Genomic DNA, 121,896 nt, shown 5'->3' with positions numbered 1-121,896 from the left:
TTAGACAATACTGTGATAGATGCAGAATGAAGAGCAATTTTTCAAAAAAAAGGACAAGTTTTTTTTTTGGTAGATAAATTTGGGTATTTGACTCCATGTGTTAACCATCCGACAGTAGTATTTCCAGTCAAGTTTGAGCAGTGCTTGGGCTGGAACTTCTCTACACAGTGATTTGAAATTTGACCTTAGTTGTAGTGATATCAGACAACACGATGAATCCCAGGACAATCTCCAATGAGTCAGAGAATACACTGTTATATGGCATAATAACCCCATATTATAAAAAGTATATTTGATCTTCTGAACCATAAGTAAATGTAAAAGTTGACTTTTCATACATCTGCCTCATTGTCTTTTATGTACCATCCTAGAGCTCACTTTTCTGTGATTTCTGTGCATTCATTCCATTTAGGAAAATGTCTTTTTCATGTGTCTGTTGGTTGTTGCATCTATTTGTAATAAGTCATTCTTGAATCAGCTTTGTATGACATGTTTCTACTGATTTGCGCTTTTCAATAAAGTACATATAGAATGAAAATCAGAATCTAGGTATGTGAACAGACAAATAAGCTCAAAGCACACAATGCTGCATCTTTAAAACATCAATATAGACTACATTCAACTGGTATGTATGTGACATGGAAATATTATTCATCATGATTTAGAACAGTATTTAAATCAAAGTTACTTGTAAAAACAAAAGCAAGCTCATTATTCCTTAGCCAGTCCAATTAATTTTGGCATGAGTCTAAAATCTAACCAGCAGTGGTAAGAAATGTCTACAGACTCAGGTTTGCAGATTACATGTATATTTTCAGCATTTAAAGTACCAGTACATTAAACACCAACAGTGCAAAGGCAAATTTAGATCCACTTTGAGTCTCCAAAACAGAATATCGCAATGTGCGGAAGTAACAGTTTTGTTCTACAGTAGTAAATCTGTTCACTGGTTTATGTTATCTACTGCAATAAGTATTGCACTGTAGCAAAGTTTGACATTTTCCGATGAGATTATCATAAGCATTTTAAGTCTAACTTTTCCTTTTCTAACTTTATTTCACGTCAATTTAAGTTGCACAAATATACGGAACAGAATAGCAGCGTACATACATTCAGTCCTCTACAAGATAAATTTCCAAATGAGAAGTTTACGTGGAAATAATCAGTAGTTTGACAATGGGCAATGAATAAAAGATGTTTTGAAAAGAACAATTAGTGAGGAGGAACGAAAACTCAAGTGAAATATTTTGTATAATGTACACAGATCAAAAGTTACATTTGGATCAATACTCATTGTTAACTGATCTTCCCACAAAGGTCAAAATTAGTAGAGTAAAATCTTGATTAAAGTCCATTATCCTTACAGTTTTATAATTATAAGCAAGTGGAATGCATCTCCATACCATATATTTTATTTTCTATTTTTCACCCTATTATAGCAATAAACACAGAAGTTAAAACAACCCAATTTCTTAAGTTTAGAACATAAGCAAATGCAGGACATAATTAAAGCAGGTCTATTTGCTTGAATTAATTCATTTCTCCATAATTGACCAAGAAAAATATTTATACAGTACCTTATATCAAAATATCTTCCACACAGTTAATTATTTTTGAAAAGCACGACTTATGCAGGCAAATATACTTTAAACACAGATGTTGATTTCTTTCTATGTGCTTGGTACCAAGTTGTACGAGAATAGAATTTGACATTTCCTAATTCTGAAAATCCTAGTAATTCCCGAACTAAGATAAATTAAGCTTAGTTAACTGATGCAAACTGTTACATTAAATTCTTCAATATCCAGTTTATTTTTTTACTTTTAAGATGAGAATGTTTGATCAGTTAAACTGATTGATCTCATATCCAATGGGTACAGATCATAAATCTAATTTTGTTTTCACACACTGGTAGAGAATGTAAACAAATGATTTCAATTGCTGTAAACAAATTTCTGCAAGTTTTAGCATGCTCACAGATAAAGACTTTTTTGAAATAATATTTTGTGGATTCCAATACTTTGATCTGTATATTTTTCTATCTTTGCAATACAAAAACACAAGATATAAACAATTGTTGGAGTGCGTTAAGTATAGAATGCCTCAGTACTAAATGTACTCTTATGAAGTTTGAAAGAAAAATCTTCCAATCTTGAATTTGGAACTTCATTGATGTTTAGCAGAATCTCTTGGGTAAAACTCTGCCACTGTACTTTGAGGGATACGTTTCAACATTTCCTTAGGGAATATTCGGAGCAACTGCCAGCCAATATCCAAAGTTTCAAATACGGTCCTATTATCATATGGACCTGTGAAAAACAACAAATTTCCTCTTTATTTGGACTGTGGTTTGTATGCTTTTCAAAACGGAAAAAAATAAATTGAAATAAAATAAAGTGCTAAGCATTATGCATTTAAAATATCACTTTAAACAAAATAAATGGTATGTTCACATACCACCAGGACCGATGGGATGCATCCAAGGTTACTGAGGGAAGTGAGTGGAAATTATGGAGACATGGGCCATAACTTTCCAGTCTTCCTTAGACTTGGGTGGTGCTAGAGTACTGGAGAATTGCAAATGTTACATCCTTGTTCAAAATAGGTGCCAAGATAAGCCCAGCAACTACAGGTCAGTCAGTTTACTTTAGTGGTGGGAAAGCTTCTAGAAATGATTCAGGTGTAAATCAGGTGGTCAAGGGATAGTCAAGCATCGAGGATGTAAGTTGGGTCAGGTCTGGGGGCAGTTGGCTGGTCAAGTCTGGGTCAGTTGTGGAGTTACCCAGGTTTTAATCTCTTACATTTCCTATCAAGGTAACTACTGCAGCACTGTCTGAAGCCTTTGACTTTAGCTCAGAGACAGAGACATTTGCAATGGGTCCCAGGGAGCAGGAGAGTTACCCATTGGAAGTTTAAACTTTCCATTCAATTTCCTCATAGGTCTGCAGGTCAAGACCTTCGTAGGGTCCTGACATGCATCTTCCGTCATACGTCCGGTCTCTAATAATTTGGAGACTCTAATATTTGAGCCAATATAAAATGAAGGGTACAATTCTAAAAATGGTGCAGGAGACGAGGGACCTATGCATAAATCATTGAAGGTGGCAGGACAGGTTGAGAGCACAGTTTATAAAGCATTCCACATCCTAGGCTTTATTAATTGGGCCACAGAGTATAAAAGTAAGTAAGTTATGTTAAACTTGTATAGCACAATAGTTCGGCTTCAACTGGCGTTCAGTTCTGGGCACCACACTTTAGGAAAAATGTGCAGGCATTACAGAGTGCAGAAAAGATTCATGAGAATAGTCCCAGGGATGAAGAACTTCAGTTACATGGATAGACAGGAGAAGTTGGGGCTGGTTTCCTTGGAGGAGAAGGTTCAGAGGAGATTTGATAGAGGTATTTAAATCATGAGGGGTATGGACATAGTAGATAGGGAAAATGTTTCCATTGGTAGAAGGATCGAGAACCAGAGGGCACAAATATAAGATAATTGGCTAAAGAAGCAATGGCGACATGAGAAAAGACTTTTCCACACAGTGAGTGGTTAGGATCTGGAATGTTGCTTGAGTGTATGCTGGAGGCAGGTTCAATCGAGGCTTTCAAGAGGCAATTGGATTGTTATCTGAAAGGAAGAATGTGCAAGACTATGAGAAGGTTGGGGAGCTACACCAGGCAGATTGATCCTGTGGAGAGCTGGCACAAATGGGCCGAATGGCCGCCTTCTGTGCTGTAATAATTGTGAAATTCTCTTCTTGCAAATACTTTTTGTAAAAATATGTACTTCTCTAAGACAACTTATATTTACATAGCACTTTTAACATAATAAAGTGTCCAAGATGCTTCACAAGAGTATTAGAAAATAAAATGAGACCGAGCCACATAGGAATTATTAGACCAGATGAACAAAAGCTTGGTCAAAGGGTAAGTTTTAAAAGTGTCTTAAAAGAGGAAAGCGAGGCAGAAAGGTGGGGCTTTATGGGGATGACCTTTGTGAGGCAACTGAAGGCACAATGACCAATAGTGGAGCAATTAAAATTGGGAATGAACAAGAGGCCAGAATCAGAATAGCGCAGATATCTGAGAATAGTTGAGCTGAAGGAGATTGCAAGAATAGGGACAAGGCCATGTAGGGATTTGAAAAACAAGGGTGAGTATTTTAAAATCAAGATACCGCTTAACCAGGAGCCAACCGCTTAACCAGGAGCCAACATAGTCACCAAGTACATTGGTGGTGAAAGGGACTTGATGTGAATTAAGAACACAAGCAGCAGAGTTTTGGATGACCAAGTTTATGGAGGCTAAAATGTGGGAGGCCAGTCATCAGCATGATGAAATGGTCAAGTCCAGAGTTAACAAAAGCATGGATGAGAGTTTCAACAGCAGACGAGTTGAGACAGGAGAAAAGTTGGGCAAGTTAGGGAGGTGGAAATAGACAGTCTTAGGTGATGGTGCAAATGCGTGGTTGGAAGCTCATCTCAGGGTCAAATGTGAAGGCTTGAACAGACTGGTTTAATCTCTGAATGCTGATAGGGAGATAGATGAAGTTGGTATCTAGGGAATGAAGTTTGCAGCAGCAACTGAAAACAATGGCTTCAGTTTTCTCAATATTTAATAGGAGGAAATTTTTGTTCATCCAACACTGGATGTCAGATAAACAGTCTGATAATTTAGCAACAGTAGAGTCGTTAAGAGAGGTGGTGGTGCTGGTTGTTGTCAGCAAACCTATGGAATGTTGTTGGATGATACAGGCAAGGGGCAGCATATAGATGAGAAATAGGAGGGGGCAATAGATATATCCTTAGGAGACACAAGAGCCAATAGTGCCAGAGCAGGAAGAGAAACCAACGCAAGTGATACTCTGGATTTGATTGGATAGATAAGAATAAAACCAGGAGAGAACAATCCCAACAGCTGGACGAGTATGGAGAGGAACTGGAGGAGGATGGTGGGTCAACTGTGTCAAAGACTATAGACAGGTGGAAAAGGATGAGGAGGGAAAGTTTGCCTTTGTCAGTCACATAAGAGGTCATTTGTGACTTAGCAAGGTACTTTGGCAGGGACAAAAACCTGATTGGAGGGATTCAAACGTGGAGTTCCAGGAAAGATGGACATGGATTTTTTATTTTATTCTTTCACGGGTTGTGGGCATTGCTGGCTAGGCCAGTCTTTATTGCTCACTCTAATTTCCCTTGAGGTGGTGGTGGTAAGCCACCTTCTTGAACTGCTGCAGTCTATGTAGTGTAGGTACACCCACAGTGCTGTTAGACAGCAAGTTCCAGGATTTTGACCCAACGTCGCTGAAGGAACAGTGATATATTTCCATATTTCTATGGTATATAGCTTGGAGGGGTGAAACTTGCAGGTGGTGGTGTTCCCATGGATCTTGTGCCCTTGTCCTTCTAGGTGGTAGAGGTCACAGGTTTAGAAGGTGTTGTCAAAGCAGCGTTGGTGAGTTGCTGCAGTGAATCTTGTAGATGGTGCATACTGATGCCACTGTGTGTTAATGGTGGAGGGAGTGAATGTTTGAGGTGGTGGATGGGGTGCCAATCAAGCAGGCTGTTTTGTCCTGAATGGTGTTGAGTTTCTTGAATGTTGTTGAAGCTGCACTCACCCAGGCAAGTGGAAAGTATTCTATCACACTCTTGACTTGTGCCCTGTAGATGGTGGACAGGCTTTGGGGAGTCAGGAGGCAAGTTATTCTCCACAGAATTCCCAGCCTCTGACCTGATGTAACTGCACAGTATTTATATGACTGGTCCAGTTCAGCTTCTGGCCAATGGTAACCCCCCAAGATGTTGATAATGGGGGAATTCAGTAATGGTAATGCCATTGAATGTCATGGGAAGATGACTGGAGATGGTCATTGCCTGGCACTTGTGTGACGCAAATGTAACTTGCCACTTATCAACCCAAACCTGAGTGTTGTCCAGGTCTTACTGCATATGGTCAAATGCTTCAGTCTGTGGCGAGTTAGGAGGCGACAACATATTCAAGGACTTAGGAGAGGAATGGGAGGTTGGAAATGGGGCGGAAGTTTGCAAGGATGGTGGGGTAAAATGTTTTTCTTTTTAGCAGAGGGATGATGGCAGATTTAAAGGAGAGAGGGAGAACACCTCAAGTGAGCAAACTGTTGTCAATATCAGCTAATATGGGGACCAGGAGGGGGAAGTTGGCTGGTCAACAGTTTAGTGGGAATAGGGTTGAGGCAACAGGAAGCTGGTGTCATGGTCAAGATAGGTGAGAAACTAAAGAAAGAGGTAAGTTCAGGGCTAGGGCCTTCTGCATTTGAAAAGTTTGGCTAAGTAAAGCTATATGGTCCAAATTATCTTAGGTTAATTTAATATTTTCAGGCATGCTTATTGTCTGTATGATATACACATACCTTGTGCAATGAAATTCTTCTCAAATTTCTGCAGAAATTCTAAATATAAGAGGTCGTCAGGCGTGAGAGCTTCTTCACCAACCACAGCTTTCATGGCTTGGACATCTTTTCCAATGGCATAGCAAGCATACTGTGCAGACAGAACATTTCATAACTTATTTAATAATGCTTAACTGACACTGGTTGGATTATTATTAAATTATTATAAGTTATTAGCAGATTCAAATCTAGATATAGCTAGGCTAAGTATTCCGTATGTCATTTAGTTTTGTTTAAACTCCAATGTCTTTTCATTTAAAAAATAATTAGAAGGCAAGTGTAAACACTTAGCAGTGAACTTTATCTTTGTTGTGGTGATAACAGTACTGAGGAAGTAGTTCCATTTATGTAACAGTGCAAGTGGGAGGTACCGACTCAAGCTACTCTCATCCTAAAAATATACTCTGTCCTCGACCCATCCTTTACATTTAAGCATCAGTAACAATTTTGAGGTAATTGTGATATAGACTCTCATCCACTAGAAACCAGGCCAAGACTGGCTAAACTAATTTTTTCTTTGCATGCCTACAGCTAGCACACAGTGGAAATTTTGATTTCAAACACAGGTTCAGGAAGTAAAAGATGGTATCGTAACCCATTACTGGGGAACCTATCAGTGAACTATTGTAAAATAAAATCACCACCAAAACATGTGATCTCTCTAATTGCATTAAGTCCTATATAGCATAATATAAATTTAATTCATGTTCTGCCATTTGAGCAGCTCAAAAAGTAGCAAGATAAAAGTCTGTTCAGTTATAAGATATACCTCAATTTTGAAACCCTTGATTTCAGGCATTTATTTAACAGTTTAAAAACCTTACCAGCTGATTAGACACTTCAGGATGATCTTTCCGTGTCATACCTTCCCCAATGGCAGACTTCATTAATCGCGATAGAGATGGTAAAACATTAATAGGTGGATAGATCTGTAACAGCAGTTGAAAGTTTGTAAATACATTTCCTCTCATAAGAATTTGATAGATACAATTTGTGCATTGAATAACCAATGTTATTTCTCCATGTGCATTATTTTTAAGGGGACAAGCACTTTGTGGTAGGTAACAGTGAGTCACAGTACAATCCTATAACAAAGTATGGAAAGTAAGGAGTGTTCTCAAATTAGAATCTCAGCCTCCTTTTAAGAGCTAATATACAGAATTTTTTCCCCACAACTACATTACAACCCCCGTAGAGACCAAGAACTTTAAAAAATATTTTAAAATTTCCAGTGACTGACTGAAAGGGTCACACGTCAAGGATTTCAAGTTTCAAGACTTTTACTATAAAAAAACTAAAAACATTGTATATACACTGAAATATGACCGAAATGTTAACTCTGTTTGTCGCTCCACAGATGCTGCCAGACCTGCTGAGTTTTTCCAGCATTTTCTGGTTTATTTTGTATAAACACTATTCAGTACGCAACTTATACTCTTAAACTACAGAAAAGAAATTCCCTATTTAGTTTTAATATGAACGACAATCCCTCGCCACGGTTATACTTTACATTGTCGCTCAAGCAGACACTTTACTCTTCTGGGACCAGTCCAAAGCTATTCTCCACTCCTGATTGCCTGCTTCCTCTTTCCTTTCCCAGTGGGGTAACTTCAAATCCCAGAACTGACTTTTACTATGAGGGTTGCACTAGAGATTCCTTCCCTCTAGCCCAAAGTGGGAAAATCTTCCAGCCTCTTTTAAATCCTCACAAATTTGATCTCTTCAATCCAAGTGCAAGCTTCACCCGCATTCTGCACGATGACCAGTACAGTTAAGCATTTTCGCTGCTTCAGGTGCAGCATTGGCTGCCTCCACCTCCTGCCTCTCAGATGACTGACTTGTGACAGAGTTTCAGGAATATCTCAGGAAATCTGCAGCCCAATAGTACAATGGCTATTCTATTCACTTTTCCCTTCCAGGCTTATGTAAGAGCGATGAGCTACCGCATGATATATATGACAGGGTTCGTCCTCAAAGATCGCTACTTCCACGTAGGTATGAGCTGCCCAGGACACACAAAAGCGATGTCCCTCTATGGCCCATCTTATCTGTGACCGGTTCAGTACAACATAAATTAGCCAAATGGTTGGGTGAATTTTTACAACCAGTTTTGAGCAATTTTTCCACATACGCAATGAAGGACTCCTTCACATTTGCGAAGGCCATACAGGACTTGCATATCGATTGCAATGCTGTGTCCATGTGCTCATTTGACATTGCTAACCTATTCAATGTTTCACTTAGATATTTGCGCTGCAGCACTATGTCATGGTGATCTAGGCCTGCCACCATTGAGTGAATCAGTATTCATCGAACTTATGAACTCGGCAACTCGCGCAGTTGGGTTCAGTTTTAATAAAGCTATGTATGCCCAAACAGATGGTGTTGCCATGGGAACCCCTCTAGGTCCAGCTCTCACAAACATCTTTGTTGGGTTCCATGAGAAACATGTCTTCGATGGAATGACACCTAGCCTCTTATCCCCTGCATATTTCCGATATGTGGATGATACGTTTGCTATATTTAAATCCACAGCTGCATGTAACAATTTCTTACATGTCTTAATGGGCTCCATCCTGAGCTCAAATTCACCTATGAAATGGAGCAGTCAAACAAACTCCCCTTCCTTGACGTACTAGTTGCGAAATCAGTCAGTGGGTTCTCTACCACAGTCTACCGCAAACCTACCTTCACTGGTCAAATTACGTGTTAGGATTCTTACAGTTCCACATACTAGAAGATTGGTCTTACTGGCAACCTTGTAAATAGTGAGCAAATGGTTCGGGGCCCTATGTAAACTTGATGCTGAAATAGGGCGCATCAAAGGCATCCTGCAGGATAATGGCTATCCTGATCAGATCATTTTGCGCTGTGTATCATGCAAACTCATAAACGGGTCCAAGGCCATCACTTTCGGCCCTGAGAAGTGCCCAGTCTACTTCAGATTACCCTGGAAGGGCAAGGTATCTCAAAAACTGGAGCTACAGGTGAAGCTAGCTGTTTCATACTGCTACTATGTAGTAGCAACATGAGTGGTATTCGCCACTTACAGGATGCTGCTGTCAAGCCAAAAAAAGACGTTCTGCCTATCACACAAATGAGAAATGTGGCATATGAATTTCAGTGCCAGTGTGATGCTAGTATGTAGGCCATACATCCCAAAGACCAGCGGATCATATCAAACAGCATGCCCCAGCCGATGTTCGCAATGGACAGCATACAGACCGTACCCGACCAGCCCGTGTTTTCAAAACTCAAAACACAGTGTCCAACATTAGATGCGATTCTGTGATTGGACCAACATTTGCTAAATAATCCTCAGTGTGCTAAGAATTGGAATTTAAGATCATCCAATTTAAGATTGTCAGTCGTGGAGCATTTTCATGTACTAGAAGCTACATATATTAATACACAGGGCCCTGCTCTTTGCAAACAGAAAGAACATGTACATATATTGCACCTATTTCAGCTAAACAAAATAAGTGACAGCCATTCGCTGACTCATTCCTCAGGGCAATGTCTTGATCAATCAGGGTCAAGCTGCCTGGTTTAAATTTCAAACAATGCTTGGCAGTTAACTGTCAGTCACCATCACTGGTGCATTTTCCAAGGCAACACCACTTGCCAACCAATCAGCACTCTCTTCACATACAGTATAAATTGTTGTTTTCCCCTTATATTGGTATTTTTGCGAGTGTCCTGATGAGTGCAAGACAAACAGCTTAGACATCTCTTTTTTCAGCAATATTCAAAGGAGAGTCTCATGGGCCTTGTATCTAGGTAGAAATGCTAATTAGCTATCTTGTAGACCCCCAATTCCATTCTATCTTGCAATTAAACAGACAGTTTAAAGAATAACCATTTATAAAACCAGACATTCTAAAACCTCCCTATGACACTTGGCGCCTAATAGTCTACCCACAGATAGTACAGCTGCTCTCTCCATTGTCTACTGGTGTGAGCATATTGCACCTTCTTCCCAGTGAGTTAATCCAGGAGCTTCCCTTGTCCCCATAGCAACCGAGTCACCCAGGCGTGTCAAGCAGAATTCAGAGCAGGTCACATGATCCCCCTTCATTCTACTTTAAATTAAAGAGGCAGCCCCAAAACAATCTTTCAAACTTCGTATTTATAGCAACTACATTTTTTCAGCCTCAACTTGAACAATTGCTTCCTTTGTGTCCAAGTGTCTAGTTCGCTATAGGTTGTTGATATAGCATGTTTTCATTGCCATCTCCCTCATCCCAACAAGTGGTTTAAACCAACCCATGTACAGGGAAAGGAGCTGCCTGCAATCACTTTAAAAAGGAGAGAATTCCTGCCATGATCACAATGAAATAGTACAAAACATAGTTCTGCTTGCAGACAATCAATATCACCATGCAAGAAAAAATTAGTAGCACCCACAAATTAATTTGTTCAAATTATTACAAAGTAATTATAGCACAGAAACATTCAATCCAACAGATCCATACCTGTGTTTCTGATCTACACTGGCCTCTTCCCACACTTCTTCATCTAAACCCATCAAGTATTCTTTCCTTCCTCCTGTGCTTATCCAGTTTCCCCTTAAATGCACCTAAGTTACTTGTCTCACCTACACCCTGTGGTTGGGAGTTCAAAATTCTAACCACTCTCTGGGTAAACAAATTTCTCCTCGAGTTCCATATTGAATTCATTAGTGACCATCTTACATTTACAGCCCCTAGTTCTGGTCTCGCTTGCAAATGGAAGCATCACCCCTCCTGAAGAGGCTTTTGCACCTTAAGAATTAAGCATTCAAAAGTGTTGAGCTACATTGCTACTTTTGCATACCCAAAACCATTTTGCTAGATGCAAAAGTTTAAATGCAGGTTCAGCCAATTATTTGTATAAACATTTTGGAATAAGTACAACTTGAATTGTGCATCTGAAATAATTTCTCATATATATCTACACAGCTCTATTTAAAGCCATAAGCATTGGAAGCTTCTAATTTTATGGATCCATCAACTGAACACCATCAAATCAAATTTCCCAAATTTATGCATTACTAGCAAACCCTCTTTTTTAAAAAGGTACCTTCCAACTCATTTCTATGCATCTTACCTGTCTATTGTGTAACTGGCGATCAACATAGACCTGACCTTCTGTGATATATCCAGTCAAATCAGGAATGGGGTGAGTAATATCTACAAGAAAAAGATAAATTATAATAAACAAATTTTAATCGTGATCTGGAATTGAATGCATACTTCCAATTAATAGAAATGGTAAAGTGGCAAGGACCCAGATTTTTCAGTGTTAATGACAGCAAAACTGTCAGTATTCGCCATCATTACTCCATTGAAACTGAACTTCAGGAGTCTGCTTGCAGCTGCTGTCAGTGACTTTGCCTTTCTCCAGAGGGTGCGCTGTTGAGGTCTTTCCAGACTGCAATTCTTGAGCAATCAGTTGACGAAAACTTCCACACTGTTAGTTCAGATGTAAAAATCCTTGAAAAAGTTACACCTTGTTTAATGCGGTGTAACTGAATTTCTATAAGTGTTCTAAGTTTATATTTACTACTGAACAACCCGACTGGCCCAGAAAAACTAATTTTATTTTTGTAGGGTGCCAACTTTCTCCATTATGATTAAAAAATTATTTTAAAGTTGTGGAATTGTTTAAGTTTATTTATAATATTTTAAGTTCTATCATGATTCATTTATTTTGCTGTCTGGAAATTTAAATTTTAAAAAGTGAAGGGTCATCAGAACCTTCAGTGTGGTTGGTTGCTTACCTTATTGACATCATGGCTGTAGAACACCTGGCAATCCTCTTGACTTAGTAATAGCTTTAAACTGCCATTGTCAAGGGGGAATTGACGGTACAAAGATCAATAGGGCAGTGGTGAGCACTATTGCTATGCTGATTACCACAAAATCCAACCCATGATTTTCTGCCAATTCTGTACAGACCCATACAGCACAGGAGGAGGCCTACCAATTAGTGTCACTGCCCTGCTCTTTCCCAATAGCAATGCAAATTTTTTCTCCAAGTATATATTCAACTTTCTTCTAAGTTACTATTAAATCTGCTTTCTTTGTCCTTTTAAGCATTGCATTCCAAATCATAACTCATTGCATTCAATTGTATAATTGCAGTTTGCTTCTTTTGCAAACTGATTATGTCCATGGAAACAGTTTCTCCTTATTTAGTCTCCAAACTCTTCATAACTTTGAACAGTTCAATTAAAATCACCCCTCAATTCCCTACACCAAGGAAAATAATTCCAACTTCTCTAATCTCTCCATATAAGTGAAGTGTCTCACCCTGGTACCATTCCAGTAAACCTCTATAACTTCTTCAAGGCCTTGACATCCTTCCCAAGGGATGGTGCCCAGAACTGAACAAAATGCTCCTGATGAGCCCTAAACACTAAATTATGAACCTGCCTGTTGTTGTACTCTATTCCTATACTTATAAAGCCCAGGATCCCATCTGTTTTTTTAAACAGCCATGTCAACTTGTCCTGCCATCATTTGACAATGGATTAGCTGTGGTTGGGGTAATTGGAAAAAGTGCAGTGGAGTGTTGTGTGATAGAAGTATCGCTGAAACTGAAAGTAGGAATCTACAAGACAGTTGCGAGATCAGCCTTGCGATAGAGTGCAGAGACTTTGGCAACATGAAGAAAAGAGGGACAATGACTGGATACTAATGAGATGCAGATGCTGCAATGGAAAGTGGAGTAACAAGGACAAAATCAGGAACCAACACATCAGGTCATCAGTGAAGATTTTGGGAGCATCGAAGCAAGTAGCCAAAAAGAGATTGAATTAGTATGGTCATTTGTTGTGGAGCGAGGGGGGGAAATTTGATGAAATGAGTGATGGAGATGGGACTGCAGGAAGATGATGTGCTGGTGAGAGACTTAAATGCAATAGGATTGGAAGAGGAATGGGTGACAGATAAGAGATGGAAAAGGGTGATCCACCAGCGTTGTGGTGACTCCAAGTAAAATAGGAGAAGCCGAAAGATGATTAACTTGGCGTGCCACCTTTAAAATTGTGTGTGTAAACCCCAGCTTTCTTTTCCTGTACTCACTTTAAAATAGCACCAATTAATTTGTATTGCTTCTCATTCTTCCTTCCAAAATTCATCACTTCATACTTCTCTGCTCGAAAAATGTGCATGCTATCTTTCCCTCTTGCTTTTATAGATCAAAAATACACCTATTTTACTCACCATCATTGGGCATAGTAAGGATAGGAATCTGTGTGATGGACCCATTTCTGCCCTCAATCCGTCCAGCTCGTTCATAAATAGTAGCCAAATCAGTATACATATAACCAGGGAAACCACGACGACCAGGTACTTCTTCTCGAGCTGCTGAAACCTTAGATGTAAAAGATAAACTCCTTGTGTGTGTAATATATATATTTTAACACCAAATATTAGCTTACAGAGTGACTTCAAGTTGCTGCTTGGTGCTATTAATATTCATTGTATATAAAAAAGGATAAACGATTCAAATCTTTATTCTGAGCCTATTCACAATATAGACTCCAAATAAATATATATGCATATGCCTTATTACTATGTTTATATTCATTATACACACTTTTATTTGAACAAGACCAAAATTCCTCAGGTGTGGATATGATTCAACTCAGGCTGATCGTCTGAAGGGATGGGTGGGAGGTAGAGGCAGGATTTTGGCAGTAACATTCAATTTGACAAATTCCTGCCCCATTTGTCTAATGGGAAGACGAGTTTTCCTCTCTCACATCTACATCCACAGCAACTTGTGTGGGGTGTCCATGTTTGAATCCCTATATTCAGGTTTCTGACCCTGCTACAGTACCAAAACTGCTCTTGAGGTCACAAGTGACATCCAATGTGACTGTTACAAAGCTAAACTATCCGTCTCATCCTTCTCAACCTGACTGCAGCCTTTGACAGTTGATCACACCATCCTCCTCCAACACCGCTCCAGTGTTGTCCAGCTGGATGTGACTGCACTCGGCTGATTCCATTCTTATCTATCTAATCATAGCCTGAGAATCAACTGCAATGACTCTCTTCTCACTTCTACACAGTTACCTCTGATGGCCCCCAAGGATCTACTCATCAGCCCTGTGTATGCTGACCTACAATGGCTCCTGGTTAAGTAATGTTTTAATTTTAAAATTCTCATTGTTTAAAAATCCCTCCATGGCCTTGCCTCTCCTTGCTCTATAATCTCCTACATCCCCAAGATACTGGCCTCTTTGAGCATCCCCAATTTTAATGATTCCACCATTGGTGGCCATGCCTTCAGTTGCTTGGGCTCAATGATCTGGAATTCCGTCCCTAAATCTCTCTGCCTCTCTTTCTTCCTTTGAGATCCCTTAAAGCCTACCTCTTTGAGCAAGGTTTTAGTCACCTGCCCTAATATTTTAGGTGGCTCAGTGACAAATTTTGTTTTATAATTCAAAACGCAGCATCTAGGGACATTTTATTACGTTAAAAGCATTTGTTTTTTTTTGTCTGGGGAGATTCACAGGTGACCTCATAATTCTACCCAGAGGGAATCTGTTACCCAGGCGTCACTTCAGAGCTCTGAAGAAGTCATACGGACTCGAAACGTTAACTGTGTTTCTCTCTCCACAGATGCTGCCAGACATGCTTTTTCCAGCATTTTCTGTTTTTATATGTAATAAGGCCAAGACTGATTAGCTGGAAAACTGGCCTTTTTTCCCTAATTAGATATACTTTTATTTTTACAAAAATCGTGAATCCTCACTTCAAAATAATGGTTCAGTGGACACGGGAAAATGAAAATGTTTTACTTAATGAAAACTAAATTAAGTTAAATAGCAGAATACGGATAAAAATAACTTCAATGCAGGTCAAACTTATCTATGTTGAAAAAGTAGTTACGTAAATATCACTTTATTCTAATAGCAAAGATGTAGTTTACCAAAATCTACTGAAAAGAATGCTCTGAATCAAGGCCAATGCTTTTTCAAAGCTTTGTTAGTAATCAATTGCATTTAGTTTGCGCTGTGCAGCAATAGATGTGGCCTCACCTCCAGACGACAGCAGCAACATTCATGCTATGTCCACAGTTATTAGTAAATAAATGAAAATAATCTACAGACATCTCCCTATCTGAACAAAAACTGTGTTTTTCAACCTTGGTAACAGTCTTCCACACCAAAATTGCTTTCAAAAGCAGCGTAGACTTGTTCAACAAAAGGCTAAAGAGCAAATACATCTAACATAACACAATAAACTACATGCAATCTCCATTTAGATATTACCATTAAATAAGCACTACAAACATTAAGTGATCTGTCCATCATTGTGTGGAGAATGCCTTCAAAAAACTATAAAAAGTACTTTGACATTCATGATGGAACAGACAGATTTTCAAGGACTATGATCTGAACTCAAATTTAAGTTAATACCTACAAGAGGTTTTAAACTGGGTGCTCAGGGTTTATGTGAGGAGATTACAGAATTTGACAATTTATAGGAAACCTCCCAGGGCAGTGGGGAAAGGGGTGCATTTAAAAATCAACCCAATCCCAACCACCAATTTTGGTTTTAACTGAGGCAGGCAACAAATCCTCTCTCAGGAGAGAGGTCGAGCCCTAAAAAATTTAAAGGAGGCTGTGGTCTCCGTTTAACCTACTTTTTGTTTTACAGGCTGGGTATCCTGGGCTTCAGGAAGGTTTGTAGGGCAGAGAAGCAAAAGTGTTTCTTCCCACTTCCCACCCAGCCCAACAAGTAAACCTGTGAACTGCCCACACCACAATCTGTCCAATTGCCAAACTCCACCCCCAAAATCTGCACAACCTATCCCCTCTTTGATCTGACCACCTTCTCCTCTCCTACACAAGCTGAAGGATGGTAAATCTGATCCAATTTACACCAAGCCATGTGGCTACCTGACTCCCATAAAATAAATTGATAGCTCAAGAACAACCAGCTGGATTAAGCAATGACAATATAGATAAATGCAAGATCACATACATTGGAATAGAAAACACACAAGTGTAAAAATGTGCAAGTATGCATTAAAAATCCACTGTAAATATTTGCTAAAAGCATTCAATATGAAGCTATCAAGTCTAATTACAAGATGGAATGCCCTTGTAGGCAAATATGATTATAAAATAATTTATTCCAACTTTATACAACCTCTTCAGAAACTACATTTGGAATATTACACATGGAGAAGAATGTTCCTGAACATATTAATTTTAGAAGGTCAATTGTGAAATCAGTTTAATTACAAAAGAGAATGATTGAGGGAGTATGCAATCAAATATATATAATGGTGCAATAAAACCAGACAATGTGGGCTTCATGGCTACATTGATACCCTAGAGTCTTGCTTAGTTACCTTCGGGGAATGTAGGCTAGTGACAAATCTTTATCATCTATGAAACTTTGTGATTGTTGCCTCTATTCGGAGATCGAGTGGGTTGATTGGTTGGTCAATAATAGGGCAAGCTATGCAGATTCTAGAAGGAACATACTTTATCATGATTTTTCCTCATTCCATTCTTTATATTTCCAGGTTATCTCCTCCCTGGTCCCCTAACCTACAATACAGACAGTTGCACTCGCTCAGCAAACATTTACATTATATTATACTATAATTAATACCTCCCCTACCACTGAACATCTTACACATGATGCTGTTCCTTTATACAAGATGAACATTCGGGATGGGGAAAATGCACGTACCTCTCTCAAAGCCTCAGCATAAGAGCTCATGTCTGTTAAAATAACCAACACATGCTTCTCACATTGATAGGCCAGGTATTCTGCAGTAGTCAGTGCAAGACGAGGTGTAATAATGCGTTCAATGCTGTTGAAAGAGACAGCTACCCATCAGTATTCAGATCAGTACTAGTCTTAGAATGTAAACATTTCAGTATTAGCTTTACATCCACATAGTATTTCTGCTGGGGGACATGAGAATGGGAGTAGGCCATTTAGCCCATCAGGCCTGCTCTGCCATTTAGTCAGATCATGGCTGATCTGTAGCTTATCTCCAAATTCCTCAATATCTTTGGTTAACAAAAATCTTTCATTCATAGTTTTAAAATTAATTTATCTTGCATTAACTATTATGGAAGAGAGTTCCAAACTTTTACCACCCTTTATATGTATTTCCTAACTTCACTCCTGAAAACTGTTGGTGACAGCAAAAGTAATGTTGACATCTTCTTGGCAAACCAATTTGCGAGTCTATTCACTTTAATTACAATTTAAAATGTTTCATCATGCTGATCAACTTTCCACAGAAATTAAACTAAAATCAAAAAGTCTTCCTGTTGACAAAAAGAATCTGGTTCAGCAGCATGATTATTGGCTGTCAGGTTTTAAAATTGATTTTATCAGCACACCTTTAATTGTAATTCTGTATTTGTAATGTATTTAATTTGATTTTAAAAATTGTTCTGCAATGATTGTAGAGATCATAGAACCATACAGCACAGGAGGTGGCTGTTTAGTCCTTCATGCCTGTTCTTTGAAAGAGCTGTCCTAAGAAGTCCCACAACCCAGATTTTTCTCCATAACACTGCAGTTTCATTCTCTTCACATACATGTCCAATTGCCTTTTGAATGTTCCAATGGATTCTGGTTCCACTAATCTTTCGGGGTAGCGCATTCCAGATCATAGGCCATTTTCTCAATCTTCTTTCCAACAAGGCGGCTGAACTCGACAAGCTTCTCCTCATACATTTGTGTGGGCCAGATTCATCTGTCTCTCTTAGCACAAAATTCTAAGAAATTTCAGAGGAGGAAGGTGCCATTCTGCCCTTCAATGTATGCTTCTTCTCTAAAACTCCTTCAGTACATCAATATCCTTTGGGAGGCATGGTACACCTGAACTACTTTAAATGTGGTCATACCAATAAGTTATGCAAGTCTAAAATAACACATTTAGGCAAAGTCATTATGGTACAAGAGGTAGCCATTCGGCCCATCACATCCATGCCTGCTCTTTATAGAGTAATCCAGTCAGTCCCATTCACCCACTGCATCTCTGTAGCCCTGCACGTTTATTTCCTTCCAGTTCCAATCCAGTTTCTTTTTGAAATCATTAATCATCTCCACTTCCACCATCCTCATAAGTGTGTGTGTTCTGGGTCATTTACTTGCTGTGTCAGAAAGTTCCCCAAAACCTGACATTTGTATCTCCTAGTGCATGTATGGTCAGCTAATGGGAACAGATTTTCTTTGTCCACCTTATTTGAACCTGTCATAACCTTGTTCACCTCTATTAGATCTTCTCTCATTATCCATTATAACAAATTGCTCTTCAAATACTCCTAATACATAACCAGCAATGTGGATAATACACATTGTGTGTCAATAATGATAATTATTTTTCCTTTTTCACTAATTGGGCTCGCAGTATTTTCTAATTGTTGAGTTTTTAATTTTTTAAAACTAGTTGTCATTGGCTCTAGTCTATAAACTTGTGGTTTGCATTGCAATATTAATCAACCTGAAGAGGGCATTTTGGCTAGGTGGCTGGAATGTGGTGCAGAATAAGGTTAACAACGTGGGTTCAATCCTGTACGGGCTGAGGTAATTCTTGGGGCCTGCCTCCCCGTCTTGCCACATAGCGGTATCATAGCTGAAGCCAAAACTAGTAACTCTCAGATGACGAGGATACTACAGGCAGAAACAAAGAGAGGGAGGTGGTGGTTATGGGTAGTGAAACGTGAGATTACTTTGAATTCAATAAGAAAAAAGAACTTTAATTTATAAAGCACCACTCATGATCTCAGGATGTCCCAAAGTGCTTTACAACAAATGAAGCACTTTTGAAAAGGCAGACAATTTCCACACTTCTATCTTAGTGACGTTGGTGAGGGCTAATTACTGATTTACCCTGCTCTCAAATAATATCATGGGATCTTTATGTTACACCTCAGAGGGCAGATAAAGCTTCAGTTTAACGTCTCATCCAAAAGGCGACACACCTCCAATAGTACTGCACTCTCTTCCTATGCACTGAGGTGTCAGCCTGGATTATGTTTGATCAAGTCTCTGGACTGGGGCTTGAAACCATAACCTTCTGACTCAGAGGCGAGAGTGCTGTCATTGAGCCATGGTTGACACCTAAATAATGATAATAATAAATAATAAGCAGGATAATTATTAGTCCCTGAATATTTACTTCTGCATGACAGAATAAAGATTCTAGATCATGGTGGCAAGACATGCTTGCATGAATTGCTGTTAGGATAGCTCAGAGAATATAGTTTGACATGATGTAATGGGGGTAATGGAGCGTTTTATACCAGTGTGAAAGTATACAGCAAATACATAAATGGCCTAACCAAACATTCAATCTAGACGTGCACAATCAATCACTCCTTCAGGCAAACAAGTTTCACCTGAGTGTTTCTTGTTAGATTGTGAATGGCAGTGTATATAAAATGTACAATGGAAGATGCATTTGCAAGATACATTCAGCAATTACTATGATAGTGGCAAAGAAAATATTTCTGTTTTGCAAAATAATAGTTTTTTTGTAGGTCAAGATTTGTATAAACTAATGATATCTTGTATTTTTCCTTGAAAGTGTGTTTACTTACTGCTTGTTGCACCTGTCGTCTTGCAAAAATGTGCTATTCTCATGAAATGCAGAAGCCTGTCTAATTTCATGCACTCTTTTGGTTTAACTGCTGCAAGAGGGCAAAACTCACTTCCTGATCTGTTATTTTGAGGTACTTACGTTGGGTCATTTGCAAGATTCAAAAAGAGACAGACGTTGTCCATTGATCCATTTTCTTCAAAATCAGACTTGAAGAATCTTGCAGTTTCCATATTAACCTGTTATACAGAATGCAAATAATCGAAACAGAATCAGCCCATTTGGTTACCCTTAGATTAATCATAAATACATCTAACATATAGCTCAAAAACAGCAGTTAAGGTACATAGCCACTAAAAAAGTACAAGGAACTAGATAAAGATTCACTGCATAGCAGGGTACTTGAAGTGACCAACATGTGTCAGAGCCTGGCGATAACGTTACATAATCATTAAAATAGGGGCGGAAAGGGAAAGGATACATGTAATATTGATGTATAAAAAGGATATTAAAATAACTACGAAAACTACAGACCACTAAACACTATTTGGTAAATATGCTGAAAGACATTCTAAAGGAGAGAATAAATGATACATGCAGAGAAATATGAACGGAGGGAACCACAAATTGCCTTTATGGGGTGAGAGTGGCATTTCACAAATTTATTGGACTTAAAGGAAATAATTGACTTGGAAGACATGAAGACTTTTATATAATGCCTTTTGTGGTATGTTTCGAAGCACTTCAGATACAATGAATTACTTTAAAATTTAGTGACTTATGTAGGTAAATGCAGTTGCCACTGTTTACTGTCTGTGGGATTTTGCAGTGCAAGTGGATGAATGACAAGTTAATCTGATGTTGGTTGAGGAAATAATGTTGTCCAAGACCCTGGGAGAACGCCCTGCACTCTGAATAGTGCCATTAGATCCTTAATCTCCACCATATCTCATGGTACAGGTAGACAGGGGTTCAGTTCACAGTTCAACAACACTCCTGACAATGCATTATTTCCCCAGTACTGCGTTTGAAAAATACTTTAAGATGCCCAAATTGCGGTTTGAACCCATAGATTCAGGTAGTGAGAATGTTAACAAATGACCTGAACTGACACATGGGAAACTCCATGCATATTATGCACTTGGACTTTGCAAGGCTTTTAACAGTGCTAAACAGAAGATTGATCCATAAAAGTGAAAGGTTTGAAATGGGGAAGAGGGATTTCTGAAGTGGATCACAAATGGGATGCATGAGAGGATAAATGATTGTTCTGCATAGACCATGTTACTACATAGAGGTAATTAATATGTTGCATGACAAATTGGAAACTAAACCACTTTATCAGAAGACTCTTTGCCATATTTTTTATTACTAAGGTTGGCAAAAGTAGGTTTATATTAATTGTAAACAAATTCTGTGTTAGAAAATAATCTACAAGAGACAAGAAGTATTTTCCCCCAAGATGTAGTACAGTAGTGCCTTTTAAAATCATTGTAAGTGCCAACTTCACTCTCAAAAAAAAAAGAAAATCATTATTTTTCATGTCCTGCAATTACCTTCAATGCACAATATATAAAAAGCAAGCTATGCAACCAAGAACTTGGATATCCCAATTCATTTGATACTATCAGACTATGATTTTCAACACTGGATTTAGCAGTATGTTGGTTCATGTAACAGAGTGCACTAAGTTAGAGGAGCTCTGATGGTACATGCCAATAAAATGCTGATATCGTGAGCAACACAGCATATAATGTATCTGTCAAGAAGATATAATGACGCCTATAATGTTACTGGAAATTATTTTAATAGAGTTTAGTGATGTCTGTGTCTATGTAGGTGTGTGTGTCTTAATTGGGCTAAAGCCAGCTGGTCCAGAGGCTTTGATGCATAGAAGAGAAGGTTTGAAATAGTAATTGGGTAAACATAGGGAAGTTACAAGGTGAAGTGAAAAGGGGGAAATTTACATTTTTAAATAAACCATTCAAAAGAATGGGTGAAATATCACACCTAGCCAGAAGAAGCTAAACAATGTGTTTATTTTTATATTATTTTTATACTAATAAAATTGGTGCTATGAAAGGCGTTTTATTGTTAGAAGAGGTGAAGTTCAAAAGATAAAGGCAAAATACTGCGGATGCTGGAAATCTGAAACAAAAAAAAACGCTGAAAAAGCTCAGCAGGTCTGACAGCATCTGTGGAGAGAAAGACAGAGCCAACGTTTCAAGTCAGTATGACTCTTCTTCAGAGCTATAGGATGACACGAAGATTGGCTGGGTGGTTAACAGTGAGGTTGAGTGTCTTGGGCTACAGGAAGATGTAGACGGAATGGTCAAATGGGCAGATAAGTAGCCGATGGAATTTAACCCTGAAAAGTGTGAGGTGATACACTTTGGAAGGAGTAATTTGACAAGGAAGTATTCAATGAACAGCATGACACTAGGAAGTTCTGAGGAACAAAGGGACCTTGGCGTGTGTATGTTAGTGAGGTGGTGAAAAAGGCATATGGGACACTTGCCTTTATCAATCAAGGCATAGATTACAAAAGTAGGGAGGTCATGTTGGAGTTGTATAGAACCTTGGTGAGGCCACAGCTGGAGTACTGTGTGCAGTTCTAGTCACCACATTATAGGAAGGATGTGATTGCACTGGAGGGGGTGCAGAGGAGATTCACCAGGATGTTGCCTGGGATGAAACATTTAAGTTATGAAGAGAGGTTGGATAGACTTGAGATAAAAGCAAAAAACTGCGGATGCTGGAAATCTAAAATAAAAATAAAAATAAAAATACCTGGAAAAACTCAGCAGGTCTGGCAGCATCTGCGGAGAGGAACAGTTAACGTTTCGAGTCCGTATGACTCTTCAACAGAACTAAGTAAAAATAGAAGAGGTGAAATATAAGCTGGTTTAAGGGGGGGGTGGGACAAGTAGAGCTGGATAGAGGGCCAGTGATAGGTGGAGATAGCCAAAACATGTCATAGACAAAAGTTAAAGAGGTGTGGAAGGTGGTGATATTATCTAAGGAATGTGCTCTTCTTGTCCCACACCCCCCCCTTAAACCAGCTTATATTTCACCTCTCTTCTATTTTTACTTAGTTCTGTTGAAGAGTCATACGGACTCGAAACGTTAACTGTGTTCCTCTCCACAGATGCTGCCAGACCTGCTGAGTTTTTCCAGGTATTTTTATTTTTATTTTTGTTTTGGATAGACTTGGTTTGTTTTCGTTGGAGCAGAGAAGACTGAGGGGGCGACCTGACCGAGGTGTACAAGATTATGAGGGCATGGACAGGGTGGATAGGGATCCTTAGTTGAAGGGTCAGTCACAAGAGGACATAAGTTCAAAATGAGGGGCAGGAGGTTTAGGGGGGGATGTGAGGAAAAACCTTTACACCCAGAGGGTGGTGACGGTCTAGAATGCACTGCCTAGGAGGGTGGTGGAGGCGGGTTGCCTCACATTCTTTATAAAGTACCTGGATGAGCACTTGGCACATCATAACATTCAAGGCTATGGGCCAAGTGCTGGTAAATGGGATTAGGTAGGTAGGTCAGGTGTTTCTCACGTGTCAGTGCAGGCTCGATGGGCCAAAGGGCCTCTTCTGCACTGTGATATTCTGTGATTCTGTGAAGGGAAGTAGCAATGTGGTGAAATATATACTGTTTAAGAGGTGGGGCGGGTGCTGGAGCAGGTGAAACTGGGTAGAAGGCCGGCGATAGTTGGAGGCAAAGGAGAGATTGTCAAAGATGTCATAAACAAAAGGTCAAAGGGGTGTTAATGGTGGTGGTTCTGGCTAAAGGAGGCGTGAATGGTGACATTAACAGTAGAAAGCAGAATGTGATAATGGCCGGACCAGGGTAAGCGCTCTGGAAAGAACATGAGCAAGTGACAGATGGCGTTAGTGGGGGTGGGGTAGGGGGAGGGGATGGTGGTGGGAAAGAGGAAAAGAAATTGAAAATAGGCTAAAAGCTGGGGATAAAACAATGAATAAAAATGGAAATAAATTTAAAATAATACTGTGGAAGAAAATAAAAATGAATATTGAAAAAAGGGGATCAAAAAGGGGTGAGAATGGAGGGGAGAGTTCATGGTCTGAAGTTGTTGGACTCAATGTTAAGTCAGGAAGGCTGTAAAGTGCCTAATCGGAAGATGAGGTGCTGTTCCTCCAGTTTGCGTTGAGCTTTGCTGGAACATTGCAGCAGGCCAAGGATGGACATGTGGGCATGAGAGCAGGTCGGTGTGTTGAAATGGCAAGTGACAGGAAGGTCCGTCTGTGTCATGCTTGCGGACATACCAAAGGCATTCCGCAAAGCGGTCACCCAGTCTGCATTTGGTCTCTCCAATGTAGAGACCATCGCATTGGGAGCAGCAAATGCAGTAGACCAAATTGAGGGAAGTGCAAGTGAAGCGCTGCTTCACTTGAAAGGAGTGTTTGGGCCCTTGGATGGTGAGTAAGGGGGAAGGAAAGGGCCAGGTGTTGCACCTTCTGCGATTGCATAGGAAGGTGCCGTGGGAGGGGGTTGGGTGTTGGTGGTGATGGAGGAGCGGACCAGAGTATCCCAGAGGGAACGGTCCCTCCGGAATGCTGACGAGGGGAGCGGTGAAGGGAAGATGTGTTTGGTGGTGGCATTATGCTGGAGTTGGCAGAAATGACAGAGTGCGACAAGTTCAGGAGGAGACAGGTTAGAGTGGTTGACAGGAGCAGAGAAATTGAGACGGCCGATGTCATATCGACGTTCTCAATGAAAAGATCAAGGGCAAGTAAAAGACCAGAGGGAGGGGTCCAGGTGGAGGAAGAATACTGGAGGCGGGTGAAAGGATCTGTTGAATGGGGGGAGGATTCCTGCCCAAAGAAGTGAGCACGGAGACAAAGGCGGCGGAAGAAGGGTTCAGAATCATGCCGAGCCCGGAATTCATTGAGGTGAGGGCGTAAGGGTGTGAAACTGAGTCCTTTGCTGAGTACTGAACGTTCAGCTTCAGAGAGAGGAAGGTCAGAGGATATGGTGAATACACAGCAAGGGCTGGGATTAGGAGACGGGATGGGATCAGCGGGACGGGAAGGGGTGGAGGGTCCTGGATGGGCGTTGTTCTAAAGTTCAGAAGACCTAGTGATACAATGAGAATTTGCATTCAAAAAGGAAAATATGTACAAAGGAGGAGGGATTCTAAGATCTAAAGCTCCAGCCTGTAAGCCTCAAGCCGCTGTCTGAAAAGACCCAGAGCCGAGAGAAACTAATTTTGAATTCGATTGTCCAGAGTGTGCTTTGCCAGAGGTCTGTTTAAATCTGAGAGTTTTACTGTTGCCTTAACGGAGTAAGAGTCAGATTAGAGTATTTTCATAGTTATTATAGTAGTAATTTTGTAGACATATATATGTGCTTACAATCTTTCTTGTATTAATAAATGTTTAATTTAGTTTTATAAAAAGCCTCGAGACTCAGTGGTCTTATTACTACTGAATTCAAAGCCTGCATCTCAAAACATACAAATTGCAAAAACGGGTTATGACAGTTGTTTCAAGTTTCCCTCTGGGATTTGAACAACTCAGCCTTTATCATCGGCTGTATCATAAAACATCTCATTCGTACCTGTACCCTGATCACAAGAGACTTTTGCTGTTTCAGGTTGTGCAGTATCCTTCCATCCTTAAACATGTAAAATTTTCTTTAAATCCAGAAAAATAATGCAGTGTTTCATAATTAGGTGTGTTCCTCCTCACCATACCCAATACTTTTCAAATAAAAGTGTGATTTTAAATCATATATCGATTTAAGCAGAAAGTTTGGGTGTGGAAATAGGACCACGTATTTCTTATAGCACAAAAGATCTGACAGCTGCAACCAAAGTCAAAAAGCTGTAAGCATGGCAGTTTTCTAAGGTAAGAATTTCATATCAGTCGTTGAATTTAGTTCTAAAGAATAAGCCAAACAATTCTGGTTCTAGGCAGGTGCTCTAGACAACACAGATGGCACATTTAACCATTTCTTACTCATGGATGGTGCTAGGTTCATTAAAATTTTTATATTTATTAAAGCAGGGTAAACGCTGGGCCCAAATCTTCCAGTCTCCAGATCGTGGGAGACTGAAAATACAACAGAGTTCCGCATCAGGAACCTGCAGAAGTCCTGATGCACGGATATATGTGGGAATTACCCAGGAAGTTTAAACTTCCAATGGACTGACATCCTGCTGCCCGGGACCCTGCATGAAAGTCTCCAACCCTGAGCTTAAGGCGGAGACTTGAGCTAGACCTGTGTGACTTGCCTTGACAGTTACCCAGGAAATGTTAGACAGTTTAAAACCTGGTCTAACAGCAGGGTAACTCCACAACCAACCCCCTCCCCTCCAAATTACCCCATCCGAACCACCTGACTACCCCCGGCCTGACTAGTTTACCTACCCCCCAACCCCCAACTGCCCATTTACAACCCACCCACTCGTTAAAAGACTGAACCTTTAAACCTTTAAATACTTAGCAGAATATGACATCTACTGCCATAAAAAGTGTGTTCTCTCCTACCCCCAACTCTAATCCGCTCCCTGGAGTTAGACAGGAGACATTAGGCTGCTCATTTGTGTCAGCCAGGATTGGAAGATCCTGGGGGAATGGGCAGTAGCATTGGGTCAGGAAAATCACACTGGGCAGCGGCATTGATGCTGACTGGAAGATTTGCTCAATTTTTCTTAAATGTGGAGAAAGCTTTATTCTAAGGTTTGTGTATCATTAGTTTCCTATTCGTCAGCTGTAATCAAAAAAAAACCTGTTTAAGAAAATCCTTGAGATAGCCCTCAAACTTCCGAAATAACCATGAAATCCAAATTATTTTTCAAGAGCAGGAATGCCCAATTTGGCAGTGTAAAGGAGTCTGACGAACTGTGGTTTTTCTTCAAATCAGGCCAAATTGAGTAGGATTCTGGAAGTCGGCTGCACATCATACCTAGCCAAGATCCAATGCTTACACTGGTCTCAACCACCAAAACAAGCAACACATTCTGCTCTTTGAGATAAAGTTCAAAAAGTAGAAGCAACTCACTCATCAGGTTTACAGCAACAGCCATTGACTCCTACTTCTCAAAGTTAGTTATTAACAATTCAAGCTCACATCTTTTTCTAATCCTAAGTATCCCGAGTGCTCAAAACATGACTGCTATATTTTAAGTGTTCCTCCAAAGTGTGTTTTACAATCTTATGACTAAATCTTTGTACTTTTGAATGCAGATCTAAAATGTCTTCACATTGGATAAAGGATGAGCACCACTGTGCTAGAAAATGGCGCTCAGTTCAAATGTATTATGTCAGATGGGTTAAACTCATCTAACAACCATAGTGAGCACCCAAATCAATTAAGGCATTTGTAACCATCAGTGTTAGCAATATCCTGGCAAAGGTGCCCTGATTAGAAAACATATGGTAGAATATCAAAAACATTTCCCAGATGCTACAGCTGTATATTTTGTCCAGGAATGGTCATTGCTCTTTGTTGGTGCTTGCTATGCACCAAATGACTGCCATGTTTCCTGCATCACAACAGTGGCTGCATTTCAAAAGTTTTGGCATTTGTTGTAAAGTACTTCGAGACACCATGAGGTGTCATGAAAGATGCTGTAAAATTTAAGATTTTCTTTTTTATTAATGTTAGCCTTTATGTCGAGGGGTCTGGAATACAATGGGGAGAAAGTTATGGTTTAGTTGTACAAGCATTGAGAAGATTCTATCTGAGGTACACCAGAGGAATGATACATTGGCCTTGGAAGATGTACAGCTCAGATTTAACAGGATGATAACAGGGCTTAAAAGGTTAAATTAGGAGTATAGGTATCACAAATCATGCTTGCATGCCCTTGAATTTTGATGCTTAAGAGTGATCTAATTAAGCCACTGACAACATTTTAGCCAGTAAGGATATCAATTAAAAGCAGATAAATGGAGTTGAGGTATAGATCAGTCATGATTTAACTAAATGGCGGAACATGCCAGTGGAGTTGACTGGTCTACTTGTGGTTTTTATATGCATTTAATATAAATACAAGTTGTTACTGTTGATGTGGAAGTTGGATTAGTAAATCTGATTATCAAAAGTAAGCTTCATAATGAAATTTGGCTAGCCTCAGTCTTCATCTATATTAATTTTAAATCCAGTCTTGTGTCAGGACTGTCTGTTCTTTATGTATAATCAAGGTCCCATGTTGCTGTGGCGGATAGTGATAGTTTATAAACTAAAACTTTAAACAAAGTTTAGTAGAATTTCTCATTTACTACAGCATTACCAAAATGCATATGATTTAGCTCTATGGCCTTACATTTTACAGTATTTACAATGGAGGTGAAAAATGTTGAAATTCTGACCTTGTCAGAAATATTAAAAATAACAGAGTAATTGAGTAACTTGCCATTTTTTTTGTTATTTCACAAATTTGTATATATAACGATATAACAGAATGTTACTCTTTGAAGATTGACAGGTTTCCACCATCAGATCAATATAGTCTCATTTTGCCACAGCATTGCATATTAATTACTGCTTTTTCCATCTATTCTGGTTAGTGTGGCAGGATTCAAATAATGTAAACCAAATCTCACATGGTAATCTACTGATCTTCAATGCACAGGCAAATGTGGACCACCAACAGCTGCAACCTGGGGAACTGTACTGCCACTGTAACTCTATCATCATTAATGGCAACACAATTAATTGGTAGACCAATTAACAAGGTCTACACAGCTATAGTCCTCTTTAATTGACTTACACCCATAGCAGCAAACACAATGGCAAAATTCTCTCCACTGTAGTCCATGACATCTTTAGACTTTTGAACTAGGCCTGCTTGACGGCAGATCTGGGCAGCAATCTGGAAAGCAATTTAGACATATTAGGAGATTTATGTACTAGATGCAGTGTTCTTCATGAGTCCAGGGCCCCCAATACCATTTTTTTTTACTTTTAGTAAATGAGAACGTTTCTAGCTGTTTCCCTCCTTCAGTTTTGTACTTCAAATTGAATGAAACCATCTTCTGTGAAACCTTCTCTATCTTAAAGACACACACCCATTAGCTGCTTTAGGCAGGACAAAATCCTGTTCGAGCGTAGGTTTCAGAATTTACTAACAACTTAGTCTTAACCAAAGCCAACACAAAAAAGTTGAAACTGCATTAACAAACAAAAACAGTAGCTTTTTCTAAACTTATCTGAGCAGTAGGTGGTTTGTTTTATAGTGGCCAAAAAAAAAAACAATTTGCCTACTAGTCATTTGGTAGCATAGAACTTTTGTATTGCTGAAACAAAAAGAGACATGCTATTGAAGCTTTTCGTCTTGCACTGATTAAGACAGATGCAAGAATGCCAAATTTCAAAGGGAACAACAATGTATACTGCATGAGAAAAAGGATGCACTATATATGCCCAAATAGATAGCGTTGCCATGGGTTCCCCTTTAGGTTCAGCTCTTGCTAACATTTTTTGTCAATTTCCATGAGAAACGCGTTTTCGATGGAATGACCCCTAATCTCCTATCCCTTGCATATTTCTGATACGTAAATGGCATGTTTGCTATAAGCATTTGCTGAATAATCCTGAGTGTACTAAGAATTACATTAACAACCAATTTAAGATCAGTTGGGCTCACAAGTAGCTCACTTACGCTTGCTAGAAGCTACATATATTCATATGCAGGACTTGTCCTGAAGGGATACGTCCAGGCATTGCACCTTTTTTGAATAAACAAAAGCACGGGGTCAATAGCTCCCTGGTGCAGTCACCATGGCAATGTCTCAACCAGAGCTGGCTTGCCAACCAAATCAGCACACTTTTTCTAATGCAGTATAAAAAGTTGTTCCCTTTGAAATTTGACATTCTTGCATTGGTCCTGATGAGTGCAACTCAAAAAGTTTCAACATCATGTCTCTTTTTCAGCAATTTGCCAACCGTTAACATAATGCAACAATGCATTTTCTTTCAAAACAGGTGAAGAATGTCTCCTACTATTAGAGGTAGGAAAATATTCAAAAAAAATCATGGACTTCAATTTATTCTCTTGTACTGGGAACCTTTCAAAAGTTCAGATTATTTTGTACAAGTGTTTACACTAGGCCCATTGGCTGCAATTATTATTAAAAACTTAATAAGCAGATCACAAATCAGACTCAAATGAAATTAGTTAAGATTTCATACTGGACATCCTCCTCCAATGCCCACTCTTCCATTGTCCAGGTCGGCAGAAATGGCCTTGTTTAGTTTCACTCTTATCTAACTGTTTGTAGCTACAACATATCCAGCAAAAGGTTCTCTTCCTTCTCCTGCACCATTACCTCAGAGAACCACTTGGATCTTCAACGACGTGCTGCCCTTAGTAACCAAGCTCTGAAGAAGTCATACGGACTCAAAACATTAACTCTGTTTCCCCACTCAGATGCTGCCAGACCTGAGTTTCTCCAGCATTTTCTGTTTTTATTTCAGATTTCAAGCATTGGCAGTATTTTGCTTTTATCCAACCTTTAATACCCTATCACTTTCTTGGGCAAATGTTTTCAGGCAAGTGTAGTTTAAATAATTTATTAGTACCATTTTTCCTTTCCTCAGTTATGAATTCACAATGGGTACATTTCTAGAGTCACTAGTTGCCCTCAACTACACTGTTCAGGTGACCACTCAGCCTAGGAGATTGTTAGCAGGATTTAGCCACGGGAGTGAAGGACGATCATCAAAGCTTTGCCTGAGCTTGTCCTGCACCTACCTAAATGTGTCACTGGTCTATGGGAACCCTGGTTGAACCTTTAGTCCTCCCTAAAGCAAACCCCTAAGGCCAACTATAGCATTGCAATACTATTCTGGTTGAGATCAGCTACCACCAGAGAAAGACTTAGTTTCATATTGGGCAAACTTGTCAACTACTGAAAATGTATTAATTTTGTACTAAAGTTATTGGCATTTTAAAAAGTCAGAAATAACAGCAGAAAATATTAAAACATCAGCAATTAGTTAAGCAACCTCATTTCAATAAAATATTCAGTGCTAACCAAGCCTACAATCTATAAAATAGGCTGGGTGACCGCTTTGTGGAACACCTTCAGTCTGTCCACAAGCATGACCCAGACCTCCCTGTCGCTTGCCATTTCAACACTCCACCCTGCTCTCATGCCCACACGTCCGTCCTTGGCCTGCTGCAATGTTCCAGTGAAGCTCAACGTTCCAGTGAAGGAACAGCACCTCATCTTCGACTAGGCACTTTACAGCCTTCCGGACTGAATACTGAGTTCAACAACTTTAGATCATGAACTCTCTCCTCTATCCCCACCCCCTATCCGATCCCCCTTTTTTCCAATAATTTATTAGATTTTTCTTTTCCCACCTATTTCCATTATTTTTAAATGTATTTCCATCCATTGTTTTATCTCTACCTTTTAGTCTATTTCAATCCCTTCCCCCCACCCCACCCCCAACTAGGGCTATCTGTACCTTGCTCGTCCTGCTTTCTACCCTTAATGTCACCTATTAGCACATTTCTTAGCTAATATCACCACCATCAACACCTCTTTGTCCTTTTGTCTATGACATCTTTTGGCAATCTCCACCCATCACTGGCCCTCTATCCAGCTCTACTTGTCCCACCCTCCCCCCTTAAACCAGCTTATATTTCACCTCTCTTCTATTTTTCCTTAGTTCTGTTGAAGAGTCATACGGACTTGAAATGTTAACTGTACTCCTCTCCGCAGATGCTGTCAGACCTGCTGAGTTTTTCCAGGTATTTTTATTTTTGTTTTTGTTTTGGATTTCCAGCATCCGCAGTTTTTTCCTTTTATCTATAAAATAGTAATGGTCCATTGAAGATTTTTTACGAACCTCATTATGTGGCAAACCTGCCGCAGAAAATATAGGAATCTTCTGTCCTCGAGCAATACTGTTCATACCATCTATTGCCGAGATTCCAGTTTGGATCATTTCTTCTGGGTATATACGACACTGTGGATTTATAGGCTGACCTAAAATATAATTCAACCATAAACTATCTTTATAAAAATTAGGAATGATATCAAGTGTACCATTATTCCACCATGAACCAACTTTCATTTATGTAGCACCTTTAACATCACAAGATGTTTCACAAAAACATCATACATAATTTGACACCCAGCTACATAAGGAGGTATTAGGGCAGATGGCCAAAAGCTTGGTCAAAGAGGAAGGTTCTTAGAAGTGTTAGGAGAGACAGGCAGAGAAATTTAGAGTGAGGAATCAAGAGTTTGTGGGTTATGCAGTTGAAAACTTGGCCACCAACAATGGAGCAATTAAAATAGGTGCTTTGCAAGAGGCCAGACGAGCGCAGCTGCCTTGGAGGGTTGTGAGGCTGGAAGGGGTTAAAGAGGTAAGGAGGGGTGAGGACATTGACGAATATAAAAACAAGAATGAGATTTCAAAAAAATGCAGCATTGCTGTGTTAGGAGCCAATGTAGATCAGCGAGCACAGGGGTGATGGTGAATGGGTCTTTGTGCAAATTAGGGCACAGGCTGCAGAGTTTTGCTTGAGCTCAAGAATAAGGAGGGTGAAAGATGACGCTAGTCAGTAAAATGTTAGAATAGTCCAAGTCTAGAGGTAACAAAGGCGTGGATGAGGGCTTCAGCAGAAGATGAGCTGAGACAGGCCTGAGTCAGGTAGTGCTATGGAGGTAGACATTAGTGGTCTTAGTGATGATGCAAATATATGGTCAGAAGCTCAGCTTGGGGGCAAATGCAACGCCAAGGTTGCAAACGGTCTGGTACCGTCTTAGCCAGATGGAGCAATCTTACAATTTAAAGACAGTGGAGAGGTTGAGAAAGGTGGTGGTGAGGTAGTGCTGGATGTTGTCAGTGTACATGTGGAAACTGACATTTTCAGATGTCACCAAGGGGCAGTATGGAGGTGAGAAAGGGATTCTTGGGAGACTACAAAGGTAATAGTGAGGGAGTGGGAAGAGAAACCACTGCAGGTGATTTTCTGGTTGTGACTGGATAAATAAGAATGGAAGCAGGCAAGTGCAATCCCACCCAAGTCTTTGACAGTTTCAACACAGGCAGCTGTTGCATAAACTTAAGACAATAAGATATGGATTAAAAAAAATTTAAAAAACGCAAAACAAAGAGTGCTTGATAACGGAATGATAGAAATCAGGGTAGAATGCTGGAACTTTGTATTTGGAAAATGAATGCAAGCTGAGGCATTGCCTGGTGAGACAGCCAAGGACCTACAAAGCAATTAAATAAATTATTTAAGTGGGCAGATGGAATTTAATATGGATAACTGTGTTAAACTCCTAAAAGGAAGAATAAATGAGCAACATACTCCATGAACAGTGTAAAACTAGCCAAGAATGAAGTTTAAATAAAGAGACTAAGAGGTATTAGTAGGCTCAGCACTTCATGTATTCAGTCACTGTGAAGTAGCAAAATAAACAGAATGCTCAACTATATTATGTCAGTAGAGAACGAGTCAAAGGATTTCATACAAAAACTATATAGTTCTCTGGACACACTGCACCTTGACCAAACTCTGTCCAGTTGAAGTCATAAACATAGCAGGAAACATTCAGCCACAGGAAATGCAGAACAGCCAATAAGCTGTTTCCAAACTCAAGTAAAACCCTGAATAAGTATTAAGCTTAAATGATCCCCAGTCTTTCCAGATAAGGTGATCAATTCATTCAAATCGATCAGAACAAAAACTGGAAACCAGCAACCACTCCTGGTCATTACCAGCAAAACAATCTAATTTGAAAATATTTTTGTTAATTTCAGTACTGCAGCAACTGCACTTAAAATGCACTTCACAAACTAATACTACATTATGCCTGAACAACTAAGTTCCTCAAATGATGCATTTCTACCTCCAATGTATTTGGTTGCAAGAAAATGTTGATCACACGTCCTGCCATCAGTTATTCACCACTGATGTCACTAATATTTCAAAAAAGCTAAATGAGTCCAAACTTGTCTACTCTTGATAATAATAGTTACACTACAAATTAGAATTAGCCAATAATTTGAATTAAGCAATCAAAATAATACAACAAAATGGGGCTGTAGTGCTTAAAGAATTGAATTATCAGCTAATTGGAATTAGGGAACTTTTAACTGACAGCTGATAGAATTGCTGGGGTGTGACTTCAAGATTAAAAATTCAGAAGTAAGAAACCCCTTAAGATTATCCTTGAAGATTTATAAATTTGAGAACACAAGCATAAAAGAAGAAATTTTATTCTGCATGTTGTTTGATTTTCTTTGCGGTATAATTTTCTTTAAAAAGTGACCAGAAAATACCTCTGATCAAAAAGTATTTATAACTTTCTGCTACAGTGCATGTTATTCTCCCCAGGAAACACAACTCCATTCATTGCCTCTTGCCAATCCAGAGTAGCGTTTGTATGTGTAGAATCCAAGACTTTAAACAGAGATTGCCGCACTAAAGCACTACTTCAAGCCAGGCCACATTTTCTTCCATAAAGCTGAGAATATTAAATTGGTGAATTTTCAGTAGTACAATTATCTCAGTTTTTATGACCATCAGCTTACCCATGATATCTAGAAAATCTTCAGCCAACACTGTTGGCCCCTTGTCAATGGGTTTCCCTGATCCATTGAACACTCTACCTGTAAAGGAGCAGTGTTATTATTAATCATCAATAGAAAAATTAAAATTTTGAAACTCATATTTTTAGTAGTTAGGCAATTCAAACTACAGTCTTATGAAGTGTAAATCGAATATCAATGCTCAAGTCAACATGCCTCCATACTGGTGTCAAGTGGGATCCAAATTTCAGATTCAACCAACGTTCACAGTACAGCTGCACTATTGGTGGAAAGTAAAATGGCTTCACGTTAATACTAAAGTTAGTGTGAATGCACTCAAGTTTTTGAATTCAGTTTAAGATACTCTCAAACATTAACAATATCAGATTTCAACTTATTCTTCTGTTCAAGGCTCCTTAATGCAAAAATAAAGGAAAGTTTAATCCAATCAATTCTGGAATTTTCAGATATATATTAAGCTGGATAGTTTGTTCTAAAAGGATCACTAGTACGTCTTGAAAAAGTAAATGCAACTGCGCCTCTTCAGCCTCTTTGCAGTTTTGTTGTTCATTGACATCATAACCTATACTTCACAAACAGAAAAATAGACATAATAACAAAAAGCTTTCACTTTTACCTATGATTTTACTTTAAAAGTGGGGCTACAGACTTCCAATTATTCAAGAGGGAACTGAAATCATAAAATGCAGCAGCGTAAAAACAGAGCATTTAGCCCATCCAGTCTTTATTTCTGCTTTGCTCTACATGAGCCACCTAGTTCAATCCCACTCTCTTAATCATTCCCAATCCCTTCAAAATATCACTTTTTCTTCAAAAATCAGAGATGGATGCTGTTACAACAATAGATTGTAACAGGGAACAGCATATTGCAATACCCTCTAAAGAAATGATTTCTTTTTAAATCTTACGTTTGTGTCTTTGTCACCATCTTGATCACCGGAAACATATTAAACAAAAACTAGAGCCCACTAAAGAGCAGTCAATTACATAAATTAAAAATTGATCCATTTTAATGATCTTATCTTTTGTGCATAATCAAAAATGTTCATTTGTGATGCTGTCCCATTTCCTTTTTGAAAAAGACACTTCTAGAATTCACTCGGTGGTATTTTATTCAAACTCAAATGGAACTAAATAGGTGGAAACAGTCCCTCGTGTAATTAGCTTTCCCACTTTGAAGTTCCTTCAAGTGCAATTGTCCTCACTAATTCTTAAAACAGGGAGCAAGAAACAGGGTTCAAAACCAAACAAATGAGATTTAGTTTCAGTCAAAAACGAAATCGAATCTTATTCAAATGATACAAAGTACTGTACCATTTTGAAGATCCAGAAGATTCTAATTCCAATTAATTGGACAATTTAAAAATAGATTTGAAAAATACTGCATATAAATGTGGATTCAAATGCAGCTTTCAAGCTATTAAAAAATGGAACGCAGATACTTTACAACATTAAGATACACTACAAAACTAAACGAGAAAAACAGGGTGACAATAACCAGAGTTGACATGCAGCCTATTATTTATCAAAAAACAATGCATTAACATTTGAGATGCACAAGAGGAATGCCCTACGCATTCAATGATAATGTTATAACATAAATCATTTGTTCTGTGGTTATATGAAGGAAGATTGCTGCAGGTAAGCTTCCTATGGAGAACAGAGTCTACTTACCAAGCATATCCTCGGACACAGGTGTGCGAAGTATGTCACCTGTAAATTCGCAGGCTGTTTTCTTTGCATCAATACCTGATGTCCCCTCAAACACCTGTACACAATGAAAAAGACATGAAAGCACACTTAAAATGCATGAAATTCTTGTGCACTCTTCACCAAAATGTTACCAGGGCACCAAGGCATAGGGCATGAGGAAAGAATGCATAAACTAGTCTTCTGGCCTGGGGCCCAGAGCATGCGAATATGGACCCATATCAGCGTGGATAAAAGTAGAGGCGGGCAGAGCAGGGTAAGGGAGGGAGAGAGAAGGGGGGTGAGGGAGGGAGAGAGAAGGGGGGTGAGGGAGGGAGAGAGAAGGGGGGTGAGGGAGGGAGAGAGAAGGGGGGTGAGGGAGGGAGAGAGAAGGGGGGTGAGGGAGGGAGAGAGAAGGGGGGTGAGGGAGGGAGAGAGAAGGGGGGTGAGGGAGGGAGAGAGAAGGGGGGTGAGGGAGGGAGAGAGAAGGGGGGTGAGGGAGGGAGAGAGAAGGGGGGTGAGGGAGGGAGAGAGAAGGGGGGTGAGGGAGGGAGAGAGAAGGGGGGTGAGGGAGGGAGAGAGAAGGGGGGTGAGGGAGGGAGAGAGAAGGGGGGTGAGGGAGGGAGAGAGAAGGGGGGTGAGGGAGGGAGAGAGAAGGGGGGTGAGGGAGGGAGAGAGAAGGGGGGTGAGGGAGGGAGAGAGAAGGGGGGTGAGGGAGGGAGAGAGAAGGGGGGTGAGGGAGGGAGAGAGAAGGGGGGTGAGGGAGAGAGAGAGAAGGGGGGTGAGGGAGAGAGAGAGAAGGGGGGTGAGGGAGAGAGAGAGAAGGGGGGTGAGGGAGGGAGAGAGAAGGGGGGTGAGGGAGGGAGAGAGAAGGGGGGTGAGGGAGGGAGGGAGAGAGGGGGGAGGGTGGGTGGGAGAGAGGGGGGTGGGTGGGAGAGAGGGGGGAGGGTGGGAGGGGGGAGGGAGGGTGGGAGGGGGGAGGGAGGGGGCGACGGAGGGAGAGAGGGGGCGGGAGGGAGAGAGGGGGCGGGAGGGAGAGAAGAGGGGGTAGGGAGGGAGGGAAGAGGGGGTAGGGAGGGAGGGAGAGAGGTGGGAGGGGAGGGAGAGAAAGAGGGGGGTGGGTGAGGGGAGGGAGAGAAAGAGTGGGGGGGAGAGAGGGAGGAGTGTGAGAGAGAGGGAGAGGACTGTGTGTTCGAGAGACGGGCTCACTCCCACTCTTAGGGTTCCCATTTATCTACATTTACTCACATAGCAGGTGAGGTTGAGTGAGTGAGCACGCACCATGAGACTCCGAGTGAGTCAGACACACATCCTCTCACACTCTAATAGTCATCTTTATTTCTCATTTTTTTACATTATCAATTATTGCTTTGATATTGAGCAAAACAAAAAGCAGGTTGTTTCATACTTCAGCCTCATTTCAGAAATTCGTTTAGTGTTGTGCCAAACGTTATCTTTCAGAAATTTGGTCATCGATCCGCTGAGTAAGAGAAAAATTGAAATGTGGCCCCCCATGCAATAAATGTTATTGAAGGTTAACCGGTGATTTAGTTGAGATTTTTAGGATTGATTGGACATTGACTGATTTATTGAAAGGGAATTGATTGGTGCTGTCGGAATCTAAGACCAAGGACATGACCTCAGAATCAGAGCCAGCCATTCAGGTGAGAACTAGGAAACATTTCATGGAAAGGGTAGTAGAAATGTGGAACTCCCTCCCACAGATAAAGAGTAGATGCTAACTCAACTAATAAATTTAAATCAGGGATCGACAGCTTTGTGCTTGCTAAGGGTATTATGGGATATGAACCCAGGATATAGATCAGCCATGAATGGCAGAACAGGCTTAAGGGGCTCAATGGCCCACTCCTGTTCCTAAAGTATGAGAAATAAAAGGTGTTGGATAAAACTTGATATACTCTTATGTGGAAATAGTACTAAAGTTATAGAATCAGAGTTATATAGAGCACATGGAAGGCCTCTCAACTGTCATTGCAGGAAACACGTAACCGATGATAGAACAGATTGGGATGTAAATAGTCCACAGAAGTTGACCACGAAGGTGGCATGGTGGAGAATGATCATGTGGTCATCTGTCAAAAGTCACAGACATCAAGGAGGTTCACTTTCATTGATTAATTGAACAAAGTTCAGTATGTATTTTTTACCACGGAATTGAAAAAGTATAACAACCTGTATTTACATTGTAAAAGGTAGTAAACATTCCAAGGCATTTCACACAAGCACTATCAAACATAATCTAGCATCATGTCAGACACAGAGGTATTACTGCAGGTGACTAAGCTTGATCAAAGAGATAAGTTTTAAGGAGGGTCTTCAAGGAGAAAGTGATAGAGAAATAAAGAGGTTTAAGGAGGGAATTCCAGGGTTTAGGGCCCAGGCTGCTGAAGACACGGCCACCAAAAGTGAGAAGAAGAAAATAGGGGATGCGCAAGAGGCCTGAATTGGAGGGGTGCAGGGGTTTCTGAGAGTAGTAGGGCTGGAGGTGGTTACACAGACAAGGAGTGACAAGGTTATGGAGGAATTTAAAAAGGATTTAAATTTTAAAATTGAAGTGTTCAGGAGCCATCATAGGTCAGTGAGCAGAGGGGTGATAGATAAACAGGACTTGGTCAAGACAGATTAAGTGCAGCAGAGTTTTAGATCAGTTCAAGTTATGAAGGGTGCAAGGTGGGAGGGCCTGGAGAACACTGGAATATTCTTTTATAGGCTACCGTTAATTCTCAAATACAATTCCTGATCTTGGAGAGTTAGCTGATCTTGAATGGGATGATAGTAAGGGGCATTACCATTTAGCACCTTAGGAACATGGAGAAAATTCTGCTCAAATTCTTAGGCTACATTTAGAGTACTGTGTGTAATTTTCAGTACCCCATCAGAGAAAGACAATTAAAGCCAATGCCAGAAAGTTATAATTACAAGGCAAGACTGGAAAAGGGAAAGAATGAATTGAGAAAGGCCTGATCCTCTGGTCAGAGTCCACGATGAAGGGCAACAATTTAAAATTGTTGCAAATAGAGAAGATTGGTTTGAAGAAATTTCTTTAGAGGGTTGTTGGAAACTTGGAATGCTTTTCTATAGAGTTGTGGCAGAAGAAACTTTTGTATCTTTTAAAGAAAATTTGGATACAATTTTAAGATACAGTATAACAATGTGAAGAAAGAGCAGACAGTGAAATATGTTTTGGATTGACCAAGCACAATGGATTGAATGGCCTCATTCTGTACTATCAACCCTTTTGTTTGTCTAGGCTTCAAGAAGGTATTGGAGGGTTACTGGTTGAGGAACCAAACTGTTTGAGTCAGTATCTTAGGATCAGATGGATGAGATAGTCTTGCAGAACAGGTATAGTTGTGATATTTGAATTTGAGGTTATCTTTCTGCTGCACAGTGTAGCAGTATTCAACAATGCAAAATAATGGTGTATGCAGGCAAATCCACAGCACAAGTCCAAGGAATGGATACAGATGCCAGATTACACTGATGTGGTCCCCAGTCACTTAGTGAATGTACTGTAAAACTAAGCCATACAAAGAGGATTTGAGATTTAATCCTTCATCTTTGAGCGAGCTGGTCTCAGCAAGAGCAGTGATGATAACACTATACCTCAAGAACCCAGATTAGGGATAAAAATTGTTCAGAACGCCCACTGGAATGTAGAAAATTGTGCATTCAAGCAAAGTATTGCCCTTGGCTCTGTGGCTTCTAACTGCACTTGAACAGCCAACATGCGTTGATTATTCAGACTCAGTGCATTGCCCATTTAAGGTGTCAGATCTATGGGATCACATGCCAGCATTAATCTCTGTCTTGGGAAAAGGCTGGATGAAAACAATTTAAACAAATAATTTATGGAACAAAATTAAATTGATGGTGGTAACAATACCTTCTACAAGACATGGAAGCAATGTTAAAGATTTTAAGTTAAAGTTTATGAGCAATGAAGAAGAGTTGAAATAAGTACTGTATTTTAAGTTACAAAAAAATGCTAAATATAGATAAAATTGTGTAAAGCTGAAATTAATCCAACAGTGCAATTTTTCTCCCTCCACTCAAAAATTTAGACATTTAGAAGACAGTATCAAATGCTGCCAAAACAAAGTAGAAGTATATTCTATAAGAAACGAGGCCATGAGCTTCTTACCAAAACAAACATGAAATTTTGAGGTTTTACAGATTCATTACTATATACTTGGAAAAGTCAAAGCCAACTGGAAGAGTGGAACTGCCTTTTCTTATTCCTACTTCATATTTTATTTAGAAGAAAATACACAGTACGTGAAATTGGATTATCACAGGTAATACTTTACATAGGTCATTCCAACTGTGATGGGTTAGGATGAGACTTCAAAACTAAAGTTCTATATTATGGAATTAAAAACAGAAAAAAAGTTGGAAAAACTAAGCGGGTCTGGCAGCATTTGTGAAGACAGAAACAGAGTTACCATTTCAAGTCTGTATGACTCTTCTTCAGAACTCTGAAGCGTCACACAGACTCAGAACATCAACTCTTTCTCTCTCCACAGATGCTGCCAGACCTGCTGAATTTTTCCAGCACTGTTTTAATTTCAGATTTCTAGCATCCACAGCATTTTGCTTTTATTTTATATTATGGAGACACTCAAAACATTTTAGAAAAAGTCCTGACAAATTCTTCAAAATAAAGCTTTTAGAGATAATTAGATGATTCAGTCAATACATTTACTAAGCATTCATTCCAACACTATACTATTTCAATAGAAACCCCACCTGGACTACAGCCTTACTGCCACTAACTTCCAGAACTTGTCCACTTCGGATGGATCCATCAGGAAGGGTCAGATGTACAATCTCTGCATACCTTGGAAACTAACAGTAAAGAAACATATTTTAGCTGAGAATTCATACAAATACGATAAATTACATAATTCCAAATACCATTTTAATCCAATATTACCATTCGAAAGTTCCAATCAATTTCCATGGGCTTGAACGAATTTACTAAAAGCTACTGTGCTACAAACTGTGTAGCTGAACAATTACAATAACTTGATAAGTATTTTGATCAAGAAAGAATTTCACAGAGAATTGTTATGCTTTGGAGACTAACAGTACTGTAATTGTACCTACACCACACGTACTGCAACATTTAAGATGGTGGCTCACCACCTTATCAAGATAATAAATGTTAGTCTTTCCAGTGATGTCCACATCCCATGAATGAATAAAAAAATCATTAAGGTTTGTACAATGCTGCTGATTTTTGCAAATGCCAGCACTCATTATTAGTTCTTGCCAGTCCTATTCCACCTCATTCCCACACATTTCCTGCTCTAAACATAACACTTGAACGCATGCTGATTCAAACATGTTCATTAGTTATTTGCATTTTTATTGCTTGGCAACCGTATAACTTCAGATGATAAAGGACATTTTGCTTAAGTATCTAAATTTAGATTCAGCAGCAGTAAGACCGATTGAATGGACAGAGGTGCTAATTAGGAGTTGTTTTATAAGCACTCTATTGAAATCCTGATATCAGCACAACCTTTCTTGGCAAAACATTTTAGTTATTATTTTGTTCGGATTCAAACTTATGACTGGCATTCAGAATTACCCACATTAAGTTTTTACTGTGATAAATACCTTTACTTGGTCCAAGATCACCAGTGGCCCATTAACACCAGACACTGTCCTGTAGGCTATTAAAAATAAAATTCACAACAGAATGAGCTTTATTCAGAAATGTAGTCATCAAATTCAATGCAAAATACAATAAACAAACAGATTACTCATCTAATGAATTTTGCAGTGTTAAGACTGCAAATAAAACTAAATACAGTTGGTGTAAATGTATGGACTTAATTTTTACATTTTCACTGTCCTTCAATGCAGGGCAAAAGCACAACATTCCACTTCTCAAGATATCCAGTTTTTTTGAAATGTTTGTTGTTGCCTGTTTACTAAAGGATTTCCCTTCTCCATCAGCATGGTTACAGAGATCATTTTTAATGAAGTTTAATGAAAAATAAGATCCATAGAATATTTCAATTGCTGGTCAAACCCTAAAGCAACTGCATAATTCACCATTTGATGGACTAGGCACAATGGCATTACTGTTGTATGGGTGGTCAACTGAGTCGCACCGAATTGCAGGAAAAGGAATTTTTGCAGCATGATTTTGATACATTACCAAGTGCAAAACTGCCTTATTAGTACTGAACTGCAACTTTGGGCAGTTCTCTCAGGTGAAGCAGCAATACAGGGAGACACAGACTATTACCTTGCCTTTTTTCCTTTACATGGGAAAATATTAACCATGCAGACACAGGAGACAATTTGACTATGGTTGACATTTGTTTCTGATCAGCCTTCTCTCACATCTGTGGTGGCTGAAGTAAGGACTGCATTGTTTCGATAGGCCTCTATCACGCTTTGCTTTTTGTGTAATCCGTCAATCTCTTCACCGATATCAAAGCTGCAAGGAAATTAGAACAGACCAGCTCTACTGCAGTGCACTAAAGCTTAGCGGGGTGCATCCACTATGCAACTAATTAGGCTGCAGCCAACAGAATAAACCTGTCAATGTTCGCTTGCTGTTTCCCACACACCTGCATTTCATTCACTAATAAGCAAACATCGGGAGAAGCAAGGCAAACTGCTCGAGCATGAAAACCATATAACAGTGTTGCAATCAGCTAAAGTATTTCTAGTTTCCTTTTAAAAGTTGCATAACACTCAAACTAAGGAACACTCCTGAACCAGATAATCCACTCAGTTACTTACCGAGAGAGTAATATTGCTAAATCTACTGTAAATAGTCCTAAACAGAGAACATTTAATTCTATTAATAGATCATTTTTCAAAAAGCTTCAGGTTAATCATCTCAAGTGGATCTTTCATCTTTATAACATTCTTCCCAGTCTGCCTTGGACATTTTTTTTTTAAAGTACCAATTTGCCAATGCAGAGACTTCAGTGTTACCACTCAACAACGTACAATTAAACCTGAACAATGACTAATGGAGAAATAAGTTAACCAGGTATTGCAGCAAATAGGGAAGAGGTACCATTTATAGCAATAAACTTAATTTCAGGTCATTGAATGGTGCAGTTGATAAATTCAACTACACAACTCAGATAGCTAAATATAATTTTTTTGGAGTGTGTTGCATTATTTAATAAAATAAATGATCCAACTGGCTGCAGAACAAAACATTTGATTCAGACAAAGTCAGAAAGAAACTCAATATTGCAAATTCAATATTTTGCTGTCAAGGCATCGGACATTTTTTAAAATATAATTTGAAAATTTATATAATTTCCAAGTGGATTATGAAATTGGATTAGCTGGTATAAGGTGTTCATTTTAATGTCATGTTTAATATAAAGGAAGTATTTTGCATTGCTTTGAAATTAGATGGAGTTGAGACTCTTTGCACAATTTAATTCGGTGGAAGGTTTTCCCCCCCCCAAAATCCATCAGGAAGCACCATTTCAATTATAAATAAAAACTCTCTCCACCCCTTCCCTACTTGAGCTCAAGTACACAGCCCCCTGTTTAACATGCAGCTCCTGAGCAGGTCACAAGGCCGCCTGTTCAGCTGCCAGCAGCTTTTGTGTACAAAGATGTTAATTGGTTCTAATCCCTTCATAGAAGCTGTTTTGGTAGCCTGACCCAGCACCCTGAAGGACACCTTGGTGTGAAATACTAAGAACCCATTCAAGTAGGAGTGAAAGAAAGCAGTGTGCATTCCAACACATTTGATTTAAAAGGCTGGAGGGTACAGCATCATTCTAAACTGAATAAATCTTGCAAGTTGTGGTAACAGTGAAGTATGCTCTCTTCAGAGATGTAACCTAAGAGTGCCGAAACTGAAATTTATTTTCAAAATAATACAGCCAAATTACAGAATATTTTACAGATTACCTAAATCAAGACTAAACAGCAATACTAGGTCAGTTCAATTTGTATACAGAATAGCAAGATGAGCATGATTGAGTCTACGTCAAGAATATCCTTATATACAGTTTACTGAAATAGTTCTTCTGTCAGAACTGCTTTGCTTTTTCCATCATCACCCAATGCCATATTTAAAAAAATCAAGTACATGGTTTGACTAGACCCCCGGTGCAAATATACTGCCTTCCCCTATTTCTACACCAATCTTACTTATTTGGAGACCCAAAGAGGTTCATTAGCCATTATTATTATTATTATGCTATCCCTGCACTATTGTACAGAATTTGGTATTTTTAGGGTACCTGGCTTCCATACATTTGGCAGCTAGTTAACTAGGCAGGATGCCAATTTAAATGAGTTTATTGATTTCTAATACTTCAGGGTCATATGTTTAATGTTCTACCAAGACATTAACTAAACAGAAATACTCTATTGGTAACATCATTCTTTTGAAGCTGTGCTTCATTAAAATGTTATTTGACTGTGACATTTACCTTAAAATATGCATTGTGAAATATATTAACAGTTTCCTTATAGGGGAGTTTAAAAACTTAGATATGAGAGGATCTTTAAAATAATTAACCATAAATCTATTTTCAGAAATTGATTTATATTTAAAAGCAGAGCAAGAATAGGTCAGTAAGTCAGAGCTAGCAGTTTAAACATTGCTTGTATTATCGTAGCGGTTTTGGTTCTTTAGGACCATTTATATATTACACACATAAATAAATACAAGTTATATGAATTTGTCCTTGTAACAGGAAGTGATTTTTCAATACAATTCCGTTTCTAAGAAGTTGCTCATATACTTGAAAGATCTTTTGCTAATTTTCCAAAAGTGCATTTAAATGGAGTTACAACATTCTGTTCAGGTGTTAATATGACCTATGAAGTGGTGATATTCTGTCCCTATGATGTATTTGGTGAAGTGGGAGTAACAAATTTGACCTGCATTGTATTATGTGGTAGTTAAATATGATAAAACTTAATTTGCCCAAAGTAATTATTTTTTGGTTTACTTTCATTAACAGCTCCAGTCTTTGGTATGTTTAATGGGGAGGAATTTTAGGAAAAGCAGCTTTATACAGGTATTTTCTTCAACATATTTGAAGCAAAATGATGTAGTAGCACCTGGGGGATACATTTTTTTCAAATTTATCTTGGGAAATATTTTTCACTACAAAATATGAATTGAAAATCAAATTGATTCTTCTAGATTACAATCTGCAAAACAATGCAAAGGCAGCTGTTAAATAAAAAGACTTACATTAGGGAAAATTCTACTTAATTCTTTGACATCAGAACGTTGAAAAAGGAGGCACATTGTTTCACCTGTTAGGAACATAGGAGGAGTAGACCAATCGGCCCATCAAGCCTGCTCCGCCATTCAACAGATCATGGCCGATCAGCTACCTCACTTTTCCCTCCACTATCTCCATATCCCTTGACGTCATTAGTATCCAGAAATCTATCGATCACTATCTTGAATATGCTCAATGATTGAGTTTCCACAGCCCTCTGGGGTAGAGAATTACAAAGATTCGCCACCTTCCAATTGAAGAAATTCTTCCTCATCTCAGTCTTAAGTGATGGCCCCTTATTCGGAGACTGTCTCTCCTGGTTCTAGTCATCAACCAGGAGAAACATCCTATCCACATCTACCCTGTCACACCCTGTAAGAATTTTGTAAGTTTCAATGAGATCTCTCATTCTTAGAAACCTAGCGAATACAGGTCCAATTTCCTCAATCTCTCCTCATAAGACAATCCTGCCATCAGAGGGGTTAGTCTGGTGAACATCTGTTGCACTCCCTCAATGGCAAGTATATTCTTCCTTGGACAAGGAGACCAAAACTGTACACAATGCTTCAGGTGTGGTCTCACCAAGGCTCTATACAATTGCAGCAAGACATCTTTATTCCTGTTCTCAAATCCCCTTGCGATGAAGGCCAACATAGCACTTGCCTTCCTAATTTCTTGCTACGTCTGCATGCTAGCTTTTAGTGACTCATGAACAAGGACACCCAGGTCCCTTTGGACATCAACATTTCCCAATCTCTTACCATTTAAGAAATACTCTGCCTTTCTGTTCTTTTCCTACGAAAGTGGATAACTTCACACTTACTCACATTATATTTCATCGGCCATCTTTTTGCCCACTGACTTAGCCTGTCCAAATCCCCTTGAAGCCTCCTTGCATCCTCCTCACAATTTACATTTCCATCTGGTTTTGTGTCATCAGCAAATTTGGAAATATTACACTTGATCCCCACATCCAAATAATTTATACAGATTGTGAACAGCTGTGGCCCCAGCACTGATCTTAGTGGTACCCAACTAGTCACACCCTGCCATCCTGATAATGACCCATTTATTTTTACTCTTTTTCTGTCTGTTAACCAATCCTCAATCCATACAAGTATACAAGTACATTAACCCCAACCCCATGTGTTTTAATTTTGTTTACTAACCTCCTGTGTGAGACCTTATCAAAAGCCTTCCGAAAATGCACCACATCCACTGGTTCTCCTTTATCCATGCTACAAGTAACATCCTCAAAAAACTCTAACAGGTTTGTCAAAAATAATTTCCTTTTCATAAATCCATGTTGACTCTGCCCAATCATATCATTATTTTCTAAGTGTCCAGTTATCACATCCTTTATAATAGATTCTAATATTTTCCCTACTACTGATGTCAAACTAACAGGTCTATAGTCCTGTTGTCTCTCTCCCTCTCTTAAATAGTGGAGTTACATTTGCTACTTTCCAGTCTGCAGGAACCTTTCTATAATCTACAGAATTTGGAAAGATAACCACCAATGCGCATCCACTATCTCCATATCTGCCACCTTCAACACTCTGGAGTGTAGCTCATCTGGTCCTGGGGATTTATCAACCTCCAATCCAATTAATTTTGAATACACCTCTTTATTAATACTCATTTATTTCAGTTCCTCGTTTGCACAAGTCCCTTGATTCCCTAGTATTTCTGGAAGATTTTTTATGTCTTTCTCCGTGAAGACAGACATAACGTAACTGTTTAGTTTTGCTGCGATTTCCCTATTCCCAATTATAAATTCTCCTGTCTCTGCCTGTAATAGACCCACATTTGCTCTTGCTAATCTTTTCCTTTTCACATACCTAAAGAAGCTTTTACAGTCCTTTATGTTTCTCACTAGCTTGCATTCATATTCTCTTTTCCCTTTCTTTACAAGTTTCTTATCCAACTTTCCTGGATTCTAAATTGCTCCCAATCCTCAGGCTTACCACTTTTTCTGGCAACCCATAAGCTGCTTCATTTGATCTAATGCAATCTTTAACTTATTTTATTAACCACAGTTGATACACCTTTCCTGTTGGATATTTGTGTCTTAAATGCATATTTGTTGTAGACCATGTAATACTTCTTTAAATACTAGCTATTGCCTGTTGGCCAATTTAGTTATAAAAGACATTAATAGTGCTGCCCTAATCCACCATAGTGATTGATCACACGTGGTTCACTTATGCCAAAAATCTTTCAGAGAAGTACAAGAGGAACAATCTCTACATTTTCAAAATGTTTGGGAGAGCACTATTGCAAAAGTATAACTGCAAAACTACTTTAAATAGTCAATTTATTTTAAATGAAAACAAAGCCGGAATAGATTGCAAAGCTCATATACTACAATGAGTGTTGATTTCCATACCTATTGGAATATTCTATGAAATAATACCCTTCACAGAATATTTACTTGAAAGCAAAGTCCAACGATCACTCCTTCACCTCCAGGTGATAAAACTGAAAGCAAACTGTGGCTGTGCCTTTACTTAAAAATGCATCAGTTTAGTTGTAAGATATCTCTCTCTCTCTACCCCACTAACTAGCAGTCCCTCGAAGTGAGGATGCTTGCCACAGAGCCTGTACCACACAGATGAAACCAGTACAGACAAAGACAAAGCAGCTCAAATCATTTCACCCACCCCAATCTCTAAATGATTTCAAAATGAAAGTCAAGCTGCCGCCAGAGGATTAATTACATCCAGCTTCAGTGCAGTATTAGCTATGAAAAACTTTTCTCTAGCTTTATATTCTATATAAATACAAGTTCTTTCTTTCTTGAGCATTAATATATGGACAACATAGGTACAACAGTAGGCTATTCAGCCCCTCAAACCTGTTCTGTTATTCAATTATATCATGGCTGAACTTTACATCAACCACATTTATTGACTTTGATCCATACCCCTTGATACCTTTACCGAATAAAAATCTATCCATCTCAATCTTGAAAATTTCAACTGACCCAGCAGACACAGCCGTTTTTCAGGGGGAGAAGGAAGAGGGTGCATTTGGAAGGAGTGTTCAAGATTTCTACTACTATACTACCCTTTGTATGAAGTACTTCCTAATTTCACACCTGAATGGTCTGATTTAAATTTTAAGATTATGCCCTGTTGTTCTAGCGTTCCACCCCAAAAGGAAATAGATTGCCTTTATTGGTTCTATTCAAGCCTTTTATAATTTTAAACACCTCAATTAGTTGATCTCTCAATTCTCTATACTCAAAAGAAAAACAGCCAAGTTTATATAACTAGTCCTTAAAATTTACCCTTTAACCCCCAGCATTCTGTTGAATTGGCTTTCCGCCACTACTAGTGTCAATATATTCTTCCTGAGGTGCAGTGCCCAGAACTGTGCACAGTACTGCAGATGGGGTCTGTCCAAAGCATTTTACAGCTGAAACACACAAGTCAGCAATTCAGTCAAGTGTGTGATAACAAACTGTAACAGTATAACTAAACATGCTTACAAACTTCAGTAGAGGCCATGAGAACAACATTATGCCAGAGGTTTTCGAACTACGGTCTCAGATTTCTGCACTTGTTGATTTAGTAGCGTGTTGCTAATTTGCCAAGGCTTTTTGGCCCATTAGCGACTGTCCTAAAGGCTACTTAAGTATTTAGAAACTGCAGCCTAGCTATAATTAATTGGAATTATCACCCCAATAACTGCCTTAATTTCTGCTTTTGCAACAATTTTAGGAAATTTACAATAAATGCTCAAAATTATGAAATTCTGTCACAACATAACAACTGTTCTGATGTGTGTTACACTACTTTTTCTCCGAATGTTATTAGACCTTAACAAAATTATAGCCAGAAATCTGTCCTGATGTAACATTTATAACAATAGGAAATAACAGAAATGCAGATCTTATTGGGAAAATTACTTCTTAGAAATACCCTATGCTATCACTTCTCTTAATATAAATTGGAATGATTAAGTTATTTTCTTCAATCTTATTTTCCACTACTCATGTCTGATACACTTTCTATAAATTGTCTTGGGATATTTTTCTACATTAAAAGTGTTATATAATAAATGCAAGTTGTTACTTTGTAAGCATGAAACAATATAATGCATCATTGCACATTGCAAATCTGAGAAATGATCTTCAGATCTCATTTTTGCTATACTTCTTTGCCTGGTTTGTTATTTATTTTTTATAAAGAGAGTTGCACTTCAGAAATTATTAAAAAGTCTGGATATAAAAAGATTTTTTTCAGAGCTGAGTTCCAAGGAAGTATCATATTGGACTCGAAATGTTAAATCTGTTTCTCTCTCCACAGATCCTACCAGACCTGCCGAGTTTTTTTGTTTTTATTTCAGATTTCCAGTATCCGCAGTATTTTGCTTTTATTATAAAAATATTTTCCTCTTGCATTGCAGTTGTGTCCCAGGAATGAACCCAAGCACTTATGTTCCTTGTTCCAGGCAACAAATCACATGCTACATAAAGAAAATGGGGGAAACAAAGATGTACAACATTGATCAAGTGATAATGGGACAATTTATATTCAGATTTATTTTCCATTTTCACATTGATGGCACTGTAAGAGATACAGCAAAGAACAGCTAGATCGAAACTGAAGGCTTTTCATGTATCCTACAATACAGACGTTTAAATTCTGCACTAAGTAAAGCCAACCATCTGCTCAATTATGCTATATGGCTTCAGTGAAATCCACTCATTCTAGTGAAATCATGTGCAAAGTAGAACTGACATAATGAGAACGTACCAGATTACAATAGAGAAAAACATGACAATCAACCCAGTCTATTTATTCTATCGACAATATGTGTAACAGAACATAGGTTAAGACTCTTATAATTACCCCTTTTCAACTGAATAAAAAAAAGTTACATTAAAAGCAACAGAATTCACTTCATTTCACAGAAGCATGAATAGACATATATTTCCCCCCCATTATAAAAGAGCCTAACATTCCGAGGGCAAATTTGATTTTATTATGTCTTTTTAATAAGATGTCTGCATGTACTGTAGTACAAATCTCTTTGTTGCAGAACATCCGTGACAATTGCTGTTTGGGGAGGCAGTGGCATAGTGGTATCGTCACTGGACTGGTAATCCAGAAACCCATGGTAATCCTCTGGGGAACCGGGATCGAATCCCACAATGGCAGATGGTGAAATTTGAATTCAATAAAAATTTGGACTTAAAAGTCTAATGATGACCATGGAACCATTGTAGATTGTCATAAAAACCCATCTGGTTCACTAATGTCCTTTAGGGAAGGAAATCTGCCATCCTCACCTGGTCTGACCTATATGTGATTCCAGAACCACAGTAATGTGGTTGGTTCTTAAATGCCCTCTGAAATAGCCTAGCAAGCCACTCAGTTGTATCAAACCGCTAAAACATCAATAAAAAGGAATGAAACCGGATGGACCACCCAGCATCAACCTAGGCATCAGAAAAGACAAAGGCAAACCCAGCCCTGTCGACCCTGCAAAGTCCTCCGTACGAACATCTGGGGGCTAGTGCCAAAATTGGGAGAGCTGTCTTACAGACTAGTCAAGCAACACAGTCATACTAACAGAATCATACCTTACAGATCATGTCCCAGACACCACCATCACCATCCCTGGGTATGTACTGTCCCACCGGCAGGACAGACCCAGCAGAGGTGGCGGCACAGAGGTATACAGTTGGGAGGGAGTTCCCCTCGGATTCTTCAACATCATCACCGGCCCCCATGACGTCTCATGGCATCAGGTCAAACATGGGCAAGGAAACCTCCTGCTGATTACCACATACCGCCCCTCCTCAGCTGATGAATCAGTACTCCTCCATGTTGAACACCACCTAGAGGAAGCACTGAGGGTGACAAGGGCACAGAATGTACTCTAGTTAGGGGATTCAATGTCCATCACCAAGAGTGGCTTAGTAGCGCCACCAAACCGATCTGGCTGAGTCCTAAAGGACACAGCTGCTAGACTGGGTCTGCAGCAGGTGGTGAGGGAACCAACAAGAGGGGAAAACATACTTGACCTCATCCTCACCAACCTGCCTGCCGTAGATGCATTGTCCATAACAGATTGGTAGAAGTGACCACCATACAGTCCTTCTGGAGACAAAGCCCCATCTTCACATCGAGCACTGTGCTAAATGGGATAGATTTCCAACAGGTCTAGCAACTCAAGACTGGACATCCATGAGGCACTGTGGGCTCAGCAGCTGCAGAATTGGACTCAGCCACAACCTGTAACCTCATGGCACAATCTTCAGCCAGAAGTGCTGAGTGGATGATCCATCTTGGCCTCCTCTGGAGGTCTCCAGCATCACAGATGCCAGTCTTCAGCCAATTCGATTCAGTCTGCTTAATATCAAGAAACAGCTGAAGGCGTTGAATACTGCAAAGGCTAAGGGACCTGACAATATTCCAGCAATAGTGAAGACTTGTGCTCCAGAACTTGCCACCCCACTAGCCAAGCTGTTCTAGTACAGTTACAATGTTGGCATCTACCCAGCAATGTGTAAAATTACCTGTATTACAGGTATGTCCTGTACACAAAAAGCAGGACAAATTCAACCCAGCCGAATACCGCCCTATCAGTCTACTCAGGATCATCTGTAAAGTGGTGTAATGTGTAATCAACAGTGCTGTCAAGCGGCACTTGCTTAGCAATAACCTGCTCACTGACGCTCAGTTTGGGTTCCGCCAGGACCACTCAACTCCTGATCTCATTACAGCCTTGATTCAAACATGGATAAAAGAGCTGAATTCCAGATGTGAGGTGAGAGTGACCGCTCTTGACCTCAATGCAGCATTTCACCGAGTGTGGCTTCAAGGAGTCCAAGCAAAACGGGAGTCAATAGGAATCGGGGGGAAACTCTCCGCTGGTTGGAGTCATACCTAGCACAAAGGAAGATAGCTGTGGAGGTCAATCATCTCAGTTCCAGGACATCACCACAGGAGTTCCCCAGGGTAGTATCCTAGGCTCAGCCATCTTCAGCTGCTTCATCAATGACCTTCCTTCCATCATAAGGTCAGAATTAGGGATGCTCACTGATGATTGCACAATGTTCAGCACCATTCGCAACTCCTCAGATACTGAAGCAGTCCATGTAAAAATGCAGCAAGACCTGGACAATATCAAGGCTTGGGCTGACAAGTGGCAAGTAACATTCATGCCACACAAGTGCAAGGCAATGACCATCCCCAACAAGAGCAAATCTAACCATCACCCCTTGACATTCAATGGCATTACCATCGTGAATCCCCCACTTTCAACATCCTGGGAGTTACCACTGACAAGAAACTGACCTGAACTAGCCATATAAATACTGTGGCTACAAGAGCAGATCAGAGGCTAGGAATTCTGTGGTGAGTAACTCACCTCCTTACTCCCCAAAGCCTGTCCAGCGTCTACAAGGCACAAGTCAGGGGTGTGATGGAATACTCTCCACTTGCCTGGATGAGTGCAGCTCCAACAAAACTCGAGAAGCTTGACACTATCCAGGACAAAGCAACCTGCTTGACTGGCACCCCTTCCGCAAACATTCACTCCCTCCACCACCAAGGAACAGTGGCAGCAGTGTGTACCATCTACAAGATGCACTGCAGAAACTCATCAAGGCTCCTTAAGCAGCAGTATCCAAACCCACGGCCGCTACCATCTAGAAGGACAAGAGCAGCAGGTACATGGGAACACCACCACCTGGAAGTTCCCCTCCAAGCCACCCACCATCCTGACTTGGAAATATATCGCTGATCCTTCATTGTAACTGGGTCAAAATCCTGGAACACCCTCCCTAACTGCACTGTGGGTGTACCTATACCACAGGGACTGCAACAGTTTAGAAAGGCAGCTCACCACTACCTTCTCAAGGGCAATTGGGGATGGGCATTAAATGTTGGCCAAGCCAGCAAAGCCCACATCCCGTAAATGAATTTTAAAAATTAACCATATGTGCATGGCACTCAACTTTTAGGAGACATCTCATCTCCCTTCTCTCCCTCCCCACCACCCCCTCACAATTTACTTTCCCCTCTTCCCCTTTAAAATGCTGTCTTCTTCATGGAATACATTTCCATGGATGCAATTCAGTACTTCACACATCTAGCAATAGTGTGTGGATTGTGCCAGGCTATTTTGATGGAATGTGGCAGGGGAGTGGGTTGGGGGGGGGAGGGGAGGGAGGGGGAGGGAGAGAGAGAGAGAGAGAGAGAGAGAGAGAGAGGAGGAAAGAGAGAGAAGTTGCAGTGAGCTGAACCGCTTCAATAGGTCTACTATTGTGCATATGCAGTAGGAGTCATGGGACAGCACCTTGTTGTTTTTCCAGTGAGCAGCACAGTTGAAGGATAAAGCTTAGGATGCCCCTGTCTATATGGCTCAGTTAGTCACTACATTAAGTCTCTGCACTGAGAACAATTACCTGAATGCAGTGATAAAAAAAATGTTACAATATTAGTTGTAGCTGTAATATCAGTTTATGCTATTCAAACAAAATATTTAATACATCCATTATGTAGTATAAACTATTTGCATATGGGCATTCGAACAATGCAACAAGGTAAGAGCACCAAAACATGAGCCAGTACTGTAATTTATCACGCAAATACAAGTTTGAGAACACTATTTTTACTCAGAAAGAGGAGTTCCTCTTAAAGTGCCAATCTTGTCTTAGTTCCATTCTTATATTGAAGGAAAGGTAATGGATTCAAGCCCCATTCTCGTGATCTGAGCATACATAGGTCAAAAACTAATCCTATAGTATACCACTGAGGGAGTGTTATATTGTCAGAGGTGCTATCTTTCAGGTCAGATGTTAAATTGAAACCCCGTGCCCTTGCACAAGTCGAGATCTCATATCAAGAATGTGAAAGGGCTAATTAAATGCATTTTTTCCTTCCTAGCATATGCACACAAAAATCTGCATAATGTATTTATTTATCCATGAGAGTCCATAATAATGTGCTACATTATTTAACTAAAATAGTGGGCAGCTTGTCATGGTCAACAAATTGCTCTGGTGCTACATTCATAAATCAAGGGAAGACTAAACTAGAATATAAAAGGAAAATAAGTAACTTTTGGAAGCATACAAGAACTTGCCTAAAATTTCCAAGTAGATATTTCTTACATTGAAGCCATCTTCCTTGGCTACTAAAAAGGTGTCAATTTACGTGATAAAAGTAAAGTCAGCGAGCTACATTCCTAAAATCACACTCCTTCCCAGCACAAGTTATAAATGCTAGATACTCAGTATAGAATAAAACGAGTTAAATATTTTTAGAATAATCCTCATCATCAGTGCGTACACTAGCATGTCGGTTAGACTACTTATTGTTGAACAGGAGGCCTGGACTAATAATCTGGAGGTGCAAGTTCAAATCCCACCATGACAGCCTGCAAATTAAATAATTTTAGAATAAAAATCTAGTATCTGTAACCATGAAGCCGTCAGATTGTCATAAAAATTCAAGTGGTACTTTAAGGAAATCTTCCATCTTTATCCAGTCTGGCTTATATGGGATTTCAGACCCAAAGCTACAGTGCCAAGTGGATAATTCATCTTTGCCTCCTCCTGATGTTCCCAGCATCACAGACGTCAGTCATTCAATTCACTCCATACAATAGGAAGGAACAGCTGAACGCACTGGATAAAGAAAAGTCCCCCAAACGTCCTTATGTTCCAGAACCATCTGCACCTCCAGCCAAGCTGTTCCGGTACACTGGCATTCAACCAACAAAGTTGAAAATTTCTCTAGTATATCCTGCGCAATAACAGGATGACAAAATCAATCTGGTCGGTTCCTGCCCGATCAGTTAACAGGAAAGCAATGAAAGGGGTCATCAACAGTGCTATCAAGAATCATTTACTCACCGATAAGCATTCACCAATGCTCACTTTGGGTTCATCGAGGACCACTAGGCTTAGTTCAAGCATGGTGAATTCCAGAGGTGAGGCAAGAGTAACTCCCCTTGGCGTCAAGGCAGCGTTTATCATGTGTAGCATCAAGGAGGCCCAACAAAAGGGAGGTCAATGAGAGTTGAGAGCAAAACTCTCCACTTACTGGAATCCTACCTAGCACAAAGGAAGATGTCTGTGGTTGTTGGAAGCAAATCATCTCAGCCCAGGTCATTGCTGCAAGTCATTGTTGCCGGAGTTCCTCAGGGTAGTGTCCAAGGCCCATCCATCCTCAGCTGCTTCATCAATAACCTTCTCTCCATCGAGGTCTGAAGCGGGGAAGTTCACCGATGATTGCACAGTGCTCAGCTCCATTTGCAATTCCTCAGACAATGAAGCAGTCTTTGCCTGCATGCCACAAGACCTATATGACATACATGGCAAGAGCTTATAAATGGCAGCTAACACTTGCACAAGTGCCAGGCACTGACCATCTCCAATAAGAGAAAGTCAAACTACCTCCCCATGACACGGAATCACATCACTGTCCTCAAATCCATCTCTATCAACATCTTGGTGTCACCTTGACCAACCACATAAATACTATTGCTGCAAGAGGTCAGAAGTTGAATATTCTGTGATTAACTGATTCACCTGCCAGCTCTTCAAAGCCTTTCCACTATTTATAAAGGCACAGTTATGAGTGTGATGGAATACTCTCCTCCTACTAGGATGAATGTAGCTCCAACACTTGAGAAGCTCAACATCATCCAGGACAAAGCAGGCACCCTGTCCACCACCAACGCAACATGCAGTGCATGCAAAAACATAACAAAACAAGAGATAGAAGGAATAGACCATAAGGCCCATTGGGCCTGCTCCACCATTCAATACAATCATGACTTATCTTGGACTTCGACTCCACTTTCTTGCCCACTCCCCGAATCCCTTGATTCTGAGACACCAAAAATCTATTTCAGCCTTAAATATATTCAATGATGGTACATTCACAACCTTCTGGGGTACAGAATTCCAAGATTCGCAACCAATTAGAGTCCTAAATGATCAACCTATTATGCCCGTGTTCCAGATTCCACAGCCAGTGGAAACAACCTCTCAGTGTCTACCCTGTCAAGCCCCTTGAGAAACTTGCATATTTAAGATAGTCTCTCATTGTTCTGAACTTCAGACAATATAGGCCCAATTTATTCAGTCCCATCGTAGGACAACCCTCTCATCTCAGGAACCAATCTAGTGAACCTTTGCTGTACTGGCTCCAATGCAAGTATATATTTCCTTAAATATGGAGACCAAAATTGCACACAGTATTCCAGGTATGGTCTCACCAAAGCTCTGTACAATTATAGCAAGGGTTCTTCATTCCTGTACTTCAATCTTCTTGCAATAAAATGCCATTTGCCTTCCTAATTGCTTGCTGTACCTGCATGCTAAGTTTGTGTTCCTTGTACAAGTACATCCAAGTCCCTCTGAACATCAACATTTACAAGTTTCAGGTCCTTTATAACATATTCTACCTTTTTATTCTTACAACCAAAGTGAATAATCTCACTTCCCCACACTATATACCATGTGCCATCTTGTTGCCCACTCACTTAACCTATGTCACTTTGCAGCCTGTGTCCTCCTCACAGCTTACATTTCCATCTAACTTTGTATTGTCAGCAAACTTAGATACATTACTCTCCCTCTCTGTCTAAGTCATTAATATAGATTGTAAATAGCTGAGGCCCCAGCACTGATACTTGCGGCACTCCACTAGTCACAGCCTGCTAACTTGCAAATGCCCCATTTATCTCTACTTTTTGCTTCCTGTCTGTTAACCAAGCCTCTATCCATGCTAATATATCACCCCAACTCCATGAACCTTTTTCTCCCCCATTAACCTTTGTGTGGCACCTTATATTACACGTATATTACATCTACTGGGTTCTTTATCTACCCTTCTAGTTACATCCTCAAAAAACACCAATAAATTTGTCAGACATGATTTCCCTTTCGTAAAACCATGCTGACTTTGCCTGATGATACAATATTTTTCAAAGTGCACTGCCTTCAAAGTGCATTGTTAAGACTTCTTTAATAATAGATTCCAGCAATTTTCTGACAACTGACGTCAGGATTACTGGCCTGTAGTTTCCTGTTTTCTCTCTCCCTCCTCCTTTTACTAGCAGGGTTACATTTGCTAACTTCCAATCTGCTGGGACCATTCCTGAATCTAGGGAATTTTGGAAAATCACAGTCAATGCATCCACTATCCCTGCATCTTCTCTTTTATAACTCTAGAAGGTAGGCCATCTGGTTCTGGATATTTGTCAGATTTTAGTCTGAGTTTCTCCAGTACTTTTTCTCTGCTGATCTTAATTTTCTCACTCTTTTTAGCACTGAGGCTACCCTCTATTTCTCGTATGCAACTCGTGTCTTTTAGTGTAAAGACAGTCAAAATATTTGTTCTATGTCTCTGCCATTTCCTCATTCCCCATAATTTATTTTGTCTCGCTTCTAAGAAACCTGTTTGCTTTAGCTACTCTCTTCCTTTTTTTAATAAACTTGGTAAAAGCTATTACTAGCTGTTTTTATATTCCTGGTTAGTTTACTCCTGTGTTCCATTTTTTCCCCCTTATCAACTTTTTGGTGGTATCAGCTACAAGATGCACTGCAGTAACTCAAAGCTTCTCTGACAACATTTCCCAAGTCCGTGATCTGTACCATCTAGTAGGGCAAGGGCAACAAATGCATAGGAACACCACCACCTCCAAAATCTCCAAGTCTCATACTATCCTGATTTGGAAATATATCATCATTCCTTTGTCACTGTGTCAAAATCCTGGAACTGCCTACTTAACTGCACCTTGGGAGTACATTCACCATATAAATTGCTATGGTGGCTCACTCTCTCGAGGGCAATTATGGATGGGCAATAAATACTGGTCTTGCCAGCCGTGACTGTTTAAAAAAATGACTTCCTAAATTCATAGGAACCAAAGTGCTATATTTAGATTCTTCTAGTTAACAATAACTTTATACAGAACTGTTTTAAAGATGAAGCAGGGTTGGGTGGCACACTGCCCTTTCACAAGCAGTGGGGTGAAATTTTTCATTTTATTTAATAAATTAAGGTAATTTCAATCTAAAAGTAGATAAATCTTTATTCTGCACTTGAACAGCATACACTGGACCTACAATTTAAAAATGTTTGTTCTCGTGTTAAAATCCTTCCACAGCCCTGTTCTCCTCCATTTGTGTTACTCCTCTAGGTGTACAAGCTTCTCTTGGACCCCATCACTCACCACCCCCCACCCAATCAAACTCCCCATTCCCCATCTCCCAATTCCTTTACCCCGTGTTCTCAGCCACCTGAGTTGCACTCTCCATGGTTCCCTCCTTAAATGCTTCTACTTTTTTCTCCTTCAAGTTCTCTGTAAAACTTGCCCCTTAACCAAGCTTGCCATCCACTCATATTTCTCCAAAGTTTCTGTGTGTTAAAGGCATTCTTAAAATGCAAGTTGTTATAAATCTGAAAATATCCAATCAGGTGTGGTGGTAACAAAGTACAAACATTCCATTCTTCTCCAGGCAGCACGCTTTGAGCACAGAAAAAAGTTTGAAACAAAGCTAACCAACTGTTATCGGTAAGAAAAAATCTGACACTCCATTTCCCTCATCCAAATAATTTCATTCTCGGAGCACAAATAGTACATTTTTTAAATTTAAATGTGCTCTTTCAAATTCTAATCTACAGCAACATGCTAATTGACCCTCTGAAGCCAAGGAGGACAGAACAAATAACAGTGATTTCAAAGAACTTGGAAGGAGAGTTTAGAAATAGTATTTATTTCAGAATAAAAACTGCAAAGTTATGTAGTGTTCACAGAAGTTGATAATGCTACATTTAGAGTTTAGAAACTCTTGATATTGCCAAGACTACTCCCATCTGGGAGCTGGCACATAAATACTCAATCTCACATAACAAAGACATATGGAGCAATCTCCAGATAGAAGTCATGGCAATAGAGATAAAACAGTCTAAATAGGAGGTAATGACAAAGCAGCATATGAAAGCACAGAATGCACAGTATTAGGACAATGTACTTCAATATCCAAGAGTGCAACTACAAAAGTTCTAAAAAGATGTTTATTATCAGAAAGTCCAATATTTCCCAGCTTTTCACCTAACTCCCCTGACTTATATGTGTACAGCACCATCAGCATAGCAAACTTGAAAAGTCTATTCACAAATAGGCAAGGGAAAAATCCATGCACTCTCCAATTTTCTTGTTTCAGGTATGGATTAACCCTAAACAAGCACAATGAGCAGGATGGGTCATGGAAATAAAGGGCAACTGGAGTTGCTGCTCATGGAGAGGGAGCAGCAGGTGCCACAACAGTCCCAAGAGGATACCAAGGAAAGCAGAGGGAAGCCGTAGGCTCATACAGAGTAGTTAATACTTGGATTATGACAGGAATGAAGGATGGGAGAGTAGTACTAAAAGGGAGAGGGTAAGAAGCAGGGGATTTGACATAGGAAGGGGGAAAATTATAAACATGGCTGGTTGAGGGGGCCAGTGGAGAGATGAGATCAGAATCCAAGAAGGCCGAAGTAGAGATTTCAGATGTGAAGTGGCAGTCTAGCTGCATTAATAGATAAAATTATCTTGGTCAGGAAAAGTTTTTTGCACTTGAGCAGAGTGGCATGGAACATCTACACTGAATGAATAGGGGTACAAGTGGAAATGCAATTTATCCACATTAGATTGAACAGAACAATTCAACTCTTGCTAACAAAAATGGAAAATGCTGGAAAAACTCAGCAGGTCTGACAACATCTGTGGAAAGAGAAACAGAGTTGATGTTTTGAGTTCGTATGATTCTTCTAAGAATCAGACCTACTGAGTTTTTCCAGCATTTTAGGTTTTTGTTTCAGATTTCCAGCATCCGCAGTATTTTGCTTTCAACTCTTGCTAAGTTTAGTATTCTTAATGTTTATTGCTTCCAGATAGAGCTGTATGATGCTTACAAATTGCAGTAGTTATCATTGCTGTTTCTTAAACAAGCAATATGAACACAGCACTATTTCCCCTCTACCATCCCCCCCCCACCCCGCCCCAGTATAATGTAATGTTAGAAAAAGGAAGAGAAAATAGAGGATTCTGCTTCCTTTATTTCCCAGTTCCCTTTTGACCACTTTTAAATTTACAGCTTAGAAGTCACAGGAGTAAGCTTGCACAATAGTGAAGAAATTATCCCACATTGCAAAAATTATAAGATTAGCAACACAAAGATGCTTACATCCCATATGCATGCTGACTTTAGTCAGGGGGCTAATAGTGTGGGCCATGATTCCTCTGCAGGTGCAGGGAAAACTTAACATTTTCCACAGAAGTCACCCTGCCAAGCAAGCTAGATTTGGTCATCAATTTTTGTTTCCTCTCCACTAATGGTGCACTCCAATATAAGGCCCTTCATTCAGCAGTTGAGTCCAGAACACTGGAATCATTCAAGGAAAAGACATTTAATCAAAAGAGGTAGAGTTGATATTCTGTAAGGTGAAAAAAAATGGAAGAGTCTTCCTTATCTGATTTACCTTATGATGCTTTTGCATTACAAATATTTAATGATTCTGCTAACAGTGCCTCAGTTCAGCAAATTTCATCACAAGATGAATAGCCACAAGAATATACTTAACACTCATGCATTTATACCACCAAAAAGACAAACTGAATGTTTACCCATTTTTTCAAAGCAGTGCCTCACTATTGCCACGATATCAATTTGCTGAACACAACTCACTCAAGTTATTGAGCAGAAAAACTGTAGCTAATGAAAGGGGCTGGAGTTTTGGGTTGACAAAAATTTCCCACACTGCATCATGCATTCAACCATAGAAATCCAGGAATGGGGAGGCAAATATCTGCCTTTACTTACTTCTTTAAATCACACAAAATTCAGTAGTAGCTTTCAGAAGGGGATCTGATAAAGACTTGCAAGAGAAAAAATTGAGATATAGGAAAAGCCAGGGACAGGACTAACTTTCTTAGTAAGAGCCAGTACAGACTATGTGGGCCAAATGGCCGCCTCCTGCGCTGTATTATTCTATGGCTGTACAAGAGTTTGCACTGAAGTTTAAAAATGAACTTGGCAGGGCTATTCACCTAAAAAAACAAGAAGCCCCAGATCAGTCACATCTTACACTTTACCCATTGGTAGAAAAAGATTGAACAAATAATGCAAGACCTTGGAAGATCTAGAAACAACTTTTTTCCAGACTGTCTGTCTGCCTCTCTCTTTCCCCATACAGCACCCACATTCCCCAAGGGTTGCTAATCATGACTTATGCCATGATATCACTGTGGGGCAAGGCAGAAGTAGGTCCCAAGAACTAACTCAGCCAATACAGGAATTGACCCCACGCTGTTGCCATTATTTTGCACCACACTCTAGCCATCTAGACAACAGAGCTAACCAACCCCGCTAAGCCGCTCAGTTCCACTGAATAAGATAAACTTTTATAGCATAGTAAATGGCTATTCAGCCCATTGAGTCTGTGCCAGCTCTCTGAAAAAGCCATCTAGTCCCATTCCCAAGCTCCCCTATGTTTCCCAATTTTTTCTAAATAAAAGTTCTTGGCAACAGTTGCACAAGGGAGGAAATAAGTAGTCATATATCTCACTGTTGCAACATCCAAGTGAACATTTCAAATGTTGAGATTTGGATCTTCCCCCTTTCAATATGAAAACAGTCCAAAACCTTTAAACTAAGTTAAATACATCTTTTGGATGAGACACTAAATTGAGGCCCTGTCTGCTCTCTCCTCAGGTGGGTGTAGAAGATCCCAAGGCACTATTCGAAGAAGATTAGGAGGGTTACCCCAGTCTCCTGGCCAATATTTATCCCTCAATCAAAATTACACAAAGATTATCTGGCTATTATCACATTGCTGTTTGTGGGAGTTTGCTGAACACACATCGGCTACTGCATTTCCTACATTTCAACACTTCAGAGAGTATTCCATTGGCTGTAAAGTGCTTGATATCTGGTAGTTGTGAAAAGCTTTTATAAATGGAAGTCTTTCTTTTGAAGACAGGGCTTCCTCAACATTTTGGAACTACAGAATTAGGACCTTCAGTTTCCAATTTAGCAACATCCATCTTCTGACCTGCAAGAGCAAATATTGTCATCTCTGAGGCCAAAAGCTCAAAATGTCAATTTTATTACCCCACAAAAATCACTGTTCAGAGTACTGGAAGATCCCAAGCATAGCTACACAAGAAAAATAAAGGGAGAGGTTAAGTGAGATTTTTAACGTAGAGTTTTAGGGAGATCCTAGACATAGCTTCTTAATTTCTGTATCTTTCAAGAAAAGTGCCACTGACCTATATCAATAAAGTTTTTTCCAATAACATTGGCATGCCAACAGCTGAAAGTGGTTTGGTATCATCCTGGAAACTTAGGTAGATACAAGACATTTTTCCCCCCCAGGTCTCTTGCTACACCCCTTCAAAGAATGCTTTACATACACATATGCAAATTAGGAGTAGGCTATTTGGCCCCTCAAGCCTGCTCTGTCATTTGAGAAGATCTTGGCTGATCTGATTGTGGCCTCAACTCCACTTTCCTGTCTACCTCTTATATCCTTTGACTTCCTAGTGGATCAAGAATCTAATTCAGCCTTTTAAAATATTCAATGACCCTGCTTCCACTGCTCTCTGGGGAACTGAATTCCACAGACCAACAAACCTCAGGAAAAATTTCTCAGCTCCATCTTAAATGGAAGACACCTTATTTTTAAAATGTGTCTCCAAGTTCTAGCCTCTCCCACAAGCATCCACCCTTTCAATTCCCCTCAAGATCTTGTGTTTCAATAAGATCCCTCTCATTCTTCTAAACTCTAAAATATACAGACCTAACATGTCCAACCTTTCCTCACAAGATAAACCTTTCATTCCACAAATCAGTTGAATGAATTGCTTTTAATGCTATTATATCCTTTCTCAGGTATATAATTCCCCTTTTAAAAACACCTTTGAATTATGAGCAAGAATGTCCAAATCCATTCCAATATTCTGCAACATTCAAAAAGATGTAACATGTCAGTTCTCTACAGTATCATGGAAGGTATAACTACAGCTTTTGTAACGCTCAAGACAGGAAGACAATCATTACTGCAAGCACATTTGAATCTCTCAGTATTACAGTATCTTTACAGTGCAGGAGGCCGCCATTTGGCCCATCGAGTCTGCACTGGCTCTCTGAAAGAGCATTCTGCTTAGTCCCAGTCCCCTGCCTTACCCCTGTAACCTTGCACAAATTTCTTTTTTCAGGTAGCAATCCAATACCTCAATCAAACCTGCCTCCACCACCCTCTCAGGAAGTTCATTCCAGACTCCAACCACCCTCTGGGTGAAAATCACATTTACTCCTTTCGCCAATTATTTTGAATTTGTGTCCTCTTGATGTTCTCGTCACAACTTCTTCATGTGAAATACTCTACTAGATTGTGTCAACCAGAACTCTGACCCTCATTATGGATCAAGGAACTCTGAATTAACCATTATTTGCTAAACTAAGATTGTTAAATTATGCATTAAGGCATAGGGAATCTAATCTGCCCAGTAATGCAATGGTAATCTCTACAGCTGTGCTCCTGGATGCAGCCAGGGAACTTAAAAGACATTTGATCGTGTTATAGTTAAATAGTTTTATATTATAGTGCCTTCCCATTTTCTCATTAAATTATAAACACAGTACTATTGGACTTCCAAGATCAATTCTGCTTACATCATCATAAATAGAACAGTTTAAAAATAGTTTTCATAAGGGGGGGTGGTTTGCCAGTATTCTTTTTGTTCCATATACTCTTGATGCTGTGCCTAAACATATGATTCAATACAGGCATGAACCAAAATAAATGTAGTATGTCAGAAATGAGGGAATAATTCTTAAAGTGTACCCTCTGAAAAACAGCATCTGAATACTCCTTAGTTTGTAATCAATTAGACACTCCTCTACACATCTACTATAATGATATTTTATAAAGGAGATATGTTAAAGTTTAAGATATGAAGTTTGGTATTAGACCAGCTCCCTATTTATTTAAAAATAAAACAAGCGCGTCACTCTAATTAGACCTACATCGATTCCCCAGCTTGAGGCGGCACAAGGCCAATCCAGTGTAAACAGTCTGAAGAAAATCTTTAAAAACGATCGTCAACCACAGCCATTCGTCTCCAAATTTAAAGGTCTTGCTTCATTCGAGTCACATGATTGAATCACATGAAGCTTTGGGATGATCCTGCAACATACCTGATGGTATCGGATTCCCGAAATAGCCTAGACCGCGCAGAGGAGGCAACGGGTCTTAAACTAAATGTGTAGCAAGAAAGAAAAATGACAACTGGACTAATCTGTTGACATTGACACTTGGAGGCTTTCAGGTGGCGTTGGATCAACTTGATGTCCCCGCCCGACAGCCAATGGGCAAAATAAAACACCTCAGCTACAAAATACAGAAATGCCCACTGAACAATTTGATGCAAATTTTAAAAACGCGAATACCATATATTCTGAAACGTAACTGCTGCTTAAATTCTCGAAAGCCTGTTATAAAGAAATATAAATTAAATCACCATCCGACACTCCAGGGCCCCCCCGGACATATAAAGCTCAGGCGCTCAGGACCGGCTTTAACAAGCCTAAGGATTTCAACAAGCACCAGGCCCCTTCCTCCCGCCGATGAAACATTTACTGAGCACATACTCAGCCTGGGCTGGGAGCTGTAGTTCCTCCCTGCCGCCAGTGCAAGCTCCCGGGCTGCAAGGTGAGGTCCATTGGCCAGCGCCGCCTTTTCCACCATCACCGACATCTTGCCACCAAACTCTGGATCGCTCCGAGTCCCCGTCACATGATCACGCCCCTCGGCTTTTCGTCAACGACGCAGTACGTGCGCGTTCGATGTCACGCCCTTCTCCAGCGACGCACAAGCGTGCGCGCTCCAGAGAAACGTCACCGTCTTGCGCAGTATGCTCTTGGTGCCCGAAGCGAGTCGTCTGACCAATAGGAATCGCTGACCAGCGAGAGGTGTAGCTAGGGCAACGACCGTTTTCAGCCACCGACAATTTCGGTCGAATAGGCCTTGCGTAGCATGCAGGTAGTTGACGTTCGAATGTTTAGCCAACGAACATCTACTACCCTCACCCCACCAGTCTATGCAAAACTTTGCAACCTTCCTCTTTCAAGTTTGATATTCTGGTATTGATTGATCAGACATAATCAGGATGGTAGACACAAAGTGTTACCGAAGGTTCAGTGCTGGAACCTTTGTTTTCAACATATGCAAATAACCCGGATATTCGAATACAGAGTAAAATTTCAAAATTTGCAGATGTCTCTAAGCTTGGAGATGTGGCTGTGACAGAAAACATACCAATCGACTGCAACAGGACATAGGCCAGCAGAATGCACAAGTGGCAGATATAACTTAATACAAAGAAGTACGAGGTGATGTATTTTAACAGCACGGCTAGGGACTGACAATATGGACTGGATAGCACAGTGTGCAGGGGTAGAGGGAAGGGGGTTCATGTGCATTGGTCCTTGAAGGTGGCAGGATATATTGAAGTAGTTAGCAAAACATGGGATCTTAGGCTTCATGAATAGAAGTATTGAGCACAAAGAATGAATGTTATTCTAATCCTGTATAAAGCTCTGGTTAGGCCACATCTGTAGTCCAATTCTGGTCACCATACTTTTGGAAGGATGTGAAGGTCTGAGAGAGGATGCAGAGTAAATTTACCACAATTGTTCCAGGGATGAGAGATTTTAGCCTCAAGATTAGGTTGGAGAAGTTGGGGTTATTTTCCTTGGTGCAAATTAAATTGCAGGGAGATTTGATAGAGGTGAACAAGATTGTGACAGGTTTAGATAAGAAAGAAAGACTTTCATTTACATAATGTTTTTCACTGGACATCTCAAAAGCACTTTATAGCCAATTAAGTACTTTTGGAAGATGGTCACTTGTAATGTAGGAAACGAAGCAGCCAATATGCACTCAGCAAACTCCCACAAAAAGCAATGTGATAATGACCTGTTTGATTATAATCTGTTTATGTGATGCTGATAAGGGATATATGTTGGCCTGGAGACTGGGAATAACTCCCCTGCTCTTCAAAATGGTGTCAAGGGATCTTTTAAATCCACCTGAGCAGACAGATAGGGCCTCAGTTTAATATCTCATCCGAAAGACAGCACCTCTGAGTGCAGTGCTCCCACAGTTCTGCATTAGAGTGCCAACCTTGATTCTTGTGGTCAAGCCCTGGAGTAGGACTTGAATAAGGTAGACATAGAAACACTGTTCCCATTAGCTGATGGTACACAGATTAAAGAACTTTTTTATGCAGCCAATGGTAACAACCTGGAACTCGCTGTCTAGGAGGGTGGTGGAAGCAGAGACAATGAATAATTTTAAAAGGAAATTGGATGGGCACTTGAGGAAAATAAACTTGAAGGACTACTGAGATAAAACGGGGAATTGGAGGCAATATTTTTTAGCAAGAAGGTAGATGTAGTGCAGTTAACATAAACATAGTTACACAACAGCACTGGCAGTTAAATGTTGCAGGATATAATGTATTTAGAAAAGACAATGAAGGAAGATAGAGGGGTTTGTGGTACTAATTAGCGACAAGATAATGATAATAGAAAGAAGGGAGATTGCTAACGTTAAGATAGAAATGGAATCGATATAGTAAGAGACAAAACATAAGAAGGGATTTGTCATGTTAAAAGAGGTATTCTATAGACTATCTAATAGTGAAAGGGAAGCGGAGAAAGAAATACATAGACAAATCTATGAAATAAGTAATGAAATTGAATATAATCATAGGAGATTTCAACTGCCCCCAAATAAACTGACAAAAAGAAGTGGGGAAAAGAGAAACTGCAAATAAATTAATGGGAAATGAACCAGAGCAGATAAAAAGTACGGGAGCATCTAGGACACAGCAATCATAACATAATAAGGTTTAAATAATGATTCAGAAAGACGTACGTAAGACAAAGACCAAAGTGATATGTGAGATGAGAATGTAACGAGAAACTAAACTGGGGAAAAAAAAGATTGACAAAGAGTTAGAACAATGGGAAATAAGTCAAACAATTATCAGTATAGTCCAGGAGAAATATACCCCACTAAAAACAAGAATAAGCTAGACAATAATGAAAAATCATGGATGAAAAGAGAGGTAGGGTAACACTGAAACTAAAGAAAAAGGTATATCTTAGACAATCAAATCTGTGGATGACAAAGGGAAGAATGTAGTGCATAGGTAGTATGACATCAGAAGGAAAAATTTAAAAAGATGGCGAAGAGAAAAGTGTAAGAGGTTTTGAATCTGACACCAAAAATTGTCGCAACGTACTCCTTTTATTATGTCTTTGGCAGATACAATGGGCTGGACTTTCGCCAAGTCGGGATGCTGGGCAGGCGGGCCGCAATTCTGGGATTCCTGCTCAATTCCCAGGGTTTCCGATTTTCGGGATTGCCTTTAAAGGGCTCGGGCTGCGAGCCTGCACCCTGCAGCAATGACATGGCCAGTTCCATCACGGGGATAGGCATGTCCTAGTTCTCTGCAATTTTCGTGGAGTTGTCCAGCTTTCACAGTCTACATGAGGGAACCTTTTGAAATAAAAGGTCCGTCTCATGACCCATGTGCCAATATATGCTCCCCACTCACCCCCATGGCCCCTCAAGCCCCTCATGCCCCCATGCCAAGATATGCACCCCACCCACCCTCTATGGCTCCACATAATCCTCATACCAATGTATGCCCTCCTCCTCACCCCGTATGGCCCCTCATGCCCCCCATGCCAAGCTATGGCACTTACATCCCCATTTTCTATACACTGTATAGAAGCAATGGACCATATAGTGACAGGAGTATGTGATAAAAAAAAGGCTTTAAAAAAGTCATTCATTGATAACTTTCCACTTTCTTAAGAAGAGTGTCAATCATCCAAACCCTCTAAAGTATCAATAGCAGGAACTGCAAGCACTTGGAACTTCTTTATCTCGTGTAAATAAATATTGTGAAATTGACAGCATAGATCAACCACAACTGTTAATCAAGCAATGTTTTCTCTGGGACTCAGGTGTTTCAACAGGCTAATGGATTTAGGGGCTTCAGCCAAGCCTCGTTGTGTATTCTTGCCTGAGAGCCCAGAAATCCATCTGCTTATTGTTTGGGGGGCATACCTTGGCATGAGGGGCCAAAGGAGGTGGGTGTAGAATATCTTGGCATGGGGAGACAAGAAGGTTGTTTGAGGAGCATAGCTTAGCATGGGGGGGCATGAAGTAGCATGGAAAGTGTGTGGGTATTGAGGGGGTGTGAGGGGTGAGGGCTGGATGGCCTTTCTGTTTTTATTATAACTGGGACAAAGTCCCATACCACTTCAGTGGGCCTTTCCTCCACACCTGGCTGCCACCAAACTTTTTCCCGCGTCAGCTGGCCCAATGGGCCTCTCCACAATGAAAATACCGTCCTTGTGAGCACTTTCTCCTGAGGTGGGCAGGCCGAGCTGGGAATTTTCCCATTCCCGCTACCCACCTGGAGGATGAAAATCCAGCCCAATGTCTCTAAGCAGTAGACATACAAAAAAATTAGCTATTACCCCATTTTTCCTCTAAGCAGAGATATAACTTTTGTCGACTCTTTCAATCCTGTCTCTTACCACAAATCGGAAAGGAAAGCTCAAAATCATTATAGGCTTCTAGTCATGAACTGAAGGGTCCTAGATGTTTCATTATTGCCTCACAAAAGTTTGCTGTTAATAAGACTCCCAGAAATGAGGTAATTCCTGCAAAACACCAGATGCCAAAGTGTCCACCATCCTGAGCCATTGTCCTCCTTCCTACTGATATGTTGGGTGCATCTTGTTTCATAATCTATTGACATAGTTTAGTCAAACAGACACAAATTACACATCTTACACTTTCAGTGGAAGCCAAACAGCATAATCAGCTAAATTGTACCCTGGGGAGTACAAAATGCTGGTCTTGATAAATTGGAGTACTAGAGGGATGAACTAATTGGGTCAAATGGATTTTTATCACTGTTGACTTAATCTTATGCTCTTAAATCAGGGATTTTTCATAGTTGAACAAATACCCTCATAATCAAGGTAAAACAAATGACCGTTAAACTCCTAGTTCAAAGCCATGGAATGTACTGGATAAATAATTAGTGTCATTCGAACAATATATTATAAAGAGATATGCTTATTCCAATGACAGTGAGTAGCAGGATCTACTCCTATTATTTTGTTGCACCTTAGATTGGCCAACATGAATACATTTCTCAACAAACTCAAACTGATCAATCCAGTGGCAATCTTTGAAGCATTGTGCCCAGGACATATCACTCCAGAAGCAAATATATTTGATACCATATCTAGCTTTGAGCAGCAACCTGATCATTAAATCAACTAGGATAAATTATTGAATCATAGAATGAATAAAAAAACATTTGCTGCCTCTTTGGTGGAGTTATCCAATTAATTCCACTCTGCTGCTCTTTCCCCATAACCTTGTAAACCTTTTCCCTTCAAGTATTTATCCAATTCTCTTTTTTCATGCTACGAATGAATTTACTTCCACCATCCTTAATGCAGCGCATTCCAGATCACAATTTGCTCTATAAAAAAATGTCTCCTCATGTCACCATGGTTCTGGTGCTGATCACCTTAAATCTGTATAAGGTAAAAAGCTTTTGATTGAGAAGACGGGACCTTCTTACCCGCAGCCAGATACATTCCCCTCACATCTGACACTTCTACCACTGGAAACGGCTTCTCCTTATATTCTCTAACAAAAACATTCATAATTTTGAACATCTCTATCAAATCTCCTCTTACCCTATGTGCTCTAAGGAGAACAGCCCCAACTTTTCTGGCTTCTTCACATACCTGAAGCAGGGCCTGAGAGAGGCCCTAATCACCATGCTTCTAGGGGGCCCGGGCTCATTGACCAAGTAGCCTGTCAACCAGGATGCTCAGTGACCAAAGCAGCCAATCCAGCATGTAGAGCATCCTGATTGACAAGCAACTTGACAAATGATTGCTGTTGCCCTGAACAACAGCAATCGTGGGCTGAGTAGGATGTGCCAGTTTCCCCAGTCCCTCCTTTCTTACATCATATGGGGACTCATTTGATGACTGTGCTGATTGAAGCTTTCTTTCCTTCAGACCTTGGTGGAGCGTAAGATAAGGTAAAGCAAAGCGCTTAGTGCTCACCTCTACCCCGAGAAAGCCCTTCCCAATCTCCTCCCGCTCAATGGTGGCTCAAAGGCCAGGCCTTTCCCGACCGCATTGCCTGCGTCCCCTCAACAATGTGCATGCTCCGCTCCCCCAAATCTCCAACACCATCCACTTAATCCCTGGATGGTCCAGAGCAACTGGCCCCAGAGCCACAGTGGTCAAGTAATGAGGCCGCTGGTAAACACTAAAGAGATTATCATGGTCAATTGGAGCTGAAGCACATGGATGTCCCAGAGCACGCTCCCTGTCCTCGAGTGATGTGGATGAGCTTCAGACTGTGTGCCCCTGGATCCAGTTTAGAACATATGGGTACACTGTTTCAGACAGATAGGCAGTAATGCAGTCATGCTGATTGGAAAATCTCCAACTTATCTCTCAGAAGACATAGGTTTATGGATGTAGACATCATAGGTGGGGTAGGTGGTAGTATTCAGCATGAGAATGTGTTCCCCTCCTCCCAATCCACACCCCAGTGAAAAGGTCAAGAGGAAATCAGCTTGATGTGCAATTCAGAAAACAGTTTAATGGTATCAGGGATCAAGGAAACATTGTGTTTAACTGATAGGCCAGAGAAAAAAGAGAGAAGTTGCAGCTACTGAAAATTCTGTTGGGGGCCACAGGAACTTTGATCCCAGGATTCACTCTGAAAAGTGGAGATGGTGTGAGTGTGAGAGAGAGTGAGTGTGAGAGAGATTGAGCGAGAGAGAGAGAGTGAGAGTGTGAGAGAGGGAGTGTGTGAGAGAGAGAGTGTGTGAGAGAGAGAGAGTGTGAGAGAGAGAGTGAGTGAGAGTTTGTGAGTGTGTGTGAATCCTGAAACTGGGAGTGAGCTGGACACACACACACACACACACACACACAGAGGCTGGTCAGTTGGGGGCCCACACACACACACACACACAGGCTGATCAGTGCAGACACACACACAGAGGCTGGTCGGTGCAGGGATACACACATACTCCCCCTCCTCCTTTTCCTCCTCCCTAAAAACCTATCCACACACCAGGCTGGGAGAGAGAAAACCTAGACTGAAAGGCAACCCACTTCAGACCCCCACTTTTGTATGAATTCCACCAAGGCCAGTTTGGAGCTTATGCCATCAGAGGCGAATACAAGGTCAGTGTTAGTTAAATCCAACTCCTTACCTTGGCCCATGTCCCCCTCCCCCTTTCCTGATGAAAAGGGCGTACGACCTTTTTTGTCTCTGTCTCTCTAGCTCTGGTTCTTAAACGAAAATGCAAAAAAGGTTTTATTAGCTAGCTCTGCTGCTTGCACTTCTTAATGGTCACTTTTATTTTTTAAACAATTATTAATGTATTTCTTTGATTTGTTTTGCTCAGCGAGTTGTTTATGTTTTCTTCATACCATAACTTTTTTTAAAATTAATGTTTAATGTTGTGCCAATCCAGATTTCAGGCAACTGTTGCTGGGTTTCTTACTGAAGGAGAAAGAGAGGCTCACAAGAAGCATGATTGCTTTTTGGAGGGCTGGCAAAAGGGGTTATTTTTTTCTCCAATAGAAATGTGAAGTGTTGGAAATGTGCAGCATGAAACAGAGGTCAGCGACCCTTCATCAGAACTAGTGCAGATTGTGGACCTGAAGCGTTGACTCTGTTTTTCCCTCTCCACAGATGCTGCCTGGCCTGCTGAGTATTTCCAGCATTTTCTGTTTATATTTCAGATTTCCAGCATCTGCAGTACTTTGCTTTCCTGTTATATGCTCCATGCTGTGTATTGCAAGTGTGGTTAGTTTCAATTTAAATGAGAAAATATTTATCACTCAATGCAAAGTTTAATTTTTCTGTTAACAAAGCCCACTTATGTGGATAGAAATATCACATTATTGCAGGGGAATTGATTGGTGCTAATTTACTGAAAGGTTTGCCATTTTTAAACTTGGAAGTAGAGGAGTCATGTACCAATAGAATATATCAAGATATTCTCATTTGTACGTAGGATTGTCGGTTGCAGTGTTTGTGAGGTTCAGGTATTTTGACTGTTGCTGTCTGGATATTGCATAGCACCAGATTCAAAGAAGCGGAGCTGGTTGTATAATATGAATGACCAAGTTGTGTGTAATTGTCTGACAAATCTATGGTTGTAAAGTGCATCATACTGAAACCTTAGCTTTTGATAGGTTTATAAATAGAGACATAAGTGAGAATCTTCCAGTCCCACTGAAGTGAATGAATGCTTGAAAGGCCCACCACATCCACCGTGCAGGGGCTGGAAAATCCTTGTCATAGAGTACAAAAGCTAAAAAGCTTTGCTAAACCTATATTAAACAATTCGAGTCCACTGTGACAATGGTTTCTAATTCTGGTCATCCAAAGGATTTGAGGGGGAGGCTTAAATGGGGGAAGGAGGGCGGGGGGGATAAGGGGCCTAGAAATAGGCGAAGCACAGGGCTCATGATTTCTCTCGTTGGCCCTGATCTGAAGTTCCCCACCCCCAGTACTACTCCTGCATCCTCTACAAGGCCTAAAGTGTGATACCCAGGATTGAACACAGTATTTCAGCTGAGACCTAACCAGTGTTTAACATAACTTCCTTGCTTTTGTTATTCATTCCTGTCTGAGTAAAGCCAAGGCTCCCATATGCTTTTTTTAAACAGCTTTCTCAATTTGTCCTGCTATCTTCAAAGATTTATGAATACACACTCCCAGATTTCTTTGTTCCTACATCCCCTTTAAAATTGTACTGCTTCTTCTTACTCTTCAGAACGGAATGTATCACTTCACATTTCTCTGCCATGTGTCTGCCCTTTTTATGTGTGTCTATTTTCTCCTGAAGCCTGTTACTGTATGTCTCATTGTTTACCACATTTTAAAGTTTGGTATTATCTGCAAACTTTGAAATTATACCCAGTACACCAAAGCCCAGGTCATTAATATACCAAAACCAAAAACAGCAGTGGACCTAATACTGTCCCTGGAGTACTAGTTCCTCCATGTTACGATCCAAGCTGATATTAGTGTGATACTGGACAAGTCAGATCCCAAGTAAAACTTGACTTGATAGATCCTAACTTCTTTTTAGAAACGGTGGAAGAAAGTTACTAAACAAACTCACAGGAGTCTGCTGATGAACTCTTAACATAAAGAATAAAATATTTATTAAACGAGAAAAATGAACCATATTGCACCAGACAAAAAGGTTGGAAAGATCTCAATTCAAACACAAGAAGACACTTTAAATTCACACTATTCCTTTACCTTAGCAATATCTTTACAGACAGATAAACCAGTGAAGAGTTACCACTAGCTTGACACACAAAGGCTTCTCGCTGGGGTCAGGCACATTTGCAAATGGTTTTCTTCCAGTGAATCCCTGAACATTCACTTGACGCTTTTCACCCAACTCATATCTCTCTCCGAGACACTCAAAAAAGCCACACTCTAAACTCAGTCTTCCAGTAGCACCTCTGTTAAACTGATCACTTTATTGAGTTCTCACTGACTATTCAGTCAGCTACTGTCCCAATAGTCTAGTAATGTTTTCTTCTCAGTGAGCTGAAAATCTCCGTCTTCACCCTCTGACTCACACTGAACTCTCTCTTCTGTGTTTTATCTGCGTGTGTGTCCATGGACCACTGTTGCTAGGCAACAGTAAAGCTTTTCTACTTCATGTTTTCCTCCCACAATCACTAAACTTTTAATCCATATCTCTACCTTTAGGGGTTGTAAAACCTCATTAAAACTATATACATGCAAACAACCCCAAAAGACATGACCTTTCATTCAGGAAACCATCCAGACTTCCTGGCACCAAGATTCACCAATAATCAAAAATGAAATTGAAACCATTTTACCTTTCTCAACACTCAAACGTATACATTTGTCCAACTTAAAAATTATACATTGTTCATAAAACCTCCCCGCAGAAAAAATTGAAAAGACATATTTACAAGGAGTTTTTATTTTCTATTAAATAATCCCCCTTTTTTCACTATTTCTATCTTAATTATACAGAACAATGTGTTTACATCAAATATATAAGGAAAATAACTTTTCAATTAAGTTATATTTCACACAAGTCCATTCTATCACAGCATCCATGTTCCTCCACATTTAAAATCTTGATAAAGCATCTCCTACAATATTGTCCCTTCCTGCTACATGAATAATTTTCAAATATACAGTTGTAGTCTTAAACTCCAATGAAATAGTCTCAGATTCTTGGTATGAAACTTTGCTAAAAAGGTTAAAGGATTATTGTCCGTATAAACAATAGTCTGTGCAGAGTTGTTAGATAACTACATTTCAAAAATGGTGTGGAGCCAACACCAAACTCAAAGTCTCATTTTCCACATATACAAAGTTGAATACTTCTGTTGGCAAGAATTCATCTTCCAAGAGAAGTAACTGACTGGCCATTTGATCCCCATCTCGTCCTCCTGTAATAAAACTGTAGCAACACCTACGTCACTGGCATCACAGCCAATTTAAATGGCTTAGCATAATTCAGCACTGCTAAAACCAGTGAGATAGTCAGCACAGCTTTCAAGCTGTCAAAGGCACTTTGACACTCCTTTGTCCATTCAAATGCCTTGCCTTTCTTTAACAAACTGGTCAGGGAAGCCACTATGGTGCTGAAATTCGGAATGAACTTCCGATAGAATCCACTCATGCCTATATACTGCAAAATCTCTCGTCTGGGAAATCCAAAAAAGCCCTAATTTTTGCTTCTTTAGGCACCACTTGGCCTTGTCCCACAGTGTGGCCCAACTAAGTTACTTTTACTTTGGCAAATTCACTTTTTGCCAAGTTTATGACCAAACTGACATGTTGTAACCGATCAAACAATTTGTTCAATTGTTGTGAATATTCCTCCCAGGTTTGGCTGAACACAACCAAATCATCAATATATACCACATGGTGGCATAATCCTTCAATGACCTTGTTGGTTAATCTTTGAAAAGTTGCTGATGCATTTTTCATTCCGAAAGGCGTGACTTTGCATTGATAAATTCCATCCGGGGTTACAAAAGCTGATATTTCTTTGGCTGTAACGGTTAATGGAACTTGCCAATATCCCTTCAATAAATCGATTTTTTTAATGAACAATGCCTGTCCAATATTCTCAATACAGTCTTCTAACCATGGAATTGGATATGAATTCGCCTTTGTTACCACATTAACTTTGCAATGATCTATACATAATCGCTGCAACCCATTTGGTTTCGGTAGCATTACAATAGGCTACTGTGACTTTGTTCAATAATGTCATTTTCCATCATGAACTTGATCTCTTCCCTCACTTGGGTTAACTTCTCTGCATTTAGTCTTTAAGGATGTTGCTTTAAGGGTAACACATCTCCTACATTAACATCATGTATGGGCAAAGACATTTTCCCTGGCCTATTCACACAAATCCATAACTTTATAATAGCTTTCCTAAGTCACCTTGACAGTCTTCTGCGGAAGATGACTGACTACTACATCTAAATTTTTAAGCACCTCCGTACTATCCAATCTGGTTACTGGAGGGTTGACGTCAGAATTTTCGATTTCACCATGTGTCATGGTGGGATTCAAACCCGGGTCACCAGAGCATTACCCGGGGTCTCTGTAATATGAGTCCAGTGACAATACCACTATACCACCGCCTCCCCCTACCCACAAATGCACCCATGAGGTCATGGATGCCATCTTTGCAAGGGCACTCAGCTTTGTGCATTTTGCCCAGGACCAGGACAGCCAGAATGCAAGAGCGATTGGATTCGCCCAGACCTTGGGTTTCCCACAGGTGAAGGGTGCGATCGACTGCACTCAGGTGATGCTCAGATCTCCATCGCAACATGCAGTGAACTACAACAACCGCAAGGGGTTCCACTCGCTGGATGTGCAGCTGGTGTGTGACCACCAGAAACGCATCCTTCAGGTGTGCGAATGGTTTCCAGGGAGTGTGCACGACACTTAAATCCTCAGTCGGTCATAGACCCCTGAAGTCTTCCAGGGTCCACAGAAGCTGCAGGGATGGCTCCTCAGGGACAAGGGCTACCCGCATAGGCCATGGCCAATGATACCCATGCAACGGCCTCAGACTGCAGCAGAGCGACGGTATAATGAGGCTCATGCTGCAACTTGCAACTTGATGGAGCAGACCATTAGGATGCCAAAGATGAGGTTCTGGTGCCTGGACAGGCCTGGTGGAGCCCTGCAATACAGTCCGCAGAGGGTGTCATGCATCGTTGTCATTGGTTGCGCCTTTTACAACCTGGTGCTGCAACGGGGTGAGGAGCTGGCTGAGGAGGAGATGGAGGAGTTGCACGTCTCCTCCGATAATGAGGACGCTGACGGGGATGAGGGTGAGGAGGTGCTCAGAGGTGACGATGATGGGGATAAGGCTCTCACACTGGCTAGATGAGGCAGGCATGCTTGGGAGGCCCTCATAACAGCTAGATTTGTGGAGGATGATGATGACATGCAGTGAGGTGACCCCATAGATCCTCATATTGCATCTGTGAATGTTTGACTCCAGTCTGGTTTATGGCAATGTGAATACCCTCTGTGAGAATTCTCCTGTCGTGGAGACACAGTGGAGGCCCTAATAGTCGCTCGATCACAGGAGGATGATGACACCATGCAGTGAGAACACTCCATAGATCTTCACGTAGCCTTTGAAAATGTCTGACTCCTGTCTGGCCGAGGGCAACTTGCTTGTGCTTTGTGATCAGGGTCATATCATAGAGATGCAGCCATGAAACTTTAGAAGAATCTAATCCTTTGTCCACCTTCAGCACCTGAACCCTTCAGGAGCACAGCGTCACAGGTCACAGATGCTGAAGAGATGGGGGCCAGCCTCACCTTAAAGGTTCTGAAAACACACAGAGAGAATGACGGATCTCTGTGGCACCTACCCAGACAAGCATCGGTAATGTGTCCAGGGAATGTGAGGCCAGGCCGTCACTTTGGTCGGAAGGCTGCACAGATCACAGGGAAGAGGCCCTGGGCTGAGGTACCTGCCTTTATCTTGTGAAGAAAGGTTTCACATCTGAGTGACAAGAACACTGCTCATCAGAACAAGGAGCCACAGTCAGGGGGACATTCTTAGGAGTTTATTGACAATAGTAAACAGTATGTACAAGTGATTAATATCCATGCCCAGGCCGTGCAACTAATTCTCCTTAACTTTCCTAACCCTGCCTCTACGTCTTGGTGCTCTCTGGACATCCACAGCAGAGGTGGAGGCAGCCTGCTGACTACAATGCCCTATCTGTGATGACTTTGGCGGGTGTCCTTTGGAGGGCCGAGACTTGGAGGGCCCTGGCCTGCTTTCAGGGTCCTGCTGTATGGCAGTGGCACCCTCCTTGGTCTGCGGAGCTGGAGCTGCTGAGGTCACAGGTAGAGAGGATTCGAATGGGCCAGACACTCCTGAAGCCACCTGGATGGATGGGCTCAGAGTGTGCACCTGCTGATCCTCCTGCCTGTTGGGTGCCCAAGAGCCCATGGCTGACTCCTTGATGAGAAGGGGTAGCTGGAGTGAGATGGAGCTGCCCGGCATCCCTCTCACGTACACACTGTTGGAGGCCAACTATGGCATCAGCGATGTAGTTGAGCCTGCGCAGCAGTGCAGGAGTGACGTCCTGGACCAAGGTCTCCATGGCGGCCACCATCCTACCAGTGTTGGCATGCCGGCACTATCACCTCAGCCTGAAGGCAGACAGACTCCTCCATCGTGCCTTGCAATCTGAGGAGTGCAATGGACGTCCCTTCTTGATGTTCCCAAACTTGCCTTTGCAGCTCCAACAACTGTGACATGACCGAGTCCAGAGGCCCGTCATCTGACTCGGACTCAGCAAATTTCTGGCCTCCAGCAGTCCTCGAGTGCCGGACACCTGGGAAGACCCCACCGCCGTCTGCTGTGGATCAGACAGTACAATGTGCTCACCAAATTGTGATCCCGAGACTGCTGTAAAGCTAGATTCCACCGAGGTGTGGGTCTCTGCACTGGTGGAGGGTGTGGGTGAGCACTGTGATGGGACTTCAAGTAGGCTACCACTAGTCTGCAACCTCTCCCTCTTGTATACCAGCTTGACCTACATGAATAGAAATGGAGAGAGTGTAAGCAGGATGCCTGCTAGGCCAGATGATAAGTATGCCTGACATGTGTGTGTGGTGAGCGGTCCCATGGACAGGATGAGGACAATGGTGGTGAGTGTGAGAGAGTGAATGGTGATGTCCCTTGAACAGCAATGAGTGAGGGCCCTGTGGACGTGTGGTTGCTTTGTGAGTGTGTGAGTTGAGAGTGATGAGAAGAGTGACTTACCCTGGTGGAATGGAGGAGATCATTCATCCTCTTGTGGCACAAAGTGGCAGTCCGCTTTTGCACAGTGTTGATGCTGACCACTACTGCCCCCACCTCCCATGCCTGGTTGGTGATGCCGCTGCCCATCCTGCAGCCAGAGAAGGGGTAGAGGACATTGCGGTGGGCCTCCACAGCGTCCAAAAGGTGTTCCAGTGACGCGTCGCTAAACCTGGGGGCTGCAGTCTCCTTGACTTTCATGGACATCTTCCCTGCAGCAGTTGTGGGCTGGAAGCACTGAGATGTGGTGCGTGCGGCTGAACTTTAAATATGGCGCCCAGCACGATGAAGCGGCAAGGTGATGGCCGGCAGCCGAATGAGAGCCGTGAAAACGGCGTGTTTCCTGGGAATGCATAAATAATGTGGTGGGGTTGGGATGATACAGTGTGAAAACCCGCCATCATGGCCGACGGGTAAAATGTCATTTGGATCCATTCTCACCCTACTGAAGTTGGCCTTCCCAAATTAATTATACTCTGGATTGCTCCTTGTCCTTTTCCATAGCCAAACTAAACCTTATGCTGCACTGCTCACTGTCCTCTAAATGTTCCCTCACTGACACTTGATTCACTTGACCCACCTTATCCCCCAGAACCTATTGAACTCACTAGAAACTCTTGCCCCTCTCTGTCCTTTACACTATTACTCTTACAATCTATATTAGGATAATTAAAGTCCCACATTATAACTACACTATAATTTTTGTATCTCTCTGTAATTTCCTCTATATCTTTCCCAGTAGTTGGTGGCCTATAGAATATATCAAGCAATGCAATGGTGCCTCTACTGTTTCCTAGCTCTGATCAATTAGATTCTGTCCATGACCTCTCTAGGACATCCTCTCTCTACAGCACTGTCATATTTTCCTTAATCAATACCAGCTCCCCGTCCTCCTTTTTTACCTTCCTTATCTTTCCTGAGCACCTTGTACCCAGGAATATTGAGCACCCAGTCCTGCCCCTGTTTGAGCCAATGATCTAAACCATAAATTATTTAAAAAGAAACATTAGTGTGAGCCTCTTCTGAGTAGAACAAAGGTTCCTTGCTCTGCAGTTGCCTTATAGCAGCATACCGCATCAGTGGCATATGCAAGAGTAAACTCAAATATATAGTATGTCAGGGGTGCTTCTCTTAGGGCATTGAGGACCACACTTCAAACCATGACAATAACTAGCATCAATGCCCTTGGAAATAGAACTTTGAGAACCATGAATTTGAATTTTTGACAATTTGTGATAGGACATAGCCTATACTTATGTTTTTCCTTTGGTTGTGTCCTTTTTGTTGTATTTTTTTCCCTCTTTTTCTATTTGCTTTTCATTTTGTTCCTTTTATTTCTGCTTTTGATTTTCTGTTGGAGCGCAAGGGCATGTGGGTAGTAGCTGTAGGGAAGTGAGAGTTTACTAGCATGGTGGCAAGTGCTAGGAGGTGGAAGAACAGAAAGGTAAAGGATGAAATTGTGCCTAGAAATTTTGGTGGCAGGTAGAAAGTAGTAGTAGTAGGCGGTAGTAATGGGTGGAATAAGGTTGAAGGACAGTAATTATAGAGCACAAGTTGGGACAGGGAGAGCGATTACCCTAGAAATTCTACTAAACCAGTGTTCAGGCCCCAAATGTTGAATGCGCTCAAAGAAGGAAGCCAGAGATTGTGGAAATTGATCTTTGGGCCTCATCTGAATAATTGTGATAAGCAATTATTATAACTCCCACACAGCTCACCCAACTGAATAAGTGAATTTCAGGCCACCTGCCTCACTGGGAATGGGAAGGGGAAATGAACCAGGGGCCACTGAAGGTAACATTGTGGCAGAGCAGGACCAGGGGCAGCAGAGAAAGGGAGGCAGCGAAGTTGGGATGCTGAGGACTGAATCTCAGAGGGAGACATGAAAGAGATTCAGTGTTAAGAAAAGGACAGGAAAGAAATTAAAATTAAAAAATAACAAATTAACATTACATTTTAAAATAAAGGAAAATAAATTAATTTATTTAAAATTGCTTAAATTCATGGTGGATGGGCTTAGGAAAATCCATTGCACTGTCACCAGTAGTTGAAGGCTACGACTCCATTATGACAGAAAAGTGTTCACCAACAGGATTCTCATTATTATTTGATGGTGCAGATAATCACTTTCTAAAATGTCTATGCAGTCAGTTTCCATTGTAAATGTTAACATTAAAAAATTATAAATTACATAAGCAAGATTTATGAAAATATATCAATTTTTTCAATCTAAAAATCAGTAGTAAAAAATGGTTGTTCAAAAAGGACTTCCCAATTTAGCATAAATCTGAACTTTAAGGGAAGAACTCCTGAGAAAAAGTGCAGACCTTTAACCGTTGAGGGGAAGCAGGATCCGGTGTGGGCATGGGGTTAAATGCCCCAAAAGTCACATTTGACTGAAATCCCCAGATGACCCCGCCCACTTCCCGGTTTGACCTGGGCAGCTTTGCAAGCAAATGGAGAAAGTCATTATAATATGCAAACAGGTTATTAACTCTGAATTTAACTCTACATTCTGGCTTTAACAGCCAGTGCACAGGTTTGCTGAGCTCTCCGCGTCTTACCAGGGTCAGTGAGGCAAGTGCACAGTGGGAGTGCTTCTTCAGTGTTTCTGACAGGCTGGGAAGTGACTACAATACAAAAAGTACTTCATTGACTATGAAGTGCTTTGGGACTAGAAACTAGAAATATAGAAAGTTGGCCGAGATGAAGCAACGAACAGAGCATATCGTACACAGGAAGGGATGTTTGAGACCATAGGATTGAAACCAGTAGCATCCGCTACTGCCCCAGGCAGAACATGTATAATTGGCAACAAAGTTACTTTGATCTCACTGACAAACAATGCATCATGAAAGGATCTATATAAATGCTAGTCTTTCTTTCTAATTGTATTTAACAGCTTCTTACATTAGTGTGCATTATTCCAGAATACTCATGTAAGAATTTTAGCAATGTGGGGAAGATGTATTAATGTTGTTAATGCTAACTCACAGAAATAGAACCATGAATGTATGAAAGATATCCCTAATCCAAAGTATAATTTCACTTCCTGTATGTGAAAATTGCTTTTAAATTCCTGAGTTCAGACATTAATTGAATATTGACTATACTTTGGGTATGTGTCATTGAGATGGAAATTAAAGCACAGCAGAAAATATGTTTTTTATATTATTTCATGGGATGTGGGCATTACTGGCTTGGCCAGCATTCATTGCCCATCCTTAATTGTCCTTGAGAAGCTGGGGGTGAGCCACTGCTGCAATCCATGTGATGTAGGTACATCCACATTGCTGTTGGGGAGGGAGTTTCAGGATTTTGACTCAGTGACAGTGAGGAATGATGATATAGCTCCAAGTCAAGATGGTGTGTGGTTTGGAGGAACACTTGCAGGTGGTGGTGTTCCCATGCATCTGCTGTCCTTGTCCTTCTGGGTGGTACAGCTTGCAAGTTTGGAAGGTTCTGTTGTAGGATCCTTGATGAGTTGCTGCAGGCAATCTAATAGATGGTACACATTGCTGCCACTGTGAGTCAGTGGTGGAGGAAGTAAATGTTCAAGGTGGTGGATGAGGTGCCAGTCAAGTGGTCTGCTTTGTCCTGAATGGTGTTGAGCTTCTTGAGAGTTGTTGGAGCTGCACTCATCCAGACAAGTGGACAAGTGGAGAGTCTTCCATCACACTCCTGACTTATGCCTTGTAGATGGTGGACAGGCTTTGGGGAGCCAGGAGGAGAGTTACATGCCACAGAATTTCTAGCCCCTGACCTGCTCTTGTAGTCACAGTATTTAAATGGCTAGTCCAGTTTAGTTTCTGGTCAATCCTAACCCCAAGGATGTTGATAGTGGGGAATTCAGAATGTCAAGGAGAGATGGTTAGATCCTTTCTTGTTGGAGATGGTCATTGCCTGGCAGTTGTGTGGCACGAATGTTACTTGCCACTTGTCAGCCCAAGCCTGAATGCTGTCCAAGTCTTGCTGCAGACAGACACCCAATGTCTGAGGAGTCACGAATGGTGCTGAACATTGTGCAATCATCAGTGAACATACCCACTTCTGACCTTATGATGGAGGGAAGGTCATTGGTGAAGCAGCTAAAGTTAGACCTAGGACACTACGCTGAGGAACTCCTGCAGCAATGACCTGGGACTGAGATATTTTTAAAAATTTTATTAATTCTAGGGATGTGGGCACTGCAGGCTAGGTCAGAATTTATTGCCCATACATAATTGTCCTTGAGAAGATGGTGGTGAGTTGCCTCCTTGAACCGCTACAGTCCATGTGGTATAGGTACATCCCCAATGCTGTTAGGAAGGGAGTTCCAGAATTTAGACCCAACAACGTTGAAGGAACAGCGATATAGTTCTGAGTCAGGATGGTGTGTGGCCTGGAGGGGAATGTGCAGTTTGTGGTGTTCCCATGCATCTGTTGCTTTTGTCCTTCTAGGTCGTAGAGGTCGTGGGTTTGGTAGGTGCTGTTGATGTAGGCGTGATGAATTGCTGCAGTGCATCTTGTAGGTGGTAAACACTGCTGCCACTGTGTGTCAGTGGTGGAGGGAGTGAATGTTTAATGTGATGGATGGGGTGCAGTCAAGTGGTCTGCTTTGTCCTGGATGGTGTCGAGCTTCTTGAGTGTTTTTGGAACTGTACTCATCCAGACAAGTGGAGGATATACCATTACATTCCTGACTTGTGCCTTTTAGATGGTCGACAAGCTTTGGTGGCGTGCAGAGGGTGGCGGGGTGGGGGGTGGTCAGGAGTTGAGTTACTCACTGCAGAATTGCTAGCCTCTGACCTGATCTTGTAGCCACAGTATTTAAATGGCTGGTCCAATTAAGTTTCTCATAAGCGGTAACCCCCAGATTGTTGATAGTGGGTGATTCAGCGATGATAATGCCACTGAATGTCATGGGGAGATGGTTAGATTCTCTTTTGTTAGAAATGCTCATTGCCTGGCACTTCAGTGGCACAAATATTACTTGCCAATATCAATCCAAGCCTGAATGTTGTCTAGGTCTTGCTGCATATGGACATGGACCTCTTCAGAATCTGAGGAGTCGTGAATGGTTCTGAACATTGTGCACTCATCAGCGAACATCCCCACTTCTGGCCTTATGATGAAGGGAAGGTCATTAATGAAGCAGCTGAAGATGTTTGGACCTAGGACACTACCCTGAGGAACTCCTGCAGTGATGTCCTAGGACTGAAATGATTGACCTCCAATAACCACAACCATCTTCCTTTGTACTTTGTACTACATCTTCCTTTGTACCATACAACTCCAGCCAGTGGAGAGTATTCCCCCTGATTCCCATTGACTTCAGTTTTGCTAGGGCTCCTTCATGCCACACATGGTCAAATACTGCCTTGATCTCAAGGTCAGTCACTGTTACCTCACCTCTTGAGTTCAGCTCTTTTGTCCTTGTTTGGACCAAGGCTGTAATGAGCTCAGGAGCTGAGTGGCCCTGGTAGCACCCAAACTAAGTGCCAGTGAGCAGGTTATTGCTTCATAAGTGCCCCTTGGTAGCACTGTCGCTGGCACTCTCCATCACTTTGCTGATGTTCGAGAGTAGACTCATGGAGTGATAATTGGCTGGGTTGGATTTGTCCTGCTTTTTGTGGATAGGGCATACCTGGACCATTTTCCACATTGTCAGACAGATGCCGGTTTGTAGTTGTATTGGAACAGCTTGGCCAGGGGCATAGCTAGTTCTGGAGTACAAGCTTCAGTACTATTGCTGGAATGTTGTCAGGACCTATATCCTTTGCAGTACCCAGTACCTTCAGCCGTTTCTTGACACCACGTGGAGTGAATCGAATTGACTGGAGACCTGTGATGCTGGGTACCTCAGGAGGAGGCCAAGATGGATTATCCACTTCTGGCTGAGAATTGTAAATACTTCAGCCTTGTCTTTTTCGCTAATGTCCTGGGCTCCCCCATTATTGAAGATGGGGATATTTGTGGAGCTTCCTCCTCCAGTTAGTTGTTTAATTGTCCACCACCATTCAGGACTGGATGTGACAGGATTGCAAAGCTTAGATCTGATCTGTTGGTTGCGGGATCACTTAGCTCTGACTATTGTGTGCTACTTCTGCTTTTTGGCATGCATGTAGTCCTGTGTTGGAGCTTCACTAGATTGACACCTGATTTTTATGAATGCCTGGTGCTTCTCCTGGCATGCCCTCTTGCATTCTTCATTGAACCAGGGTTGCTTCCCCAGCTTGATGGTAATGGTAGAGTGGGGGACGTGCTGGACCATGAAGTTAGAGACTGTGGTTGAATATAATTTTGCTGCTGCTGATGGCCCACAACGCCTCATGGACGCCCAGTTTTGAGTTGCTAGATCTCTTCGAAATCTATTCCATTTAGCATGGTGGTAGTGCCACACAACACGATGGAGGGTATCCTCAATGTGAACATGAGACTTGGTCTCCATTGGTACTGTGCGGTGGTCATTCCTACCAATACTGTCATAAAGACAGATACATCTGCGACAGGTAGATGAGGAGGAGGTCAAGTAGGTTTTTCCCTCTTGGTGGTTCGCTGTGTAGCAGTCCAAGACCCAGTCTGGCAGCTATGTTTGTCAGGACTCTGCCAGCTTGGTCAGTAGTAGTGCTACCAAGCCACTCTTGCTGATAGATATTGAAGTCCCCCCCACCCAAAGTACATCCTGTGCTCTTGCCGTGCTTCTTCCATGTAGTGTTCATCATGGAGGAGTACTGATTCATCAGCTGAGGAAGGGGCACGAAGGGGGACAGTAGGAGATAATCAACAAGATGTTTCCTTGCCCATGTTTCACCTGAGGCCATAAGACTTCTTGGGGAACTGAGTCAATGTTGAGGACTCTCAGGGCAATTCCCTCCCGTCTGTATACTACTGTGCTGCCACCTCTGTTGGTTTAACTTGTCAGTGGGACAGGATGTACTCAGGGATGGTGATGGTGGCACTGGGACATTTTCCTGTAAGGTAGGATTTGGAGAGTATGACTACATCATGCTCTTGCTTCACCAGCCTATGGGACAGTTTTCCCAATTTTGGCACAAGCCCTCCAGATATTTGTCAGGTGGATTTTCCTGGTTTGACAGAGCTTGGTATGCTATTATCATTTCTGGTGCCTAGATCAATGAAACGTCATCCTTTTTGACTTTGTCATGGTTTAATACAATGAATTAGGCCATTTCAGAGGGCAGTTAAGAGTCAGCCACATTGCTGTGGATCTGGAGTCAAATGGAGGCGAGACCAGGTAAGGATGGCAGATTTCCTTTCTTAAAGGGCATTAGTGAATTTTAATGACAATCGACGATAGTTTCGTAGTCACCATTACTGAGACTAGCTTTTAATTCCAGATTTATTAATTGATTTTAAATTCCAATGGCTGACATGGTAGGACTGAACCCATGACCCCAGAGCATTAGCCTGGGTGTCTGGATTACTAGTCCAGTGACATTACCACTACGCCACCACTTCCCTATTGTTGTACAATGTCATCTTGGTTTAAAATACTACAAATATGTGCAAGGGTCAATTAACAATGAATGCCAATGACTGGAAACTTAGGTAAGCGCAACTGTTCTGGATTTACTCATATCTGAGGATAGCTGAAAATCCAAATTTCTGTATAAATGTTTCCTTGCAGAAGTTGCAAATTTAATACAGGATGTACATGGAAAGCTATTTGGCCAGGCTATCTTAAGCTCTATGTTTTTGTTTAAATAAATACACTATGTGCCATAGTACTGGGCATTCAGACTAGGAAAGTTCCCTATGAAGGAAAGAGTAAACTGATCTTAATCTGGGCAGGGCTATGGCACTACAATTTTCTCATGTCACTACAATTTTCCTCGTGTCACATGGAGTATAAAAGCCTATAGGTTTTGCATTACCTACTGGCTGTGTAATTGCAGTGATCTCCAGAGTTAATGGTAAATCTGAAATGACAGTTTACTGCTGACTATTGGTTATATGATAAATTATTCAACATTGGTCTTATTTCTACTTGATGTGGAGACAAATGTGAGCAACAGTATATAAGATTTCCTTTTCTTACATGGTAATTCTTATCTCCTAATGTAGACTTGCTGGCACAGGTCTGCATGATGATACCAAGTTCCGATTAATGGTCTTTCACACATGAAACCTAGTGTAAATATCATCACATCAAAAGTATGGAACTCACTGATGGTTGCAGTCAACACTGACAAAATCATATCAAAACAGACTGAAATGCCAAAAATGGGAGTATATTTGGATTTCAGCGAACATTATAAATTGCTTATATTTCATTCTCGTATGTGTAACACAATAAGAAGCTTTCAGCAATATTATTGTTTAGTAATTGAACTGGTGTTCCATTTTAAGGTATACAAGACCAATTCGGACTAGCACCAGTCATTTCCCAAGTTTTACTGTTTTTTTTAAATTTTCTGGACAGGCATCAGCTCTTATATCTACACTTTAATTTATTGATTGCCTGTAAATTTAACTGTGGTACATTTGTAAAACCATATTATGTTCACCTTCAAAATGCTGCAAATTGACCAGAAGTTCAAATACACAGGGATAGATTTTAGCTCCAGACATGGAAGGGTAGAGGACTGTCTAGGCCTTATTTTTGTGGCCTAGGCCTTGTTATCATGCAGCTGGCAAGCTGTATATCCTGAACAGGCGTTCTGCTGCAGCACAATGTCTCAGGGTCAGTACTTTAACAGATGACATGGAGGCAGGTCCAGTCTGGCAAGCAGGCAAACACAGAAAAAGTGGTACAGATAGCAGTAGAGTGGCTCAAATTATTCACAGTTCAGTTTCACTGCATTAACAGCGCATTACATATGCTCCGCACAGTTGTCCCTTTAAATTGAATCAGGTCCTTAGTAATGAGGCTGCCAGCTGGTTCAGCTGAGCACCTGGGCTGCCCAGAAGCATGCCCCAGAAAATATGGTGGTGGAGCATTAACAAGTCCCTAGCGTCCCATTTCCACCAGGTGGCGCAAGTTAAAATCAACCCTTCAACTTTTACCTATTTGGCACTGCGGGGGCATTGGTTATAAAAGTTAATCAACATTGGTCTTACCTGATGCAGAGACAAATGTGAGCAACAGTGGATAAGATTTCCTTTCCTGACATGGTAACTCCTGGGGCAGAATTTTCCGTGCCCGCTGGCGTTGGTCCTGCTTGGCGGCGTGAGCAGACAATATGACGAGAAGGTCAAAAATTGGTCTCACGATGTTGTGAAACCAGTTCGCGATCATCTGCTCAGCCCGTTGATGGCGGGCCGCCTTTCCCACCATCGGACGTTGGGAACTTCATTGTAAACATCTGCATATCGTTATAAGGCTAGCCTGCTGGACTCAACCCCCACGCTGGATTGTCCGCTCAGGTCGGCGAGCTGTGTTTCACAACTGGCCAAAAGTGATGTGCACCTGGCTAGCAATACTTCACTCGGGGCTTTGAGGTTTGTTTGCCTACCTTGCTTTGGGCAGCACTCGCAGTCATCAGAACCAGGTTTTGCAGACAGCACCACATCACTTTTAGGGGAACTCATGGGCAGGTCTCTACCTACCAAACCAGCCAACAGGAGGGAGTGGCTTTTTACGGCTGCAGGGCTAGGGCTGTCTTGGAGAAGGGGGAGAAGTGGCCTCAGGCAAGGGAAGAGGTTAAAGAGTGACGGCTGTTCTGCGGAAGGGAGTATCTCAGGGTTTGTGTGAGGACACAAGTTGATCTGTGTAAGTGGCCTCAAGATGGTGAGGGCTGAGAAGGCAGTCTCCAGAGGAGATGAGGCCAGATGGAGATGGGAGGGTGCGTGTGAGAGTGTGAGTGGTGATGTCCCTTGAGCTGGCAGTGAGTGAGATGCCAGTGAATGTGTGATGGGCTTGAGTGTGTGAGTTTAGAGTGATGAGAGGGTTGCCTTACCGTGGCGGCATGGATGAGATCATTCATCCTCTATCTGCATTGGATGACCGACCTCTTCTATGCATAATTGGCACTGACCACCACTACCATCGCCTACCAAGGCAGAGTGGTAATGTTGCTGCGTCTCCTGCGACCTGAGCAGGGGTATAGGACATCACGGTGGGTCTCTGCAGTGTCCAAAAGGCACTCAAGGGACGCATCACTAAAACTGGGGACTGCAGGCTTCTTGCCTTTTGGGGCCATATCTTATTTGCAGCAGTCCTGGGCTGGAAGCATTGAGAGTTGTGTGTGCAGCTGTAATTTAAATGTGGTGCCCAGCGTGATGAAGCAAGAGGTGATGGTGTGGCGGGCAAAATGGAGCCTGCTTACCATCGAAACGGCATGTTTCCCAGGAATGCATAATTAATGCAGCGGGTTTGGGACAATACGGCATGAGAAGCTGCCATCAAAGCAGGCAGGCAAAATATCGTTTTACCTGCCCGCTACCGCACTTAGTGCAAATCTGGGACGATTCTGTCCCTGATCTTCTAATGTAAACTTGCTGGTACTTGCTGTATCAACTGCCAAGTTCCAATTACTGGTCTTTCACTCATGAAAGCTCTTGTGTAGTTATCATCACACATCAAGAGCATGGTGCTCAAAGCCTGTCCCATGATGCTATTAATTTCAGAGGGGGTAGAGCCAGGGCAGGAACTTCCTAAATTGGAAGATCCCACTCCTAGCCCTCAGTTGGGATTGGGCATACAATTGGCACAGCTGTGCCTGCCTCAGCAGGCATACCTGGCCCAAGAAGTGAGACCAGAACTAGGGCCTAGACTCTTGAAAATGAAAGGGCCAAAATTATGTGCAAGATTATAAAGCTGTTCCCTTTATAAGAGAGCCAGTCAGCTTTCCCAGATTCTTTTCTAGGAGTATGGCCAGCCAGTTACATTTCTGGGGTCTCTGTCATTGCAAATCCCAAACTCCAAAGGCCGCCTCCTGTAGACTCCACCTCCTGATTTAGCAGGTCAGTGGCAGAGTTCTGCATTGGCCACAATACTAATGTAACAGCAGGGATCGCATCTTTGCAGATTTGTTAGGCCATTGCATTTAACACATTGCTCCACTTAAGAAGCATATATCTGAAGCTGCGGGTAATATGAGATTGTGCTTTCTGATTTAGGATTTATCAACCTGCAAGGCAACAGCACTAAGAACAACGATTTCTACATTATCAGGCCCATGAAGTTCAAATACGCAAAATCAGCTAGTAAGAAATATAAGCATCTTTAGAATTAAGCTGCCTAAGCTTCATGGAAAGGATTGTCAAAGCTCACAAGCTAGATATGGCCCTTGGGCAAAACTGAACTAAGTCCAACCTTCCCATTAGATCATTGCTTGCAGCATTATCCGGTACTGAGTAGAGAGAATCTCAGACCCCAGTGACAGCCCTCCTCTTCCAGATTCCACTGAGCCAAGCTGAGTGGTCAATTATCAATAGAACTTGGTGTATTGTAGATCTGCCTAGCTCTGTATCACTGATAAAACAAAAACTATTTTTTGTGTGATGCTTCTATAAGCAATATATCTGTGAAAATCACCAACTAGTCCAATGGAAGAGCTTTCTCTTGGTACTTTCCATGTGATTTTGAATTTCTATGGGGATACTGTGCAATTGTATTTTGAACCATCCTTTGCCAATCCTCCCTTTTCATGCTTACAATATATGCCTAACTGCACTAATTATGAATTAATGAAGCGATATGAAAGAAGATATTATAGTCTAGTCTGGCTCGGATCCGGTGTTCTCCAAATAAATGCTGTATAAGGCAGACTGGCTGGCACAGTGAGTTGGCATCTCAGGATACTTGATTTGATTTCAATCCAGTCAGATAGAATAAAAATCTCCTGTTTTCACGCTGAAAGGATCTTCTGTGAATTTTTTTTTTTGCAGCCTCAACTCACTTCCTAGTGGGTGTTGATTCACAAAACACAAAACTAGCCCATAATTTGGCACTAAATTGACAATCTAATTCAGAAGAGAGGGAAAAAAAACACTTGCATTTATGTAGCGCTTTTCACGACCACAGGACGGACCAAAGCGCTTTGTAGCCTATGAAGTACCTCTGAAGTTTTCTCATTGCTGTAATGTAGGGGACCAGAAGGGATAGCTGATGTAAGAAATGGAGAGACCACACTGGCGCGGTATAGGTGCTCTTGTGAGTCTGGGTTTAAGGTCTACCCCTGAGCCAGTTTAGGGAGAAACTGGGTGCCCCAAATAGAAAAGTGCTTCACTTCGCAATGTTGCCAGTGCACCGACAGTCCTCGCCTTGATAAGCACAACATTGTAATTTGCTTCTTTAAAATAAAATTCCTCATTAGAAAGTGTGAACATTCATTTTGCAAAACAAAGAGAAAGTTATAAGTATGTAAATACTGCCACCTGTATTTATAAAACATGCTTAGGAAATACATACCACACAACTAATATAAATCATGTGAAGCTTTATGTGAATCTCCACTCAGGAGTTAAATTTTTTTTTTTTGAAACAATATTTACCCACGTACACAAAAACAGACTTTCCCAAGGTCAACGTTCTTGATTTGACATCCCTAAGCCACCCAATTCCCCTTCTTTGGACATCAAAACATATCCAGTTACCCAATGTTATAGGTTTCAGTGCAACACTCGTTACCAAAATTGCGGCTCTTTTGAGCAGAACACATTAATATTCTAGGTAATTAAACGTTAAGTTATAAAGTTTTCAGATGTCTTAGCTCAATGTTGATTATTATTGAAAACACCAGTCAATACGGCAGTTTTCAGTCAACAAAAATTGCCCACGAATGCAAGTTTTATTTTTGGTGCTGGTTTGCTTGTTCTTAATCTGTTGGCTTTAAAATAGGAAACAGTATTATAAATCTTTCTAATTCATAAAAGGCTTTGGCCGGAAAAATACAATTTTTCTTAATACAGTACAGAAGCAGCAAAATCGGTAGGGGAAATTCCCATAGTGGAAACAAATTCGCTGTGCCTGTATTTCGTTTCTAACAATTGCATACAGAAATATCGCAATCGCCCATATTATGTTACAATTTGATTTATTCGTTCACCTAATGAAATTCTAACAATTTGAGTAAAATAAACGTTTGTGACCAAAATTATTGGAATAGACACTACGGTAATCTATACTTTTGCAAATCACAGAAACTACAAGCACTATGTAGCGTTTGCTTTCAAATCGGCTGATAAATTCGGCAGCAATTTATAAAGTACATTTAGATATTTGGAGATTAAGCTTGTGGTTTCTAACACGTTCCGCGTTTAGTACCTGTGGAAGCACGACAGATTTGAGACTCATTTCTTTACAGTTCAGGTCAATCTTGTTCCACTTATATCGTATCTCCTTTGTCTGTACTTCCCCTGCTGTTCACGCGGGTCCAGTCAAACTGTTAACAAATATAGAGCAATTTTATTCAGTAGTACCGGAAAATAGTACATCTTAGAGGAAACGGTTTAACAAAAAAACTTGTTTCACTATATCCAATGGAGCAGCACCGAACAGATTTGCGTCAGAAATTAAATATTTTCGCTATATTAAAAGGGTCGCTGAAAATGAATTATATAAATGTAAACAACCACCTTTCAGTCTTTGTCTCTGTCCAATCTCCACCACGTGCTGCTGTCTCGTCAGAGACAATATAATCAATGTGTTTTTATTGCGACCAGGATTATTTAAATGTGTGTAAATTGCCAGTAAACACTGAAAGCGAGAGTGCTGAAACTCTCCCGAATTTGACACATTCCACCACCGCCTCCCACTTCTTGTTTAAATGCGAGTTTATGTAATTTAAAAATGCAATATAGGTTTGTGCGACAAAGCGTTGACATAGGTCAGATTATACACACAGACCACGGTTAGACGAGATTGAGCTGAAGTTTAGGGTGTTTATTTTGTGATTTAGACAAGCTATTAGACAAGTCGAAGTGTAATTCGAGTGGAAAACTGGTAATGGAATCTAATTTACGTGTTAGAGATTTGTAGATAATTTGATGTGCGACCGCACTGTGGAAAGTGTCCATCGCGAATTTATTACAGAAATTGCGTAATATTCCGTTTAGTGCAGCACATGAATCTCGCCAAACAAGGAAATTCGTCTAAAATGAATCCACATCAATGCGAATAAATGGGAGACTCGCACGGATAGAGGACAGCAAAGTCTGGACAGCCCATCCTGTCACAACGCGCTATAAACAGCTGAATATTTCTCCCGCTGCAATAGAAGTCATGTCCAGCTTCATTTTTGATTTCGCAGACGCATTAAGTGAACTTAGCAATTAAATTGTTCGCATTTTGTCGAAGTTGTTGCTACAGTTGGTGCCAACAAAGAACATAATTTTGTTCTATATTATGACCCAAGCAACAGGTGCTCCCTAGATAAATCAAATGAGAAGGAATTACACGGTTTATTTGCATATCGCTTTTCTGACGTTCATTTCTTTTCTCACTCCCTTTTTAAATAATTTATCTCCCCTCCGCATTGATTTGTCTAACAGGAGTATTTAATTTGTTAACAGCCAAAAGCAAGGTTTAAAAGTGTCTCGGAATTAGCATGACCTTTGGAAGTTGCCCAATATGAACATTTGGATTCATGGGGACGGATGATTAAAAATGTGCAAACTTAACGTTTAGCTGTAATTCTATTTAATTTACAATACAAATCCCACGGTGTCACAAAAAAACGCTGGATACAGGTCGTCGAGGAATATGAAATAAAAAGACTGCAGACTTTAGTGGTTTACATTTCGTGAATAATTTATAGCTGTTTGTAAAGGCTGCATGTTGGGTTTCAATGAGTCGGCGGAGTATTTGAACATTGCGTATACATTTGAACTTGTCGTAAAGGCATTTCGAACCAAGGACGAAATCGGGACAATATCTTTGGAATAACTCCGACACTGTGGCAGGGATCTCTATTTGTTAAAAATAAGTCTGCTATTATTTCACGTTCACAAATCTTTGTAAGCGTTACAGTGCCAAACACTGATTACTTCCGGGATGTTCAGTAAACTGCAATGCTGAGAGCGGTCCGTTATAACCTGGCAGGCCTCTAAATTAAATCTCTTCCCCCATTACTTTGTGTAAATATCTAGTGTTGAGTAGAAAAGTTCAACCCATCCCTTAAAAAAAAACCGGCACAATAAAAAAAAACCTTCCAAACCAAAAAAAAGTATAATTCTGTCGAGTTTGGATACATTTGGCAGTTAACTTAAGAGGCCCTGTTTATTGTAGTTGAATTGGTAATATTCTTTTTAAAAAAAAGATACAGCAATATTGGATTTATTCTGAAGCTGGAACAGTAATATTTTTGTCAGTTCTTAATAGTTGTTTAAAACCTCATTTGCCAATGTTTATATGCAGTAATTTGAAAGCTGTTGGAACACTTATGTGCTGCAAATTCGCAACTATGGTGATTAGGACGAGGGTGACGTCAGATACCAGTGAGTCAACACAACCAGAAACACGACTTTTCAGTCAAAATGTGATTGCTTAGTAAATACATACTGAACTCTGATTTTCGAGATAGTTATCGATAAAACATGTGCATAATATTAACACTTATGTACATAATGTATGTGTCAAATATATAGATACATACGTTAAAACGTTTTATTTAAATCTATACTTGTTATTGATTACAATGGCTACGACCCTTTTATACGACCCTTTATTGCAATGAATGTTTTCCCATCTTTATTTAAAAAAAGCGGCGGAGCGGCCTGTTCTTTAATTATATGGTTATATTCACTTATCTTTGTTAACGACAGTCATTGTAGTTGCCGCTTCATACTGAAGATAATTTGGCAATTTCCTTCATGTAGGTGTGGGGCCTGATGACTGATAATGACTAAAAATAAGATTATCACGTGTTTCCTAAATTAATATAATACAATGAAAAAAAACGTGAATGAAGTGCCGAAAATGACAACCACTATTTAGGATTTTTTAACTTCTAAAGCACGTTCAGATGTGCCCTGTTTTAAAGATGGCTATTTAAATATATTTTATACGTTTGTGCAGACAGTCCCAGTCGTGTTATGGCCTCGGCAAATCATCAGTAACCCACATTAAACGTGCTTTCGGTAGGAATGAGAAACCACAGCTGTCAACATTTCAGGGTCACGTATATTTTCACTCTTACGACATGCAAAAGATAACAAACGACAAAATACAGATCAAGTTAGTAGCAAGGGATTTCATTTGACTCTATTGAACTTTAAATACACGCACCGTCTTTCCATTAAACCATTAGTCTATTAATTACGGACGTTAATCAATAATTTACAATAAAATACAGTTTCAGATTTTGTCTCTTTCAAATTATTATACTATGATAAAAGCTATACATCAGAACACCTGGAGTTCGCTGGTACAGGTTCGAAACAATATACACGTTTTATACAAGACCAGACACTGAACAATCTCCATTCATGACATACCTAACAAGAGCTAGAACAGTAAACATGAACATCAAATACTTTTGTTCCTTCAGAGAGAACCAAACTCTTTTTTAAAAAAAGTCCATTATTTTGTTGGCTGACTTATCTAAGCTGCAATTCAAAAATATCCAAAATTCTGCCGTAACTACTTAACAGGTCAAACAAAAACCACCATTCTTAAGAAAAGTTGCCTGCATTACATATGAACTGGTACATGTGATTAGTTACCAGAGCTGGGTACTGTGATCTCGTTAGCATTTGAAGGGCTGTAGCACGGACTGTTTAAAAACGGGTGTTTGGGCCGTCAATTTCCCCACAAACTGAACATTGTCAGTGGATAGATTGATTCTGCCTTTTACAAATTAATCTAAACTTGATGGGTGGATCGTTGGGAATTGACTATATAATACATATGTGTATATATGTATGCATATGGTACATGAATGTTAATTTTCAATATTTTTAAATTCAGCCTATATGGGTCAACAGTTAAAATGCTGTTTCTTGAAGACTTCTGTCAGTCCATTATTTTTTTGTCCATCGTTTCTCTTTTTCCATTCCTGGAATAGGGCTCGAAAGCGGAAGAGCTCAAGTATCTAGCGGATAGTTCCTGCAAGTTCCCCGTCAATGATCCGGTTACAGTTAAGGGCGAGGCGAGCCTGGTGGTTACCGTCCCGAGGAGAGACGGTACCGGCATACTGAAAACGTTGTGTCCGGGATGGGTGGTGGTCAGTGTTGGTGCTCCTGATGTCCCCGACGTGAGTGACGACGTGCCCATTGTGCTGCCAAGACCGACCACGGGGGCACGCAGAGCCGATCCCAGGGTGCTGGAGGCGCAGGGCAGGAGGCCAGATAACCCCGGCGGGGAGAGCAGCCTTCCTTGCTCCAGGAGCCGTAACACGCTGCATGTCGCCGCCGTCTCGGAAGCCGTCGACCGAACGTCGGAATCTTTTCCTTGATCCTTTTTCTGCTTCGTGCGTCGATTTTGAAACCAGACTTTCACCTGTTTTTATAACACACAGTGCATCACATAAATACACACCAGTGATGTAACCTTCAACCTACTTTAGCGTTTATTCCCATATTAGATTTAGGCCGATGCTTCAAAATAGCATGTGTCCTGCCACCGACCTGAAAGATGGCTATCCTAGCATATGTCTAATTGAATTGATGATGGATGTGTAAACCTAAATGCAAACATAGAATGCTTACACAAAAATATTGCTTTTATTTTGCTTCTAATATATCACACATAAAGTAGGGTGATCACCTGGTACATACTGAAAGCAACATTTATTCCTAATTATTATTCAATGCATATGAACATTTGAGAATATTAGATTCATTCTGATCACTCTGCATGGTTGTAAAACTGGGCAGGCTCATTTCACACCAGGTATATTTTAACGGCGCCCGGTTCTCGTGTTCGGTAAATATGAGCACATGTTCGCGGCAGCTACCGCCGATGGTCCACCTTCTTGAGTGGAACTCCGTTATCTCGATATGGATGCTGAACACAAAGCGTTCTACAATTATTCTAGCTATGCTGTCTCCGTAAAACATATTTGAAAAAGTCTCCGGTGTAAATTAATAATAATCCAATATGAAAGTTATTAAACTTACATGGAGCACCGGTTTAAAATCACATTCTAAACAAGCATAATTCGAAAATGTTATTTCCCCCTTCTTTACAGAAATAACGTTGTTCAGCTACTATTTTCCAAGGATAGCCTTTAAAACACGTATACAACCGGCCTCTTGTTAAGTACCTATATTATTTAGAATCCAACTCATGCAAATCTTTAGGAAAACTTAATTGAAACTTGTCAACGGTTCTGTGAGAAAATTGCGAATGTAAAAGTTCATGGTTATGTGAACTGTTTCCCAACCAAACGTGCCGACAACTATCTAAAACACTAAATATTCTTCCACATTTTAACAGTAATCATCTTTGTTGGTTAACATGGGCTCCACATTTTAAGAGTCAAAATTCTTTTGAAGAAATTCGGCTAGGCTATTCAGGTCCTGAATTGATAATAGCCGAAATAAGTTTGTGCCCAAATAAATTGTAGTTATTCTTCGCCTCAGCTGCAGATTCAGAGAATGTTAGCACATCAAGATTTTTAAAATGAATTTTTAATATACGGGAGAAAACAGATGTTTAATCCAAGATGTCCATTCTGAACCTTCGGGAAAATGTAAATCTCAGCCTATAATGCAACAGTAAATAACTACAGCACCACACAATCATAAGTTTATAAATGACCTTCCATGTCTACCTGAGTTTCTGACAAGTTGAGCTGTCGAGCCAGTTCTGTTCTCTCCCGTCCCACAACGTACTGACAGCGCTGGAACTCCATTTCTAAGCGATACAGCTGCTCGGCCGTGAAAGAAGTTCGGGTGCGCTTGGGCCGATCAAGGTCCAGCCCTTTGGGCAGAATTATTTCTCTTATGGATCCCTTGGCATCTGCATGATGGAAATGCAGTTGTCCGTTATTTCTCAAACAATGCAACAACAACCGTTTGCATTTATATAACTCCCTTGGAGCAATAATGCCCCCAAAGCAATTCATATAAGTAGCACGTCCTCCCTAAATAGCCCAGGACGACAGATCATGCAGTTAGCATCGATTTTGGCGGTCGAAGACAACAAGCTGCGCATTCGTCACCATCTAAACATCATATGGCGGCATAATGTTCCCCGTTTGTTTTCAAACACCTTATATCGCTCTGTTAAACCAGGTTAGGACTGTCAGTCTACATTGCTTGGAAATTGAAACAAGATTAAATACAGCTGTATTCAAAGAGCTCTAACAAAAATGAGCCAACATATAGCGGCTTCATATAGCAGCGATTTCTCAAACAATTGGATGGTCACCTGGATGTTAAATTAATTGTAAACTTGGTCACTACAAACCTTTGGTAGCGTTACATCATTGCACGTGCTTATTTGAGTTGTGTAGATTGCGAAGTTGCGCTCAAAGTAAAATGTACAGATAATTCATAGTTAAAAAAGAAATGCCTTATTTTAGTGTAAGTACAAAATTATTGTTAAACTGAAAGTCACTGTCCATAGTTGGTAGTTTTATGAATATGTTGCGATTTAACGATTTATTTTTGTTTAGTTAATAATCACGATGTGCAATTATCCCTTAAAACATCCAAAGGGCAGGTTTTAACAAAGCAGAACTCACATAACAGTAACATATATTTATAAATGGAAAACACATTTATTTGCAGATGAGGGTAGCATTACCCATAAACTTTTGTTTGCATGAATTAAAAGCAAAGTAGCACTATCAGTAAAGTCACGAAAAAAAAACCCGATTGTAATTAGCAAAGAATGTATTGTTTCTGGAGCTCCACGTATCCATAACTGAAACTACCACAACCAGAAGAAAACTGTGTGTTTCTGCTCCGGTCCTTGGAGTGTTGTGCCTGTAATTCAACTTGACGCGCGTCTGGGGCCAATCGGTCATAGAAGGATTAACATTTGTTACTGCCAGGCACTTATTTATAGTTTCATTGCATTTCTCCAATATAAGAACGAAAGTCAACCACTTATTGCTGAACGGCGCAGAAATAACTTTAAAGTAAAATATATAATATTTAACATATATTTTAAAGTAAAATATATACAAATATATATGTTACATTTTGTTTCCCTTTCCAGTGCCACTTTAATTTTAAACATGGCGTGATTATCCCATCAGTAACTATACTTGTCGTAAAAGCAACAAAACGTGTTATCCAGGTATTGACAACATAAATAACCACACAACCTGCAATCGTGACACTGACTAATATACAATGGATTAATACATTAATAAAGGTTAAAAGTGAACAGTTTAAAAACAGGAACTCCGCATCAAAAAGGCACGGCTTCCAGACAGTAACACAACACAAACAATAACTACAGCCCTTCAATGTTATAGGAGGTGGGGTAAATCTTACCTTTACAATTCTTTTACATTTTTACATGAGGAAAAACTTGCATAGACATTCACACTCAGCTTTCTACTAATGGAGGTAAACGAATGAGTTTGCAAACAATGCAAATCATTCCGCCAGCTACCTTGTGATTTATGCAACCCATGAACAGAGTCTGCCGTGACAATAGGAAATTATATGGCAAAAATATATCTTAAACCGCATAGGCAAAAATGAAGAGAACCCACAATTTATTTTGATCTGAATCATGCAGCCTCCAGTCTAGTTGTTAGCTCACTTTTGTGAATGAATGTCATCTTATGCTGTTATGTTTCCAACTGTAATGAAGGCTAACTAGTTTGTGCGAAATACGTTTTCATTAAGAATATTTATATCTACAAACTGTATCAGGATCGAATCGATTCTAACCTAAAACCATCGCGCCAGCAGTGCAGAGATTGTTAACGTTATTGGTGATGGCCTTTGATGTAAATGTTGAGTTATTCCCACTCTTTAAGAAAGCGACGACCAGTATTTGTTGCTTTTATATGACAAATGATAACGTGTTGATTAAAAACGTCATTAGAGAGCCGTTATAGCCATCTCAGTAAAATCTCCTGTTAGAGCTGCCAATTGTTAGCCTTGTTAGGAAGGGAAATCACATTTAATCGGTCTCCCATGAATTATCTAAATTCGCCGTACTTGCCAAAGTCAACTTACTTTCATCTGGCTTAACTAATTTTCTTAATCGGTGTAAAATAGTTCCACAAAATTCAAATATTTAAAATCGATACGGGTTGCACGCTAAACACAAACAGCGTATAAAAGGGAGCTGACTAGAAGCAGAAATAAAATTGGAAAATACATTTTCAGAGCCCAGAGCAGAGAGAAAGAATTTTTTAAAAATTACAGAAAGAGACAATCAGTTCCTTTTGTTTTAAATAGGCGATTCCCTTATTCGACACATTTTTTTCATGGTGCAAACACTTTGGCAATGATGACTTTGTATTTGCAAAAATACAGAAATGTAACCATAAACAAGGAAATACACGAAGCAAATTGCCCCCAGTGAAAAATAAACTGATCCATTCTCCGGGAGAGCGATACAGTAACCGGCAGATCGTGCTGTTTTTTTAAAAAGATACTGAGCAACATGGTGTAAAACGTAAAATAGTATTTTGCATCGTGCATAGGCAGCTCAAGCTGGGCCAAACCAGTGGGACAAGTCCGTTTAAAACTGAACAACAGGGAGAGAGAGAGAGAGAGATAGAATAAAACCGCGCTCACCTCTTACAAGAATTCGTCTACAATAGTCCGGGTCACTAGTACTAGATTTTGTTTTATTGCAGTCATCGGAGACTGCAGAAGCTGAGAAAGTCTCCTGCTGATCCTGCATCAAAGAATTCCGAAGGCTTCCGTGAGAATCCCTTGAATTCGAGGTGGTTTCTTTCCCTTCTCGGAGTCCATTCTTTAAACCTCGGCTCGACTCAGCTTCCATTATTGGTTCTCGATTGCATCTGACTTCCATTGAGGACTGTTAATGAAACGTAGTGCAAAAAAAAAAGAAATTGCAAGGCACAATATTTGTTTTTTTTTCCGTTATTGCACAAAATATTGACCCAGCTGCTGCTTTTTTCTCTTTAAAGTTCGCTTTCTCGGGCGAGGCTTGTTTCCGACTGTTGGACTGAAATGCTGCTTTCGCCGATGGCCGTTCTTTTATGGTTGTCCAGCTTGAAATGCCAAATGATCAACACTCTGCTACATAGTGCTTTAAGCTGCAGCCTTCCAGATTTACTGTTGTGAGAGATCTACAAATACCAGGCACATAGTACGTACACTTGCCGTTTCAATTGATTATGGGTAATTTTACGGCCCGACATTTACGTTACCCCATGAATACACAGACTTGTTTGGATAATATATCAGGTCTTAATAGATGGTTTCTATGCTCGCCTTCAATCAGGCAGCTAAATACGGTAAACTGATTGGTCTCAAATGCGAAAAAATACACTTGTCAGAGAGTTAAGAGTTTCAGGAAAGTTCTGAGCAGTCTGATGGTGTAATATTAGCACCGCAAGCAGCCATCTCTAAAGCCCGAGCTCCTTTGAGCTTGGTGTCCCTTGAACTGAACGTTCAGAGCAGTGAGACTGACTCACCTTTAGGAGCAGCCCAAAGAGAGAGAGAGAGAGAAAAGTCTATTCAAAATATATCCACAGGAAACAGCTAGTCCGGAAAATCCTAACTAAAGATTCTCTAAATGAAAAGTTTCACCTCAGTTATTTCATTGTCAGTGCAACAATATATTTGGTACCTCGAATGGACAATAATCCAATAAGACCATTGATTACCCGACAATGAATCAATTCAAGTGAATGGATGGCTGCTTGGAGCACGCTCCAGTCCTTCATGTCACCTCGCGGGGCAGAAGCCCTCTTCACGCTGCTCTTCGCATTCATTCTTTTATGGGAAATGGGGAAAAGAGTGAAAGATGGCAATTATCTAATTGGACTATTAACAAACAATTCTCCGAGTGTGGCTTGCATGGTCGTGTTTCGTAGGGCGGGGTGAAAGGCCACATGTCGGACTGAGCCCATTCATAGGAGCCCGGGCCGTTTTAGGAGCTCGAACGGAGGTCTCTGCTCGCAGCTCTCGCAATGGAAGCACAGATCCGCAAAATGAAAGAATGCCGGCGATCTCCATGGTGCTACCTCCTGAAAAGAAATTCATGTCCGATTTCTAAAAAAAAACCCCCACAAAGATCGATTCCCCCATTGTTCTCTCATTCCTTGTTCCAGCAGACACCTTAAATCATATTAAGTATTTTCCCTCGCTTATTTTTAGTCTGTGTCTGCACCAGTTTGTCCGAGTTTAGTTTATCATTTAAATGAGAATGTATGATTTTACGCAAAGGGCGGATTTTTTTTTACAAAAAGGAACATTTCGTTCCCTTTTAACCAGCATAAAAACAGTTTAATTAAGATTTCAGCATTTTCGAGATTAAAATCAGCCATTTAACGGCGGAACTAAATCCTTCCTGGTCGCTTCTTTGTCTATGGGCGATCAAATAAATAACCTGATTTCAGAAAAAGTTTTGATTGCATGAATTGGAAAGCTGGATTCCAGTCGCTCCAGGAAGGGATGTCTGCCCGGAGCTGTGGATTTATCAAGGTTATGGTGTGCGTTACCAAGAGGCGCGTTGGATTATATTTTCTTGCAACAAGCAAAACATATCTGAAGTTTTTGGCTAAATCCACCACCCCAAGCAGCACGATGAAACAATGCATTCTTTTAAATAAGAGTACACGGTACTCGCCACACTTTAAACTTTTCTCAATGAAAATAAACTTTATTTTCCCTGCAAATTGAAATTTCCAAAAAAATATTTTACTTGTTTGCATTTCCACACAAGCTTTTGGACTAATGTGATACTGTTTGAATCCGCAAAGGATACAGAATGTATTAATCACCTACAAGCGGCGGGTATCAGATTTGTAGCAACACCGGCTTATTTTATAATTCATCCACCTTCAAGCAAGCGTGTCACTGTTTAATACAACACAATTAAAGTAGTCGAGAAGAGCAAAAGCCTATGATTATTTACCTGTTTTCAACAAATAATAATTTAATTCTAGGAAGCAGGTCGTTAGGTTGAAAGGCGGAAAGAGCTTGCTGCACAAAAATTAATGAAGACAAGCACTAGCCGATTTGGCTGTAACAGTTTGGGGCGCAATGATTCTTCCTTCTGCAATATCTACGGTACAAGGCACAGTTTGGGGTAGCTGGTCATATTATTTTGGAATTTCCACACAGGCTGCGCACGTACACTACAAATATTAGCGTTGTTTAGTTAGTGCACATTCACATGACATTAAAGACACAGGCTTGCACTCTTTGCACCAGACGGAAAGCGCGCATTTGAGAAACTCTGGTGCAATCTAGTGGACCTCCTGATTGATTGTATTGTGGTCAAAATACACTAACACACCAGTTCTAATTTAAGAAACAAATTCTAGACGGCGCCCAACATTTACCAACACAAAAGGGAATGTCGCAAGATGCAGTGAACTGCACTTAAATTTATAGATCACTAGTGTCGTACCAGTCTTAGTACAAATTGTTAAATCAACTATAGCTTTTAAACCCAAGTACTGTGTTCAGAAGTTTGGGAACTTTTTGGTCCCTTCATCTGCGGTGTCTCCTGTCAGTTTACTAAGTGCCGCTTCTGTGCGAACCTTACCCTCGAGTGTGCTTAGTAATTACTTTGCATTAAGCACATTTGTCTTTGTAACCACACCGTTCCCAACTGATTTAAATTACAAACCCAATATGGACGGATTTATAAATACACCATGTGAAACACAATCTGACATTTCTGCACCAGTTCAAACAATTCGGGAAACCAGCACAACACGAACGTTACTCTATGTTTCGTTTCCCTTCCAAGGATTATAGGGGAATATCTTCCGTCATTTAAAAATGGGGGAAAAAATCATTCCCTCACAGTGACGGTGAAGCACATTCCTCAGTCTTCACTCTAGGAAAATGTATCTATCAGCTTCTGTTGGAGTTAAAATACCTTAAGCGGGAAGAGAGCTGCTTTGATGTTCTGCATATTCAATTTCGCACCTACCTTTGCGTTAGTTTGTTGCTTTTTTGTACCTATATTGGGACACAATGATGGTACTTTTGCGTTATGATAGTAGTTTGTAGAACCTTACATCGTGAACAATGATGTTGGTTACATATATTTCCAGGAAACGCCTCCAACGTATTCCAAAATAAAAATGAGGTGTTAGAGAGAATATCAACGTTGCCGAAAGTTATAGAAACAAAAAAGACAATCTGCAATTTATAGAGTTTAAAAATCCTCAGGTTAAAGTCTGTCTGGAATTCAGAATATATAAATATTACATGGAAAAAAGGCAGTCCGCTAAAACGAATTAATTTAATTTTATCTTGTTTGCAGGGTTTCAGCAGTCGATGCAAAGTTCAAGATAATGAACCCATCTCTGTGTATGAATGCTGTTTTTCTTCACAGATCTGTTCGGGTTTCAGAACGTTTGCTCAACAAAACACGATTTGCTATAAGTGCTCTTGCAATTCAACGTACAAACAACAAAGACCAATATGCCTTTTGAATGTTGCCTCAATCATGTACCATTAAATGTGTTCTCCCTTGTCTATCAGTTCCCTGTGAAATTATTGTCTATTATTGCACTATCCTTAATCACACTTGCACATAAACACCTCTATTTGTATTGAAATTTTTTTAAAAAGTTAATATGGACTGAAAGCAAAGTACATCACCAGTCAGAAACAAAGAGCAAAAATGCGCCACTTTTATCCCTGGGGAGAATAAGAAACAACTTGCCTCGTACTGACGGATTTCTCCATCAGTCTACACTGGGGATTCTCGATTCTGGTGTAAATCAGCAGCGACATCCAGTGGATAATATCTCGACCAACTGACCCACCAAGAATGCATTACAGTGAGAGAAGCTACTAGAAGAGCAGCACTTCAGTGCTACTCACCTAGTTACATATTCAATAAACATTGGAATAGGAAAGTCAGTTATTTTAGTATAATATCTAGTGCTATAAGGTATCATGTTGTAGCAAAGAAACCCGAAATATAACCCAAAAATTCACAGACTTGAATCTATCATCTCGCTTAAACCTAATGAACTGTATTGGGTGGCTCTCTGCAATTAAAACTACAGGGACATTGGGACAATTATCTTTTTAACTTCCAGTACTTGATTTCAAATCTTCTTTACTTTACCCCAGTTATCATTTTAACTTTAATCTCTGTTAAGCCTCAATTTCTCTTGTCAACTCAGTCTTGCATCTAATCCCATTACTGTTGCATTGAGCTCATATCAGTGTAAAGTTGACATTGTAAAACATGCATAATGCAAAAACTCATTAAAAATTGTATAAAAATGAATGGTCTGAGATTTTCCTTTAAAGAATTTTGATCCTCCTTTAAATAAGTCTAAATGGTGTTTAGTTTGCCTGCAGTTATTACAAGTAGTATGATTTCATACATGGAGTCCAGGCCTGAGTAATATCATTCATTACTGATGCACTTTACAATGGACTTGATGCAGGATCAAATGATTTTACCCGTTTGGAATGCACTGCATGTGTTAAATACTCACATTAATAAAAGTAGCCCCACTGAGAAATACAATGTGAATCAAACAATTGGAAGCATGTAATAGTTTGAGAAGCCAAGGAGGGTGGTGGGGGGAGGAGCCGTCGGTGGGGGAGTGGGAGGAGCGTACAGGGAACATAGATAGTTGAGCTGATTGTTGTTATGGGCCTCAAGTGAAGTGGGTTTTTGGGCTGTTCCAATTCAGTTCTACCAGAAGTGAGTCAACAGTACAAACCCACCTTTAATTTGGCAGCAATTGTCATTAATCTGGTAAATTTGATGATAAGTAAAGCTGGGGGTAGGAAATGACATTTGAGAAGATGGATTTCTACTGTAGGTTACAATGAATTTTAAACTGTATTTAATTCACATTTAACATGCGGTGAGTAACTCACCTTCTGACTCCCCAAAGCCTGTCCACCATCTACAAGGCACAGGTCAGGAGTGTGATGGAATACTCTCCGCTTGCCTGGATGAGTGCAGCTCCAACAACACTCAAGAAGCTTGGCACCATCCAGGATAAAGCAGCCCACCTGATTGGCACCCCATCCACAAACATTCACTCCCTCCACCATCAACGCACAGTGGCAGCAGTGTATACCATTTATAAGATTCACTGCAGGAACTCATCAAGGCTGCTTAGACAGCACTTCCCAAACCCACGATTGCTACCATCTTGAAGGACAAGGGCAGCAGACACATGGGAACACCACCACCTGGAAGTTCCCCTCCAAGCCACTCACCATCCTGACTTGGAAATACATTACTGTTCCTTTACTGTCACTGGGTCAAAATCCTGGAACTCCTGTGGGTGTACTGACAGCAGGACTGCAGCAGTTCAAGAAGGCAGCTCACCACCACCTTCCCAAGGGCAATTAGGGATGGGCAATAAATGCAGGCCTAGACAGCGATGCCTACTTCCCATAAATGAAAAAAAATGGGAGCAGCTGGTATTGGCTTTTGGTAAAATGCACAAAACTGACATTGTGTGAGGCTACTTCTTAAAGGTAGTCAGCAACACTTGCCGACACTTAGTTTGGACAAAAGCATACCTGAATTACAGCAGAAAATATAAAATCTAGTCTAGTACACTGTCCCTCAACTTCCAAGAGAAATATACTATTGTATCATCTGCTACTGTGTTATCTTCTTGACTAACTCCCTGCTTTCATATAATTTAGAGGAATTATGCAAATTTCCTTTAGTTTGACCCATAGATTTACCAGAATGATATAGGAGCCAGAAGGGTTAAACTATGGGGACAGGTTGCACAGACTAGGATTGTATACCCATGAGTATAAGGGAGATTAAGGGGTGATCTAATTGAGGTGTTTAAGAAGATTACAGAATTTTATAGGGTGGATAGATAGAAAATATTACTTTCTGATTGAATTGTTTGAATGCCTATATCAGCCAGGTGATGTTTCATTGGTGAAATGATTAATTCTTTGATGCCAAGAATATGTAAGAAATCTCCTGAGGCCATCAAGTTGTTAGACTTCAAAATAGAGCGTTGGATTCCAGCTTCAGCTATCAGTAACAAACAACTACGGGTTTCATTAGTGCCCAAGAGGCCATTAACATTTTGATGATTTGACTATAGGCATTCTTCTCTACGACTCTTCAGTAACACTAATTTATGGGTTCCATAATAACATATCAAAAATATTTTTTTGTGTTTCTTAGGAAAATGTTCCCGTTTTAACTATTCAATTTCTTCTTGAACATCATTTTGTATTGTTGAAAGGCAATTTTCAATGATTTTGTAGCCAATATTACATACCAGATGGGCTACACATATTAAACAATGTTTCTTTTTTTTATTCATCCACGGGATGTGGGCTTCACTGGCTGGGACAGCATTTATTGCCCATGTTCTTGAGAAGGTGGTGGTGAGCTGCCTTCTTGAACCACTGGAGTCCATGTGCTGTGGTCCACCCACAATGCTGTTAGGAATGGAGTTCCAGGATTTTGCCCTGGAACAGCCAGTGAAGGCGATATATTTCCAAGTCAGGATGGCGAGTGACTTGGAGGGGAATTTCCAGGTTGTGGTGTTCCCATCTGTGTGTTGCCCTTGTCCTTCTAGATGGTAGTGGTCTTGGGTTCGGAAGGTGCTGTCGAAGGAGCCTTGGTGAGTTCCTGCTGTGCATCTTGTAGATGGTACACACTGCTGCCACTGTGCGCCGATGGTAGAGGGGATGAATGTTTGTGGATGTGGTGCCAATCAAGTGGGCTGCTTTGTCCTGGATGGTGTCAAGCTTCTTGAGTGTTGTAGGAGCTGCACTCCTTCAGGCAAGTGGGGAGTATTCCATCACCCTCCTGACTTATGCTTTGTAGATGGTACACAGGCTTTGGGGAGTTACTCGTTGCACAATTCCTAGCCTCTGACCTGCTCTTGTAGCCACAGTATTTATATGGCTAGTCCAGTTCAGTTTCTGGTCAATGGTAACCCCCAGGATGTTGACAGTGGGGGATTCAGTGATGGTAATGCCATTGAATATCAAGGGGCGATGGTTGGATTCTCCCTTGTTGGAAATGATCATTGCCTGATACTTGTGTGGCGCAAATGATACTTGCCACTTGTCAGCCCAACCTGGATATTGTCCAGGTCTTGCTGCATTTGGACATGGACTGCTTCAGTATCTAGCGAATGGTGCTGATCATTGTGCAATCATCAGCGAACATCCCCACTTCTGACCTTATGACGGAAGGAAGGTCATTGATGAAGCAGCTGAAGATGGTCATGCCGAGAGCACTACCCTGAGGAACTACTGCAGTGATGTCCTAGAGCTGAAATGACTGACGTCTAACCACTACGACCATCTTCCTTCGTGCTCGGTATGATTGCAACCAGCAGAGAGTTTTAGAACCATAGAACCATAGAAAAGTTACAGCACAGAAGGAGGCCATTCGGCCCATCTTGTCCATGCCAGCCCGAGGACACCCAGGTGCTCTTTCTAATCCTACCTTCCTGCATCCGGCCCATAGCCCTGCAGTTTACAGCACTTTAGGTGCAGATCCAGGTACTTTTTAAAATAGTTTAAAGTTTCTGCCTCTACCATCAACTTGGGCAGCGAATTTCAGACACCCACTACCCTCTGCGTAAAAAAGTTCTTCCTCATGTCCTCCCTACACCTTCTGCCACTTATCTTGAATCTATGTCCCCTGGTTCTAGAATTCTCCATCAAGGGAAACAATTTTATCCTGTCCACTCTATCTATTCCCCTCATAATTTTGTACAATTTCTCCCTGATTCCCATTGACTCCAGTTTTGCTAGGGCTCCTTGATGCCACACTCGGTCAAATGCTACCTTGGTGTCAAGGGCAGTCACTTTCACCTCACCTCAGGAGTTCAGCACTTTTGTTCATGTTTGAACCAAGGCTGTAATAAGGTCAAACAATATTCAAAGAATTAGCAGTTGAGAGTGTGTCAGCAGTGGTTTAATTATAGTACTCTTGCCAGAGTCAGAAGGTTATGGGTTCAAGCCCCACCCCAGGACATGAGGACAAAAATGAAGGTTGACATTCTGGGAAAGTAGTGGGGGAGCACTGCACTTGGAGGTGCCATCATTTGGATGACATGTTAAAGCTGAGGTCCTGACTGCACTCACAAAGGCATGTAAAAGATCCCATGGTACTATTTTGAAAAGGAGCAGGGGAGTTATCCCCAGTGTCCTGGCCAATATTTATCCATATGAACATACATACAAATATACGAATTAGGAGCAGGAGTAGGCCACTCAGCCCTTCGAGCCAGCTCTGCTATTCAATAAGATCATGGGTAATCTGACTGTAATTCAACTCCACATTCCCTGCCAGCCCCCATAACCTTTCACCCGCTTACTTACCAAGAATCTATCTACCTCTGCCTTAAAAATATTCAAAGACTCTGCTTCTACTGCCTTTGGAGGAAGAGCGTTCCAAAGACTCAACACTGAGCAAAAAAAATTCTCCTCATCTGTGTCTTAAATGAGCAACCCCTTATTTTTAAACCGTGACTCCTAATTGTACATTCTCTGACAAGAGGAAACATCCTTTCCACATCCACCCTGTCAAGACCCCTCAGGATCTTTTGTAAATATGTTTCAATCAAGTAGCCTCTTACTCTTCTAAACTCCAGCAGGTAGAAGCTTGGCCTGTCTAACTTTTTCTTATAAAACAAGCTGCCCCATCCAGGTATTAGTTTAGTAAACCTTCTCTGAACTGTTTCCAATGCATTTACAGCTTTCCTTAAATAAGGAGACCAATTCTGTTCACAGTACTCCAGATTTGGTCTCACCAATGCCTTGTATAAATGAAGCATAACCTCCTTACTTTTGTATTCAATTTCCCTCACAATAAATGATAACATTCTATTAGCTTTCCTAATTACTTGCTGTACCTGCATCCTAGCCTTTTGCAATTCATGCACTAGGACACCTAGATCCCTCTGCATCTCAGAGCTTTGCAATCTCTCACCATCTAAATAATATGCTTATTTTTTATTTTTCCCTGCCAAAATGGTCAATTTCACACTTTTCTACATTATACTCCATTTGCCAGGTCTTTGCCCACTCACTTAACCTATATATATTCCTTTGTAATCTCCTTGTGTCCTCTTTGCAATCCATTATCCTAACTATCTTTGTGCCATTAGCAAATTTAGCAACCATACCTTCAATCCTTTCATCCAAGTCATTTGTGTAAATTGTAAAAAGTTGAGGTCCCAGCACTGATTCCTGTGGCACACCACTTGTTACATCTTGCCAACCAGAAAAAGACCCATTTATGCCTACCCTCTGTTTCCTGTTAGCTAGCCAATCGTATTTCCATGCCAATATGTTACCCCCTACACCATGAGCTTTTATTTTCCACAATAACCTTTGATGTGGGACCTTATCAAATACCTTCTGGAAATTTAAATACAGCACATCCACCGGTTCCCCTTTATCCACAGCACATGTTACTTCTTCAAAGAACTCCAATAAATTGGTTAAACACAAAACCATGTTGACCTTGCTTGATTACCCTGAATATTTCCAAGTGCCCTATTATAATATCTTTAATAATAGCTTCTAATATTTTTCCTGTGACAGATGTTAAGCTAACTGGACTGTAGTTTCCTGCTTTCTGTCTCCCTCTATTTTTGCATGAAGGAGTTATATTCCTATTTTCCAATCTAATGGAACCTTCCCCAAATCTAGGGAATTTTGGAAAATTAATCAATGCATCAACTATCTCTTTAGCCGCTCCTTTTAAGACTCTAGGATGAAATCCATCGGGACCCGGGGACTTGTCAGCCCACAGCTCCAACAATTTTCGTAGTGCTACTTCCCTGTTGATTGTAATTTTTCTGAGTTCCTCCCTCTCTTCCATTTCTGATTAACAATTATTTCTGGGATTTTACTTATATCCTCTATAATGAAGACCGATGCAAAATGCGGGTTCCATTCATCTGCTATTGCCTTATTTTCCATTATTAATTCCCTAGACTCATTTTCTGTAGGACCAATGCTCACTTTGTTAATGCTCTTCTTTTTAAAGTATCCAAAGAAACTCTTACTATCTGTCTTGATATTTCTAGCTAGCTTTCTCTTGTATTCTAACTTTTCCTTCCTTATCAATCTTTTGGTCATTCTTTGCTTTTTGTATATTCTATCCAATCTTCTGACCTGCCAGCAATCTTTGCGCAGTTATATGCTTTTTCTTAAAGATTGATATTACCTTTAACTTTTTTAGCTAACCGCAGATGATGGGCCCTCCCCTTGGAATTTTTCTCTCTCGTTGGAATGAATCTATTCTGTGTATTCTGAAATATCCCCTTCAATGTCCACCACTGCATCTCTGTTGACCTATCCCTTAACCTTATTTGCCAGTTCACTTTAGCTAGCTGTGCTTTCATGACCTCATATTTGCCCTTATTTAAGTTCAGAATACTAGATTTGGACCCACTCTTTTCTCCCTGAAACTGAATGTAAAATTCAATCATATTATAATCGCTGCTAACTAGGGGCACCTTCACAATGAGGTCATTAATTAATCCTATCTCATGGCACAATACCAGGTCTAGTATAGCCTGCCCTCTGGTTGGTGCCAGAACATGCTGTTCTAAGAAACCATCCCAAAAACATTCTATGAATTCCTCATCTAGGCTACCTTTTCCCACCCGATTTACCCAGTCTATATGCAGATTAAAATCTCCTAATGATTATCTGAGAAGCTCCCATTATTTCTTCCTTTATACCCTTGTCTTACCCTGTGGTTACTATTAGGAGGCCTGTATACCACACCCACAAGTGATTTCATGCCCTTATTATTTCTCATCTCTACCCAAACCATTTCTACGTCCTGGTTTCCTGAACTTAGGTCATCCCTCTCTAATGTGCTAATACCATTGTTAATTAACCGAGCCACCTTCCACCTTTTCCTAGCTTCCTGTCCTTCCTAATTGTCATGTACCCTTCAATATTTAGGTCTCAATCTATGTCATTCTGTAGTGGCTATCAGATCGTACTTACTTATTTCTATTTGCGCTCTCAGTTCAAATGCTACATGTATTCAAATACAGAGCCTTTAGATTTGTCCTTTTATTATTTTTGTAACCTCTAGCCTTATCTGCTGATTTACTCTTACATTTGTATTGCCTGTACTCTTTGTCCCTTCTTGTCATGGTCTGTTTATCATTTCCCATATTAATACCTGTTTCGTCTTTTCTCTACTCTTTGATTTACCGCATCTTCCCAAATTTGATGCCTTGTCTCCACTATTTAGTTTCAAACCCTTTCTACTTCCCTAGTTATGCAACTCACTAGAACACTGGCCCCAGCATAGTTTAGGTGTAGACCATCTCAATGGTACAGCCCCCACTTTCCCCAGTACTGGTGCCACTGCCCCACGAACCAGAACCCATGTCACCCACACCAGTCTTTGAGCCACGTATTCATCTCTCCAATTTTAAGTACTTTATGCCAATTTGCACATGGCAAATAATTCAGAGATTATTACCTTTGAGGTTTCTAATTTGTCCCTAGCTTCTCATACTCTCAATGCAGAAGCTCTTTCCTAGTTCTACCTACGTCGTTGGTACCTTCATGGACCATGACAACTGGATCCACCTCCTCCCGCTGCAAGTTCTTCTCCAGCCCTGAGCAGATGTCCCAAACCCTGGCACCGGGCAGCCAACAAAGCTGTCTGGTCTCTTGCTCTTTGCTGCAGAGAATAATGTCAATTCCCCTCACCATAGTGTCCCCTACCACCACTACATTCTTTTTGTTGCCCCACTTGGATAGCTTCTTGTATCACGGTGACATGGTCAGTTTGCTCATCCACCCTGCAGCCCCCACTCTCATCCAAACAAGCTGAGAGAACTTCAAACCTATTGGATAATTGCGAAGGCTGAGGCTCCTGCACTCCTGTCCTCTCAGTCCCCTTACCTGCCTCACTCAAGGTCACACCCTCCTGTCACTAACCACTGACCAAATCAGAAAGACACTCTCCTAAGTAGCATGACTGCCTCCTGGTACAAAGCATCCAGGGAACTTTCCTCCTCTCTGATGTGCCACAGTGTCTGCAGCTCAGCCTCCAACTCAATGACTCAGCCAAAGCTTCTCGAGTCACAAACACTTACTGCAGACATATTTGCCCTGGATCACACTGGCTTCCAGGAGCATCCACATTCTGCAGCCTTGACACATCACCTGTCCTTCCAGCCTTAATGTGTTTTAATTAATTGCTTAATTATATTATTCACTTATTTATTTTCCTTTATTACATGTTTTATTAACTTTAACACCAGTTTGTATACTATTTTAAACCTTAGGACTGGAATAGACCTTAACCACTTACCAGATACTCACCAAACAGCTAGCTCCTTTCCCTGCAGTAGAATAAGAACCAATTCCTCCAGGGTGAAAAAGGTAGAAAAAGAAAAAGGATAGGAACACCTCCTTCCCCTCCTCACCGATCTCCCCCACTCACCAAACTCTTAGCTTTGCACTCAGTTCCAAAGCTGCACGCATTTGCCATAACTGCACTAAAGAACTTTGAATTTATAGAAAACTGAACTGGTGCTAGAGAAACCAGATTAAGCCAGTTAGCTAATTAACTACTCAGCTCTCTCCACAGAGAATGTTCACCCTGCCCAAGGCTGGGCCAGGGCTGGTTAGCTCAGATGGTTAGAGCGTGGTGCTAATAACACCAAGGTCTTGGGTTCAATCCCTGTACTGGCCATGACGATTACATGAAGCAAAACTGCCCAAGGCTGGAAAAAAGAAAAAGCTTACACAGTACTTTCCAGTTACTGATATTTAGAGACTAGGCTAGATTTTTCAAGAGCATGATTAACATTTTAAACTCCACCACTCACCAAACTCCCAGGTATGGACTCAGTTCCAAAACTGCACTCAATTAACATCACAAAATCATATTATCTACTCATTATCACATTGTGGTTTATGGATGTTGTGGTGCACTAATTGATAGCTACATTTCCTATATTACAACAGTGACTACATATCAATAGTACGTCAGTAAAGCACTTTGGGATATCCTGTGGTTGTGAAAGGCACTATGTAAATGCAAATTTTTCTTTCCTAACCATGCCATTGTTGCCAGCTATTGTTGTACAAAAGTAGAACAACCATTCAGAATTCAATGCAATTTACTTAAAAACTCAGTCACTAACATGTCATCATAAATCATTAAAGCTTCAATAATATAATTTCACTTTAGCTTTGCATAGAGGGAAAAATAAATGCCACATCTCTCAAGTAACATTCGCGCCACACAAGGGCCAGGCAATGACCATCTCCAACAAGAGAGAATCTAACCCTTTCCCCATGACATTAAATGGCATTACCATTGCCAAATCCCCCACTATCAATATCCTGGGGTTTTCATTGACCAGAAACTGAACTGGACCAGCCATATAAATACTGTGGTTACAACAGCAGGTCATAGGCAGGGAACTCTGCAGCGAGGAACTGACCTCCGGACTCCGCAAAGCACATCCACAAGGCACAAGTCAAGAGTGCGATGGAATACTGTCCACTTGCTTGGATGGGTGCAGCCCCAACAACACTCAAGAAGCTCAACACCATCCAAGACAAAGCTGCCCACTTGATTCACGCCCCATCCACCACCTTAAGCATTCACCCCCTCCACCACTGACACACAGTGGCAGCACTTTGTACCATATTTCCAAATGCACTGCAGTAACTCACCAAGGTTCCTTTGATAGCACCTTCCAAAACCATGATTTTTAACACCTAGAAGGACAGGGCAGCAGATGCATGGAAACAACACTGCCGTTCCCTTCCAAGCCACACCCCATCTCAACTTGGAACCATATCGACGTTCCTTCACTAGGTCAAAATCTTGCAACTCCCTTCCTAACAGCACTATGGGTGTACCTACACCACAAGAACTGCAGTGGTTCAAGAAGGTGGCACACCACCACCTTCTCGAGGGCAATTAGAGATGGCAACAAATGCTGGCCTAGCCAGTGACACCTACATCCCATTAAAAAATATAAAAGAATGTTTTCAAGCTGGTTCCATGCAGATGGGTGTTGTCCATCTTATATAGTCGCTTTATGTTAGCTTATTGCTGATTCCATTGTGTGGGGCCAGTGACACTGCATGCCATTGTAGTGGGCTCTGTGTTGTATTGCTGTATTTCTTAAAGTGGCTGAGCCACTTCACAAAAGTCTTCCACTGACCCCTCCTTTGACACCACTTTCAATTATGGCTCAGGTTCTCCACATTTTTCAACCAGAGCTTGTATGTATTTCCTGTTTCCTTTCTCCAGCCTCCCTTTCAATTCCACTGTTCTGAGTTGCAGCCATTTGTTTTTCTATGCCATATCAGTGATAATTCCTTCATTCTTGTTTGCAGCTTATTTGTTTTCATTGACAGGATGTTATTTACATGCATTCATAGTTCATTTGTTTTTGTTTGCGTGTGGCATATAGTTCAATTCCTTTAATATGATGATGGCATTCAGTGTAAAGCTATTGTAACCCATTTTCCGTTCATGCTTATAAATTTTACTGATTTTCAGGTTGTTTTCAAGGAGTTGCTGCCAACATTTAAGCTGGGTTCATCCTGGCCAGAATTTTGAGGTCGGCGGGGGGGGCGTGGTTGGTGGGCCCGGGAGCGGTCTGGAAACAGCCCACTGCCCGCGATCAGCCCCCCGGCCGTGATCTCACGTTGGCGGGCCAATTAAGGTCCACCGAGCGTGAATGGTGGCTCCCCAATGGCCAGGAAATGGCTGGCGGGGGCCTGATGGCTGCTGGGTCCAATGATGACCTGGTTTAAAACTGGCCTTGGAAGGCTGCCGGTGATAAAGACACCTTTGGTGTTGTCAGCAGGAGAGTAAAAATTATGGATAAAAGTGCGGCTGCAGACACCAGGCAGGTCACGTGGGCACTCGGCCTCCCGTTTTTCTGATGAGGGCCTTGCAGTCCTCCTGGAGGAGGTGGCTGCCAGAGGGGACACCCTTATCCCCAGGGATGGAAGGAGGAGGCCACCACACCTTACAAAAAGATTTTGGGAGGAGGTGGCAGCCGAGGTCAGCAGCCATGATGTGGTGCGGCGCACCTCGGCCCAGGGCCGCAAGAGGTTTAATGACCTGCTGTGCTCAGGAAAGGGGAGTACCGTGTTGGCATGGATCAGTGTGTTGAAGTGTTAAAGGCTGGCCGTCCCTATGTGGAGCTCAGGGATGTTGTCTGTGTGCCAACCGTCAATGACACCGGAGCTGGCCAAGGGGGTGAACCCTGGCTGCTTGGCCTGAGTGCCTTGCGGCTCGAGTGCCATGACTCAGATGTGCCCTGTGAGGTGTTCCTCAGGTGGGGTTGGCCAGGCTGCAATGGCGCTGCAGGTAGAGAGTGGGCTAATCCATACTCCTCTGTCCTTTCAGGAGAAGATGGTCCATAACAGCATTGAGAGGTTGCAGACAGGCGCAGGCCCCCCAAACCTCCTAATCCTAACCAGAGACAAGCAGGATGCCCCTGAGCTACAGAGCCGGCATGCGGAGAGGCTGGGGTGTCAGAGGATGGTAAGGGTGCTGTGCACTGAGGTGAGAGTTTCGGATGGTGCAAACATTCTTGTGTAGTCTTATCATTGATGGGAGCCTCAAAACTGAATTCTCATTGATCATTGAAAAACGATGGCACCACGATGCAGATCTCCATGTTCTCACCACGGTGCCTGGCATGCACAGTGACAGTGTGATGACTTGGACTAATGACATGTTGTTGTTCTCCCTTAGGTTTGCCACCACACACCCAATCGCAGGACTCCAAAGACCCATTCCTGATGCCAGAGGACGGCCAGGCTCCAGATGTACCTGCATCACACCCCCTCTCTGAGCCAGGCACCAGCGCAGATACCAGCATCTCGGTGGATGTTAGATCTTCGGCTAGTATCTCGGTGCACAGCGGTGAGGGCACTTCACACTTGCTTGAGGTGCAGGCGGAGGCAGAGAATGCCCAGGGTGCCGGCAGTTGGAGGATTGCTGGAGACCAGGATGATGCTGAGTCGAAGGCAGGTGATGACCCTCTGGAGTCATCCATTAGGTGGCAGGCGCTGGATGTCCAGCGGGGTGTGCGGGAGGATCTGGCGGAGATACATGAGAGAATGCGTGCCATGGTCTCTGTTGTGGAGGAGTCCATGCAGAGCAGCAGCACTGCGTTGACCCTCATGGCCAAGTGCAATGCCTCCCCCTTTGAGAGAGTGGCCACTCTCATGAAGAGGCAGCTCCAGGGACAGAATGAGGGGTTCCTGGGGTTGCGCTTGGACCATCAAGCCCTCACACAGGCAATGACCTCAGATGGTCAATGTCAGTGTGGGAGATGGATGAGGCACCCAGTATCCCAGCTAGGTGCCCGTCCATCAATGGTGAGGAGAGAGGTCCAGAATGATCTCTCGTTGGTGCACGAGCTGCCTGTCATCTCTGTGGGCTCCTCTCAGGGCACTCTGGGTGACTGCAGCATCTCCTCCACCTCTCCACAGTGACCATGGCATCTGATGAGGCTGTGGTGACTGGGAAGATGCCAGCCAACCATCCCTCCCATGTGAGGCCAGCATGGGCTCCACTGGCCAAAGGACGACCACCAAGGTCATCAAGGCCAACACGACAGCAAAGTCAGCAGGCTGCCTGCGATGCTGGTGCCAGCAAGGGGGGAGCACCAAGACATAGCACTCGCCGACATAAGTTTAAGGCACCATCAGCACAAGAGGGACTGGTCACCGGTGATCTTCTGTTGCGCAATGTTTTGATTAATTTAACTGGTCCAGGATTGAAGACCAGAGATAGTTCTGTTAATTTACTTTGACTGTCAACATGAGATAAATTTTCTTTTGTTGTAATGGCCTGAGTATGCTTCACCTTTTTTATTTAAGGTGGTGCAGGGTACGCCAGTAAGTAATGCTGGACATGAGTGGCTCGAAACTTTATTGCACAGGCACTGAGTGGACTTTGGAGTCAAAGGAAAGGGTTTTTTCAGACACCCGGGATGGAGGCAGCAACCCAGGCATGAGGTGGTAGCGCTCATTTAGCAGCCAAGCTGAAGGAGCGTTGGATCAAGATGTCCCTGGTGTCCCTGCCTCCCTGGAGGTTACCAAGCTCTGCCTCCACACCCTCAGTGTTCTCCTCACTGTGCTCCTCTTCTAACTCACTGCTGGATTCATCATCTGTGGCCTGTGCAGCTTCGTCAAGATCCTCTTCCTCCAGTGGGTCCCCCCTTGCCAGTGCCAGATTGTGGAGAGCGCAGCATGCAACTACTATCAGTGACATCCGCTCTGGGGGGTACTGGAGTGCTCCCCCTGAACGGTCTGGGCAGCAGCAGTGAGTCTACAGAAGACCTGTGCTCCTCTCTATCACTGCCCTCTTGGAGGCGTGGCTCCTGTTATACTGCTGCTTTGTCTCTGTTCTTGGGTGGCCGAGAGGCACTATGAGCCACCTTTTCAAGGGCACCCTTATCACCCAGCAGCCATCCATCAAGCTGGACTGGAGCACTGAAGAGCCTCGGCACCTGGGAGTGTCTGAGGATGTAGGCATTGTGGGAGCTGCCCGGGTACCTTGCACAGGCTTGTAGAATCACCATTCTGTGATCACACACTATGTTCATGGAGTGGAAGCCCTTCCTGTTGACGAAGGCACCGGGCTCACCTGCTGGCGCCTTGATGGCCACGTGTGTACAGTCTATAGTACCCTGGACACGGGGGAAGCCAGCAATGGCTGTGAAGCCTCTGGCTCACTCTACCTGGCTGGCCTCGGCTGTACGGTAGTGAATGAAAGTCAATACCCGCCTGAACAGAGCTTCTGTCACCGGTTTGACACAACTGTGGACAGCTGATTGGGAGATTCCATACAGATCCCCCACTAACCCCTGGAAAGAGCCAGAGGCATAGAAGTTGAGGGCCACTGTGACCTTCAGAGCCACTGGCATGGGGTTTCCACCCACACAATTGGAGCTGATCTCAGGGCCGAATCTCTGACTGATGGAGGTCATGGTCTCCCTGGAGAGATGGAGCCTCTTTCGGCATTGCACCTCAGACATATTGAGGTAGCTGCATTGCTGCCTGTAAGCCCTAGCAGCAGAATGGTGGTGTCTTCTGCAGCCCCTAACACCTTGGACTTCCTGCTGGCCCTGCGCTCCTTGTGCCTGCGCCTGTCCTCCCACCGGTCGCTCCCCTGGAAGCTGTATAGGGACACCTGGCCTCCTCTTCCTTCTGCCCCTCTCTTCATCCTCAGAGGAGGCACCAACAATGGAGACCACAATCCCCATTACCAGGGTAACAGAAGGCTATCCAATACCTGGAAGAGTCCACACAGTCTGAATTCCCTGGGGTCCTTGGAGACACCAAGGAGTCCTGAAATTAAGGCTGGAAATTCTAACAATGAAGCCCAGAACAGAGATGAAGCTACCATATGCCAACACATCACCAGCAGCAAACTACCTACCAAACTCCTCACTACTCACACTGGCAATGCTGCTGACCCTTTTTATCCCGCCCTTGGATGAGGTTTTTGAAATTGTCGGCTGGCTGCCTGCCCGTTTTGCCCATGCGACAAAACATTGGCATCAATTGACTTTTTACTGGCCTTAACTGGCCTCTTAGTTAATGGTGGGCGTGACTCCGGCACCCGCACGCGCCCACCGAGTGAAATATCGCGTGAGTGCACGATGATGTCAGGACACTCACCTGATGTAATTGCGCGCTATTTTACACTTGAGCATGTCAGGCGTGCACCCACATGCCGAGTGAAGAATTCTGCCCCATATGTTCTGGACCTAATGTAATTTTTGACAAGGCTTTACTTGCTTGCTTCTTGGTTATACTCGCAGACTGGGATACTAAGTGCTACAATTAATTATAAGCTACCTGATTATTCCTTATGACTTCCAGAATATTTTTCAATTTTCGAAAATGACAACAAAGTGCACATCAGCTGTGTGAAGTTTATTATGAAATTTTATGCCTGATAATAAGGAACATCTCTTCTACCTTCAGAGGGCACTTTTAATGATTGTAAAACCGTATGGATCAAGTGTTCTCTTGATGGATAGGATATATCAACTTGGATAAACATTATAAAATTTATTAATGCTGTGTACTGGTAGAATATTTTATGCAGCTAATGATTGATGTGCTTATTACAGACCATAACAGTTGGTTTGACTAATGCTTTATTCATGTATTAGACTTGTGTTAAATTTATAGGAGAAATGCCACAACATTGTCCTAGCCAAAATCACAATTTTTGTCCTCTTTGACTGCAGCCATGGCACAACAATACTCTCTGCACTCCTTGGCCTCGCTGTAGTCTTTGACATGGTTGATCACACCATCATCCTCCAAATTCTCTCTTCTGTTGTCCAGCTGATTGGGACTACCTTTGACCGATTCCATGCCTCTTAACTATCTAATTGTAGCCAGAGCATCTCCAACAATAGCTTCTTTACCTGCCCCAATGTCATTACCTCTGGAGTTCCCCATGGACTCACCCTTGAAATCCCCCGTCTTTATCATCTATATGCTGTTCTTTGATCACCTCATCTCTAAACATGGGATTACCTTCCACATGTACATAGATGACATCCAGCTCTACCCCTCTAGCACTTTCATCGACCGCTCTGTGATGTCAGATTGCTTATCCAGCCACACCTCTTGGATGAACTATAACTTTTCTTCAGATATAGATTTGGAAAAAGCCATTGACTTCAGTGTCTGCCACAAATTCTGTACCATTGTCACCGATTCCATCCCGTCTCCCTGACCACTGTCGTGGGATAGACTGTTTGTAACCTTGGCAATTTCTCCGACCCTCTTGTGAACTTGTGTGCTCATATCCTCTCTGAACAATGAATGCTTATTTCCACCTCCATAAGATAACTGAGTTTTAACCACTGCATCAGTGCACCTGCAGCTGAGATGCTTATCAATGCCTCTGTAACCTCCAGACTGAACTATTTCAATGCTCTCTTAACCATCCTCCCATCTTCTACCCTTCATAAATTTCAGCTTATCTAAAATTCTCCTTCTTACATCCTATTCCGCACCATGTCTTACTCACCCACTACTCCTGCCCTTACTGGCATACATTAACTCCCATTCTTAGAAAGCCTCAAGTTTCAAACCGTAATCATCATGTTCAAATCTCTTCATGACTCCTCCTCTCCGTATCTCTGTAACATCTCCCAGTTCTACAGTCCCTTGTGACTTTGACTTCCCTCCCTTCATCTCACCATTGGTGGCTGTGTCTTCAGCCACCCAGGCCTCACATTCTGGGATCTCCCTTTCCTCCACTGAGACCCTCCTTAAAACCCACCTCTTTGGTTATGCCTGCTTTTCATTGCCTTGGTGCCTATTTCTATGATATGCCTCTGCAAAGCACTTTGGAACATTTTTCTACATTATAGGTGCTATATAAATGCATATTGCCGTTTTTTTTTTATAAATCAGTGTAAAGTGCGTGAAAAGTGTACTAGTGGGAAACATACAGCGCCATTATGTTATATTCAACTGGCAGTGTGCATACCAATTAAAGACAGGAAAAAATGTACATCTTGCTTTTTGGGATTCAGGTTACTTTAAACACATTTGGAATGGGATATTTAATCCATTTTTGGTGCTACCAAGCAACTGCAAAGAATAAATAGTCTCCAATAAATATAACAGTGAATATTCCTGTTGGATTGTAACAGCTAGCAGACTGTAGCACCCTCTACTGGATTTCACTTGCAATACGGCAGATCACAAAATATTTCACTGATACAAATGCACTTAAATATTACTAAATTCTTGGAAATATATATATATTTAAAAATGAAGCAACATTAGCTATGAACCAGCATTTGTGCAGTACCCAATACTGTAATTGTTCAATATTACCATTAATCACATCTT

At 41.1% G+C, this 121,896-nt stretch overlaps 2 protein-coding genes and 1 non-coding gene across 3 annotated transcripts; 1 reads left to right on the top strand and 2 right to left on the bottom strand.

Moving 5' to 3' along the window:
- Window positions 1–792: 792 nt before the first annotated feature.
- atp6v1ba (ATPase, H+ transporting, lysosomal, V1 subunit B, member a) lies at window positions 793–65,345 on the bottom strand. The gene is made up of 14 exons (XM_078564659.1): window positions 65,180–65,345; window positions 41,888–41,943; window positions 41,012–41,110; window positions 36,227–36,320; window positions 34,535–34,612; window positions 31,832–31,971; window positions 28,743–28,844; window positions 20,141–20,238; window positions 17,128–17,251; window positions 13,633–13,783; window positions 11,513–11,595; window positions 7,249–7,353; window positions 6,386–6,515; window positions 793–2,309 (listed from the first exon to the last, which is right to left on the bottom strand). Exons 1-14 carry the CDS (start codon window positions 65,283–65,285, stop codon window positions 2,167–2,169), a joined length of 1,509 nt encoding a protein of 502 aa, XP_078420785.1. The 5' UTR covers window positions 65,286–65,345; the 3' UTR covers window positions 793–2,166.
- Window positions 65,346–95,092: 29,747 nt separating this feature from the next.
- Window positions 95,093–101,341, bottom strand: vax1 (ventral anterior homeobox 1). Its single transcript, XM_078565257.1, has 3 exons — window positions 100,636–101,341; window positions 97,698–97,885; window positions 95,093–96,421 (listed from the first exon to the last, which is right to left on the bottom strand). Exons 1-3 carry the CDS (start codon window positions 100,874–100,876, stop codon window positions 95,936–95,938), a joined length of 915 nt encoding a protein of 304 aa, XP_078421383.1. The 5' UTR covers window positions 100,877–101,341; the 3' UTR covers window positions 95,093–95,935.
- Window positions 101,342–113,639: 12,298 nt separating this feature from the next.
- trnai-aau (transfer RNA isoleucine (anticodon AAU)) lies at window positions 113,640–113,713 on the top strand. Its single transcript has one exon. It is a non-coding gene; the product is annotated as a tRNA-Ile (tRNA).
- The last annotated feature ends 8,183 nt before the right edge of the window (window positions 113,714–121,896 follow it).

Source organism: Cetorhinus maximus, chromosome 20, assembly GCF_964194155.1.
Source record: "Cetorhinus maximus chromosome 20, sCetMax3.hap1.1, whole genome shotgun sequence".
Lineage (NCBI taxonomy): Eukaryota > Metazoa > Chordata > Chondrichthyes > Lamniformes > Cetorhinidae > Cetorhinus > Cetorhinus maximus.
Note: the sequence above shows the minus strand (reverse complement) of the source record. Positions and strands in the feature narration are given on the sequence as shown.

Excerpts from the sequence above, each read along its gene's own strand:
- atp6v1ba (XM_078564659.1), bottom strand. The coding sequence starts at position 65,285 with ATGTCGGTGATGGTGGAAAAGGCGGCGCTGGCCAATGGACCTCACCTT. Across the intron at positions 34,613-36,226 it reads TGTGTCCGAGGATATGCTTG|GTAGAGTGTTCAATGGATCA; the intron begins GTAAGTAGACTC and ends GCTCCTTTACAG. Across the intron at positions 20,239-28,742 it reads TTGTGTTTGCTGCTATGGGT|GTTAATATGGAAACTGCAAG; the intron begins GTAAGTCAATTA and ends TCTGTATAACAG.
- vax1 (XM_078565257.1), bottom strand. The coding sequence starts at position 100,876 with ATGGAAGTCAGATGCAATCGAGAACCAATAATGGAAGCTGAGTCGAGC. Across the intron at positions 97,886-100,635 it reads TAGACGAATTCTTGTAAGAG|ATGCCAAGGGATCCATAAGA; the intron begins GTGAGCGCGGTT and ends TCCATCATGCAG. Across the intron at positions 96,422-97,697 it reads TCAACTTGTCAGAAACTCAG|GTGAAAGTCTGGTTTCAAAA; the intron begins GTAGACATGGAA and ends TTATAAAAACAG.